Source organism: Rattus norvegicus, chromosome 3 (genome assembly GCF_036323735.1).
Source record: "Rattus norvegicus strain BN/NHsdMcwi chromosome 3, GRCr8, whole genome shotgun sequence".
NCBI lineage: Eukaryota > Metazoa > Chordata > Mammalia > Rodentia > Muridae > Rattus > Rattus norvegicus.
Genome location: NC_086021.1, coordinates 126,604,180 through 126,742,797, shown reverse-complemented (window position 1 = coordinate 126,742,797; position 138,618 = coordinate 126,604,180). Strand labels below are relative to the sequence as shown.

The window sequence follows — 138,618 nt, the reverse complement described above, 5'->3', positions numbered from 1 at the left end:
AAACCACGGTATCAGAGTCAAGTCATGCCCCACTTAGGGTCAGACTACTGGAAAGACAGATGGCCACAGAAAACCGGCCAGAGAAGAGAGCCTCAGCAGAATTCTCCACACTCCAGGTAACAAGAGGCACAAGGAAACCTGTATCGGCCTGCCCCGTCACAGCTGTGGAAAGGCCGTTTTGGTGGCAGGCTTCCAATTTTAGCGAATGTAAAAAGATCAGCTGGTGTTCCTAAAGCACAGCGGTGCACAACCCAGGATCCTAGCCCTCAGGAGGTGGAAACAGGAATGCTGGCAAGTTTAAGCCGGCCTGGGCTATGGCAGACCCTGTCTCAAGAAGGAAAACAAGTCACATAGGGAACTATTTGAGCTCTTGGGGCAATGTTCTAAATCCTGGGTTAAGGCTCAGCCTGGGGCTAGCCAGGGCTACACAGTGATTTCCAGATCAGTTTGGGGTCCATAACAAGTGAGATCCTGCTTCAAAAACACAAACAGAGCTGGAAATATGGCTCTGTGGTTAAGAGTACTTGTTGCACATCATTCAGATCCCAGCAACCACATAGCATGGTCTAGTACAGACCTGTAACCCCAAAGCAGAGACAGAGGATTGGCGGGGTTTGAGGGCTATCAGTGAAGCCAACAACCAGACCCTCCAGGTTTCGAGGGAGACCCTGCCTCAAAGGGATAAGGCAGAGAATGGCAGCTAAGGTCTGCACTCTGCACACGTACACCACACACACCAACAAATATGCAAATATTCCTTTCCTGCGATCATTCATGATTTGGGAGATGTAACTCAGCATCGTTTCCCTCTGCTAACATCTGAATCAGTCAGCATTCTGTGTGGTTATTTTATTTTATTTTATTTTATTTTATTTATTAGTACCTATGAAGGCAAGAAGAGGCTGTCAGATCTTCTTGAACTAGATATTTGTGGGTGCTGGGAATTGAACCCAGGTCCTCTGCAAGAGTAGCAACTATTCCTAACCTCTGACCCATATCTCCAACCCTGTTGATTTTTATTTTTTTTTTATTTTTTATTTTTAAAGATTTATTTATTTATTATATATAAGTACACTGTAGCTGTCTTCAGATGTACCAGAAGAGGGCATCAGATCTCTTTACAGATGGTTGTGAGCCACCATGTGGTTGCTGGGAATTGAACTCATGACCTCTGGAAGAGCAGTCGGGTGCTCTTAACCGCTGAGCCATCTCTCCAGCCCCCTAAACAACCACTTTTTTTTTTTTGGTTTTTTTTTTTTTTCGGAGCTGGGGACCGAACCCAGGGCCTTGCGCTTCCTAGGTAAGGGCTCTACCACTGAGCTAAATCCCCAGCCCCGATTTTTATTTTTTTTGACAACGTCTTACTATGTAGCCCAGGCTGGCCTAGACCTCGCTGTGTAGCTAGCTCCAGCTCCTGAATGCTTTGTTTATGCAGTACTAATTCACATAAGATACAAATACTCTTAACATTTCCCTCACAAGTTCTTCTATTTTCCTTTTATTATAATTATGAGGGAAGGATAGGTGTGTGCATGCAAGTGCAGTGTGCAGGTCAGGGAAAACTTGCAGCAGTCAGTGCTCGCTCTCCCTCCACCGTCTGCTCTAGGGATAGAACTTGTCAGACTTGTTCAAGTGCTTCCACCTGACAGCCATCTTGCTGGCTCATTACCACCATTTAGTGGATAATCTAAGGCACAGAGATGTACCAGCCCCAAATCACACAGCAAAGCCAGAATGCAAACCCCAATGTTTTATCCTGCTAACTTTGTTTTGTTTTTAAAGACAGGGACTCACTGGGTAGCCTAAACTGGCCTCAAACCACGATCTTTCTGCCTTAAGCGCCCAAGTGCAGGGATTACAGGCAACAAGCACGCACCTCAAACTCAGCTCTAAGTTACCCTCTCCAGGTGGCTCTCCTGGATAAGGTCAAGACTTACCTGCAGGGCCAGGTCCACAGCCTCTTCATACAGCTCCAACACCTTGTAGACATGGACGCAGGCGCGGTGGTGGCCGTGCTCAGCACAAAGTCGAAGTGCATATTTGAGATCATAGTGTACACGGTGCGGGCTGGCCCCAGCTTGTTCCAGGTAGGCCAGAAGTGAGGCTGGCTGGCCACGGGCATACAGTGACAGCAGGTAGTTGTGAATGGCCTGCTCAGTCTCGCCAAGCACATTCACACAGAATTCCATATAGCGGATGGCTTGGCTCACCTGCTGAGCGTCGCCCCCCTGGCTATAGTTCACCAGGGCAGGAATGAGCTGCCGGGCATCCAGCCGGCTGCCCATCTCAATCCAGGCGTCCACCAGCTGGCGGGGGATATGTCGGATGAGGACAGGCGAGAATTTGTAGAAGAGCTGGGGGTCTCGGTGGCGGGCTAGCACAGCCAGGGCCTCCTCATAGGCCTCATGCTGGCAGTGGTATGTGACCACCCGTTCATAGTCCTGCATGATCACTGCAAAATACACCATATGCTCTGTGTCCCCGTGACTGGCAAGCAGCTCGTGGATAGAGGCCCGGCTGGCAAAGAGCCACTCTTTGTGCCGAGGGCTACTGAGAAAAGTACGGAAGCACTCCCGTGTATCCCGGTAGAGATTCAGGGCGTCTGGGTCACCCTGCAGAGCACCAAGCCGGCTCAGGTAGAGCTCTGTCAGCCAAGTGGTCAGTAGTGTGGCCTGAGTACGCTCAGTTGGCTTCAAGCCGGCCAGTTTCCGCTGCAGAAACTCAGCCAGTGCCTCTTCTTGCCGGGCCTCCAAAAACTTGAGGGCAATCTCCTCAAAATAGCTCTGGGTCAGAGCATAGCAGCGGGCGCTCTCCAGGTAGCGATGCTGACGAAAGCAGAAATCAGCCTCTCGGGCCAGGACTGTGTCTAGGCAATCTGGCCGCTCGCGACAATACTCTTTGGCCAGGTCAAAGCGGTTCATGTCCAGGTAGGTGCGCCAGACATCCCGAGCCTCACGTTGCACGTGGTATCGGAAGACTGCTCGCTCAGTGTAGGCCCAGAGGTGACCCGTGGACGAGTCCTTCACCATGTGCCTCAGTGGTCCAAACTTCTCCAGGAAGTGATCCCGTAGCACCACCTGCCCTGTTAGAGTACACACAGCCTCCACCCGGTCCGCCAGCAGCAGTAGGAAATGGAACTGGGTCAAGACGATGGCTAAGGGTGGATTGGCCCCAGGACCAATCCCTGCTGGGTATTCCCACACTTTCTCCTCGCTCAGCAGGGAGTCAGGGCGCCCGCAGTCCAGTGAGCCATACAGCACACCATCTCCCATCATCCAGGCAAAGGCACGGGGTGCAGAGCGTAACTTAGGGGTATAGAAAGCCAACTCACTATACCCCAAGTTGCCAGGAAACTCACGGAATGGCGGTGGGTGGTCTGTATAGGCTGCAAAGAGGCCCGAGAAGCCTTGGGCTTCAGCATCTTCTACTGCTCGGCCTATGAACTGGAAGAGGCGCTGCCGAGTGGTAGCAATGACAAAGCCCCGTCCGTCAGGGCCACGCTCCGCCTCAAGGGAGCACACAGGTGCTGGACCCCCTTCTTCATTTAAGACATACAGTGGACGGAAGTAGAGATCAGGGGCAGGGCCAAAGAGGCCGCCTTCGCTAGCTGAGAGCTCTGCTTCAAAGATCTGTCCTTGAGCTGTGCCAACCAGGATGGGGCCGGTGCTGCTCTCACTGCCCAGCGCTTTGTTCCAACCCACACTCTCCACCAGCTGCCCCTTCCAGCGAGCCAGCGGCCGGGCCTTCTGTCCATTGCGGTTCATGTACAGGACCTCGGTGCTACTCAGAGCAACCAGCAGATGAGAGCCTGGGGTGGAGGGAAAACAGCACCTGAGTGGATCTTGCTTCTCCCTTCCCGTTTAGATCCCACCCCTCTAGGCAGTGGATTCTCACGAGAACCCTCCTCAGATCTCCAGCACCACTTACCAGTGTGGTCCAGGAACATCTTGTGGACTTTGGCATCATCCTTGCGGCCCAGCTCCACACGGTTGGGTTCGCTTGCCTTGCCCAAGTCAATGCTGTAAGGGCAAGAGTCACAATGTCACTCTCAAGAGTGTATGTGTTGTCCATGAATGCATGTAAGTATATCAAGTAGATGCAGGAGCCTATGGAAGTCAGAGAGGGTAGTGGATCCCCTGGAATTGGCTGCCATGTGGGTACTGGGTCCTCTGCAGGAATGCGTGTGCTCTCAGGCTCTGAGCCATCTCCCTGTCACTGGTGAAACTCCCTTTTAGATCACAGACTTGAAAGTCTAAGTTTACATAAACACAAAAAAGATTTGTTTATTTATATTTATGTATATGTCTTTATGTGAATGAATGCCACACATGTGGCGGTGCCCGCAGAAGGCAGAGGGAGGACTTCTTGAAAATGGAATTACAGGCCCGACATGAGTTCAGGAATAGAACTTGGTTCCTCTGGAAGAGCAGTGAGACTCCTAACCACTAAGCTATCTCTCCGATCCAAAAAATTCTTAATACAATCTCAAGAACTGCAAACTTTATTAAAACCCCTCAGTGTGGGCTGCAGAGATGGCTCATCAGCCAAGAGCATGCACTGCTCTGGCAGACAACAAGAGTTCAATTCCCAGCAGCCATGTTGGGTGACTCACAACTGCCTAACTCCAACCCCAGGATCTGACACCCCTGGCCTGCACTGGTGCCTATACTCGCTTGCATGGATCAACACACTTAGATTATTCAAAAAATAATAAACATTAAAAAGAATGTTTAGTTCAAGGAACTCCCTTACTTCATTCTGAGAATCACAATGAAGTCTTGCTCCTGTGCTCAAACCTGGGAAGACACACAGGCTTACCCTAAGTGCTGGGGTCAGAAGGGAACAAGGACAGCGGGTTGACAGTTACTAAGTAGCAAACCCCCGTTTAACCTGGTATCTCTGTCTTCACTGCAACTTTGAAAGGTGTCTTGTTTCAGTGATGGGTTCCTTTGAGAATTCTTTCCAAGGAAGACCCAGAGATATGGTTCAGTGGGTAAAGTGCCAGGGTTAAAGACATATGTATATACCACCACCACCCAGCTAGTTTTATGCAATAAAAAACATTATATTTGCGTGTGCGTGCATGCGTGCGTGCGTGCATGTAGACACATGTGCCATTGTGTATGAGTTGAGGGCAGAGAGCACCTTGCAAGAACCAGCTTTAACCTTCTACTACATGGGTCTAAGGGTCTGAGGAATGTAACTTAGGTAGTCAGGCTGGTCGCAGGCCCCTTATCTAGTAAGTCACAGTACCAGTCTGGATGTTTTAAATCTTTTTTTTTTTTTCAGAGCTGGGGACCGAACCCAGGGCCTTGCGCTTGCTAGGCAAGCGCTCTACCACTGAGCTAAATCCCCAACCCCATTTTAAATCTTAAGACACTGCCAGCTTAACTTTTCGAAAGTCTTGCAGGTGTGTGCCACCGCCACCGCTGCAGCCGCCGCCACCGCCGTAAGTATTTGTTTATTTTTAATCATACATCTGATGCTGGAAATAAAACCGGGGGCCTCAGTGTGCCAGGCCTGGCAGTCTATCCCCTATACCTCTGCCAGCACTGTTTACTACTAGATTTGAATTTTACCAACCTCATGGGTTTTATTATAATCCCCACCCCTTCAGCCTTGCACTTGCAAGCACTCTCCCACTGAGCTAAATCCCCAACCCCTCCTCATGGGTTGTAATAATGTCTCTACACATCTGGAGCTCTAGTACTCGAGTGGTGTAGATGGATGGTTAGGGAGTCCCAGCCTTGCACTACAGGAGACCCTGTCTCCAAAACAAAAACACCACAAAGATATTTGTGATGGAGCTGTGTATGCACAGGAGTGCTTTCCTAGTGAGAACAAAGACCTTGGCTCAGATCAACGACTAAAGCATCTTCATTTTTTCTTTTTCTTTTTTTTTTTTTCAGAGCTGGGGACTGAACCCAGGGCCTTGGACTTGATAGGCAAGCGCTCTACCACTGAGCTGAATCCCCAACCCCGACTAAAGCATCTTGTTAGTACTATTCTAACTTTTTTTTTTGCCTGTTGAGGAGCCAGTGCTTGTAACTGCTGAGCTCTCTCTGTCCCCTATTACTTTATTTTTGAGGTAGAATCTCATGTAAACCCCCCTGGCCTTGATCTTACTGTGTAGCCTAGGGTGGTCCTCCTGCTTCCACTCCCAAAGGATAAATACCTTTCTGGGGCTGGTGAGATGATCCAGCAGGTAAAGGCTCTGGCCACCATTCCTGATGTCTGAGTTTGACCCCTGGGCCCCATGTGTTAGAAGGAGGTAAAGGGGCTGGAGAGAAGCCTCACTGGTTAAGAGCACTTACTTCTTTTTGTTTGTTTGTTTGTTTGTTTGTTTATTTTGTTTAAAGACAGAGTTTCTCTGTGCCCTGGCTGAACTAGAACTAGCTCTGTTTATCAGTCTGGCCTAAAACTCCAGAGCTCCACCTGCCTCTCTGCCTGGCCAATGTTGGGCACTAAAGGTGTGTGCTACTATACCTAGAACAGAATATAATTTAAATATTCATCTTATTTAATCGTTCCTCTGTGTGTGTGTGTGTGTGTGTGTGTGCTCACGCGTGTGCCTGTGCAAGTACTCACAGAGGCCAGAAGAGGGCACTGGATCCCCTTAGTCCTGGAGTTATAGGCAGTTGTGAGGCTTAGTGTGGGTGCTAGGAAGCAAATTCCAGTCCACTTCATTTTTTGGGGGACAGGGGCCTCCCTCTGAATCCAGAGCCTGCAAGTTCCTGGGATTCGCTTGTCTCCGATGTACTCCAGGGCTGGGGTTACATATTTTGCCAAGTGCGGTTTTTTACATTAAGGGCTCTGGGGATCTGAAGTTGGGTTCTCATGCTTACAAAGCAGGCACTTTACTGGCTGAACCCATCCCTGAAGTTCTTGCTGGGGGCACTGCCTGTGAGATTTACGCTCCCTTTTCTTGTAAATTCTCATCTTACCAGTTTCTAAGAGGTTTGTTTCTTTGTTTTGTTTCTCTGAGACAGGGTCTCACTATGCAGCACAGTGCTAGCTCCCAATCTTCCTGTGTTAGCCTCCTGAGTCCTAACACAGTGCATGTGCCACACACTTAAATCTGATTATTTAAAATGGGGCTCCCTGGCCCAGGCTGGCCTCAAACTTACTGTGAAGCCAACGATGATCTTGAATTTCAGATCCTCCTGCCTCTACCTCCCAAGCCTTGTGATAACAGGTGTGCACCACCATACCCGGTTTCTGCTGTGCTGAGTATCTAATCAAGGACTAAGTGTGCTGTGCAAGCACTCTCCCAGATCCAGCCTCACTTATCTACAGCATCTTATTTTGCAGTGCTAAGAATCAAACTCAAGGGGGCTGGAGAGATGGCTCAGTGGTTAAGAGCACTGATTGCTCTTCCAGAGGTCCTGAGTTCAAATCCCAGCAACCACATGGTGGCTCACAACCATTTGTAATGAGGTCAGATGCCCTCTTCTGGTGTGTCTGAAGACAGTGAGAATGTACTTATATATAATAAATAAATCTTTAAAAAAAAAAAAAAAAGAATCAAACTCAAGGCCTCAGGAATGCAAGGTACTCTATTACTGGGCCACACCCCCAACACCAGTGGTTACAGCTAGTCATTCTGGGATTCATGGTTGTGAGACAGGCTAACCATTTTATTCCAGATAGCTTATCCCAAATGATAAACAATTTTGTCAACACTTTTTGCCAACTAGAGTATATACTCCAGGATTCCAGACTGTTCCAATGATTTGTGTGGCTAACTCTAGGGAGGCTGAGACCACCTTTCACTGCTGAAAGACTAGAATGATCAGCTGACTCACTCGAGACCGAGATCACGGGCATAGCTGGAATCTGAACATAGGTCCTCCTGATCTTCAACCACTACATTGGTTCTCTTTGGGAAGGAATAGCATATCTCCTGAAAAACTACTGTTTCACTTGCTAAGTATGGGAAAAGACCCTGATCAGTTAAAAGTCTCCAAATCCATTACCGGAGCAGCGTATCCTTGCCCAGGCTCATACAGAGCTGACTGCAGGAAACAACAAGGCTGGTGATTCGCTCGGAGGGGGTGAAGTCAATCCGCTGCTTTGTGAAGATAGGCACCTCCTTCTCCAGATGGGCATTTACATACCCTATAGGTTTGGAAAGAAGAAAACAATTGGCATCCAGAGAAGGGGGCGGGGCAGCGCGGAAAGCCCAGAGAAACCACAGTGTTAGCTGAAACTTCTACTTCCCAAGTATACTCCTACCAACCCACAGGATCTTGGTTTATGAGGAATTCAACATGAAAGAGTTTTCTGGTTGTCTTTATAGGAAGCGTCCTGGGCTCTTCTCACACTTGTGGCAGTAGAGAGGAATTGGTTCTCTGGGCCTGAGACCAGGTAGTATCATGATATGATATGCATGTTCCCAGTGGTAATGGGGGAGAGAGGGAGACGGTACAGGGAAAATGGTTTCAGCATTCTCCCTTATTACCCTTACTCTTGCGCCCACCAATCACAAGAGAACTAAAGCTGTCCCGTGCTCCCTGTCCACACAGTATGGCTCAGTGAGTCTCCATCGCATGTAGGGAGTTCCATCACTACTGTTCATAGGCTGCAGCTGCTTTTTCTCTAATCCGCTGCAATAAAATACTATCATAGTACGGGTAACCCTACGCTATTCTCTTACACTCTAAACTACAGCCAGCTTTACCCCAGGCCAATCATCTCCATCTTTCCTATTCAGTGACAAAATTCCCTTCACCCATAACGTTCACGTTCCACCAAGTTCTGTGCTCATTCCGCCTTCTCTGCTAGACGAAGTCTGGTGGGGAAACACACACACACACACACACACGCACACACACACAAAACAAAAACTAAAAAAACCCCATAGAAGCAGACACGAAAAGAAGCATGGCACCTGTTTTCAGTTCTCCCAAGAGTCAAACTGCAGCCCGGTAGGCAAGTACTGTAACAAGTACTTCCTTATCTGAGCCCAAGTTCCCTCTTTTGAAGGACCTTAGTCTTAGGCCTAGATCACGCGGCTGCTACTGTGGCTCTTTCAAACTTCGACCACTGCAAGCTGGACAAGACAAGAGAGGCCTGGGCCTTGGATCGTAAACACACGCCGCAAGTTCTTGAGCGTCCCTCTCCCGTAAATGCTACAATAACAGAATGGGGGCAGAGGCAGCCTCTTCTAACTTACCAGAATGGGGGATGCCCACGCTGGGGCAACCAGTCTGCAAGACGGCCGAGCGGGACAATGAGTCCTCATACTCATCCAGTATGGACGCCATGGTTATCAAACTCTGGACCTTTGGTCTGGGACCTGGGGGTCACAACTGGGACCCCGGTCGTCCTGGATTTGCAAGTTGTGCTTCCCCCAGCGTCTGACAGATCCTGAGAACCTTTTAAAAACTCTGAGGCCTTTTTCGCTTTCTCTGCATAGGAAGAGACGATCGAGGAGCCCCCACTAGAATATGGCGCAGTTTGGCACCCCAGCTCCAGTCCCAAGAGATTACAGGCTCCCCTTAGCAGATCCCAGGTGATCGTAACCTCACCCAGGCAGCTCAGCTGACTCCGCCCCCGTGACGCGTGCTTATGACGCGCTTCCGGGTTTCAGAAGCGAGTATTAACTGGAGCCCTGGGCATTGGAGCCTCCACAAGGAGGCGTTGTCGGAGACTCGGAGCGGCGTGGGTGGAGCCAGCGCTGGGCCTGGAGCAGCTGGAGTACTTGCGGGCGACCCTGCTGCAGTTCCTCATATTGGCGCTAGGGGACAGCCCAGGACTTCCCTGCGGCGTCCTGTAGCAGGCTTGCGTGGATCCTAGGTTTCCGAAGCCCAGGCTTCACTCCCTCAGATTGTCACTTAAAGGCCGGCTGTGCTCCATCTGCTGCACTATCTCCTGTTTCTCAATCGAATTGCTGCCTCTGTTCATCTTCATAAACACAGGTGGAACAGTTTTAGCGTCCCTTCTTCCACTCCAGGGACCCACTAACTTCCAGAGAAAGTAGCTGAATGTGTCAGAAGTGTGGCTCAGGTGTGCATAAGCACTTTGCCCAGCGGGTATAAGACTTGGATTTTTTTCCCTACACTACAAAAAGAAAACCATACAAAATTTAATCTCCAGCAGCGGGAAGGCTGAGGCAGGAGGATTACTAAGGATTGGGCTACAGGTGAGACCCCCAGAAAACAACAGGAAGAAAGACATTGACAATACAGCATAGCTAACAACACTAAACCGTGTGCCAGGATATGCAAGCTGCCTCATAGTGGCTCCTTCGTGTAGGAGGAGAGACAGGGTGACCAGGGAAACCGAAGCACGGGCTGCTTCCAGGCACTTGATCAGTTGAATGATGCTGACTCTCCTTGTCTACCATGTGGGAAGCCTTAGGATCAAGCCCTAGTATCAGAAAAAGAAAAGAAAAGGACATTATATATGACCATCAGGAAAATTATGGACAAAAACCAATAAACCGTATGATGCTTGGGAGTGAAGAGAAGGGTGGTAGAGAAAGTGGGGCTGGCCTTGGGCAGACTGTGGAAGCTGTTGTATGGTTCACTGGGAGACATAACTGAGAATAAGATCCAATGCTAGAAAGATAGCAGGTATTTGAAAGGGACATGAGACCTGAGGCAGAGGACAGACTTTAAGTATCCAACCGTAAGATAGAGAGAGGGCTGGGGGACAAGAGAACATCTCAGACGAAGGCATCATAGACTTAGTGACAGGTGAGATGTGGCAGATGAAGGAGGAGTGGGGACAGCTGAGACCTGGCAGGTAAAGTCACTGAAACTTATGCAAGGGACAAAGGAGGAGCTGAGTGAGAGGGGGTGGAGGTTACATGACTGAGTTCAGGGCACTTGTAGGGAACTTACAGGGGAAGTCCCGACAATACCAGTAACCTGTTCAAGGGCAGTCACTAATAACACTAGTAAACATTTATTAGACATTTGCATAAATGAACTCTTTGATGACTCAGTTTCTACATTTTTAAAAAAACATCTTTTAGAATTATTTGATGTATATGAATATACTATACCTGTCCTCAGACACACCAGAAGAGGGCATCAGATCCCATTACAGATGGCTGTGAGGCACCATGTGGTTGCTGGGAACTGAACTCAGGACCTCTGGAAGAGCAGTCAGTGCTCTTAACCACTGAGCCATCTCTCCAGCCCAGTTTCTACATTTTTTTTTTGGTTCTTTTTTTCAGAGCTGGGGACCGAACCCAGGGCCTTGTGCTTCCTAGGTAAGCACTCTACCACTGAGCTAAATCCCCAGCCCCCAGTTTCTACATTTTTATAAAATGAGAAAATTCTCTTTTTTAAAATTTTTAAAAAATTTTTTCTTCGGAGCTGGGGACCGAATCCAGGGCCTTGCACTTGCTAGGCAAGAGCTCTACCACTGAGCTAAATCCCCAACCCCTGAGAAAAATCTCTTAATAGTGTGCGGCGTACAGTTTTGGATGTTTACAAGTCACTGGATGTTAAGTTTGTGTTTAGACATTACTAGTATCTAATAGTGGATTGTTAACTAAATCCAAATCCAGACCAGAGAATCAGACCCAACGCTTCATAAATACTGTGTGAGTGCTACATTACGGCCTACACCCTCAGTCTTGGACTCTCCGTTGAACTGAAAAGGTTTAGAGTTTAATGGCATGGGGGACTGTGGATCTAGCTTACTTGGCAGACAAGAGGGCTTGTCTAGCTTCATAGGATGAGACCCTCAGCACAGCATAGAACTAGGTGTGGTACCTATAGTCCCAGAGTCAGGAAGTGGGAACAGGAGGGTTAGAAACTCAAAGTCGGGGTTGGGGATTTAGCTCAGTGGTGGAGCGCTTGCCTAGCAAGCGCAAGGCCCTGGGTTCGGTCCCCAGCTCCGAAAAAAAGAAAAAGAAAAAAAAAAAAAAAAAAAGAAACTCAAAGTCAAAATTATAAGAGAATAAGAGAGCAAAGGGGTGGGGGGCATGTTTTGGCAGCATATATACTACAAGATTGAAACAATGCAGAGAAGATTAGCATAGCCCCTGTGCTTGCAAATTTTTGAAGTTTTTCATATAAAGAAAAAGAAAAGAAAAGAAAGGTAAAAAAAAAATTTTTTTTTTTGGTTCTTTTTTTTCGGAGCTGGGGACCGAACCCAGGGCCTTGTGCTTCCTAGGCAAGCGCTCTACCACTGAGCTAAATCCCCAACCCCTTAAAAATTTTTAAAGAGGGAAAAAAAGTTCATCTTTGACTACAAAAACAAAATAGGGGCTAGCCTGGGCTACATGAAACCTTATTTCAAAAACAGGGAGGGCTGGGAGATAGTTCAGTGGATAAAGTGCTTGCTGAGGAAGGAATCCCGGCAGCCACATTAAGGCAGGTCTCTGGCTGGGTATGATGACACCTTTGACCCCAGCACTGGGGAAGCAGAGTGACTAAAACAACAACAAAGCAGGCACCTGAAACCCCAGCACTGCTGTGAGACAAGACAGGTGACTCCCCAGCACGACTGACCAGCCAACTCAATTTAACAAGGAGTGAGCTCCGGGGTCAGTGAGAAAGCTGTTTAAAAATAGAGTTGCCAGGTGGTGGGGGCACACCTTTGATCCCACACAGGCAGATCTCTGAGTTCCAGCTCAGCCTGGTCTGCAGAGTGAGTTCCAGGACCACCAGGGAAACACTGTCCTGAAAAACCAAAACCAGAACCAAAAAAGTAAAAATAAAAGAGTCAGGCAAATTCCTAGCACCCACACGGTGGCTCACAACCATCTGCAATGGAATCCAGTGCCCTCTTCTGGTGCGTCTGAGGACAGCTACAGTGTACTCCCATACATAAAAAAATAAATACATAAAACAAGCAAACAAAAAGCTCCCTGAGCCTGAACTGCAGAAGTCCAGATCCAGGCCCCCCAGCACTGACAAAGACTGGGCCCAAATGTCAGACCGTTAGTAGCAAGGAGGGGACAAGCGATAACAAAGTGATGAACTGATTACCTTCGTATGGACTGAATTCTTTTTTATTTTTAAAAATATACACTTTGTATATTTTGCTTTTGGGAACAGGGTCTTCTGTGTCCCAGGTAGACTTAGAACTCGCTGTGTAGCCCATGATGTCATGCACGTGGAGGTGAATGAGGGAATGTGTCACAGTGCACATGTGGAGGTCAGAGGACAACTTGTGGGGACAGTTCTCTCCTTCCAGTGTGTGAATTCTGGGGATCCAACCCAGGTCATCCAGCTTGGAATTAAATGTCTTTACCCCCTTTACCCGATGACCCAACTTCAGGCCCCAGACTTTCTTCTGACCTGGATCACAGAAGACAAAATTCTGAAAGTTACTTTACGTGACAAATCTGTTTGATAGTTCTCAGGCAGGGTCTTGACCTCATCTGAGAAAACCAGCTTTGGCCAAGAAGGAACTGCTGTGAGAGTCCATTCTCACAGAGTACCCCTCTGTGTGGGCCCGTTTTATACACTCCCGAAAAATCAGCTCATCATATAGTGTTAGGAAGTAGGCACCGTTTTATTTTCTCAATGGAGGGAGAGGCTTGAGACAGGGTCTCATATTAATTGGGCTATCATTGAACTGACTGTGTAGTTGAGGATGACTTTGAACTCCCAGCCCTCTAGCTTCTGCCTCCAGAGGGCTGGGATTACAGGCCTGAACCATGCCTAGTGAAAGAGATAGTCTTTCAGTATCCTTTTGCAGATACTCTGAGCATACAATGGCCCAGAATATGCAACACTTTTCCATGGGGAGGAGATGGAGTAAAGAAATATGGGATCAAAGCAAGACTGAAACCTAGCAAGGCAAACTCCAAATCCTATGACTCTGAGTCAAGAGCCTTAGTTGGCTCCACCCTTCTGGCTTTGCTGCCTACAGCATGATTCTCCCTCTTAGGCTGATTCCAGTCTGTGCACGGCTCTCCCCAGCAGGTCCCTTTAACTCTGGCATGTCCAGCGTCTTATAGTCTTCAGAACAGTCCAGGGCTTCTTTTTCACAGCTTCAGGCAATAGCCTTTCAGGGACTTCCCTCCTACATACCTAGCCTCGGCAGCTGTGGAGGAATATCCCATAACCCCCTTTTTCCTTCCTGACTATAAAGCCAGAACCATGTGAACGATACCGCCACAGTCTGCTGCTGGTTTCGGATAGAGCCCAGTCCCCATGGGATCGCATTTTCAGCAGCCTTACTTTTCTGTTGCTTCTTTAGGAGCAGAAAAGTCTAAGATTCTTCTTTTCACAGGCTGGAAGCTTAGCTGACTAGAGTCTGGCTCTGAGGTCACCTGTCTCTGTATTTCAATTTATGCTGATTCTTCGGGCTGTTCCCAAGTCCCCATCTTCTTAGTCACACCACTGGAAGTCCAGTCAGACTGACCAAGTTCGTGTGGGAAGAGAGAAACTGCTTCTCTCAGAGTTGGCTGTAGAGCTGTGCATGGTTGTGCAAACCCCTAATGCCAGCATCTGGGAGTTCCATGACCGCCGGAGCTGCACAGTAGGGAAGCAAGCTGCACAAGCCATGGAGGTAGTTCCATCAGTGTTCCTTCACGGTTTCAGTCCCTCCCTTCAGGTTCCTGCCTTGAGTTCTTGTCATGGGCTCCCATAGTGTAGAACTGTGATATAGACATGTAAACCAGCTAAATCCTTTCTCCTTCAAGTTGCTTTTGACCATGGTGTTTATCTGAGCAATAGAAAACAAACTAGAAAGAACATGGGCCCTCTTTTGATAATGTTACTGATTTTCAGGCTGAAGATATGTCTCAGTAAAGTGTTTAAAAGTGGACCCTGTGGCATAAATCTGTAACTCCAGCTCAGCTGTGTGGACAGAGACAGATCCCTGGAGTTCCCAGGTCAGACAATCTAGATGGATCAATGAGCTCCAGGTTCAGTGAGAGTGTTTGTTTCAAACAAACAAACAAACAAACAAAAACAAAGCTGAGAGTAATAAAAGAGGACACCTAAGACTGACCTCTGGCCCACACACAGGTGCACACACACCTGCATGCATGTGTGCACACACCCACATGAACATATATATACACAATACACACACACACACATTGCTTAGTTACTTTCTCACGGTCACCATCACATAAGAACACGTTTTACTGTTTACCCCAGAGATTTGAATGGACTCCAATGGTAACAGGCCATGGTTCAAGACGTCAGGCCAGTGGATCCAGTCTTTAAGGGAGAAGCAGTTACAGATTTGGCTGTGCCGTGGCTTGGCTGTGTGACCAATTGCCTGTGGCATCAAAGAAGTTGTGACTGCTAGTCTTATCACCATTTGGCAACTCGTCACCATTCACTCATTACGTCGTAGATGGTAAGCGCCTGTCAGTGAAATCGACAGAGGACCATTCGTAATCCTGCAATTCAGCATTAAAGACAAAAATCCCACAACGGCAACAACAAAACACTTGCTATGGTGCATTTCCTCTCTTTTTCTTTTTTTTTTAATATTCATTCATTTTGTGTCTGTGAGTACACTGCTGCTCTCTTCACACACACCAGTGCTCTTAACCGCTGAGTCATATCTCTCCAGCCCATCCTCTCTTTTCTGATACAGAATAGTTTCAGGTCATTTTTTTATCTGCAGAAGTAAAAGATTCAGGAGCCAGAGAGCTGGCTCAGTGGCTAAGACTGCATCCTGCTCTTGCAGAGAATCCAAGTTTGGTTCTCAACGCCTGTGCTTTGGCTCACAACTCCCTGTCACTCCAGCTTCTGGGGGATGCAGTGGAGCGCTTGTGGCCTATGAGGAGATCAGCACTCATCTGCCCATGCCCACATAGACAGAGACACACTAAACACAATGAAAACAAGGAACTGGAGAAATGGCTCAGTAGTTAAGAGGGTTTGCTGCTCTTTCAGAGTGTTGCTGGAATTTCCAACCTCAATAAGCCCATATAAAAAACACAATCCAGGGGCTGGGGATTTAGCTCAGTGGTAGAGCGCTTACCTAGGAAGCGCAAGGTCCTGGGTTCGGTCCCCAGCTCCGAAAAAAGGAACCAAAAAAAAAAAAAAAAAAAAAAAAAACACAATCCAGCCATTTTAATTATAAGCTATATGTCTAGATTGGACAGATCTAACACTATACTAATTTATTCCCCAGCTATGAGACCTCTTGTTCTTGAGATTTCTCCCAGCCACACAGCTCTGGTCCATCTCGGCTTCTCCTTCTCTTCCTCCATCCTCTCTCTTTCCCTTCTTGTTCTCCCCCTCTCTCCCCAAGTCTTGAGCCTCCAGCCCCACCTTTTCCCTCCACTGCCCAGTCACAGGCTCTTGCCTTTATTGACCACTCCTCTTTTTTTTTTCTTTTTTTTTTTCTTTTTTTTTTTCTTTTTTTTTTTTTTTTTTCGGAGCTGGGGACCGAACCCAGGGCCTTGCACTCGCTAGGCAAGCGCTCTACCGCTGAGCCAAATCCCCAACCCCTTGACCACTCCTCTTGAGGAAGTAGAATTAACATCGGAATACAGCAGGAAGTTCAAGCCACTACCTGGGAGGATCAGAACTCAGTTCCCAGCACTAAGGTTTGACTTGATCTGCATATGATTCCAGCTCCACGGGGAGACAGGGTATTTTACATAGTCCTGGCAGTTCTGGAGCTCACTCAGTAGACCAGGCTGGCCTCAAACTCACAGAGATCCATCTGCCTCTGCTTCCCAAGTGCTGGGCGTAAAGGCACCACCTTTACCTGTTTTTTGGGGGTGGTGGTGGTGGTGTTTGTTTTGTTTCATTTTTAAGTGAGGGTCTGGAGAGTTGGCTCAGTGGTTAAGAGCACTTGTTGCTCTTGCTGAGAACCAGGGTGTAAGTCCCAGAACCCACATGGTGGCTCTTAATTGTAACTCCAATGTTCTCTACCTCTGCACCACCAGGCACACATGTAGCGCATACACATATATGCAGAGAAAACATACAGGCGAAATAAAATAATGGGCAGGTGAGATGTCTCAGTTGATAAAGGCCCTTGCTATCAAGCCTGATGACCTGAGTCTGATCCCCAGATTTCACGTAGTAGGAGGAGCTAACCCACTATCTTCCATTGTCCTCTGACTTTCACAGGTGCACCAGGGCACATATATAGCCCCCACCCATACAATACACATGTACATCTATCCCTCACATACAAAATGTAATTTTTTTTTTGAGACGGGTTCTCTCTTTAAGTACCTTTTGCCTTTCCATCACTATGTAGACTAAGCTGTCCTGAGAGATCCACTTAATATGCTTTGGGATTGAGGATATGTGCCACTGTGCAGTATGTGTGTAATTATTTCAGAAGCGAAATGCTCAGAGGCAGCTGTAGTGACACACCCCTGGGACCACAGCTCTCAGTAAGGGCGTGGTCAGAGCTCCTTGTGCATCTGCGGAACCAGCACCTCATCTAGTTTACTCCACATTGGTTCTCATTGGGTTAAATTGGTAACATTCTTGAGATCAGGCCTCATATAGCCCAGACTGGTCTCAAACTTGCTATGCAGCTAAGAATAACCTTGAACTCTTGATCCCAGCTTCCCCCCAGTCCCCCTTAAGACATTCTTCTTGAATAGCTTTGACTGACCTGGAGCTAACAGAGATTAACCTGTTTCTATTTCCCAAGTGCAGGGATTAAAGGTGTGCACCACTATACCTGACACATCTTAATTCTTTTTTTTTTTTTTTTTTTTGTTCTTTTTTTTTCGGAGCTGGGGACTGAACCCAGGGCCTTGCGCTTCCTAGGCAAGCGCTCTACCACTAAGCTAAATCCCCAACCCCACATCTTAATTTTTTTAATTAATTTTTTTAGGTATCTCTCCTTTTTTTTTTTTTAAGATTTATTTATTTTATTTATATGAGTACACTGTATAACCAGAAGAGGGCATTGGATCCCATGGTTGTGAGCCACCATGTGGTTGCTGGGAATTGAACTCAGGACCTCTGGAAGAGGAGTCAGTGCTCTTAACCACTGAGCCATCTCTCCAGCCCTTTAATTTTTATTTACTTTTGTGTGCATACGTGTAGGTACACAGTGCCATGGCATCTCTGTGGAGATCAAACGACAGCTTGTGGGAGTCAAGTCCCTCCCTTTACTGTGTGTATCAGGAGGGCCACAGTCAGCTTGTCCCACTCAGGAACAGATCCCTCTACCCCCTGAGCCATCTCAATTAATCCCTTTTCATTCTCCTTCTTTCTGTCTTTTAGCCTTTAATTTTAAATTTTAATGTGTTATTATTATAAAAATTATTTATTTATATAGTTGGTTTTCTCCTTCCACCTTTATGTGGGTTCCAGTCATCAAATTCCTGTTACCAGGGTTCTCTTCTTTACCTGATGAGCCATTGTACCCCCATCCCACCCACACCTTTTCAAAGATTTTTTAAAAATTTTTTATGTGATGAATATTACCTGCACATATGTATGTATGTATACCACATGCATGTCCAGTGCCAGTAGAGATCAGAAGAAGGCATTGGATTCCCTGGAACTGGATTTACAGATGGTTGTGAATAACCATGTGGGTGCTGGGAATTGAACCCTGGTCCTCTCCAAGAGCAGCCAGTGCTCTTCACCACTGATCCATCTCCCTGACACCTCCCCTTTCTTTTTTTCCATTTTATTAGGAGACAGGAAGTCACGACAACTTCAGACTCATATAACTGGCCTTGAACTAGATATGGGACTGAAGTTGGATTTGAACTCCTGATCTCCTGCCTCCACCTCCCTGGGATTATGGGAATATGCAGCAATACCCAGTTAAGATGGCTCAGTGGTTAAGAGCACTTGGCTGCTTTTCCAGAGGACCATCTCACAACTGTCTGTTAACTCCAGTTCCAGGGCACTTGACACCTTCTCACCAATGGACATAAAAGAATAAAATTAAATAAAAAGAAATTCTTTTCAGTCATATTGGGTGGCCCACATTTATAAACCCAGCACTCCACAGGCTTTCACGGGTTTGTCGCAAATTTGCCATTGGCCTGGGTTACATAGTGGATTCCACGCCATCCTGGGCTACAATGTGTTCCTTCCCACTCCTTATAATTGAAAAAATAGTTTTAGCGATCATCAGAAATAATAGGGACCTGAGTTAATTAAAAGGAGTCCTTTTGGATGAGGCTAGTTTTAGGCACATACAGTCTTTCTAGAGCTCACTCGTTGGTCCTAAGGACCTCTGTGAACCAGAGGGGTTTCCTCCCCGAGTTCTCCTGTTTCCGTGGCCTCATGAGAGACGGTTCCTTCCGGTTCACCACCTTTTCCTTCCGCTTTGCTTCGTGTTGGCTTCGCATTGGCGGTATCTTCTGGTTCGTACACTTCTGGTGCGATGAACTCGATGCCCCAGGTAGGCCACCTTTTTGCTAGTCTTCAGCTGCCTAACCTGAGGCCAGCAGGGATCATCATCCGTTTATTTTGTTTTGTTTTGTTTTGTTTTGTTTTGTTTTGTTTTGTTTTGTCATAGGAGGGAGGGAGTACATAGAACATTCTAGATTGACCTGGCCTTGCCTGGTCCGGTGTAGCAGCAGGCCTTAAACAGGGCAAAGATGGTGCTCGGCTGAGGGATGTGTAGCAGCCTTAGCCATGGTTTGTTTCTGTAGAAAGTTCGGGAAATGTTAATGCTTCTCTGTGCAAGACCGTGGTTATGTGGATCCCCCGGGCCACCACAGAATGGCCCTGTTGCTAGGGCATTAAAACCTGCCCCTTCGCCATCCTGGGCTATTGCCCAGGAAAGTTTTTGTTTGTTTGTCTCCTTTTTGGTTTGATTTGGTTTGTTTGGTTGGGTTGTCTTGGTCTTTTTTGAGATAGAGACTCTCTGTAGCCCTGGCTACGCCGGAACTCTCCCTGTAGACCAGGCTACCTCGGATTCATAAAGATCTGTCTGCCTCTGCCTCTCTAGTGCTGGGTCTTAGAGTGTGTGCCACCAAGGCCCGGCTTTTTTTGTTTGTTTGTTTTTTGTTTTTTGTCTTTTGTTTTGATTTTGAGACAGAGCCCTACTCTGTAGCCCAGGTTGGCCTGGAACTCTTAACAAGCCTTCCATAACTTCACAGGAGTGAGCATCTAGCTGGGGCTGGATGAGCATTTTAAGGGACAACTCTTACAGGCCTTTCAGTAGTATTGGCAGGGTTTAAGGAGACTTAGAGGTTAGAGGTTGGGGGCGGATATCAGTTGGGGTTGGCTCGCTAGAAGTGGCTGAAGAGAAAAGTGGAAGCTAAGGGTAAAGAACTCTCCCACAGGAAGTGGAAGGACATGATAGAAGCCCAGAGATCGGGGAGGGTTGGGAGCTAGAGGGTTCCACAGTGTCACCATAAATGCATGACAACACAGTGCACTAAATATAACACCAAATGCTCTGGTGATCCAGTTGACTGGAAAATTTAATTTGTATCTATTGACTGTATCAGTGCCATCATTGTCATTAGAATGCTGGTAAATAGGTGTTACATATATAATTCTTTTTTCCTTCTGAATTTAATTTTTATTTTTATTGGATTACATCTTAATTTAGTGCGTGTTTGTGCCTTCAGGCAGCAGATCTGTGGAGAGCAGAGGACAGCTTGGAGTCAGTGCTCTCCTTCTGCCCTGTGGGTCCCAGGGATTGAACTCGGGCCTTCCGGCTTGGTGGCTGGCATCTTTACCTGCTGAACCATCTCAAACACCCATAAGATTTTTTTCCCTTTCATCTTCTTTATTTCAAAGCTTTTTGATCTCTGGGCTCATTCTTACGGCAGGCTTGAATAGCAATATAGAATGTACAGAAGAAAGATTGGATAAAGTGGATTTTATTTCCCTGAACTTTTGTGTGGAGCTAAAACATTTCTTGGAAACTGTAGGGTTTTTTGTTTTGTTTTGTTTTTTGAGACAGGTTTTCTCTGTGTTGCATTGGCTATCCTGGAACCAGCTTTGTAGATCAGGCTGGCCACAGAGATTAGCTTGCTTCTGCCTCCAGAGTGCTGGAATTAAAGGAGTGTGCCACCACCTGGCTTGTTTGGCTTTTTAAAAAAGCTTTTGTATTATTATTATTATTATTATTATTATTATTATTATTATTATTATTATTATTTTGGTTCTTTTTTTCGGAGCTGGGGACCGAACCCAGGGCCTTGTGCTTCCTAGGTAAGCGCTCTACCACTGAGCTAAATCCCCAGCCCCTTTTGTATTATTATTATGTATACATATATTTTGCTTGAATGTATATGTGTATGCCATGTGTGTGCCTAGTACCCCTAAAGGTCAGGAGAAAGTGCCAAATCTCCTGGAACTGGAGTTGTGGTGGGACTTGTTAGGATATTGGGATGCTGCCCTGTGGATGTTGGGAACGGAACTTGGGTCCACATAAAATTAATAAATCTAAAGAATAATAAATTGAATAAGATAAATACATTTAAACAAGATAAGGAGCAAACAGAAATGCCTAATACCACAATGCACTTTAGCATGGCCCTGTGACTTGTTGGTTCTGAGGAGAGACTGTCACTAGTTTCTTTGAAATCCACTAATTCTGTAATCCATCTTTTGGACTTCAGTATATCCAGTAAACAACAGGAACATGCACATGCACACACATGCACAAGCACACACATGCACATGCACACACATGCACAAGCACACACATGCACATGCACACACATGCACAAGCACACGCATGCACAAGCACACGCACACCTCACTCAGTTCTCATGTTTGTTATCAGTCAGGGCAAACAACAGCACTTTTACAAGCCTTATACAACTGGACTGAGCAGTCTCGAAGCAAAACATTATTGTTTCTATAATTCAGTATTAGGACTATAGTGGATTTGTTTGTTTGGGATGTTGCTTGTTTTAGAAGAGTTTAGATTAACAGAGAAATTGAGGAAGACCATCTGAGGCATTTTTATGTACCCAACACCCAGGTTGCTGTAATTATGAATATCTTATACTAGTATGGCATATTGACCATTTTTCTGTTTTTATTTCTTTGTGTATGGGTATCAGAGACAGACAGACAGACAGACAGACAAAGTGCACGTGTATGTGGAACAGCCAACTGCTTTTTTTTTTTCTTTTTTCTTTTTTTTCGGAGCTGGGGACCGAACCCAGGGCCTTGTGCCTGCTAGGCAAGCGTTCAACCACTGAGCTAAATCCCCAGCCCCCAGCCAACTGCTTTTAGGTGGACTCTGGGAATTGAACTCATGCCATCAGGCTTGCACAGCAAGCACTTGCCTACTGAGCCTCCTCTCCAGCCCTGTTTTCATTTATTGGGATAGTCTTGCTATGTAGTTCATCCTGGGTTGACTTTACAGCCCTCCTGCCTCCATTTGTAAAGCTTTTGCCTTACAAACACAGGGAGCTAAGTTCCAGCCCCAGAACCAAATACAAATGCCAGGTGGGGGACTTGATGGCCAGTCAAGTTAGCCTAGTTGGTAAGCAGTAAGCCAATGAGAAATAAGTTCCCTAGGAGGTGGACAGTGTTCCTGTGGGTAATACCTGATAAAATGTCTTCCAACCTCCACACATGTGCATATATATATATATATATATATATATATATATATATATATATATGCATACGCATACATGTGTACATACTATTTTAAAAAGCAGGTATTTGGTCTAGGTATAATGGTACAAGTTTATAACCCCAGCGCCTAGGACACAGAGGCAGGAGAAACAAGAAGGCCATCCTCTAATACATAGATAATTCAACACCAACGTGGGCTACATGACATACTACCTCTAAAAAATAAAAAAGATTTACTTCCTATCTCCTTCAAGGCCAAGGACTTAAAAATGTTATTTGAAGTTCTTATCCTTACCTTATTTATGTATAAGTTACTTGTAGGTATGAATTCATAAATATTTGTCTTATACTGCATTAGAATATTGCTTTACCTTGTTTAGATAGCTCAGTTTGAACCATCACAGACTCTTCCAGTGGCTTCTTGTTCATATGCACAACCTACATTTTCCCTGTCATGTTTGTCTGTTTAGCACTTTCTTACTTTCTGTCCACATGTGTTATAGGCTCCTTTTATCTGTTTCCCGACGAATCCTAGAACATACCATTTATCCAAGACATAATTTTGGTGCCACGTTGTAACCCTAGCAAACTTGTGGAAGTTGGGGCAGATGCGGCAGGTAGCAGGAAAACACAACCCCGACACCTCGAAGAGGACTTTCCCAGAAGTAGCAGCCAAAATCCCAAGTCCTCGGCTGAGAAATAGATGACTCACCAGCTCCTGGGGCTGTCTCCTCCCTCCCCCTCTTGCTGACAGGACTGTACCTAAACCAGCTCAGACAGAGGGACCTTGGTCAGAAATGGCTCCACCCATGAGACCAATGAAAAATGACCAGTTTCACACTAAGGCAGAACATTTACTCATACCCAGCAGACATTGCCTATGTTTGTCCCATTAGTGTATTATTTCTATGTCTTCAGAAAGGATTAAATAGTATCACCATTAAATTTACATCTTTAATACAGCTTTTTTTTTAAAGATTTAATTTATTTATTATATATAAGTACACTGTAGCTGTCGTCAGACACACCAGAAGAGGGCATCAGGTCTCATTACAGATGGTTGTGAGCCACCATGTGGTTGCTGGGATTTGAACTCAGGACCTCCGAAAGAACAGTCAGTGCTCTTAACCGCTGAGCCATCTCTCCAGCCCCAATACAGCTTTTTTTTTTCTTACTTTTTTCCCCCTTTGAGAGAGATTCTCCTATCCCAGACTGCCCTTGAACTTGCCACATAACCAAAGTTCTAAGGAGGCTTTGAACTTCTGGTGCTCTTGCCTCTACCTCTTTTTTTTTTTTTTTTTTTTTTTTGGTTCTTTTTTTTTGGAGCTGGGGACTGAACCCAGGGCTTTGCGCTTCCTAGGCAAGCGCTCTACCACTGAGCTAAATCCCCAACCCCTATTTTATTATTTTGAGACGGTCTCATTGTGTAGCCCTGGCAGGCCTGAGACTCAGTAAGTAGGCCAGGGTTGCCTCAGCCACAGAGATCTGCCTGCCTTTGACTCCTGAGTGCAGGGATAAACAGTGTGTGCCGCTCCGCCCTGCTCTGCTGCTGTCTTTTAAGCACTGGGATGGTAGGAGTGTGCCTTCACTCCAGATGCATGTCCTGCTGGAGTAGAACCCAGATCTTGCTTTGTTTGATGGCAAACCTGCTGCCTCAGCCTCCCAAGTGGGATCCCAGATGAGCGCCACATGTCAGGCTAGACATCTAGTTTACTAGGTGTGTCTGTAGTGTTCACCACCTCTCCTCTTTACGTCTTGTCCTTTCCCCAAACTCATGAGTATCTTCCTGCCTGTGTGAAAGTGTCTCTGAGATCCATGTGCATGCAGACTGAGATGAAGCCTGCCTCCAGAATCAGAGACAGGATTCTCAGCCTGGTGTAACTTGTTCTGGCTACAGTAGAGACTACATTAGTATCCAGTTACTCTCTCATTTGCTCTCTGGTTGACCTTCCTAAGGCTGAGTCTGTAAGTTCCTTAAAGGGCGAGGACAGTAGGTGGCCCAGAAACAGCATCTGCAAGTGGGTAATTATGGCGGACTTTTCTGATAATGATAATATCAGGTGCTGGGCTGGAGAGATGGCTCATTAGTTAAAGGTACATGCTACCCTTCTAGAGGACCTTCTAGAGGAGGTCAGTGCCCTGGGTAGCTCCAGCTTCAGGGATCCCAGGCTCTCGTTTTGGTCTCCTCAGGCACTGTATTCACGTGCACATATTCATGCCTATGTAAGATACACTTAATCATAAATGAAATCATTTTTATTATTTTATCAAAAGGATAACAGAAGGTATTTGGGGAACTTACAAATATTCAGATGTATGGTAGAGGTGCTGAGGAAATGTCCCAACAGTTAAGAGCACTCGTTGCTCTTGTAGAGGACCTGAGTTTGGTTCTAAGGCACCCTTCTGATCACTGACAATCCTCTGTAACTCCAGTTCAGGGGATCTGACTCTCTTCTCTTCTGGTCTCCGTGTAGTACATAGACATACATACAGACAAGACACCTATACACATAAAAATAAATCTTTAAAAATATCCAAAATATGTTTCATAATGAAAGTATAAAATCCACCAAAAGTTCTACACCTGTTGTCTGAATGGCTATTGTAACTGTATACTGTATTGTAACTGTTCATTGGCCATCAGTCATCTCTGCAGCCCGTGTGTGTGTGTGTGTGTGTGTGTGTGTGTGTGTGTGTTTGTAGCTAGACATTAAACATAAGGCCTCAAGTATGCCAGGCAAGCACTCTACATAGATTACATCACCAGCCCCTATAATTTATGTGTGTATATTCATTTTTGTTTGTTTTGAGACAGAGTTTCACTTTAGTCCTGACTGGCCTAGAACTTACTATGTAGACCTAGTTGGCCTCAAACACACAAAGATCCTTATGCCTCTACTCCTGCCTGTTTCTGCCACTCTGGTGCTGGGAATAAAGACATGGTCCAGCCATCATGCTGGGGTATTTGTTTATTTGAGACGGGGTCTTACATTATAGTCCATCTGACTCTATACAACAGAAGATGGCCTTGAACTTCTGATGCTTCTAGGGCTGGGATTAGAGGAATACTCCACCAAGCCAGTGTACTATGACAAGACCCAGACAAGCACTCTGAGCCACATTCTCCGATTCAATCTCAGTAAATTAAAAAATGCTTTATTAATAAGATTACTATACTGGGCTGGAGAGATGGCTCAGTGGTTAAGAGCACCGACTGCTCTTCCAGAGGTCCTGAGTTCAAATCCCAGCAACCACATGGTGGCTCACAACCATCTGTAATGGGATCCGATGCCCTCTTCTGGTGTGTCTGAAGACAGTAACAGTGTACTTATATATAATAAATAAATAAATCTTTAAAAAAAGATTACTATACTGATGTTTAATACTTGTACCAATTTATGTATAAAAGTGTTTCTGACTTAGAAAAGATTGAATGTGTCTAATTTGAACATGCTGTATTATGGATTCTGTAGTTGCATCTTTTTACTAACAATAATTGTGGATTTACCAAAATGTCATATGCGGGGTCTTTATCCTTCCGTGTACCTTTGTGGAGCCAGGTTTTTATATCCCTTTCTTCTCTGGATCCTTTGCTATTCCTGGGTGTTCTGCAGAGGGAGGTTCCAGGTCGGTGGGCGGGGTCCGGGGCACTAGGGACATGCAGATGAGGTGGGCGGGGCCCAACACTTAATACCTTCTGTCAGCCTCCAGCGGGCGTGCCCAGCTTGGACAGATTGTCAGCGTCCGGCTGCGGAACCTGCCTCCCTGAGCGCCGCGGAGCCTGGTCCGGGCTGGCCCCTCTGCTACCCCGGGAGCGGGCCATGCCGCCGCGGGAGCTGAGCGAGGCCGAGCCACCGCCTCTCCCGGCCTCGACCCCTCCTCCGCGGCGGCGCAGCGCCCCTCCGGAGCTGGGCATCAAATGCGTGCTGGTGGGCGATGGCGCGGTGGGCAAGAGCAGCCTCATCGTCAGCTACACCTGCAATGGATACCCCTCGCGCTATCGGCCTACAGCACTGGACACTTTCTCCGGTATGTTCTATAGTCCTGGGGCCCCTGAGGCTGGGTAGGGTTGTGCATTCAATAGCCTGCTGGTGGGTGGTCACGGAAGACCCCGGGAGCAGGCCCGGAGGTGGCGCTGGTGAGGCCTGACTAGAGGGACGAAGGATGCTGTGCCTAAGTCATGTTTTCCCCTCCCCACCTCTGCAGTGCAAGTCCTGGTAGATGGAGCCCCTGTGCGAATTGAGCTCTGGGACACAGCAGGGCAGGTGAGAACCTGGGTGTAGCCTTCCTTGGGCAAGGGGTTGGAGAGGGTTGGAGGTTGGGAGGATCCCTGCATGGAGTAAGAACGAAGCAGGCCTTGGGCTTTAGGACTTTTAGGTCTCCAACCCCAAGGGAGAAGCAGATTCTGGTTCCAATGTGGAGGGAATGATGTTGCTAACCACTAGCCTTGCCACCACAGGAGGACTTTGACCGGCTTCGTTCTCTCTGCTACCCGGATACCGATGTCTTTCTGGCTTGCTTCAGCGTGGTGCAGCCCAGCTCCTTTCAAAACATAACAGAAAAATGGCTGCCGGAGATCCGCACTCACAACCCCCAAGCACCTGTGTTGCTGGTGGGCACTCAGGCCGACCTGAGGGACGATGTCAATGTACTAATTCAGTTGGACCAAGGAGGTCGGGAGGGCCCAGTACCCGAACCCCAAGCCCAGGGTTTGGCTGAGAAGATCCGGGCCTGCTGCTACCTTGAGTGCTCAGCCTTGACGCAGAAGAACTTGAAGGAGGTGTTCGACTCAGCCATTCTCAGTGCGATTGAGCACAAAGCCCGCCTGGAGAAGAAACTGAACGCAAAAGGTGTGCGCACGCTCTCTCGCTGTCGCTGGAAGAAGTTCTTCTGCTTTGTTTGAGCAGCTATGGCAGTGCAAGAGATAGGCAGGTGGCCTGAGACTTCTGGACCCTGAGACATCGGGTACTGGCAGGGCCTGGCCAACCCCTGGGACTCAGTTCTCTATTGAACACAGGGGATATGGGCCTCAAAGCTGTACACTCTGGTAAGCCAGGGTGTGCCTCTGTCCTGTGCAAGGGCTGGCTGATTTGGATTTCTTTGGTCAAGACTCACAGGGAAATCCCAGCACTTTGGTTTTCATGGGATAGTTCCATCAGTGTCAGTAGCGCTGAGCAGCTTGTGATGTAATTCTCAGTTTCTTATCCTGGGCCACAGGTCAGTTTGGCTGAATGCAGGTCCCTCACTGGGTCCTCACCCTCTCCTAGCACAGGTGTGACAAAGCTAGGAAAGGAAAACAGTGAGGCATCCTGGAGGGCTGGCGGCTGGTCAGCCTTGACAGGGAGACGTTTGAGGTGGGATGTGAAGAAGAGGCTAGTGAGAGATTGGGAGGGAAAACAGAAAGTGAGGCAAGTGGTGGACAGGGGACATATTAAAGTAGAGGCCTGGGCCTGGAAGGAGGAAAACAAAAAGAAGGGTGGACAGCTGTGGAGAAGGCTGACACCTGGGCTGCCCTCAAGCCCCAAGGCCAGGGAGGACAGGATTGTTCCCTGGGAAGAACTGGGTCTCAGGGCTCCCCAGGCACTGCCCAAACTGGCTGGGCTAGCAGAGGGGCAGGAAGTGAGAGTTAAGGCCCAGCAAAGGGAGGGGGAGGAGCTGCAAATACTCTGAAGGAGGAAGGGGCAGGGATCGTCCCTTTCCCCAAGGTCATAGCTTAGAAGGTGAGCTATGCAATCTGCAAATAAACCTTCTGTTTCTGAAGCTGCTGTCTGTGGTTTCCTGGAGTGGTCAGCCAGTGCCCCCTTCATCACCTTTGCCACGGCCAGACAGCCTTGGTGGATGGATGGGGAACTGCGGCTTGCTTGAAGGGTGGGGGTTGAATGAGATGGGACAATGTGATGGGAACTGGACTAGGGGGAACAGGTGTGGGGCTCCCTGCTTGGGGCTTGGTTTACTTGGTTCCCAGGAGAGCTAGCGTGGGAAGCAGCCTGGAAACGGGTTTCCCCAGGTGTCAGCGCCAGAGCTGCTTTCCCATGACCTCATCAGGTAGGTGGGGCCCCTCCCTTCTCCCCCTCCTTTCTAGAGTATGATGCTCAGCTTTGAGGCTCTAGGACAATCTCAGGCCCTCCAGCCATTCTGCTGCTATTCTTTGAACAGTGTTCAGGACCCAGGACCTGGCTGGGGAATGTCACCCCAGTTTGAATACCAAGAGAATCCTATACAGCTTTAAAACTCAACCACTGGCCGAAGCTTGTGGCCTCAGGTTGGTTGGGCCAGTCTTTAGTCCTTGACACATACATATTTACTGCAGTTAGGGTGCTGGCTGTGGACAATGCAATAGAGATTTGGCCCCAGAATCTTGTGTCAGAGAGGGTTCACTGGCAGGAGGCTTGAGGGGAATGGGAATTCAAGGATTGGAACTAGGAGGCACGTTAAGAGTATTTTGGGGAAAAACAAAACTTATTTTGCCTTAAGAAAATTGTGGTCTGGAGACAAAAAAAGATAATATATAACTGAGTGGTTAGAGGAGCAGCATGGTCAGGTGTACAGGTGGCATTCCGTAGACATATTTCTGAGGTACACCTAGGACACCTGCTGGGCACCTGCTGGGCCAGGTGAGCACCCATCCCCACCCCCCATCCCAATCCACTGGGCCCAGGTTGTGTGTGTGTGTGTGTGTGTGTGTGTGTGTGTGTGTGTGTGTGCTGAGGGACACTGAGGGACAGAATAAGAAATACTAGCCAAATGAAACCTTAGGTAACCCCAAGTTCAGTTTCAGCCAAGAAAGCCCCGTATCCCCAAGAGCACCAGCTACCTTCTGTTTCCTTATTAGGTGAAGGTGGTAAGCTGCATTGTGACAGGTAGATCTGTGGCTGGCTGCTACCCTAAGCCAGCATGGCTTGCTCCTTTCTAGGACAGAGAGAGACCCAAGTTGAAGATTGAAAGTTCATATCCTGACCCCTATCACTGCAGGCAAATAATTTTGATTTTTAATTAATTTTTTTTTGAGACAGGACCTCACTGTATAGCCTTGGCTAGCATGGAACTCACAAAGCTCTACTTGCCCCTGTGTTGGGATACGAGGCCAGCTCTACCAACCAGCTCATTTCCCCTTTTTGTAACTCAGTTTCTTTATCTGCAGAATGACATACTCCAGTAGACATTGGCAAACCGTTCCAAGGGCCGTGTGGCCTTCGCTCCACCATGGCACTTGAAATCTGGTTTCTCTCATGGTCCCAGCATCTGAGTCACTGAGGCTGCAACCTCGGCACTCATGCTTCCTCTCATGACAGTTGCTGATCCTGGTCAGGATCTCTACTGACTCACTACTGCATCCATCCCCAGGCCGCCCTGGCACCTCCTCGCCCAGCACGGTTATCAGTTCTGACTGTTTTCAGCGAACTCCCAGCTCTTTGCTTGGCCTCTAAGGCCTCCCCAAATCTGACAGCAGTCTGGACCAGTCCAGTTTGTCTTGGTGATCCTCAATTATCTCCTGTCTTTGACCCTTAAGTTTTGGTTTTTGCAAGATGTAGTTTTTTTTTTTTCTTTTTTTTTTTTTTCGGAGCTGGGGACCAAACCCAGGACCTTGCGCTTGCTAGGCAAGCGCTCTACCACTGAGCTAAATCCCCAACCCCGCAAGATGTAGTTTTTAAAAATGTTCCCTTGCCCCTCCCAGGTGGCCTGCTTCTCCTCTGACCATCTTCCAGCACCTCCCTCCCCCAGAAGGTGCTGGGCTGTCTGTGTCTTCATGGCTGCTCAGCACAGGGAAGGCACACTGACGATACTCCCACTTTACCAAGGAGATGGCACTTTTCCCTGTGGGCTCGGGCAGTGTGGACCATTGTCCCTTAACCATTTAGACTTACCGGGATCACATTCAGTTCCAGGTTTGTGTCACTGAGGCTTGGGGCCAGGGCTTGTGCAGGACAAAGATGTCCAGTTCCCACCCCCATCCCCATGGTGCCTCTGTGCTTCCTGATACAGGCTTTTCATTTTTTCTTTCAGTCCTGAGGATCAAAATCAGGGCTTTGCTCAACTGAAGCAAGCATTCTACAGGCGTCTACACTTACAGGAATAGCTATTTCTTGGATAAAACCGTGTGTTACATACAAATGTATATACATATGTGCCTGTAGATGTATATGTGAATACAATGTCCATGTCCATGTAAATTTTCTGAGATGGGGGTCTCACAGGTTGGTGTTTCTAGTTTTTTCATTGTATTTGCTTATTTATTTTAATTTTTAATGTTTTTGCCAGCATGTATTAGCTATACATAATAATTGGTTTCATTATGACGTTTTTATTTGTATTTTTAAGTCAGGGTCTCTCCTGAAGCCTTGGCTGTCCTGGAACTCACTCTGAAGGCCCCAGGCTGGCCTTGAACTCACAGAGACCTACCTGCTTCTGCCTCCTGAGTACTGGGATTTACCAAGTCTGTGTTACCACTACCCAGCTAGCTCATTATGGCATTTTCATACATGTACACAATGGATTTTTATATTTTTGGTTGTGAGCCTAGCCTTTAACGACTGAGCCATCTCTCCAGCCCCACAATGGATTTTTAATGCATTCAATACACACACAAAATACAGTTACCATTTCCTGTCCCTCCTCTCACTCCCATTAATTCTCAACTGGACCTCTCTTCTAGAGAGAGAGAGAGAGAGAGAGAGAGAGAGAGAGAGAGAGAGAGAGAGAATGTGTGTGTGTTGTGTGTATGCAGTATGCACATGAGCACAGTGCCTTTGGAAGCCAGAAGCATCTGATCCTGCTGGAGTCACAATAGCTGAGCCGTCTCTATACCCCCCACCCCCACACTTTTAAAATAAGAAATGTTTCGCAGATTTGTATGTCATTCTTTCACAGGGACTGTGCTAACCCCGTGTCTTTCCAGTGATAGTATATGCAGTGCTGAAAGGTGAAACACCATCTTTTTTATTGAAAAGATTTTTTTCAGACAATATATACAATCATGGTTTCTCACCCCTGCCAAGTCGCAGATCCGCCCCACCCTCCCAGCTCCATGCCCTTTCTCTTCCTCTCCACAGAAAACAAACATGCAAAAAAACCCAACAGTGCCAGAATAAAACCTCCAGATATACAAAAGCAAAGCCCATCAAAATACAAAATCAGTAACTATGATCTATAAGCAAAGGGACAGTAAGACAAAGAAAATGCCCAAACGAAGCAACATGAGACAGAAAATCTACAAAAACACAGATCCCTGGACATGGTATTGGAGCCTTGTAATCACGATTGTGTCTGTTTTGTGTTGGCCATTTACTGGGCAAGAGGACTGCCCTAAAGTGTGGCTAACACGCCCACTGAGGCTCCCTCAGAGAAGACTAATTTTTCCTTTGCGAGTGGGTATCAGTTGGAGATACCTTCTTGGCTAGGGATGGGAACTCGTGTTGAATTCTCCCTCTCAGCACTGGAATCCCGGCTGGCTTGGCCCTGTGCCGGCCCTGTGCACACTGTGCACACAGCCTCTGTGACTTCCCAAGTGTCAGTCCTGCTGTGTCGGAAGACACTGCTTCCGTGGTGCCCTCCATCCTCACTGGCTCTTACCATCTTTCTGTCCCCTCCGAGCTCCCTGAGCCCAGGGTGGGGACTGATGAAGACATTACTTTTAGGTCACTCACTCACTGTGCGCTGTCCAGTTGTGGGTCACTGTGTTAGTTCCCATCTACAGTAAAGAGAAGCTTCTCGGGGTTGGGGATTTAGCTCAGTGGTAGAGCGCTTACCTAGCAAGCGCAAGGCCCTGGGTTCGGTCCCCAGCTCCGAAAAAAAAGAAAAGAAAGAAAGAGAATCTTCTCTATGATGGCTAGGCATGGCAGTGACCTGAGCCCCAGCCTGGACTGGCCCCATCTTTATTTTTTGTGTCTTATGAGGCCCAGGCTGGCCTTGAGCTTGAACTTGTGATACTTCTGCCTTCACCTCTCAAGTGCTGATTATAGGAATTTAGCACCATGTCCAGGCCATGTAGGACTGAGACTCAGTACCCACAGAACCACTGCCTGGTGTGTGCCAAGGAGGTACTCTACCCACTCAGCTACAGTCCTTCCATTCTTCCATTCATGTGTGTGTGTGTGTGTGTTTACTTACGCTTGTCTCTCTTCTCATTATATTGCCCAGCTTAGCCTAGACCTCGAGGGCCTCCGGCCTCTGCCTCTAGAGCAGAAGTACATTAGTTACGCCATCTCTTCCTTCCTTCCTTGGCTATATTTAGGATTGAATTTAGGGTCTTGTGCACCATGTGTAAGTGATCTACTGATGATCTCTATTCCCAGCTATCTGCCCACACGCTGCTCCCTTTATTCCTCACCTTTTATTTTGAGGACAAGTTCAATCTCCAGGACCCACATATTAGGAGAGAACCAATTCTAGCAAGCTGTCTTCTGACCTTCACTTCACCCTGACGTCAGCATCCCCGGCTGGATCCCCATCTGGGGACGTTTACATTGTCTTCTCGTCTAGCATGCCCCAGTGCAGCCATGCTGTTCCTTTGCTTGCTTGCTTGCTTGATTTCTTTGTATGTGTGTGTGGTGGGGGGGCAGGATTCATGGGTCATTGAGAGCAGAAAAACATGTCCTCTGTCTTTGTCTTGGTGACAGGGCCCCGTATAATCTGAAGTAAATTCCTGAGAGAGCATGCATTTCTGTGTGTGTAACTGGGGGAGGGAGCTTATCTCTGTTGGAGGGTGAGTAATGGATCATGAGTATTCAATAAATTCTAAATGACAAGCCTGTATACAGTTTCACACATGTACCCCTCTGTGTGGCTGTCTTGGCTATGTATTCGAACATTCTGCAGTGCAAAAGTTAGCAACTACATACATGATCTATGTAAATGTGAATGGCCATCTGTTTAAAACGTTTCAACTATTTTATATTTATGGGTATTTTGTCTGCACGCATATCTGATGTGCCTGGTGCTCTCCAAGGCCAGAAGAAGATGTCCGATCCCCTGGAACTGAAGTTATTGATAGTTGTGATCTGCCTTGTGGGTACAGGGACCCTCTGAAATCAGCCAGTGCTCGTATTAGCTGAGCCATCTGTCTGTATTTGCATCAGGTGTGCCCTCAAGAGTGCGTGTTACCTGGGTTCAGTCCCCAGCTCCGAAAAAAAGAACCAAAAAAAAAAAAAAAAAAAAAAAGAGTGCGTGTTATCTAGTATTGCACCAGTAGCTGGGTAAGCATGAGGGTCTTTGAGCTTATGTCTAAGCATCTGAGTTGCTCTGCTTCCCCGGGGCCTGTGTGTCTGTGTTAGAGCTCAATTCTATCGGTGGTGTTTTCTGTGAGCGTCTTTGTGCTGAGTGTGCTTGCTCAGCGTGGATTGGTGTGAACGGGACCACATGCACACCTGAAGGAGCTGTGTCCTTGCACACCGAATAAGAGCAGAGTGGTGCCCAGAGCTGAGGTGACGCACCCTCTCTGGTCTCTGCATTCTCCTGGGAACCAGCTCACCAGTGAGACCGTGAGACCGAAAGCAGACTTCATCAGGAGCACCAGCCCCTTTTGCAACCAGCCCTTGCCCCAGGCTGTAACCACAGATCATATTGCACAGGTCAGACCTGCCCACTATGACTGGCTGCCAGGAAACCCAGCTCTTAGCAAGGCTGTGCCAGCAGTGCCCTCCTTGGACTTGGGCCAGATCCTGGGTAAGGTGAGCAGAATATAGTAGAGGGGCCTCATGAGTCACTGTGAACAGTAGGGAGTGACTTCCTGGGTCTGGGCACTGTTGCTTTCTGTCCCTGTATGCAGCAATACTTAGGCAATCTTATGTCTATCAACCGCCTGTCATGGGTTTCCTGATCTTGAGTGCAGGCCTCTTGTCAGAATTCTACACGAGGACTGAAGAGTCTGCTCTAACAAATGGGTCTTGAGCCTGGTAGTGGAACACAATTTTAGTCCTAACACTTGGGGGGAGGAGGTAGGAGGATCTCTATGAGTTTGAGGCCACCCTGGTCTATGTAGCTAATTCCAGAACAATCTACATAGAGTGACCCTGTATCAAAGAGAGAGAGAGAGAGACAGAGACAGACAGAGACAGACAGAGAGAGAGAGAGGAAGAAGAGGAGGAGGAAGAGAAAGGAAAGAAAGAAAGAAAGAGAGAAAGAGAGAAAGAAAGAAAGAGAGAAAGAAAGAAAGAGAGAAAGAAAGGAAAAGAAAAGAAAAGAGAAAAGAGAAAAGAGAAAACAAAATGAGTCTCTTGGAGGATGAAGCTGAACAGGCCAGAGTTCTACGGGTCAGGGTGGGTCTAGGTTGGGAGTAACAGAAGGGGAGTCAGAGCTGGGGTGAGGGCGAGAACAGGTGCTATCATGGAGCTATCTCCTCTCCTGCTGGAACATTTTTAGGGCTTTGTTTCAAACTGAGTGAGGCTCAAGGACAGGACCCCAACTAGGATGACTGTGGGACTCATTATCAGGCTATAGGGCCTTGGATGATAAAAACTTGGGTGTACAATCACCTACTTGTATTCCCTCTGGAAGATGAACTCCATCATCGTCGTCATCGTCATCATCATCGTCAGCAGCAGCAGCAGCAGCAGCAGCAGCTCCAAGTCTCTAATCCTTACCTGCAACAGTCTGTCTATCTCTCCAGGTGTCCAGATGCCTCTTACCAATCCTAGACCCCAGCATTGAGGGGCATCAGGAAAGGGGCATTAGGCCCAGTGTGGGCTTAGGAACTCCCTGGGGCCTTTTGGAACTAGAAAGTAGGTAGCCAGACCCCACCCAGGGATACCTGCCCGTTATTGCTTCCTGTGCTCTGTGTGATTAGATTCCATTGTTCCTGCCTGCCTTCCTGGGCAGCCTGATCCTGCTAACACAGCTGTTCTTAGTAGCTGTCCTTCCAGGAGAGGTGAGACTGTTGCTCTCCTTGCAAATCAGGAGAGCCTTTATTCTGAAGACTGTGTACAACCCACTCACTCCCTATGCCAGGCAATAGGCTATGTTCATTGAAGACCCTTACCCTCCCTAATAGCATGTGGGCGCACACACACACACACACACACACACACACACACACAGAGAGAGAGAGAGAGAGAGAGAGAGAGAGAGAGAGAGAGAGAGAGAGAGAGAGATTGATTCGGCCTCCAGCCCCATAGCCCCATCCTGACTTGCTGGGTGACTTTGGGTAAATTACTGCCTTCCCTCTTGTCTGAGTTTCTAGCAGTTATGAAGTGGGGCTAATACTCTCTGCCCCTCCCTGGCTCGCAGGGGACCAGTGGGGATAAGCGAGATAATAGCCGAGAACTGATTTGGAGGAAGCTCGTCAGTGCCAACTAAGAGGCATCAGAGCTGGTCTGTGTTTACATGGGTGTGGAACTTTGGTTCCCAGCCTCCTGGGGCTTGGGACCAGCCCTGACAGCTTCTTGGCTCTTAGCTTCTTTGTCCCACTTCCAGAGAGAGGACAGAATCCAAAGCTGAACAGTTGTCTACAGGTGAGACTACCACAGTGCAGACTTTGAGACTGGAGCACTGGCTTCCCAGCCTGGATAAGTCCAAATACTGGCTGTGTGACCCTAGGCCTGTCACTGCCCCTCTCTGGGTTTTAGCTCCTCAACAATGAAAGCCTCATGATTCTGGACTGAGAGAGGAGAGGACCCTAGAGCCTGTCATTGAATACTAATGTCACTAATGTGGAACAGGAAAAATCCTGTCATCTAACTCGACCTTCTTTATTTCTTGTATTTCTTTCCCAGTTGGGGCCACAGATAAACCACATAGTCAACATGGCCAACCCAAAACCATAAATTATGTGCAGAGGGGGGCATCTGTAAGGAGGTGTTTAATCAGAGAGGAGTCTCAGGGAAGACAACCCAAGTTAGGATGAACCAACCATGTAGCCTTCTCTGTCAGTGCTTGTTTCTCCTACCCGTGGCCTCTCCCTGCACCTCTAACCTCCCACAGCCTGATGCTCTTTCTAACACCCATCCCAGGCCTCTCCTCAACCTCCTGCCTGAAACCAAGGCAAGGCTTCCTCTCACTTTCCCTGACAACAAAGAGCCTCCAGCCATGACTCTATCCCCTGCTCTCTTTCAAGCATCAATGATGGACAGTGACCTTGTCCCCAGCCTGGAAAGGTCTAAAGTCTGTGATTCCCTGGTCATTGACTATCATTCCTGCCAACCATGTTCCTGCTGCCTCCTCCTCTTCCTCCTCCTCTTCTTCTTCCTCCTCCTCTTCCTCCTCTTCTTCCTCCTCCTCCTTATCCTCTTCTTCCTTCTCCTCAGTCACTGCCCCTTCTCTTTGGTTCTCTTCTCACAAATCTACCCATCTGTCTGATTTTTCTCATAATCATCTCTGCTACTCCTGGGTTGCACGCTTACCACTCCCTAAACCCAAGGTCTCCATTGCCTCTGCCAAGCACAGACCCCTCACCTCAAGAGGGGTCTCAACAGCACCATAGCAGAGCTTCTCCATGTGACCCAGACACAACGACTTAAGTGGTTTTGCCTCACTCCTGACCTCTGTTTTATGTCCTTGTTTTGCTTTTGTTTTGTTTTTGTTTCTACTCCTTACCATGCTATTTCATAATTTACAGACCCTGTTAACCATCCTTGAATCATTCCCCTGTAAGGCCAGGCAGAGGTAAATAAGCAATGGATGCTAAAGAAATGCATCTCCCTCTGCTGACTGTGGCCTGTGCTCTTTGTCTGCTTCTCCTGAAATTGCCTCCCATCCATTTCTGTTGGTGGCACTGCCACATCACCAAGCTCCTAGCATTGCAGGTCTCAAGGCTCTTCGGACTTATGCTGTCCCTCTGCCCAGCCCAGAGTCAATTCTTGGAGTGTCCCCTTTCCCTGGGCCTCCAGCAGTGCAGCTCGGCCATCCCTTCTGTAGCTCAGGCCGGCCTAGAATTTGCTATCCTACTGCCTCAGCTTCCAAGCAACTGGAATTACGGGCTTATGTCATTAGACACAACTCTAGGTTCTTTTCTATCTCTACTTTCTCTACTCCAAAGGAGAGGTCATTGTTTGATGATCTATTTCTTTTCTATCTGAACACTTTTGCTTATAAGAAAAGTAATAGATTTCAACCAGTGTAGTGGCGTTTGTCTATAATCCAAATGCTCGGAAGACAGAGGCAAGAGGGTCAGGAATGCAGGCCAGATGCAGTAAGATTTACACTAGCCTGAGCTACGTGAGACCCTATCTCACTCCTCCCATCCCACAAAAGTAAGAACTATTTATTGTAGACAGTTTTGAAAATGCCTGCTGAGTCCAGGTACGGTGATGCACACTGGTATTATAGAACCAGTTGGTCAGGAGGCTGAGGAGGGGAAGATTGCTGGAGTATAGGAAATCAAGGCCAAGGGAACTCTACTTTTAAGAGAAAAATCACAACTGGATGTGGTGGTACATGCCTTTAATTCCAGCTCTCACACAAGAGTCAGAGGCAGGCAGATGTCTCTGAGTTCAAGGACAGCCTTGTCTATAGAGCAAGTTCCAGGCCAATCCCTGCTACATAGTAAGACCCTGTCTCAGATGATAACAGGAATTGGAGAGATGGCCTGATGGTTAAAAGCTCTGGCTGCTCTTCCAGAGGACCTGAGCTCCAATCCCAGGATCCATCATAATGCATAACTGTCTGTAACTCCAGTTCCAGAGGATCTAATGCACTCTTCTGGCCTCAGAGATCACCAGGCATGTAAGGTGCACAGACATACATGCAGACAAAGCATACATATGCATGGTTTAAATCCCAGCACTCAGGGGGCAGAGGCAGGCAGAATTCTGAGTTTGAGGCCAGCCTGGTCTACAGCCAAGGCTCCACAGAGAAACTCCGTCTCAAAAACCAAAAGAACAAAACAAAACAAAAGAAGAAAATAACAAAATGCAGACTGACGAAAACGTGGGCGGAGCCAACACCATTTATCATTTTGATGGTGAGAGGTAATTTGTGGACATTTGAGTAAATAGTTTTTCAGGTTTTCTGTTTGCTTTCTTAAAACTCCATGACAACGGGCCACTTTCTTTCCTGGTCCTTCGGTTTTTCTGGTTCTGGGCTCCACTGATACAACCCCCACCCCCAGCCCCAGCCCCAGCCCCACCCCCAGGGCTGCCGCAGGTGAGGAAGGTGACAGTTCTCAAAGCCTGGATTGCCCACACCTCCCTGGGTGAGAGTCAGGACTTCTGGGTTCAAGGTTTCCAGGTGTGGCTCCTGACAATCCTTTGCTGGGAAAGTACTCCTTCTTGGGCCCTAGTCTTGGTGCTTGGGTGAGGAATGATCTTATTCAACAGGGCAAAACCAGTCCTTGTTCAGGGCTATTTGCTCAAACAGTAAGGTAGGTTTGGGGGGAAATAGCAAGATTTTAAATTTTAATTGTTTTATTTAGTTTTTTTTCAGACAGGGTTTCACGTAGCTCATCTCAAACGTGCTTGTAGTTGAGGCTAACCTTGAACTTCTGTTCCTTCTGCTTACACCTCCCAGGCACTGAGATCACAGTGTCACACCGCCGCACCAGACAACAACACTGTTTTGTCATTGTTTGTTCGGATTTCTTGGACCAATAACTTCTGGAGATTGGTCTTCAGTATAGGGGAGGCGGAAGATGGTGCCAAAGCTGAATGCTTACGCTCTGGATTGACAGGTCCCCCAGGAAGTGAGGAATGCATGTGTTTATGCATTTAATGAAATTTCCTGAGTCTATGACACTGGCGGCTATTTAAAGAACTGTTTGGGGACAGAGTACTACTGCAGGCTGCCAGTCAGCAACCTTAGGCTAGCCCTCCTAGTATAGCTACTGCGCCCTTTGCACAGGTTATCTTGACTCTCTCCTCTTTCCTCTGACTCTCTCCTTGTGGTATGTCCTCTTGTGATGTGGCCTCTATCCACTCCTTAGGGTCTGGCCCTCCCCTGTCCCTACTCAATCCCCAAGTGCTCAGAAGTGGGGGTCCCTGTCTACCGATCTTCTGCGATTTTGTTATCCTTGGAACCTTCCATCCCAACATATACCTACACACACGCACATACAGACAGACAGACAGACAGACAGACACACACATACACACACACACACACCACACACACCACACACACCACACACACACACACACCACACACACACACACACACACACACACACACACACACACACTCAAAGGCACCTGCTCACCTTTCCAATTGTTTTTTATTGTGGTAAAATTCAAATGGCATAAAACTTTTTTTTTTTCGGACTGGAGAGATGGCTCAGGGGTTAAGAGCACTGACTGCTCTTCCTGAGGTCCTGAGTTCAATTCCCAGCAACCACATGGTGGCTCACAACCATCTGTAATGGATCCGATGCTCTTTTCTGATGTGTCTGAAGACAGCAACAGTGTAAGCATAACATAAAGTAATAAATCTTTTTTTTTTTTCGGAGCTGGGGACCGAACCCAGGGCCTTGCGCTTCCTAGGCAAGTGCTCTACCACTGAGCTAAATCCCCAACCCCAAAAACTAACTAACTAACTAAATAAATAAATAAATCTTAAAAAAGAAAAACTTGGGGTTGGGGATTTAGCTCAGTGGTAGAGCGCTTGCCTAGCCCGCAAAGCCGTGGGTTCGGTCCCCAGCTCCGAAAAAAAGAAAAACTTTGTTTTTTGAGACAGGGTCTTTATGTGTAGCCCAGGCTGCCCTCAAAGTCACAGTCTTTCTGCTTTTATCTCCTAGTGCCAGGATTTAGGAGTACACCTCTGTGCCTGGCTTTAATTTTCCTTAAGGGTCTAGTCTGGGGCATTAAGTGCACTGTACGGTTATGCAATCACCATTATCCATTCCTAGAATTCTTTATCCTCACAAAACTGAAATACTATATCCTTTAAATCTCTCCCCACCTTCCCTTAAAAGCACAGCTGTATTCCTCATCTCTTTGATTTTGAATACTCTAAGTTGCATAATACTGTTGGAGTCATACAATATGCCTTTTAAAAAAGCCCTAGTTTTTTTCACTTATCCTAATCTCAAATTTCATCTGTGTTGTAGCATATCACAATCGCCATTTGTCCTAGTTTGCTTTCTGTTACTGTGATCTGGCGACAAGATCAAAAAACAATTAGACATCTCAGTCACAGTACAGGCAGGAACCCAGGAAGGATCAAAGGCAGGAGGAAGCTGCCTATGGCTCGCTCCGCTACTTTTCTTATATGCCCAGGGATGGCAGAACCCAAAGAGGGCTGAATCCTTCCCCCACCACCATTAATCAAGACAATGCCCCTGCAGACATGTCTAGAGCCCATGCTGATGGGGACACTCCCTCAGCTGAGATTCCCTTTCCTGGATGACTTTGGTTTATATCAAGTTGACAAAAACAAACAGCATATTATTTATCACTGATTGATTCATTCATTTATTGAGGAACTCGAGATTGAATCTTGCACACACTAGGCAAGTGCTTCCCTTGGGCTGTATCTGTTTTCCGTCCCTTGTTTACCTTTTGAGACAGAGTCTCATTTAGTGATCAGGCTGGGTTTGAACTCCCTCTGTAGCCCAGAGTGGTCTGTCTGTCCTTCCTTCCTTCCTTCTTAAAGACAGGCTCTCTCACTCTTAAAAGTTGTGATCCGGATGCAGAAGTGTACTCCACAGTTGATGGCTTTGGCAGGGGTGCAGGTGAGGAGGGCAACCCCTTCTTTAAGGGACTGGCCACTGGAGATTTGACTATGCTCCAATGAGTATATGGGCAACACAAATTGAACTTTTTTCTTCTTCTTCTTTTTTTCTTGTGGGGGTGGGGCCACAAGGGTTGGGGAGCAGACCTGGGAAGTGAGTGTGATCAGGGTACATGATATTGAGATTCCCAAATAATCTATAAAAATATTATGTTGGGGGGAAAAAACAAGACTCTTCTGTTACGTAACTCTGGCTGTCCTGGAATTCACTATGTAAAACAGGCTTGTTTCAAACTCACAGAAACCCACCAGTCTCTTCCTCCCTAGGACTGGAATTAAAGGCATGCATCACCACATCCTGCCCTTGTCCGGTGATTCAGAATGAGACCCTGCCTTAGGAAAACCAAAGAAAGGCTGGAGAAACAGTTCAGTCTGTAAAGTGCTTGCATACAAGCTGAAGGAATGGAACCTAGTCCCCAGAACCTATGTAAAAAGGCTGGGCCTGTGTGTATTCCTAGCACCATTGGAGACAGACAGGAGGAATCCTGGGAACACTGGCCTGCCAACCCAGCCTAAGTGGTGAGTTCTAGGCCAGTGAGGGACCTGATCTCAAATGAGTTCCCTGGCTTCCAAAGCGCTCGCTTGCACATACACACAAGTGCACATGCACCTGCACATATTCATAAAGACGATTAAATCCCAACTAAATTAAACCCAAACTTCTCTTTAGAATCTTCACTCTGTTGCTTAATACCTATCCCATGAAGCCATTTCTTGGCTTAATTTTCCTTTTTGGAGACAAGAGTCTTTCTGTTTTGCCCAGGCTAATCCTTATTTATTTTTGAGACAGGGTTTCTGTGTATAGCCCTGGCTATCCTGGAACTCATTCTGTAGACCAGGTTGGCCTTGAACTTAAAACATCTGCCTGCCTCTGCCTCCTGAGTGCTGGGATTAAAGGTGTGTGCCACTGGGGTTGGGGATTTAGCTCAGTGGTGGAGCGCTTGCCTAGGAAGTGCAAGGCCCTGGGTTCGGTCCCCAGCTCCGAAAAAAAGATCCAAAAAAAAAAAAAAAAGGTGTGTGCCACTACTGCCTGGCCTCCAGGCTAATCTTTTAAAAAATATTAAAGTGTGTGTGTGTGTGTGTGTGTGTGTGTGTGTGTGTGTGTGTATGTGCACACACATTTACAAGTGGCATGATTCAGGAGTTGGTTCTTTCCTTTCACTGTGTAAGTCCTGGGGATTGAGCTCAGGCAAGCGCATTCACCCGGAGACATACTGAAATCTCCCACTAACCCCTGCTTTTAAATTTGAGACAAAGTCTCACTGGCTGGCCTGGAACTTACTATGTAGACCAGGCTGGCCTCAAACTCATAGAGAGCTGCCTGACTTTGATTCCTAAGTGCCAGGATTAAACGCACACACAGCCATATCTGTAACCTCATTTTAAAAAAGAAAAATGGGCTAAACAGTTGGCTCTGTGGCTAGTGCACTGGCTGGTCTTCAGGGGGACCCAAGTTCAACTGCTGCTGCATGTAGGCAGCTCACGACAGCCTGTAACTCCAGTCAGGACTTCCTTCACATACCCATGCGCAGACATACACACCTACACAGAAGTACAAGTAAGTTACAACATTATCTTATTATCGTATGTGTGATATAAACATGCCACAGAGTCCAGGGAGATGGGGATTGCCTGCAGATGCGTCTCTCTTCTGCTTCGTATTTATTTATTTAATTCTTTGAGTCAGGGTCTCGCTGTGTAAGCCTGCTTGGCCTGGAATTCACGATGTAGACCAGTCGACTGGTTCACAGGAGCTGGGGGTAAAAGTGTGCCACCAAGCCTGGCCCTTCTTCTTTGCCGAGAGATCCCAGGATCAAACGTTATTAGCCCCAGGTCATTAGACGTGTGGTACTATCACTTTTACCTGCTGACCCATCTCACTAACCTACTTTCTCTTTTTCTTCCCCAGTGCTGGGAACGGAATCCAGGGCTATGAGTGCTGGGGAAGCATGCCACACCCATCTGTCTCCAGCCAGTCTCAATCTTCTCAGCTCTAGCAGCCTTCTTACAACAGCAGTTTGCTGAGAACCTGGCATGGGGCACACTGGGGTAAGACCCAGTCCCTGCTCTAATGATTTCCAAACATTCGAGGGCAGACACAGGTTAAGGCCATGAGAGCCACAGTGAGCTTAAGACTTAACAAACTTGTTAAGTTTTTTGAGACAAGTGCTGCATGGGGCAAAAGTGATTTTTTTCTTGAGGCAAAGCAGCACCTGAGGCATAGGTAACTGCCACTGCTAAGTGGGAATCAGGAAGGCATGACAAAGCATTATTCAGGTGGGGATGAAACTGAGCGCAGAGATCCAGAGATAAGGCGCAGGTTTGAGGAGCGAATGGTAAGTCCGCCCCCTAGTGGTCGCTGCAAGATTCCACCTCCTCTAGCCAGCCAGCAGGCTGCTTAATGCAGGTAGGTGTTTGCCTGCTAGGCACATACATCTACCATTCCAAGACAGGCTGTTTCAGGCTAGCACTTGCTGGGCACCTGCTGTGTTGATCACCCCTCTTAGAATTTGGATAGTCTGAGTCGTTAAATCACGGCAGCCGGTACTTTATAAAGAATCAAAAGGAGAACGTGTCCTTTTTGAGCCTCAGTGAGAAAATCTCATGCCCTGTGATATGAGACAAAAGGAACAAACTCCACCCCTGCCGTGTACCCAGCCCTCGCTGGGTAACTGCCATTAACAAAGGTCACAGAGGGAACATGGCACGATAGAGACGGCGATGACTCAGCTGCCACCTGTGACTCCAGGAGCTCCCAACCCAGCAGGGAGACGGATACACAAACAAAAGAAAGGATGCCACGCGCTCAGGGTCCTGCTGGCAAACCCAGGCTGTGGAGCAGGGCGTGCCAGCCACCTGGGCCAGCACCAAGGTTGAGCTTAGCTGAGTGAGGAGAAAGGTGGCCCACCACAGCACAGCAGGTACAGAAACAGGCACCAGAGACAGAGGGTTAGCCGGGTGGGCAGGAAGGTAGAGATAAGCACAGCCGCCAAGCTTGCTTACTAGTCCCTAACCTTTCCTGGAACATGGGACCTTTGGGCCACCCTACCAGGCTTCAGATCCAGTCCTACCACATGAGCCTTGGAACTGGGGAATTCCAGGTTTGCTGTCCACCTCTTGGCCTGTGAGTGTCCTAACAGAACAGGGGCAGTAGGACATTTGAGCAGCGTTTCCCGACAGTATTAAATGTGAACGGACTGGCAGTGTTTGGCACACAGTAGATCTTTGAGATCTCTTCAAGTCTGACTCTTTCGGCACCTCCAAGCCCTGGAGAGGGGTGACTGGAGTGGTGGGCCTCAACTAATGACCACTAGGGAGGAGTTTGGAGCCTGGGGAGGTGCTACATTCCAGCAATTCAGTCAAGGGTTTTCAGATGGACAGAGATGGCTGATGTCTGGTGACATGGAGGTGTCTGCCAGGATTCAAGCCCCCAACCATGGTTGAACCTTACCCCACCTGTGTAGGTGTGGTGTTGGCAACGAGAGAAACTCTGCACAGCAAGAACATCACCCCCATGGTCCTCTACTCTGGTGGTCAAAGGTGACACTTTTCTCCACCCTGAGAAGTCAGGGCAGTTTCAGGAGAGGCGGGGAAAACCTGCTGGACAGGGTGGCCAAAGGCCGAACCGGTTGGACAGGAGTTCAATCTCCCCCCTCAGCAACCCGACAAAACAGGGCTGAAGAGACAGCTCAGTGGTGCAGACAAGTGTTAGTTATGTCAGCACTGGAAACTAAGACAATGGGGACCTACGAAGAGAGCTGGACAAACACAACATTTTATTCTTTAATTTAATGTAATTTGTGGTGCCGTGTAGAGCACTGAGGGTGACCATACACACGCTACCACTGAGCTATGACCCTGGGGCCCCAAAAGCAATTATTTACAGCATAAACTACAAAGCCATGTCCTTCAGTGCAGGCCTGTGCAGAGTGGAGGACATCGTGGAAGGCAGTGTGTGGCTTCTGGCCTCCGACTCCACTCACGGCCCTAGCGTCATTGGATGGGGGCAGGCAGCTTTGAACAAGATGAAAAACACAAACTTCCTCTGGCTCCTGGATAAGCAGGTCCTTCTATGTATAGTATTCCTGGCTCAAGGCTGTTGCTTCTCCCAGACTCCTGGGCCTTCTCCAGAACTGGCCTGAGTGCAGCTGAGAGTCCTCTGAGAGGCCCAGAGATCTGTCTCCTGAGACAGAGTAAGTATGCCCAGGAAGAGGTAGAAAGATTCTGGTCCCCAAGTTTTCCCAGGTCTGGCTTCTGTCTTAAGACAGAACCTGGTGAGACTGGCAAGAGTCCCAGGCTCAGAGAGGCTGGGTTGTGTGATTATAGACCAGGTGCTCTGTGTCCTCAGTGGTGGAAACAGTGGAGCTGGCTGGTGTGGGAGGTGGTTGGTGCAGGGGGCTGTGGAAGTTCTTTTTTTGGTTCTTGAAGAAACAGTAGCCCAGGATGGTCAAGACCACTATGATGCAGACGGCCAGCAATACAGCAATAGCTACCTCCACAGAGCCTGGGGGAAGAAGGGCAGAATGAGGTGTTCCTGAGGCCTACCTAGTCTGACGCCCACCACACTCACTCTGTGGAATGGACAAAGACCATGGATGCCCTGTATAGAAGCAGATGAACACCCGACTTAGACCTCCAGAAAAGCTGCTTCCGAAAGCCCAGAGGGGCTCTGACACCTGACACTTGGCAGGCAAGTCACTGTTCCTCTCCTTTACCCATGTCAGGCCTCACTACTCAGCGGTGCACCTCGGGATCCTCTCAGCATGGCTGGGCATTCACAAGCAATCCCATGCTGCCAGTTCCTGAATCGACATCTAGGTATCCACCTGGTGACAGGACAGACTAGGCTTACCTGCACTGGGAACGGAGCTTTCCCTCCGAAGACCGAACACATCCTTCTCTACAAAGTGACACAGAGAAAGCAGTTGGCAAGTCCTTAGACTCAGCTGTTCCAGTGCCACAGCCCCCTGCCACCCTCTGCCACAACCATCAAAGTCACTTATAGAGGAGGGACTAGTCTGGGCCTAGCCAGATCTTCCTCTTCACCCCACCACTGCTCCACTCTGCTCACTGGAGATGCCACGACAGGACTCAAGACACTGCTGTTCCTTCTCAAAGTTGTTCTTGTTCCCGTAGCAACCACCATAGGTGAAGCGGGCACAGCGTTCACTGAATGGGTTGTAATACCAGCGTGGGATGTTCTCCTTGCAAAATCCAGTGTCTGGCAGCTCTGCACAGTACCCTGTCGTAAGGGAACAGGCAAAGGGGTGGTGAGCCCAAGGAGCCACCCTGCTGCCACCCTTCAGGCCCTACATGACTATCACTCAGCACCCCCTGTGCCAGGATGAGGGCAGATGTGGCTTCACTAAAGGCAAGAGAGACGAACTGGATAATGACCTTAAGCACTAAGAGAACTACTACTTAGACCGTTTTAAAGATACGCTTGGTTATGTTATTTATTTACTTATGTGCATGTGCACATGGAGGTCAGAGGACAACTACCGGAGTTGCTTTTCAGCAGAAGGGATTCCAAGGATCAAACTCAGGGCATCAGGCTTAGAAGCAAGTGCCTATATCGCCATTTAAAAAAAAAACAAACAAAAAAAAAAAACCCAAAACATCTTGTTGGCCACATAGTTTTCTTTTTCAATGTAACTTTTCTGTGTCAAGGTCTCTGATTCCTACCACCCAGTGGGCTTCAGGCAAGAAAGAATAACTGGCTTAAGCAGGGGTTCTCAACCTTTGGGGGGATGACCTTTCACCTAAAACCACTGGAAAACAGATGTTTATGTTATGATTCATAATAGTAGCAAAATTAGCTATGAAGTAGCAATGAATAACTTTATGGTTGGAGGTCCCTACAACATGAAGAACTGTATTAGAGGGTTGTAGCAACAGGAAGGTTGACAACCACTGTTGTTGTTGTTGGTGTTTTTTTGTTTTTATTTGTTTGTTACTTTGAGGTAGACTTTCTCTGTGTGGCCCTAACTGTCCTGGCACTCACCCTATAGACAAACAGGCCTTGAACTTGGAGATCTGCCTGGGATTAAAGGCATGCACCGCCATGCCCAGCCAATTTTTTTCTTTAATAGAGACTCTCACTGTGTATCGCAGGCTAGCACTGAGAAGCTGATCTTGAACTTCTGATCTTCCTGCCATAAGCCATCATCACCAGACCATTATCTTTATTTTTAGTACATGTTACATTTGCATGATGGGTAGTTGGGTTTTTTTCCCCTCTCAATCCTCAGAGGTGGTGGGACACGATCCCATTCCTTGCGATGCTAGGTGGGAGGTTTTCAGTGTGTCAAGTCATGGTGGCTTTCCATGCATGACAACACTATAAAATTTCCTGAAGACATATGATTTAGTGATATGTTCCACAAATCTACAGTAATGGGAAAAATCAGGCACCCAGTGACGAGTGGTGTATGGAAAATGAGCTAAGAGAGCTCAGAAGGCCCTGCCTCTGGGTGTCCACAGCCTGTATATAGCAAACCCCCGGGAAACTGCCGGTCGGACGGAGTGGGGACAGCAGTGCCAGAACCTGTTTTGACCCAGAGGAACAGGGAATCTCTCACCTTTGTCACTGAGGAAGTGGATACTCTGAAGTTCATCAAAGCCGCTGCTATCTGCAGAGGTGAAAGCACAGAGGCTAGGGCCAATCACGGGGACCCAGAGGTGTGAGGGAGAGCACTTAGGGTGTCCCCACACCCCTGCCCTATATCCTGTTCCCCAGCTCACATTTTTCACAAGTGGCCTCATCGGAGCCATCAGGGCAGTCAGGCGTGTCATCACACTCCAGGAAGCCGTCGATACAGCAGCCATTGCTGCACTGGAACTGCGTGCTATGGCAGCTGCCGGTGCACACTGGATGGGGGTGAGGTGATGCTCAGGCACAGAGTGTGTGAGAAGGGACCATCATCTACCTGGGCCTCCCCACGAGCCTACTGTTCACCAACCCAGCTCCCCCATCTGTAAACTGGGCCGATCCTGACAGGAAGCTGATGAGGTGGAAGGCTCAGATGTTTGGATACCGAGGTGGTGGGAGCTGAGTAAATGCAGGCTTTACAGGGGCATGGTTATCATGTGAGCTGAAGACCAAGACATGGGGGAGGAAATAAGGAAAGAAAAGTAAAACGCACCTGGATGATGCCTTTTAGGTGAGATTCCTAGGGGGAAAAAACAGAGGAATAATAGGGGGCATGGATAATAGTAGTAGTAGTAGTAGTAGTAGTAGTAGTAATAATAATAATAATAATAATAATAATAATAATAATAATAATAATAATAATAATAATAATAAGGATGATGGGAAGTCCACTTCCCTGGCCAGAAAAACTACCCACCCTGGGCAAAGTCACCTGAGCTCTAAAGCTGCCTCACATCTTGTGAGACCCACCTTTCACATCCTTGCAGGCTAGCATGCACTCTTCCTCACGAAGGTAGTTGTTCTTGTTGCCTAGGCAACCTCCAAAAGTGAAACTTTTGCAGATCTGTTCCTTGGGGTCATAGTACCAGCGTGGGAAGGAGCCCCGGCAGCGGCCCACCTTGTAGGATGCGAGGCAATAATCTAGACAGAGGAGAACTTGTGTATTAGGACTAGAGGGTCATCAGTGGGGTCAGGGGAGCTCCAGGCACCTCGTGTCCTCCCCCAGTCACCTTCCGTCTGCTCGGCAGTTAGCACGGTGATAGTCAGGTTGACTGTTTCCTCTAGCTGGTCTGAGTCGGTTCTTGTCAGTTGGAACAGGTAGGTTCCCTCCTTAAGTCCCCACAGCTCAACTTCTTCTGGATGGTTTCTCTATACACAACACTGGTCATGAGGCTTGGCCACTTCCTGATGTTGTCTGACAACCACAGGTCCTCACGGCCATGCCCCACTACCCTCAGGAGAGCACACAGACTGGCTATCAAAGGAATCCTGCTCTCTTCTCTAGTCAACACCAAATGAGCCAGCGGTTGGCCTACGGCCCCTGAAGGAGTCCTAGGAGGCTGTGGGGAAGGCCGGGAATCTCAGTGTCTCACCTTAACACTGACATCTTGGTCACCTTGCAGTAGATGCCAGTCTGTGTTGTCTGCATCTCTCAGTACCAGGGGCTTCTGCAGCTGCACCTTCAAGTCTATGCCCATCCAGATTCGAGGGATCCGGGAACCTGAGAGAAATGGAAGTAAAATTAACCATCGTTAGACTAAGGCTCTCTTGGTAAACGAGAGGGGTGGTGGCCAACCTAGGACTCAGTGGCCTGCATAGGCACAAGGAGGGCTCTCAACAAAGCCAGAACCTTGCCCTCTCTGCAGCTGCATTATGAGTAGCTGCATTATGAGTGGCTGAAGCAAGTAACTGAGTGCTATGTGCTAGATTATCTAATCCCATTTAGGGGGAAAAAAATCTGCCGGTGTGCGTGCACACTGGGTCGGGGGATGAGTCTGTTCTTATTTTCCACAATAAGCAGGTGACTACTTGAAAAAGTTAAAGCAACAATTTCTTCTAAAGCCAATCAAAACAGCACGTGATAAAAAAGCCATCTTTCCTCTGGGGCTCCAGGTCTAGCTCCGTGGGTGGGCTGCTTGCTTAGCACTGGCATTCAGCAGGGTGAGATTCCCTAGTGCTAAATAAAATAGTGGTGGCACAGGCCTGCAATTCCTGCAGTCAGAAGGTGAGGCCGGAGGTTCAGAAGGTTGTCCTAGGATAACAGAAAGTCTGAACTCAGCCTAGGATGGATAAGACGACCCTTTGACAAACAGATAGGCATACAGGTACTTATGGGTGGAATGGTCCTGGGAGATGGCTCAGTGGTTAAGAACACTGGCTCTTGGGTTGGGGATTTAGCTCAGTGGTAGAGCGCTTGCCTAGCAAGCTCAAGGCCCTGGGTTCGGTCCCCAGCTCCGAAAAAAAGAAAACAAAAAACAAAAAACAAAAAACACTGGCTCTTGTCCCACACAACAGCTCAGAACCATCCATAAGTTGCAGGTTTTCTGATGCCCTCTTCTGGCCTCCATGGGCACCAGGCACATAAGTCGTACAGGGTGCCTCTGCCATCAACTTCGAGGAATTTCCAAGAGCCATACTCTTCCCGGACTTGACAGTTTGAGGCTTCCTTCACCTGAGAGCTAGGGGTCTGTCCTGTCAGAGAGATAAGCTCAGAAATGGACTCCTGCTAAAACTGGGGTGGACGCCCCCCATCCTTGCACCCACAGAATCTCTAGAACCCATGAATATGGCCTTATTTGGAAGGAGTCTTTGCATAACTGATGGCGTAAAGGACTTCTAGGACATTACCCGGGATAACTGACATTGTAAAAAACCCAAGTGGCACAGCGCTGAGCTATCCACTCACATGAGCAAGGCCCTCCATCTCGCCAGGGTTAGGACAGTGCCAAGCAGAATAGGACACGAGAACAAGGATGGGGAGAATGCTCTATTACTAAAGTGTTCCCTTGCAAGCATAAAGACTTGAGTTCAATTCCCAGAACCCATATAAAAAAGCTGGATGAAATGTCATGCACTTACAGTCTAGTGCTGGCTGGGGAGACAAAGACAGGAGGATATCTGGGGAACATTGGCTGGCCAGCCTAGCCTACTTGGTAAATTCCAGACCAGTGAGAAATCCATCCTCAGACAAAAACTAAAAGGTGGATAGCACTGAGGACGCCTGAGATTGTCCTCTGACCTTCACACACACATCCATACACAAATATGTACATCCACACACACATTCCATGCACAAATGTCTGGTCCACACACACCGCAAAAAGCAAGAGATGGAGAAGCTGGCCCCGGGGGCACCCATTTCCAATCTTTGCACTTGAGAGCCTGAGACAAGAGAATAATGAAATTTGGACCAGTTTTTCTATGCATGTTAGCTTTCACTACACAGCAAGATCCTGTCTCAAAACCAAAACCAAACCAAAAACACAAAAAAGGAAAAATATGCCCTGTCCATGTGCACAAGCCCACATTCATACGTACAGACACAATTATTTGTATTTGAGCCAGGGTCTCACTGTGCATCCCTGGCTGGCCTAGAATCCACTACAGAGACTGGCCTTGAATTCACAGAAATAGACCACCTCTACTTCCCATGTGCCACCACAATTGGTTATGCAAATTAAAAAACAAAGACCCAGAATCATGAGGTGATATGAGGGAGGAGACGGTGGCAGGGTGGGGTGTCAGAGGAAGGGTAAGCTCTCAACAGAAGGCAAGGCAGATTTTGTTTTCACTTTTTTTCTTGATTATGGGGAACGGGGTGTTTGTAAACTGTGCTGAAGAGTTGGCTCAGTTAGTAAGGTGTCTGTCATGAAAGCAGGAGGTTCTGAGTTCAAATCCTCAGTGTGAAAAGAGGCAGGTGGATCTATCTCTGTGAGTCTAAGGCCAGTTTAGGCTGTGTAGTGAGATCTTGTCTCAAAAAGCAAAACGAACAAATAATTCTTTATTTATTAAGTTACAAATAAAGGAATAATTAAGGGAAGTACTTGATATCCACCACATGCAGGTGTACATGTGAACCTAACTACACACGTGTGCACATACATTCCACACATGCACACACACTAAAGCAATAATGACAACGAAGAGAATTAAAGTGAAAAGGAACTAGGAATCTGCAGAGCTGCTTCTGTGGACAGTAAGGAGGCCAGACTGAGACAAACCTCGAGGTTTTCTAAACACTAAGTCAGAGTGCTTGGATACACCAGGAGCACAGTCAAACAGCGATACAGGAAGAGACCGGACAGTGAAAGTGAGCGGTGGAGTGGAGTTATGGGAGCCTGGCTACCCTAGTCCTTGACGTCCGTAATGCACATGAGGTCCAAGATGTGGGAGGGACCTGGGGTAGCCTTGCCCTGGGCATCAGCATTTAAATATCTGATTGAAAGAGTTTTTATAAAGAAGGCTGACAGGTGGACAAGGGCAAGAGGTTCAGGATCGATGTAACAGGAGAGGTCTGAGTCACAGGGTAGCCAGGGGAAGTAAAGAAAGATCAGAGAAACACCTGTAAGCAGACACTCCCAGCTTCTCTTGAAAGGCTCTGGGAAAGGGGAAGGAAGACAGAGGGCTAAGCAGAAGAGAAACCAGACTAAGAAAGAAGTGTGCTCCATCCACAGAAAAGCTGAATCTAAGCCACGCTGCACACATACTGGCTCAGAGGGAGATGAGTGTGGGTGTTCCAGTGAGGCCAGGGCTGGAGACAGACGTGGGGACATACTAATTTAGGGGCTGTAGTGAGCGTGTGCCGGACACTGGGGCAGGCTACATCAGGCATTAGTTAGCATGGGTGGGTAGAATTCAGACTAACCTTCCGTCCTATCCTAAAAAAAAGAAAAAAAGCAGGATAAAAAACAGGGAAAAGGGGGCTGGGGATTTAGCTCAGTGGTAGAGCGCTTACCTAGGAAGCGCAAGGCCCTGGGTTCGGTCCCCAGCTCCGAAAAAAAAAAAAAAAAAAAAGAACCAAAAAAAAAAAAAAAACAGGGAAAAGAAGGTCAGCTTTTGTGAGATGTGAAAATTTGGTAAAATAAACTCTGGGCAGGAGGTGTAGTTCTGTGGCAGAGTGGCAGAGTGCTCTGGCTTGCACAAGGCCTGGGCTCGAACCCACTGGGATCAGTCTTGCCCCTACTTATACGTCACCCATGGCTGCTTTTCCATCGCCACAGTGTATGGCACAGAAGGCCTAAAATATTTACCATCAAGACCACTTCCCTTTGTAACCTGCAGGTTCACTCTCACTGGATGAGAAAATTTGACACACGAGAGGTATGGCTGGGTTTTTATCTAACATAAGTGCTGGGAACTGAACTCTGGCGTCGTGATTCAGTTTTTAAGTGTTAAAAGTGAGATTTGAACCCAGGGCTGTCTCTCTTCATGGCTCACACTCTTATCTAAAATGCCACTTTCGAGCCAGTAAGACGGCTCAGCAGGGGAAGGTAAATGCCACCAAGCTTGACCTGAGCTTGATCCCCAGGATCCACACAGCGAAGAGAACAGATCCTGTACATTACCCTCTGACCTCTATGAGGAGAAAGCACACCTTGACAAATAACCAAAGAAATGCAAAACCAAACCAAACCAACAACACACCAAACATCCCCAGCGTTCCTTAGAGTAAAGGCATGTCTTCACTAGAGTGGGAAAGGGGTGGAGAGGAGAGAATCTCTTAAAGACAGTATTTTCCTCTCTCTCTGATTTAGACAGAGTCTCACTATGTAACCTGACCTGAAACTTACTGTGTGGTCCAGTCTGGCTTTCAGACTTGAATGCCTCAGCCTCCCCAGAGCTGAGATTCGAACCATCATGTCAGGTGGAAGTATTTAAATTCATCTCCTTCCTAAACTTTGCCTTAGGGTTTATTAGTATTACCTTACATTTGTTTGTTTAGTATGTATGTATATGCTGTGTATGTGTTGTGGGCAGGGGCATGCCAAGGCATGTGTGTGGAGGTCAGCATATGGCGGTCAGTTTCCACCCTCTACCAAGTAGGCACTGGAGATCAAACTCAGGTTGCCAGTCTTGGTGGCAAGCACCTTTACCCACTCAGCCATCTTGGCAGCCTGGTTTTATTGTTGTTCAAACAGCATCACAGTATTCAATTAAAAGATGTGCTGACATACATGAAAGTTGTTTCCAGTTCTTCATTATTATAAATAATACTGGGGAGCTATTGCACAAATGTATACATTAAGCCTACAATGTATATATTAAGCCTACAATAGAATTGTATCAAGGGTGGCTCTACAGAGGGTTATGTGGCATGTAAGAGTGCTCAAAGAGCAACAAGATAAGGCCAGCTGTAGGGGCTGAGTCATAGAGATGAGAAGACTATGTGACAGGGTAATGGACAGGAGAGACAAGGTTTCACAGGGACTCAGGGAGAAGTCAGGGTTGGCGGGCCTAGTGTCATAGGTCTGTAATTCCAATTACTGGAAAGACAGGCAGAAGGATCTAAGTTCAAGAACTATGTGGGCTACAGAGCTAGTTCAATGTCTGCCTAGTGGGAACCCCATCTCAAAGTTTTGCAAAAAGGGCCAGGGGTGTGGCTTGGTCGTGGGTCCTTGCTTAGTATGTGAGGTTAGATTCAGGGTAAAAGAAACAAAGAAAAAAAGGGGTCAAAGAGAAAGCAGGGAACAAGGACACAAAAAACGGGGCTGGGGATTTAGCTCAGTGGTAGAGCGCTTACCTAGGAAGTGCAAGGCCCTGGGTTGGGTCCCCAGCTCCGGAAAAAAAGAACCAAAAAAAAAAAAAAAAAAAAAAAAAGAAGGAGGACACAAAAAGGTAGGGAAGCAAGACGGCAAAAGAAGAACAGAAAGTGGTTGCTTGGAAACAGTGCTGCCAGTGGCTGGGCAGTATTGACCAGACCCTGGGCGATAAGCCTAGATCAGGCGGAACCAAATGACAGGCAGGCATCAGACTCTGAATGAGGAACAGCTTCCCCCACCCCACCCAGCGCATATCTGCTTGCCCCAAGACCAAGGGGCAAATGCCCCACCCTACCTACCACTCCCTTCTTCCTATCCTAGAGAGAGCAAAGGGCTGGAATCACAATAAAACCAGGCCTCAGGACATATCCAGGGAACTGCAGGCTCCTCCTCCTAGGTCACCAGGCCATGGTGAGGGGACACAGGTACAGGGGAGAGAAGGACAAGTTACTGGCCTGGAGTCTTCTTGCCTGGCCTAGCCACAAGCTGGGAAAAGGGATTCAAGCCACCCATTCTGGGATGGATTCGTTCAACCAACAGCTTAGGTTTCCTGACACATCCCCTCTAATCTCTTGGCTGACAGCAGAGCCACTGACAAGCAGCTCCTGGACCTCCTAAAGTATCCCTGAGCCTGCAATGGCCTGAAGTGCACACAACACCCGAGCCCTACCCAGCTCCTCAAATGTTCCAGGAAATCCCCATTCTAGCCCATCTCACGCCAAATGGAGCACTCTTGGGATTTCCGAAAGAGGAAGGCTGGCCCTAGGACTAAGTAGCCCAGGTCCAGAGACTCAGACCACAACCAATAGGAGTCATCACCACCTACTATAATGCTGTTTCCTTGTAGAACAGGCTCCAAACCTAACCAAGTAAGACACTATGGACCAACCTACCTCACAGACAGCATCCTCCACCTTCCAGAATCCTCACCTCAAGTCTTCCCAGAGATCAAGAGAGAAGAGCAGACCCTTGGTCTACAATAGGTACTAGCTCAGAAAACAAGCCTGGAGAGAAAGGTGTCTGTTGTGTTAACCCTATCCTGTTCCCTGCACTCCACACTTTGGTTCTATTAGCTGCTGGGTTACCATCCATTTGAGGGCTAGTGTTCTACTAGAAAGGTGGTCCTATGTGAAACACAACAGTACTTCTGGAGTAGGCCCCTGAGGTGAGGTCTAGGCTTACCATTTAGGGATGTTATCCTGGGCAAACAACTTTTTTCATTTCTTTTCATCTCTCTCTCTCTCTCTCTCTCTCTCTCTCTCTCTCTCTCTCTCTTTTCCAGAACCCCATCATCTCTCTTTTTTTAAACAGGGTTTCTCTGTGTTGCCCTGGATGTCCTGGAACTCACTCTGTAAACCAGGCTGGCCTTGGACTCAGAAATCTGCCTGCCTCTGCCTCCAAAGTGTTGGAGTTAAAGATGTGCACCACTATACCGGCAAATAATTTAACAGAGGAGGCTGTTTCCTACTACTCTAAAGAGCAGGTACAAGTAGCACCTCTTCCAGAGAGTGGGGACAGCGGGGACCTGCACAATGAGTAAAATGTGAAGAGGCAGCAGAAGTTATAACTGTGACCCACCCCTGTCCCAAACCCGGCAAACCGAATGGGCAGAGAGAATGACCAGGCTGGTGCAGCCCTGCTCACAGTCTACTGCCCAGTCAGCCAGTCAGTCCTAAGACTAAAGAGGAGGATCCTCGATCCCCACTTTGCCTCCTCTCGGGAGTAAACAAGGTGAACAGACAGCCAGGCCTACCATAGCCCAAGCAGGTACAGCCCTACTTGGCTCACGTGGACAGGCACACACACCTGCTGGGGCAGCTGACATCCCTCACCTACCAGATACACATACCAGCAAGTTGACTCACCCCAACAGCCCTCCTCACCCCTCACCAGAGAGCTTCTAGGAGACTGGACCCACAACACAGTCCCCCTCCCTCAGGAAAACCTTTGCCTGCGTTTGTCTGTATTGTCTGGGGCCTGGTTATATCATTGGTTCACCTGCAAAAGGCCAATCTATTCCCCGGGCAGAGCCACTAATCTGTCCCTTATCCAGCACGGGAGGAGACCCATGGACAGGCTCATTCTGTTAAGGCCTCAAACAGCCCACGGCAAGGCTTGGTCAGGGTGCCTTTCTTTTTTTTTTTTTTTTTTTTTTTTGGTTCTTTTTTTTCGGAGCTGGGGACCGAACCCAGGGCCTTGCGCTTCCTAGGCAAGCGCTCTACCATTGAGCTAAATCCCCAGCCCCTAGGGTGTCTTTCTAGTCACTTGGGCGCATCAACATTCCCTGACTCGGCCTATCAGGGACAGAGGTAGTGAAACCTAGAAAGTCACATCAATTCTCCCATAGGCACAGCCCGTCTGTAATCAACTCTGAACACCCTGACTTCAGGAGCCAGAACCTGGACCCTGAGAAGCTGTCCCTCTCCAATCCCCCATTCCCTTTGTTTACTAAATACTGCCTACTTCAAAGGCAGTCGACAAAGGAAGGGCTCTCCTCCCTAACTCCTTTTTGCCAAGTCTCCATAACCTGCCTATCCGTTCAGGCCAGCAACCTTCCTCACCTCCAAAGCCTCGAGTTCGCAGCTCGCGGTAGGAGTTGTAAAGATCTTGGGTAAGATAGTTGATGAAGCCGTCCTTCGGAGCGAATTTGCACACGAAGTTCTGCTCATACAGGCAGTTCATGAGGAAGCAGGCAGAGATGGCGTCCTCGCCTCCGTCCGGCTGCAGCTCCACCAGCGCCAGGTTACAGTTTTGGGTGGTGCAGCAGGCACGCACGCAGTCCCAGCCGCGGTGCACCGTCGGGGAACCCAGGAAGGTGGCCCCGTTGCTGACTGAAGCTTCGGTGTCCAACACAAAAGCCGGCACCCCGCTGGTAAAGCGGTTCAAGCAGGCGGCTCCCCCGGAAAACTCAGGGGGTGCGGACGGCAGCTCGGTCTCAGTGCCCTGGAGACCAAGCGCGCAAAGGAGCCATACGCAGACCGTAGAGATGCTGGCCTGCGCCAGGCGGCGGGCCGCCATCGTGCTCCCAGGGGCCGTCGCCCTCCTCCCCAAGGCGGGAGTCACCTTCACAGTGCGGGCCTCTGGGTTCCGAGGGTGCTTGTGACCTGAGAGGGGAGGAGACACAAGAGACGCACCTGATCAGCTCGGGTAGTGGCGCGGGGCACTGGGAACGAGCAGGCGCACGCGGGCCTATCCGTCCACGCACACTCGAACCCGACGTCGGGCAGAGCACCGCTCGGGAGCTCGCGTACCCCAACACAGAGCGGATGTCCGCCAAACACGCTCGGACCCCGCTGGGCCTCCGCCTACCGTCCGCCCAGGCTACCTGCGCAGGTGAACGGGGTGGGCCCGCCGAAGATCCCGCCCGGCTTCCGCTCGGCTCTGGGTGCGCGGACGATTGGCTGCCTCTTCCCCGCTCCCTAGTTTCTGGTGAAACTGAGTCAGAGCGCGGGGCGGGACTGGCATTAACCCCTGCGCCGCCGGCCCCGCCCACACCGGGCGCGCTCCCACCCCTCCTGCCCAGCAGAACTTCCGGCTGGACCCGCCCGGCCACTCCGCCACCCCAGACCCAGCCGCAGCGCCGGTGGTATCCGGACGCCCAGCGGCGTGGGTGAGGCTCGCGTGCCCTGGAGGCGGCTCTACACTGGCTCCACCGAGTCCAGCCACTCGTTGGGTCTCAGAACACCAGAAGTGCATCCCGAAAGCCCACAATGGGCCACGACGCCACTGCAAGGTGGCGCAGGTGCGGCAGCCTCCGGCCTTCCTATCCGGTTAGAGCCCGCATTCCTTGCCCTTGGCTAGAGGCGTTTGGGAAGGGGTTGGAAGAGAAATGTCGGGGAAAGCTTATGCAAACGATTTCGCTGTCTGTGGCCTGCCCTTGAGACACTATTTCCAGTTTTCCAGTGAGAAGAGAGCCCCGAAGTTGGGTAGGCTGAATTTGTGAAAACCAGCTCCTGGGATGCGTGCTTCACTGGTGCAGTTCAGGACAGCCCTTCCTTCTGCGGTAGTTGGCCAACAGGTGATTCCTGGTATCCTGGCTTCCCTGTTTCACCCATAGGAGTTCATTCCCTTTTGTTTGGGCCTCTCCCTCATTTGTATTAACATTTCCTTTTGAACTCTTCTCCCTTTATTGGTAAGTTGCCCCCTTTCCTGAATCTCAGGTTTACTCTCCCATCCCAAGGGGAACTCCCCATGAGTAGTGGACCACTCTCTTCCCCATAAATTCCCGTTTTGGACACCTGGAGGCTCCAGCTCACTGAAGGGTTGAGTTAATATCTCACAAACAGGGGACACCTTCATGCCAAGTTCATCGCTTTTCCTAAGTGAAAAGCACGGCGTCCTTTCTTCACATCCCAGATGTCTATAAGCATCTACATTCATTAGTCCTGTTTCCTTTCAAATTAACTTATTTCTGAGACAAGGCCTTGAAAGGCATCTCTGGTCCTGGCCTCAAAGTCACATTCTTCTGCATTATTTCCTAGTGTTTTGATTACAGAGATGAATTACTGTATCTGGCAGAATTTGTCCTATTTTGCCCTCCCCCCACTCCCTGCCACCCCCTCAGGAGAAATGGATTAGCAGTTCAGAGCAATTGCTACTCTTGTAGAGGACTGAAGTTCAATTCCCAGCATCCACATCTCAAGGCTCACAGCCTCCTGCAACTCCAGCTCTAAGGGGTCTGAAACCCTCTTCTGGCCTCCTCAAACACCTGTGAAAATGTGGTTTTTATTCACACACACACACACACACACACACACACACACACACACACACACACATAAATATGTATTTTTAAAGATGAAACATTTGGCCTGGTGATGGTGGTGGTGGTGGTGGTGGTGACAGTGGAGGTACAGAATCTCCTAAGTTCGAGTCCTGCCTGGGTCTACAGAGTCCAGTACAACCAGGGTTACATGGAGAAACCCAGTCTCAAAAAACCAAAACAACAACAAAGATTCTAAAAACTGTACCATGTATGAGTGCCTGTATGTTGAGTACCTGTGTGCACCCCCTGTTTGTCTCATGCCTGTTGAAACCAGAAGAGGACATTTGGATCCTTCTAGAACTGGAGTAACAGGGTTATAAACTTCTACATGAGGACTGGGAATAGAATCAAGGTTCTTGAAGAAAGAGTCTATGTCTTTTCATATTGTTTTAACCTCCCCCAACTATGAAAACAATTTCCCCATTGCTCACCCAAAGTAGTTTCATGGGTAGATCTTGGAGCCAAGGATCACTTTCCTTTACCAATTGCAAGTCCTCCAGCTACTCACATTACAGATACCAGGAGCAGAAACTAGTGGGTGTCAAGCACTCTCTGGATATTCTGGGGTTCCATTGGCATAGCAATGCTCATAAGCTCAGGAAGAAAGGTGACTGTGCAGTTCCGGGGAAGAAAGACTTCTGTCACAGTTTGATTCCTACCTCCCCAATAGCTTATACATAAGAAAGTACTAGGGCTGGGGATTTAGCTCAGTGGTAGAGCGCTTACCTAGGAAGCGCAAGGCCCTGGGTTCGGTCCCAGCTCCGAAAAAAAGAACAAAAAAAAAAAAAAAAAGAAAGTAGTACTAACACAGGAGCATATCACCTTCTCATAATACCACATTGCCAAAAGTTTATGATTACATTCATCATGCACATGGCATTAAAAATACCTATATTTAAAGCTGGGCGTGGTGATGCATGCTTGTAATCCAAGCATCTGATAGCAGCAGACAGGAAGATCAGGAGTTCAAAGCCACTCTTGGTTAAAAAGTCAAGTTTGAGTCCAGCTGAGACTGAAAGAGAGCCTGCTCCACAGACGGGGGGTGGGGAGAATAAGCACTTGTATTTGATCTTGAGATGAAACTCTCGCTGGTAGAGCACTTGCTTTATGTGCACAAAATCTCGAGTTTGGTTCTTCAGCACTGCACAGATAAACACATTTATCGGGCACTGAAAACGTCCAAAGTGAGTTGCTAAGCACTTGCCACAAATTACCCAATGGAATCTGACCAAGCCAAGGAAGTAGGTTCTGTTTTTTTTCCACTGCACTGATGAACAAACAGACAGGTGAGCTAACACGTTGGGTCACAGAGTGGGGCTTGACTCCAAGGCAGGCCAGCTTCCCTGCTTCAGTACCTAACCCCTGGGCTTTAGTGTGTAACTGCCATTCTGACTTCATCTGGAAATTCCACTCTTACTTCAGATTCACTGTGCCATTGAATAAAAAGTCATTTTCAAGTGATGAGCAGCTTTTTCTTTTCTTTTGTGATGCCTATTACTGTGGTTTCAATACTGTTTGGTTCCCATGTTGAAATTTGCTATTGCGGTGGTGTCCAGAGGTGGGGCCTTTTAGTGGTAATTAGATCATTAAAAAGGAACTGGGTTAATCCTTGAAGGACTGGATGAGTTAACATGAGAACAGGTTATAGTGTGAGGCTGCCCCCTGCGCTTTTCCTCTTCTGTGCACACTTGTTCACCCTTCTGCTTCTCCATTGTTGTTAGGACCTTGTGTCAGGCCTGCTAGATGTAAATGTCTTGGATGTGCAGTCTCTGGAAGCTATTGCTGAAGTTAATATCCAGTGTCTTCTTCATTTACTTGCTGCCTTATTTTGAATTCCCCGCCCCTACCTCACCCCCACCCCTGCCTACCCTTGTGTGTGTGCAGAGGAAGGAGGGTGCATACATGCACACATTCCTGTGGAGGCTCACATTTGATGTCAGGAATCATGTGCCACCACTCTTGTACCTTACCCACTGAGACAGGGTTTCTCACCTTGCTAGTCAGCTCACTCTGGGGATCCGCTCTGTCTCCTCCCAGGAGTCCAGTCAAGCTATCTGGCCCATCCCACACTTGGGTTTCTGAGGATCCAAATTCTGTCTTGTACATTTGCATAGGAAATGTTTTAACTACTGATCCATCTCTATCCTTTGACCTTGTATTTTGAGTCTCACAGAACCTGGAGCTCACAGATTTAAGTGGCTAGCAAGCCCCAGGGGGACCTCCTGACTCCATCTTCCAACTGCTAGAATTTCAGGTCTGTGCCTCCATGCAAGACTCCTCTTCCTAGCTTTAAAAATAGGTTCCAGATTCCCTTAAAAGAGCATGGATGTCCATAGTAAAGACAAGAACACAAGATACCATCATTCATTCCTTTTACATTCTCTCCTGCTCTCTCTGCACAGCCTCTTTGCAACTGTCTATGGCCCTTGGGTTCATCCACCTGGCTTCTGGGACTGATTTAACTACAGAGCGTGTCAATAATAATTGAAACAGAAGACTAGCATTATTACAAAGTAAAACTGACCTTTTTATTGTTGTTTTGATACAGAGTCTCATGTGGCTGAGGATAGCCCTGACTAACCTGCCTGCTGGCACCTTACAAGGTCTGGGATTACATTGTATCCCAGCTCCCTTTCAAAAAAATATTTATTTAATTGAGCCAGCCAATGGTGGCAGTTGCTTTTATTTAAAGCACTGGCAAGGCAGAGGCAAACAGATCTCTGTGAGCATAAGACCAGCCTAGCCGACATAGTGAGTTCCTAGACAGCCAGGACTACATAGAGAGTTTTATTTTTTGTCTCAAAAAAATAAAACTTTCATTGATTTTTATGTGTATGTCTGTTTTGTCTGTATGTATTAATGTTCATGACACTCATGCCAGCAGAGGGTGTCAGGCTCCCTGGACTGGAGTTATGAACAGTTATGAATTATCATTTGGGTGCTAGGAACTGAGCCACCTCTTCATCCCCCCACCCCGTCCCATCCAGCTTCCTTTTAAAAATCTTTCAGAGGTAGAGTCTTGCTTAAATTTTCTTAATGATCTAGGTGTAGTTATGCAGGCCAATAAACCCAGCTCTCTGCTACAGAATGATTTCAAAACCTGTCTTAATTTTTTAGTGATCCAACTAAAAGCCCATTAATTCTCTTGATTAGTGTAGAAACAAGGTATGTATGTTTTCATGTGTACGGATTAGCAAGTGCACATTCACACGTCTGGAGGCCAGGGGACAGTGGTTCCCCAGATATTGTCCACTTTTTATTTTGAGATAGGGTCTTTCACAGGCCTGAAACTCACTTAGTAGGCTAGACTAACTAGCCATAGAATCCCAGAAATCTATTTGTCTCCACCCTTGGTTTAGTGTGTGTGTGTGTGTATGTGTGTGTGTGTGTGTGTGTGTGTGTGTGTGTGTGCGAGAGAGAGAGAGAGAGAGAGAGAGAGAGAGAGAGAGAGAGAGAGAGCGAGCTTTGGTAGTTTTTACATAGGATCTCATGTAGCTCAGACAAGCCTCAATGCTTTGAACTTGCTAAATAAGGAAAATGAGCTTTTTAAAAAAAAATTCATCTTTTTTTATTTTATTTAATCAATTTTTTACACTCCAGATTTTATCCCAGTTCACCGTCTGACTGTTTGATATCTCAGACTTCCTCGACTAGCCTTAAAAAAATTATTTAGTTTATTTTTGAATACACTGTAGCTGTCCTTTCAAAAAAATTTTTTATTTATTTATGTGAGCACACTGTGGCTGTCTTCAGACACACCAGAAGAGGGCAATGGATCCCATTACAGATGGTTGTGAGCCACCATGTGGTTGCTGGGATTTGAACTCAGGACCGCTGGAAGGGCACTCAGTGTGCTTAACCGCTGAGCCATCTCTTCAGCTGGAAAGACCAGCATTGAACTGCTGATCCTCCTGCCTCCACCTCCCAAGTGTTGGAATTATAGGCATGTGCTGCTGGTCCAATTAAGGATTTTTGATAATAAATTATGGGGGAAATAATGCAATATTTTTCAAAATTATACCGTGTGTTAAGTACTTTTCCGTCACTATGATAAAACCTAACCAGAGACATCTTCTAGAAGGGAGAATTTATTTGACCATACGGATCTAGAGGAATGAGAGTCCATCATAGTTTGGGGGCAGAGCAACAAGCAACAGGCGTGGACGTAGGAGTAGGAATCTGACATCTTCAAGCACAAGCAAGAAGCAGAGAGAGCCAACTGGAAGCTGGGAGGGCTAGGTACTCTCAAAGCCCCCAGTGACATACTTCTTCTAGCAAGGCCACACCTCCTCAACCTCAGTGAGTTTTAGGTCAGCCTCCAAAAATAACACCCCCCACTAGTTATATATTATATATGCATAGACGACATCATGTGGAAGTAGAGAAGTAGAAAGTAGATTAGGTTGCTTTTCGAGGGACTGGCAGAAAAGGTGAGAGAAAGGGGAGCGTATGGAGGAGTGAATGTGGTCAAAGAACATGATGTGTTTAAATGAAAATGTCATTACACAACCATCATTATGTTTGATGAATGCACTCTAATAAAAATAAAAGACCTTTGACTTTAAAACAAGGAGCTTGGGAGATGGCTCAGCAGTTCACATTGCATACTGTGTTTGCAAAGGACCAGCATTGGTTCCCATCCCCTGCATTGGTAGCTTACAACTCCCTGTAACTTCAGCTCCAGAGAGCGCTGGCTTCTGGGACACTTGTATTTGTGTACACCTATACCCACACACTGGTACACACATACACATAATTAAAAATAAAAATAAAATCTTTTTTAAAATCCCAGCAGGAGGATTGTAAGTTCAGGGCCACTTTGGGTAAGTAGCATGTCTGGGACTTACTGGCCAGTTAGCCTAGCATAATGGATGAGCTCCAAGCCAATACAGGACCTTGTCTTAAAGGAGGTGGATGGTGTTCCTGAGGATTATATCTGCGATGATGCTTCCTCTCTGCAAGTGTACACACACACACACACACACACACACACACACACAGAGAGAGAGAGAGAGAGAGAGAGAGAGAGAGAGAGAGAGAGAGAGAGAGAACACACACTCAAAACAAATTCCACCACCACCAAAAGAGGGAAGGGGGTGTTGGGGATTTAGCTCAGTGGTAGAGCACTTGCCTAGCAAGCACAAAGCCCTGAGTTCAGTCCCCGGCTCCGAAAAAAAGAAAAGGAAAAAAAAAAAAAAAAAAAAAAAAAGAGGGAAGAGGGCTGGGACGTAGCTCAGTTAATAAAATGCTTCCCTACATGGAGAAAGCCTGGGCTTCAGTCCCAGTGCACATAAACCAGGCATGGCTAATGGCTATGCATACGTGTAATCAAGACAGTGGGAGTGAAGCAGAAAGATCAGAAATTCAGGGGTGTCCTGGACAATGCAGGGAGTTTGAAGCCCATCTGGGATACATGAGACCCTGACTTTAATAGAATGTTTAAAATATTCCAGCCAGGCATAATAGTCTGTACTTTTAATCTCAACCCACAGGCAGGTCTCTATCAATCCCAAACCAGCCTGTTTTATATAGTGAACTCTGGAATAGACAAGGCTATATAGTGAGACCTTGTTCAACCCCTCTCCCTAAAAAAAACAAAAAACTAATAAAATATTCCAAATAATTGTGTACTTTCAAAGATGTACTTATTTTATTTTATGTGTATGAATTTTTTCTTTTTTTTTTTTTTCGGAGCTGGGGACCGAACCCAGGGCCTTGCGCTTGCTAGGCAAGCACTCTACCACTGAGCTAAATCCCCAACCCCCTGTATGAATGTTTTATCTGCATGTATGTACATATACATTTGTGCCTGGTGCCCACAGAAGTCCCAAGAAGGTGTCAGATCCCTTTGATTTGCAGCTACAGATGGTTGTGAAGCCACCATGTGGGTGCTGGGAATTGAACCTTGGTATTCTGCAAGAACAGACAGTGCTCTTAACCTCTGAGCCATCTCTCTAGCTCACCCCACCCCTAGCTGATTTTTTGTCGTTGTTTGTTTTTTGTTTTTCTCTGAGGCAGGATTTTGTGGAACAGCCCTGGGTGTCCTAGAACTTACTTTGTAGACCAGGTTGGCCTCGAACTCAAAGATGTACACCTGCCTGTACTTCCCGAGTGCAGGGATTAAAGGTGTGCACCACCACTGCCTGGCCTGATTTTTTTTTAAGAGCTGTTTGATTACAGGGCAAGAGGTCCTTGGGCTGGGCAGTAAGTGGAATGTTATTTGCAGCATAAGGAAATGTGTTATGTTGTCATCTTGTAAAACAGTCTCACTGTATAGCCAGGCTGGTTCTGAACTCACATGGATCCTCTGCCTCAGCCTTCTGTGTGCTGGAGATTACAGATGTGTCCCACAGTGCCCATGTGATGGTTTGAAAGGCCCTCAGAGGCTCATACTTGGTCCCCAGCTGGTAGAACTGTTTGGGAAGGATTGAGAAGTGTGGTCTTGTTGGGGAGGTGTGTCACTGGGGTGGGTGTTGTGGTTCAGGAGACTTGCACCACCCCTGGTGTGTCTCCCTCTGCCCCCTACTTTGGAATCAGTGTGAGTCCTCAGCCTTTCTGCCTGTCACACGTGTGCTCCGCCATCATGGACTCTACGAAAACATAATTCCAGTTAAATACTTCCTCCCCACCACCATCCCCAAACTCTAGCCCCAGGCAGGTTTCTCTGTGTATCCCTGGCTGTCCTGGAACTCACTTTGCAGATCCTCTGGCCTCAAACTCAGATATCTGCCTGCCTTTGCTTCCTGAGCGCTGGGACTAAAGGCATGCCACCAGGGTGGCTTTAAATGCTTCCTTTTATAAATTGCCTTGTTTATGATGCTTGGCACGGCCATAGAATAGTAACTAAGACACCATCTTAGAAAAGTTACTATAACATATTTATTTTATAATTAAGCTTCTGTAATGGAGAAGGAGAGGGCATGTAAGAACACGCAGGGACTGCGAATGTGGCCCAGAGATGTTTGCCTGGAATGTGTGATGCAGGCAAGGCTCAGTCCCCAGTACTGGACAGGGGAGGGGAGATTCCAGGCAGCCTGGCTCTGCTGGGCTCTGTCTGCTGCCCATTTTGAGCCTGTGCCAGGCCAGGAAATCATGACAGTTCTCCCTCTGCCAGTCTGGAATCTTCCTTGTCTCCCTTTGGCACTGAACTTCACAGTGTCCATGCTGCAAGTTCACATAGAATCTCACCATCCCCATCTTAAAAACAAAGAAAGACTTGGAGAAGCCCCATGCATGAGTCCGGGATGTCCTGTGCAGGTGTCTATGAGGTTTGATCATTGGTGTGTTTTAATCTGTTACTAAATTCTTTTAAATATTAGCTCCCAACTAGTTCTTCAGTCTCCTCCCCCTCCTTCCTTCTTCCTCTTCCTCCCCCTCCTTCCTTCTTCCTCTTCCTCTCCCTCCTTCCTTCTTCCTCTTCCTTTCCCTCCTTCCTTCTTCCTCTTCCTTTCCCTCCTTCCTTCTTCCTCTTCCTTTCCCTCCTTCCTTCTTCCTCTTCCTCTTCCTCCTTCTCTCCCTCCTTCTGATAGGCTTTCATACTTTTAGCCCAAGCAGTTCCAGAGTGCACTATGTGCTCAGGCTAGCTTTAAGCGCGTAGCAATCCTCCTGCCTCATTTTCCCAAGTACCCGGATTATAGGTATTAGCCACCACGCCTGGCTTTTTTAAAGACAAGATCTTGCTATGTAGCACAGGCTGGGTTTGAGTTCATAACCTTCTTTTTTTTTTTTAAAGGTTTATTCATTTATTATATATAAGTCCACTGTAACTGTCTTCAGATACACCAGACAAGGGCATCAGATCTCTTTACAGATGGCTGTGAGCCACCATGTGGTTGCTGGGAATTGAACTCAGGACCTCTGGAAGAGCAGACGGTGCTCTTAACCACTGAGCCATCTCTCCAGACCGAGTTCATAACCTTCTTGCTTCTGCTTCCTGGGTTCTAGGACTACATATGTGTGCCACCTCGCCCAGCACTGGCTGTTTCCTAAGGCTGTTCTCAGGAGCCGACATGCAGTAGTTGAAGTCAGTACCCTGAGTGCGGGGACATCATTAAGGCAGCGCTATGAGATCTAAAGAGAAGTTTATACAAAAATCAGGGACCAGGGTGTAGCTCTGTTGGTAGAGTGTTGCCTAATGTGCAAGAAGATGTGGACTGCATAAACCAGTGTGGGCCTAACCCTGAGACGTGAAGGCAGGAGGATCGGAAATCCAAGATAGGGCTGTAGAGATGGCTCAGTGTTGAGACCGTTCCACTCTTGGAGAAGACCAGAGTTCAGTTCCTAGCATCCATGTGGGGCTCGGTGATGGTTAGTTTTTTTAGTCAACACTCAGGTCGTTTGGAAAGGGGGCACCTCAATAAAGAAAATACTTCTATAAGATTGGCCTAGGCAAGCCAATGGGACTTTTGTTTTTATTAATGATTTGTGGGGGAGGCCCCAGCTCACTGTTGGTGGTGCCAGCGCTGGTGGTCTTAGATGGTATAAGAAAGCAGGTTGAGCAAGCCATGGGGAGCAACCCAGCAAGCAGGACTCCTCCAAGGCCCCTGTGTCGGCTCCTGCTTCTATGTTTCTAGCTTGGCTTCTTTTCACAGTGTAGCTATGTGTGAAATAGACCTTTTCCTCCCCAAGTTGCTTTGTGTTTATTACAGCAAAACAAAGTAAATTAAATATGGATTTTTTTGGTTGGGGAGAGAGAGAGAGAGAGAGAGAGAGAGAGAGAGAGAGAGAGAGAGAGAGGAGAAAGAGAATAGGGCTGACAAGATGGCTCAGGCTCAGTGTATAGAAGTGCTTACTATGCAAGCTTGGTGATTGAACTCAGTCCTTGAATCCCATATAAAAGCTGTCCCCAGTGCTACACATCTGCAGTCCCAGCACCCTTATCAGTGACTTAAAGGCAGAGGCAGGAGGATCACCCAGATCACAGTCCATCTAGTTGGGAGCACACAGTGTCACAGTAAGGGAGAGGCTGTTTCTGTCACACAGAGGGAGGAGAGCGCTGTCCTTTGACCCCACACATGTTCCATGGCATGTGCTTGCCTGCATTACACACAATAATAATAAGCATATGTTTTAAACTAACGTGTACAAGACCCAAGGTGCAACAGTTCTTGATCAGTGGTAGAGCTTCCTCAGCACATGCAGACACACACAACAGATAACACCACATAAAAGGACAATCATGGGGCTGGAGAGATGGCTCAGCGGTTAAGAGCACTGACTGCTCTTCCAGAGGTCCTGAGTTCAAATCCCAGCAACCACATGGTGGCTCACAACCATCTGTAATGAGATCTGACGCCCTCTTCTGGTGTGTCTGAAGACAGCTACAGTGTACTTATATAATAAATAAATCCTTAAAAAAAAAAAAAGAAAGAAAGAAAAAAAAAGGACAATCATTATCTCAAGAGAACTAAAGCCAAAACTGGTGGTAGGAGTTGGGGGTTACATCTGGAGAAAGGAGAAAAACTTTTTTTTTTTAATCTGTCTTTCCAAGCTATTCATTAAAAAGAAAAACAAGACAAAACAAACCACAAAAACCCTGTCTTCTCAAACATTATTTAAATAAATTTTGGGGGGGTTGGGGATTTAGCTCAGTGGTAGAGCGCTTGCCTAGCAAGCTCAAGGCCCTGGGTTCAGTCCTCAGCTCTGAAAAAAAAAAACTTTTTTTTTTTTTTTATAAAGGACTGAATAAGTGCAAGTACCTTTTTTTTCTTCTCTTTTCTTTCTTTCTTTCTTTCTTTCTTTCTTTCTTTCTTTCTTTCTTTCTTTCTTTCTTTTTTTTTTTTTTTTCTCAGAGCTGGGGACTGAACCCAAGGCTTTGTGCTTGCTAGGCAAGTGCTCTACCACTGAGCTAAATCCCCAACCCCTGTAAGTACCTTTTGATGGCAACCCATTTACCATCTGAGTCTTGACACCTAAGTGAAGTCAGGCCTGCAGGTATCTTATCAGGGAGAAGCTGAATCAGGGGGGGTCACATGACAGTAAACTTGGCTTCCGAGAATGAGAACGGGATGTAGGCCAGGCTGCATACATCTGCCTTTAACAATCACAGCAGCAGAGCCAATATCCAGACACACCCAGACATGGGGCGCAGGGCCCACAGGGTCAGAAGTAGCCATCTGCGAACTATATCCACTGGCTGATATTGCCCTCGGTGGTGCCTCACCCTGAGTAGGAATCCTGCAGGAACCGGAATTGTCCGACCACAGCCGCTCAGGCCTGCTGTGGACCACCTAGTTCCTAGAAGGTAAGATGCTGAGGGACTTCAGATGAGTGAGTCTGGTCATGGTCTAGAGTCTCCATGGAAGACAGGTGGGAGCCCCACACCCCGCAGGACTTAAAGGCGCCTTCCTTCCTTTTCTCAAGGCCTGCTAGCCTCTCGACCTTTGCTTGTTTGTGGTTTATGTTACTGTGGGCTCCGGCAGCTGCAGAACACAGGCTGGGATTTGGCTCTAAATGCCACGGGCTGGCAGAGAGACGCTAGGAGACTCATTCCCAGCACTAACTAAAGGCCTATTGATCTTTGACCCCTGCCCCTCCCAGGTACTTTGGCGCTCTTCCCACCTCTTTTCTTCCTTGTGGGCCTCTTCCTCCATTCTCTGAACCCTCATTTTCCTCCATGGTCTTGCCTGGACTGGCAGTTTCCCCCAGCTCCTTGCACAGTCCGATCTTTCCATGCTGTCGTCAAGCGCTGCTTCCTGTACATCTCCCAACCCTGACACAGACAACCCAGACAAGAAGGTCCGCTGGTCTTCTGAGAAGAGAAGGAGGGCATCATCCACAGACTCAGAGTCAAAGACTCACTTGGACATTTCTAAGTTGCCCAGGTCCCGGAGACCCAGCCGGCTGACGGTGAAGTATGACCGGGGTCATCTGCAGCGCTGGCTGGAGATGGAGCAATGGGTAGATGCTCAGGTTCAGGAACTCTTCCAGGTAGGTAGCGTGAGGGGGCTGCTGGAGACTGTGGATCTGGGCTTGGGTCCTGAGGTCCAGAGAGCTTGTTAGGGGCTTCCGAAGGAGCTGGAGGGCTGATGTGAAATACTCTTCAGAGGGAAGAAAAGTCTCAACCATCTCTTTAAGGCTTTGTGCTATGGAGAAGGCCTGATTTCACTTATGAAAATTGAGCTATATAGTGGGGCTGTCCATGCCTAGTATATCTCTTTGCTAAGACTTTCTGAGATTTAAGTGACAGTTGAAGAGTAAATGCTTGGCCAGACTTTGTTGCTTTATGTCTCTTCAATGTACATTCGTGCATAAAGCCACATTGTCCAATACTGTCCCTATGAGTACAGTGGCTTTTATCTTTAAGTGAATTAAGATGAAATGAAATTCAAAATGTAGACTCCAAGTTGCATAGCAATGGTTAAAGTGCTGACTGTGTGTACCACGTTGTCAGCACAGATGTGCACCAGCCGCACTATCTCAGGACGGGCAATGCAGAGCCAGACAGCGAGAACAGCCAAGGAAAACACTGACACCATGACCTCAACTGGCTTGGACTGTGTGGCTCCGGCTGCCTTTCTTCAGCCTCAACCTGGGGAAGGATAGGTCTTGCCCCTGGTCATGGGGCAAGTAGTTAGTAGGTCTCTTACGTAGACTCTGCCGACTCTGATCCCACAGCAGGAGCAACTGCTCCATCAAGAGCAAGATTTTGACCTCTTACAGTGTCTTATCCTCAATGCAAGCCTGGGCATGCATTATTTGATTTAACCCTCCCCCAGATCCCATTGGGTAGCTGTTATCTTAAAGCAGAGAGAATGGAGACTTAGGGCTGCAGATACAGTTCAGTTGGTAGAGTGTTTGGATGAAGCCTGGGCTTTTATCCGCAGCGTTGGCATTGTATACATGGTTCATGGAGGCACGCTCTGATAGGAGGTAGAAGCTGGGGGGTCAGAAGTTCACAGTCATCCTCAGCTACTTAGTTAATTCAAGGCTACTGGGATATATAAATGAGTTGTTTAAAGTCATGCAGCTAGGGGGTCATGGACTAGGACTATAGTTTGACCCCTGGCTAGAAAGTTTGGGTATTTATATGAACAGCCAGCCAATGGGAATTTAAATCTACTACTGGATGGTTAGAAGCCCCATGGTTGGTTCTCAGAGACTAACCCACAAGACCAGGAGTTCTCATTGTTCACAAGAGCGTTTGTTAACGTGACTATCTTCTGCCTTCCTTCCCTTCTTCCTTCCCTTTCCCCCCTCCCTCTTCTTTCCATCTCTGGGTCCTGCGTTCAGGCCTGTGATTCTTACACGTGAGGCTTGTCAGCTGTCCTACTAGGAGAGCAGAAAAGGATGATTGACAGGGCCTGGTCAGTGTTGCAGTTCACTACATCCTGTGACTGCCTAGTACACACATTGCTCTTGTCTGCTGAAGCATCCTTAGCCTGCTTGTAGAGGGTAGAGAGATGTTTCAGAGTTGGAAACGAGAGGTAAGCTTTCCTGGTCCCGGGCTACTCTGGTTTTGCAGGGTACTGCCAGCCACCCCCACTTTACTGCCTCCAGTTTCTCCCTACTGGCTAAGTTTCAATTTCGAAGTGTTTCATGTGCCCTTGAAAGAAAAATTCTCATATTTCAGACATCTCAGGGCAAGTCCTGCCAAGCAACTGAGGAGGGAAGCAGCCAAAGAACCCACTTTACAAGGGGAAGATGGAGGAGGGAGGCAGTATCATAATGTGCCCATAATACTGGCAAACAAGGCCTGTGGGAGGACTGCTCCCAGGCAATGACTGGCATACAACACCTGCCCCGTTGTTTCATGGCAACATGTCTACTGGTGCCCCAGGAAGCAACTAAGTGCCTGGGAAGCTCCAAGTGGCTGGGCATCTAGACAGAGGTCAGGTAACTCCGAGCGTACCCAGCTTCCATTCTGTTATCCCAGTACCCCTCCATGGCCTATCCTGCCCACCTTGCCCTGCGGTACCACTGGGAATGGTTACAGGGATGTGCCTCTTGTTTAATGACACTCAACATTCCTTCCTCAGAGAACCAATGTCCCTATGGGTGTGTAGCCCGGCCTGGAGTCTGTGAGAAACTAAATCTGGGGATACACACAATCTGGGGGCCCTGAGACTTCTGTTCTCTAGAAGAAACCTGAGGATTTGGCTTCTGGGAAGAGAGTTAATCAGCTGTACATTTAAGGAGAGCTCTCCTTCACAGCAGGCCCCATACACTATCTCTATCCCCTACTTCTTAACCTCTTCACATTAGGCCCTCAAAAGGGTTTGTCCACACTCACTTCTTCTTCTGACTTTTCCCATTCCCTTACCACTTATTCCTCAGATATCTACTGAGAGCACTGCTTCTGCCAGCCAAGTGCTGCATTAAAGTTAATGTGCGTATCAGCAGGGACACGTCACCAAGAGTGAACTTCTATAATTCTACGATGCTGGATTTTCCTGCTGACAGCTGGAACACACTCCTGCTGAGGCAGTTACATTTTAAAACAACAACTTACTACATTTTTAAAATGTGTGGTTGTCATATCTGGCGGCACAGGCCTGCAAAGTCAGTTACTGAGGAGGCTGACGGGGAGGTATTACAGGCTCAAGGCTAGCTTGAGCAATTTAGTGAGACGCCATCTTGAAATAAAAATACGAAAAGAACTGGGAATATAGCTCAGTGCAGGGCAGTAGCCCAGCATGTGGGAGACCTCAGTTCCAATCTGAGGATCACAAAATATGTAAGTAAATCGAAAGTATTTTGGGGGCCACTGAGACGACTCAGCAGGTGATGGTGACTGCCACACTAGCCTGATGACCTGAGTTTGATCCCTTGCACCCGTGTAAAGGTGGATGGAGAAAACCAACTCCACAGCGTTGTTCTCTGACCATTGCACTCCCCCATCACGCAATAATAATTTTTTAAAAAGTATTGTTGGACATGGTGGTGCATGCCTTTAATTTCAGCAATCAAGGAGCAGACACAGGGAGACAGATTTTTGTATTTTCTATATAGTGAGACCCTGTCTCAAACAAGAACAACAACACCCCAAGTATTGTCAATGAACGAGACATGGTTAGCTCATCTGGGCTGTTCTCCATTGCTAGTCTCCATGGTCTGGGTTAGACTGAGATGAGAGAGGTTTAAAATCAAGCAATGGCTGGCAAAAGACTGCTCCATGGGCTGGAGAGATGTCTCAGCGGTTAAGAGCACCCGACTGCTCTTCCAGAGGTCCTGAGTTCAATTCCCAGCAACCACATGGTGGCTCACAACCATCTGTAATGAGATCTGATGCCCTCTTCTGGCGTATCTGAAGACAGCTACAGTGTACTTGTATTTAATAAATGAATAAATCTTTAAAAAAAAAAAAAAAAAGAAGAAGACTGCTCCATGTAACAGCTTAAATACTTTAACCTCCTTCCAGCCCACCACCCACAGAGGCAGTGGAAAAGGATGGTTATTAGGACATGGGGGAAGTGGACCTGTTTAGAAATTGTTCTTTGGAGCAAATTCGATCTGTGTTGTCAGGATATCCCACCAGTCCAGTTCAGTAGAGTCAGGGTAGCAAACACGAGTCAGCAGAAACTGCCAGGCCTCAGCCAAATTGGCCCAAGTCAGCAGAGTGACGAGAGCCAGCAGGGCCGCCAGGAGAAGCTTTCTGCTGTGCTTCTGTCAATGAAGTTAAGATCAGTGAAGACGTGAGAACAATGATGTGTTGCAGAGTTAGCCATGCACGCCCCATCAGTGTCCACTGGGACACTGATTTATACACCCGCTATTTATACACCCGCCAATCATCACGGGTCCTCCCGTGGATCTTGCCTCATCACGTGAGTTAGCAAAGTTGTTTGATTTGGCAAAACTGCATGTGAGTCTGATTCAGTTGAAATCACCCTGCCAATCGGCCCGAGTCTGAGGAAGCTGCCAGAACAGCTTTTTGGTGCATTTCTTTCTATGAATTCATGACAAAGGGTGACCGTTAAGGTATATCAATGCCATCTAGCGTCATCCGCTGTCTGTTGGTCCTTCTTAACATCATGCGTCCTTTTACATGTTTGCTTTAGCAAAGCAACCTTTTCCCTGTGTCTGCTTCAGCCAAATGTTCCTTCATGTGTCTGCCCTAGCAAAACATCTCACCTGTGTCTGCTTCAGGAAAACACTCCTTCACGCGTCTGCCCCAGCAGTGCACCATCTGACACAACCAACTTTCCAAAAAAAAAAAAAAAAAAAAAAAAAAAAAAAAAACCTGTAACGTTTCCATTTCAGGGCTGTTATTCTCTGGGAATTCCAAAACATATGCGAAGGACTGAGGGTGGAGCTCCATGGTAGAGCATGTGCTTAGCATGTGCAAGACCCTGGCACCAGGGATGAGGAGATTTGAAAGAACTATTGGGTCTGTGATGCAGTCCTCTATTACCAACGTTTTACTGTAACACCAGTCGTGTTCAGCATTCATTAGATACATAAACGGGATAGTAATGGTTTGGGGGTCAGGAGTCATTTTTATAAAAGCAAACAAACTTTTAAAAAAATTGTATGGATGTGTGCGCACATGATAGATAAATGCGGGAGTTTGTGCCACAGTGTGTAGAGGGGACCACCTGGTGAAGTTGGCTTTCTCCCCCATTTTTATGTGGGTTCCAGGGATCAAACTCAGGTGGTCAGGTTTGGGCTGCAAGCGCCTCCACCCATTTGGCCACCGTCATGGCCCCCGAGTCCTCTCTTTACAGCGATTTTGTTAGTTTTGAGACAGATCTTGCATATAGCCTAAACTAGCCTTGAAATCGAGACTTCAGGATAGCTGGCCTTACGGCATGGACCCCCTTGCCCTGGCTCTGCCCTGCCCTCTGAGATTCTGACCCACAAGTGTTAGATGATGAATGGTGGGCAGGCCAAGGCTCTGTTCTACCTCCCCCTCTGCGGCCACACCCTGGGCTGCTGCTCTAACCATTTTCTTGCAGGATTAAATATGCTGTTAACTCCATCAGATAAAGCTTTTATTTAAAACATGATGACTTCTAGAGGCTTTCCATGCCTCTTTTTTTTTTTCTTTTTTCTTTTTTTCGGAGCTGGGGACCGAACCCAGGGCCTTGCGCTTGCTAGGCAAGCGCTCTACCACTGAGCTAAATCCCCAACCCCTCCATGCCTCTTTTATTTTTATTTTTGGTGTTTTGAGACAGAGTCTTGCTGTGTAGCCCTGGTTGGCCTAGAATTCACTATGTAGCTCAGGCTGGCCTCAAACTTTCAGCAATGTTCCTGCTTCTGCTTCCTGAGTGCTGGGGTTATAGGCATGTGCCACCACACCAAACCGTTTTATAGGTTTTATTATTATTATTATTATTATTATTATTATTATTATTATTATTAATTATTGCTATGGAACATACTGGAGATTAAACTCAGAACCTCCTGTATAGGAGACAAAACAAGACCTTTACTGCTAAGTTCCATCCATTTAATCCATCTATTTTTTGTCAATCTGTCAGTCAGTCTGTCTGGGTTTTGTTGTTGTTATGTTGTTTTCTTAAGATAGGATATAATGTAGCCAAGACTGGCTTCAAACTCTCTATGGAACTGAGAATGGCCTTGAACTCTTTTTTTTTTTTTTTTTTTGGTTCTTTTTTTCGGAGCTGGGGACCGAACCCAGGGCCTTGCGCTTGCTAGGTAAGCGCTCTACCACTGAGCTAAATCCCCAGCCCCGGCCTTGAACTCTTAACCCTTCACACAGCTCCTAGGTGCTAGGTGCAGCCTGTGTCCCCATGCCTGGTTTATGAGGTACTTGGGCTAAACCCAGAGCCTGTGCGTGCCAGGCAAGCACCCTACCACCTCAGCTGCATTTCTCCACACCCCTTTGGCCAGTCCTTTACTCTTGATTTTGAGACAGGGGATTACTAAATTTTCCTGATGGGCTTTGAATTTCTGATTCTCCTGCCTCAGCCTTTCTGAGTGCTAACATTCCAAGAGTGTACTACACGGCTAGACTTCAGTTGGATTTCTTATCTTCTATTTTTCTTGTTTCCCTACCTAGAAACTCCATGATGTCTGCCATTTCTGAGATTAGTGGTCTGTCTTATCTCTGTGTTTGTGTGTGTGTGTGTGTGTGTGTGTGTGTGTGTGTGTGTGTGTGTGTGTGTGTGTCTGTGTGTCTATGTGTGTTTATGTGTGTCTGTATGTGTGTTTGTGTTTGTGTGTCTCTGTGTGTCTGTATATTTTGTTTGTGTATGTCTGTGTGTATGTGTGTGTGTTTGTGTGTGTCTGCATTCGTGTTTGTGTGTGTGTGTTGTGTTTGGGTGTCTCTGTATGTATGTGTAAGTGTGTGTACATATATGTGAATGTGTGTGTGTCTGTGTGTGTATTTGTGTGTGTGTCTGTGTGTGTGTGGTGTTGGAAATAAGCTCAGGCCTTCTCTCCCATGCTTTTTAAGTACTCCATCACTGACTTGTATCCAACGTGATTGGGTTGTGGACATTGTGAATTGAATGTTAAGTAACTGGGAATGTTTTAAGATTCATTTTTTATTCTTACTTGTGTACATGTCTTTGTGTGAGTATGTGTACATGAGTGCTGGGGACAACCTTACAGGCCGGAGACATCAAATCCCCTGAGCTAGAGTTATGGGCAGTTCTGAGCTGCCTAGTGTGGTCTTAATATCTGAGCCAAGGTACCTGAGCCAAGGTAGCTGTAATAAAAACCCAACAGCGACAACAAAACACCAAAAACAAACAAAACGAAACTTTGTTCAAGGAGTTCGAGGAGTGTTGGGTTTTGTTTTATTTGGTGGTATTACTTGTGGATCTGAGACTTTTTTCCTAAACTTTGTTGGACTAGTCCAAAGTTGCCTTTAATCCAGGGATTCATTGGTGCTCCCAGTGTAGAATGACCTTTCTGAGGTCTCCATTGAGTTCCTGCTCAACAGTAACTGTTCAGCTCATTGCTCAGACTTGACTCGTGTCCAGTCCTGGACTAGGTGTGAGAACAGCCCACCTCCGTGCCTTTAGCCCTCTAGTTGGTCCTGAACGTCCATTGTAGCGCTCAGCCCAAACTCAAGAGTGCCTCCTCTGCTGACCATAACTGTCCTTCCCAGAAATCAGACCAGTGACTTCTAGCTACCTCCACCTTCTCCAGGGCTGATCTCTGTCACATGGCTTCTGTGACATCACTTGGGTCTTCTGGCCTTTGGGATCTACAGTTGCTTCTGGAGAGAAATCTCTTGTTTCTATTCTTTCTTTTTTTTTTAAATTAATTTATTTATTTATTTTTGGTTCTTTTTTTCGGAGCTGGGGACCGAACCCAGGGCCTTGCGCTTCCTAGGCAAGCGCTCTACCGCTGAGCTAAATCCCCAACCCCGGAAAGGGTTTATTTGGCTTACACTTTCACATCACCCTTCATTCTCAAAGGAAGTCAGGATGGGAAGCCAAATGGCAGGATCCTGGAAGCAGGAGCCGGGGATACACAAGCCAGGAAGGATGCTGCTTACTCGTTTCTATTCTTTCTTGGTTTATAGCCCCAAGTTCCTATTGTCCGATGTCTGGAAATGCTACTTCTTTTTTTAAATATTATTTTATATGTGCGAATGTTTCTGTCTGGCACCCGAAGAACCCGGCAATGTTGTTGGATTTCCTGGAACTGGAGTCACAAACAGTTGTGAGCCACCATGTGGGTGCTGGGAATTGACCCCAGATCCATTGGAAGAGCAGCTACTGCTCTAATCCAGGTGCTCTCCAGCCACCTGTTTTTTTGAAACAGTGTCTCCTTCTGTAGCCCAAAATGCCCTGGGAGGGATGAAGCTCAGGCTGACTTCCTGTTTTAGCCCAAATATTGGGATAACAGGTATGTATATCCATGCCTCACATTTTATTCTATTATTAATTTATTATTATTGGTGTGTGTGTGTGTGTGTGTGTGTGTGTGTGTGTGTGTGTGTGTATGCACTCACGTCAACTATAGGTCAACTTCAGATGTCTCTCCTCAGGAGCTGTCTACTCTTTGTTAAATTACATTTTTTTGTGACTGGAGAGATAGCCAAGTTTAGGCTCACTTCTTGTTATTACAGGACCCAGGTTCAGTTCCCAGCACTCACGTGGTTGCTTACAACCATCCATAACTCCAGTTCCAGGGGATGTGGCACACTCTCTGTCAGCCACAGACACTCTTCTGACACACACATACATGCAAGCAAAACACTTATACACATAAAAGAAAATGAACACATTTAAGACATTTGTTTCTATTTTATGTGTAGGATCGTTTTACCTTCATCCATCTCACTTAGCACAGGCGGGCAGTGTCTATGCTGAGAAAGTGAGGGATCCTGGAGTTACAGAAGCTTGTGAGCTGCCTGATGTGGGCCCCTGACCATTGAGACATCTTTCTGGCCCTGTCCACACCTTGTATGTTTGAGACAGGGTCACTCCCTGGAACTCAGGGCTTGCTGGTTTGTAAGCAAGACTAGCAGACCAGCCAGTTCCAGGCATACTCCTAGCTCTGCCTTGCCTCTGGGATTACAGACACTTGACACAGGCCATCTTTTGATGTGGATACTGAGAATTTGCCTCAGGTCCTCACGCATATGTAGCAAGCACTGTAGATGTTATCTCTCCAGCCTCCCACCTCTTGTAGTATTTGAAACAGTCTCCTGTAGCCAGGCTAGTTTCAAACCTTCTATGTAGCCCGGGATGACCTTGAACTTCTGATTTTCCTGCCTTGACTCTTGAGTGCTGGGATTACAGGCAGCATGGTCCACCACACCCGCTGGTTTTCATTTTCCTGAAATTTATTATTGTGTGATTTGTGTCTCAGTGTGTCATTATGCACATGTAGATATCAAAGAATGACTTTCAGAGAATTGGTTTTCTTCTCCCACTATGGAATCTGTGGTAAGTGCCTTCATCTGCTGAGCCCTCCCCAGTAGGGGGAGCATTGTATAGCATTGGCTAATCTAGAATTCATTATGTAGAGTAGGCTGGCCTAGAACCCAGGAGAGATCAATCTGGCTCTGCTTACTGGATGCTGGGGTCAAAGGTATATACTGCAAGACTGACCTTGGCTGCTTGTGTGTTTCTCTTTCTCTTTCTCCACCCCCGCCCCGTGTGTGTGTGTGTGTGTGTGTGTGTGTGTGTGTGTGTAACCCTGGCTGTCCTGTTACTTGACATGTAGCCCAGGCTAGTTTAAAGCTTTCACCAGTTTTCTGCCTCACTTTCCCAAGTGCTGAGACCAAGTGTGTGCTCTCACATCTGACTGTATATTTTGGGTGGTTTTCTAGTTAACTACATTATGAGAATAATCTAATGCTTACCACTCACTCCTGACCCTAAGCATCAAGATTTGGTGACGTTTATTTGTTTGTCTGTTTACTTATTGTAGGCTTATATTTTTCTTAAGGGTTCTTAAATGCTTCAACCTCCCTTATAGCCCACTGACCAAAGGTAGGGGAGGAAGCTGGCTAATAGGATAAGGGGGATGTGGACCTGTTTAGAAGTAGTTCCTTGGGGGAGTCTAATCTTTATTGTCTGTAGTCCAGTCTACTAGCAAAACACCAACAGGAATCAGCACTAGCAGCTCAATCTAGAAGAAACCTCGAGGCTCTGCTGAGGTGGCAAGATTCAGCCAGAACACAACAAGAAGTTCTTTGGTGTGTTCCTCTCTATGAGGTTATGACAAGCAGAGATCAGTGAAGAAAGCAAGTTGAATCAATGCCAGAGCATCTGTCAGTTGGATTATACTTATACTCTTCCCAAATATCATGAGTCCTTTCACACATCTGCTCTAGCAAAACATTACATGACCTTTTACCAGACAGCTTCCAAAGAAATACCACAATGTCTGTTCTCAGCAAAACATCCTCTCACAAGACAGTTTCCAGAAAAACATCACATAATGAAACTGGGTCTCCAGTGAAACCAGAAACTCCCACTTCTATTAACTAATTAATTAAATTATTTATTTATTTGTTTATTTATTTGACAGGGCATCATCTCACATTTAGTAGCCAAGGGTGTGATCTTATGTTTCTCTCCCCAGTGCTGGGGTTACAAGTGTATTCTGGGTTTATGCCGGTCCTGAGGCCTTAGTCTAGGACTTTGTTTTTTTTTTAATTTTTTTTTTTAATTTTTTTTTTCTCCCCACCCCTAGGACTTTGTACATGGTAGGCAAGCACTCCACTGACAGAACTACCCAGTATCTAGTTATTTCGTATGTTCCAGATTTCAGAGATGGCTTCTTCCAGGAATCTTTGAGCCCTGGGTTGGTGAGCTTTCCTTCTCATTGGTCCTGTGGTCATGTGTGAGCTCTCCTTCCCATTGGTCCTGTGGTCATGTGTGAGCTCTCCTTCCCATGACTCTTGTGTCATGTGTGAGCTCTCCTTCCCATGGCTCCTGTGGCCATGTGTGATCTCTCCTTCCCATGGCTCCTGTGGTCATGTGTGAGCTCTCCTCCCCATGGCTCTTGTGGCCATGTGTGAGCTCTCCTCCCCATGGCTCTTGTGGTCATGTGTGAGCTCTCCTCCCCATGGCTCTTGTGGCCATGTGTGATCTCTCCTTCCCATGGCTCCTGTGGTCATGTGTGAGCTCTCCTCCCCATGGCTCTTGTGGCCATGTGTGATCTCTCCTTCCCATGGCTCCTGTGGTCATGTGTGAGCTCTCCTCCCATTGGTCCTGTGGTCATGTGTGAGCTCTCCTCCCCATGTCTCCTGTGGCCATGTATGAGCTCTCCTTCCCATTGGTCCTGTGGCCATGTGTGAGCTCTCCTTCCCATGACTCTTGTGTCATGTGTGAGCTCTCCTTCCCATGACTCTTGTGTCATGTGTGAGCTCTCCTTCCCATGGCTCCTGTAGTAATATGTGAACTTTCCTTCCCATGGCTCCTGTGTTCTCTCATCAAGGCATGTCTGTTACCATCTATTGTAACTGCTCCTTCAGATGTCTGTAGGCTTTTCAATGCAGGATCATATTGTCTGTCTGTCTTGGTGTTATACTCCTAAGACTCACTTTCATCTTTGACATACAACAGGCTTTCATTTATTGATCTCCCTGTTTGTCTATATATCTGTTTATTGTGACTGGCCTTGAGCAGAGATCTGCCTGTTTCTGCTTCCTGAGTGCTATGCCACCACCGCCCAGCTGCCATCCCTTGACAAACACATATAAAGTCCATGAGCTTTGAATGAAGTTAACTATACATGAAAGAAGTGTGGGAGGAAGTTAGAGCTTCAGGGAGTGGGGCTGACTCAAGCAATAGTGATTTTTAAAAAAAGCAAAAGCTCTTGAGTGCTAACAGTGGAAAGAGAAGGAAGGTAGATGAGGGTTCTTTTCTTTTTGCTACATTATTTGATCTGTTTTATTTACTCATAATTTATTCATAATTTACAAAGTCACCTTTATTGAATACAAACCAACATGAAATAACATGTGCCTTTTTACAGTGACCAAAATAAATATAGTGGATGTATTTTGCCCTTTATAAAACATCACACCACCAAGTGTGGGTATGTGGACATGGGCATGTTTGAATGCAGGGGCCCAAGAAAGTGAGGGGTTAGATTCCCCTGGAACTGCAGTTATGGGGTTGTGAAGATGTAGGTGCTTGGAACACAGCTCAGCTCTCTGGAAAAGCAGTCCTTGCTCTACTGCCGAGCTTTCTTCTCCAGCGTCTGTGACTGTAACTGTTTTGTTTTGAGATAGATCTCTGTGTAGTCCTGGCTGTGCTGGCCTATTAGTCTAGGTTGCCTCCAACGCATAGAGATTAAACTGACACATGGGGCAGACTGTAACTTTTAAATTTTCTGGTTTAACTTATTTTATTGTTAGAGGTGGGGTTCAGAGGACAACCTCAGTGTATTCTGTCCTTGTGGGACCCAGATACTAAACATTTCTTGTTATGCTTCATGTCGACAACTTTTATGTAGTGGCTCATGACTAACTTTTAGAAATAGTGTTCTTATGATTTTTAATATGACACTTATTGCACAATTTACCTGTTTTGTTTGTTTTTGAGGCGAGGTCAAACATTATATAGCCCTGGCTAGTCTGGTACTTGCTATATAGATCTGGCTGGTCTCAAACTCAGAGATCTTCCTACCCCTGCCTTCTATGTGCTGGGATTAAAGTCATGCTCCACTATGTCCAGCTATTTCACACACCTTTAAGAGTGTACAATGCCATGGTGTTCTGTATCTCATGGGCTTAAGCAAAGGTTTCCACAACTTTGAATACTTTATCCCCCAGGTCCTGGTGCATTTGCAGTCAGTTATCATTCCCTCTGTGAGTTTTCAGCCCTAGGCAAGAACAGATCTTACTTTGTCTCTCTAGATCCGCTTACACTGCATGTTTCACAGATGTTGACTTACTGATAAGACTTTGTTGTTAAAACTGGTCTTTCGGGGTTGGGGATTTAGCTCAGTGGTAGAGCGCTTGCCTAGCAAGCACAAGGCCCTGGGTTCGGTCCTCAGCTCTGAAAAAAAGAAAAGAAAAACAAACAAACAAACAAAAAAACCCCCTGGTCTTTCTACAGGCCAGGCCAGCCAGCCTTGAATTCATAGGTGTCCACCTGCCTCTGCTTCCCGAGTGCTGGGATTAGAGTTGTTTACCACCGCACTCTGAAAAAAATCTTATTATTTTGTGTGTGTAGGTGTTTCAACTGCATATGTATCTGTTCTCCAAATATGAGCACTCAGGGAGTCCAGAAAAAGGTACAGGAAGCACTAGAACTGGAAGTGTGAACAGCTGTGAGCCTCTGTGAGGTGCTAGAGATGTGATTCAGGCTCTCTGGGAAAGCAGCTAGTGTCCTTATCTGCTGAGCAGTGTCCACAAGGCATTCCCCCTCTCTTTTCTACTATGACGTCTAGGTTAGTCTGAAACTCATGATCATCTGTCCTTAGCCCAAGCACTGAGCGTACAGGCACATGTGAAGACCTCTTAACTCTTTTGCTTAGAATACAGTAGGTACCTAGTAAACGTTTACCAATAAGAAAATCAATGGTCACTGAGTGAGCTGAGGAGGGGATCAATATGAAGATCAGCAGATGAGGAGGTGGTTGAGTCCCTGTCAGTAACTGCCATTCTAGCACCAGGTATTCCAGACGCCTCTGTTACTCTCAACTAGGGTCAAGCAGATACTTCTGAGCCCGAGATCGATCTGGAAGCTCTAATGGAATTGTCCACAGACGAGCAAAGGACTCAGCTGGAGGTAGGATGCAGGGGAAGCTGGGCATGGGGCCGAGGGCCTGCTTTCTTGGGTGGCATGACAAGTACTACCTACTGTATTAGCTGTACACAGCAGAGATAATTGCCAGCTGCCTAGAACCAAGTTTCAGGGGAGGATCCCTGGGAGATGGTGGGCTTGTGGGGAGTACCATGGCTTGGTTCAACTTGCTCTCTTTTCCTCAGGCCATTCTCCAAGACTGCCCAGGCAACAGAGAGGTAAGGCACATTCTGCTCTGCATTAGGAGGAAGTCTTAAAGTGGGGGACGGGCTACGACAGAAAGAGAGGAGCCTATGAGAGGAATGCTTGGCCCTTGATCCTTCTTTCCATCTCTTGCTCTGGGGAGAATTAAAGAGGGATTAAGGAAGGGCAGCATAGTGCCTGTGATTTCCTGCCTTGATCTCAGTTCTCTCTCCTCAGCCTTTTATCTCTGAGCTACTCAGTCAACTCAAGAGACTTCGGAGACTCAGCAGGCCTTCGAAATAATCTTGGAGGGACCATCTTCTGTAGCCTCAGCACTGCCAGGATCCACAGGATTCTGGCCACCATCTACAGCCCTGACCTGGATACTGGCTGAAAGGCCTTTGATATAGAAAAGGGCTGCAGAAGACAGAGAGAGACACTTGTATAGCCCATGTATGAGGGCACCCACAGTTGGCTTTCATCTGGGCTCTCTGGGGGTCAGTTGTGGCTATTGTCCAATGTTTTCCTTGGCAGCCAAGATAAAACCTTTGGGAGCCCAGATTAAGGGAGTGTGGTGTCCATCTATGCTGGGAATGGGAGAGTGGAAGTGATATCTTAGAAGACCAACATCGGGGGCTGGGGATTGAGCTCAGTGGTAAAGCGCTTACCTAGGAAGCGCAAGGCCCTGGGTTCGGTCCCCAGCTCCGAAAAAAAAAAAAAAGAAGACCAACATCACACATCCATGACCATCCACCCACCATCATCCTCCATCCCCATGCCAACTGGTGTTGGGAATGCAAAAAAAGAGACCACACCTTGGAAAAGTAAGGCCGCAAGGCCATGTGGGTAAAGCACGAGGTATCCTGGTGTCACCAAAAGAAAAGCCTAACTGGCAGAGTCAAGTTTAGAATTCCACTGCCGAGGCAACAGGAAACATCTCATGGAAGCATCCAGGGAGGTTGATCCCTCCTCCACACGGTGTAGCAGGACTCTTTGGAGTGTGCTCTCCTTTTGGATTAGCCCCGGTGCAGGGCAGAAAGGAAAGAAACAGAGGATATGCAGAGGAGAGGAAGGGATGGCCAGAATCTGAGCCGAGTGGTTGTTTGGTCTTTGAGGAGCACAAGTTGGGACAGAAGCCAGGTCTTCTGTAAGTGAGGAGGAAGCAGGGTATGGATGCACTGTTCCTACGTTCATTACTAAGTACTAGACAGATAGAAATCCAACCTGAAAGGTCTCTGGTTAAGCTGAGCTGTGCTGAGTACAAAATACAATCCCTAATGTGAATACTCATGCTTACTCGGAATGAGGCCACCAGGAGGTGGGACTCTCTTGCTAGGAGCGTACAGAATAACTCAAGCTTTTCATGAATTCTGCAGGAGTCTGCTTCTAACCCCTCCTTCCAACCTGCTTAGCACCTCTCACATGCCCCAGGCTCAGGGACCATGAGGGACATAGAGAAGGTGTTGGGCACCTGGAGGTACAGGTCATTGGAAGAGCACACACTAAGCATGTCTGAGGATGTGGGTTCAATGCCCAGTAGTGCCAGTAACAAACACAATTGCAAGTGTGGAATGTAGCATCATCTCTAGCATGTGCAAAGGCCTGGTCTCAATCCCCAAGACAGGAAAACCATCTGGGACCAATGACAACATTTTATTAGATCCTCTACAGGCCCAGGGTTGGGCACTGGAACCAGGTTTCAAGTATCAGCCACAGCTTCAGTCTGGGCTTCCCCATCTGCCTGTTTGAGGTCAGCCTTAGAGGAGGGCTCTGACTCCTTCCTTCATCTGCTCCCTCTAAGGGCCATTATCTTCCTCCCTCCCAGGGGCTGTGAAGCTCACATCAGTAAAGCAGGGTCTGCTATCCCCCTGGATGCCTGGAGACTTAGCCCAGGTGTCTTCCCAGCCTGATGGTTGCCTGTGGTACTGCCACCTCAGGAGATCATTAGGCTATTCTCAGTGTTCTCGGCAAGGCGGTCGGGGGTGGAAGGGAGAAGTCTGATGTTCTTTAAGATCAAAGTTATCGTGGCCCTCCCTGCAGAACAAAGGGGTGAATGGCAGACATCTTGGCAGCCCTCAAATCAAGAACATTCTCCTCTCAACCAGCACCTACCGGAAGCACCGGGCACAGTAGAGGTCTCCATCACAGCCAGCACAGCGCAGAGTAGCATCCTCATTGCAGATACAGCACCAGGGGAGTTCTTCTTCCTCAGCCTGGAAGCGAGACTGGGGCTTAGGAAAGAAGAGGAGTAGGGAAAATAGAGATGGAGCAGTGAGGCAGGTGGCAGGCTGCCTGTGGGAAGTGTGGGGAGGGGAGCCTGTGTGAGGCCTTCCTCACCTCAGTCTTGGCCTTGTGGGGTTGAGCCTGGGATGCTGGAGCTGGTTCCTCAGGGATGTTAAAGCCACTTGCCTCATCCAGAGCTGCTTCTTCAGTGAGCTGTGAACAGGGAGGAAAAGGACTACTTCCTGCTCTAGGCCCAGGCTCCCCTCCCACCATTTGTCTGTTTTGTGCCTTAGCTTTTCAGCTCTTCATGCAGCTAATCTGTTATCTGTTAGCACCTTGGGGGTTCTCCTCCCCTCTGTTTATTTTCTTAATACTAGATAAGAGAGAGAGGATATCGGGGGGAGAGGGGTTGGGAGAGAGAGAGGAAGATAGACAGACAGACAGACAGACCAACCGACCAACCGATGGACCTAGATCTAATGTATTTCCTTTTGTTTGATCATGGCTACTACAAACCACACAATCACAGAAACTATCTGCAGTTGGAAAAACCACGCTTCTGCTAGAGCACAAGACAAATCAGCTGGTGAGGAGAGTCTGAAGCGCTCCATATCTCACACGTGGGATTAAAAAAAACCACATTTGTACAGAATTCTCACTACACTTTGCCCTTTACCTCCTGCCCACGTCTGTATATTTCCTATCTCAAGATATCAGGAGGAACAGGACCCCAGCAAGAAGGAGCACTGAGGAGTGACCGCTCATGTGGCCCTGGAGCAGAGGCTAGTGCATGAGACCAGACCGCTGGTGCAACACTGAGCAATGAGGCAGAGGCAGGACAGGGTGACTGGGGGGGAGGGGGTAACAGGGCTACCTGCTGCAGGACTCTCCGGATGGCTGTCTCTTCATCCTCATCCTCGTCACTGTCTGGGAGGTGATAGTCTTGAAGGGTTACTTGAATGAGGGGGCAGGAACACAGGAAGAAGTGAGGTGAGAGATATCACCAAATGGCTTTCCTCTTGCCTTCTAGGACTGCTGGTGCCCGGGGGTACTTTGTTCAGAGTTGAGAACCAAGCTGCTTGCTCCCTACCCCTGCCCTGCAAGGCTAGACTGTCAGCCCAGAGAGTGGAGGTCAGAATGAGAAGCATTAGCACCAGAAGGAACTGAAGGTTCCAATGCCACAGTGTGTCACAGCTCTGCATAGCACATGGCATGTGCTTTGGCCAGGGACCCTCTATCTGCTAGTAGTCTGTGGTGGCAGTGGTCAGGGCTAATAGTCTGTGGCGGCAGTGGGTCGTGGCCAGGGGCCTGGATAAGGATGCTGGCTAGAGCCTTTACCTCTGCTGGGGTCCTGTCCCTTTAGTACAGCCAATCTTCTGGCAAGAGCCAGGATCCGCTCCTGCCTGGTGTTCTCCTCCTGTAGCTCAACTGATGCCTCAGCCAGCAGCTTGTTCTTCTCTTCCTCCAGAGACGCCTGCCCCTGGGAATCTGTGTGCTGGTTCCTTGTACCTCCCTTGTTGAGGCTGTTCTGGGGAGGGGCTGCTGGGAGGGGTAAGGTAGTAAGTAAGGAAGAAAGTAGAAGAACCCCAAGACCTCATCCCAGAAGCCACTGAACTCATTTCTCAACTAGTTTTAACCATACATTTTCATTTTCATTCCTCAGTACTAGACTTTTATTTACCCATTTATTTTTGTTTTTTTCAAGGCAGGGTTTCTCTGTGTAGTCCTGGCCTTCTTGTAACTCACTTTGCCAACCAGGTTGGCCTTGAACTGAGATCTGCCCGCCTCTGCTTCCCAAGTGCTGGTCCCAAGTGTGGGTCCCACGTGCCGGAATTAAAGGTGTGTGCCACCTCCACATCTATTCATTTATTTTACAGACAGGGGTTTGCTGTTGAGTCTATACTGACTGGAACACTTTCTTTTTTAAAATTCTTCTCTCATATTACATCCTGACTTCAGTTTCCCTCTTCCCCCCTCCTGCCAAGCCTCTCTGCCTCAACTTCCCATTCTTTCAGCCCCATGCCAGTCCCTTCAACCTCCCTTAGAAAAGAGAAGCCGGGCTGGAGAGATGGCTCAGAGGTTAAGAGCGCTGTCTGCTCTTCCAGAGGTCCTGAGTTCAATTCCCAGCAACCACATGGTGGCTCACAACCACTTATAATCAGGTCTGGTGCCCTCTTCTGGCCTGCAGGAATACACGCAGGCAGAAAGCTGTATGATGTATACATAATAAATAAATAAATTAAAAAAAAAAAAAAAGAAAAGAGAAGCCCTTCTAGGGACATTAGCCATCCACATCATGGAAGGAGGCAAGAAGTAGTCTCATGAGCAGGCAAAAGAGCCAGAGATAGCCCCTGATCCCACTGTTAGGAATCCCACAGAACACCAACCTATTCAGCCAGAGCATACATGCATAGGACCTAAGTCAGACCCCTACAGGATCCCTGATTCTGCAGGCCCACATGAGTCCCAATCGTCCTTTCTGTGAGTCTTATTCTCTTGGGGTGCCCGTAACTTCTCTAGTTCCTCAGATCCTTCCTCCCCTTCCTTTGCAGGGCTCTCTGAGCTCCCCCTTTGTCTACAGTGTCTGCATCTGCTCCCATCAGTTGCTGGGTGAAGTCTCTCCAAACGCTCTGATGATGATTTGGCAGGCATGACAAACTGTAGATCAAAGGTTTTGTGGTTGGGTTGGTGCCCCTCCCCCTCCCCTTGATGGCCTTTACCTCACATTCTATGACTGCAGAGTAAACCATCATGCCTGAGGAAACTGGTAAGTTTAGTTATATCTTTCAAAGGCATCAACCTTGGGAGTGACAATTTTGGAATTTTGGTTTCTTTGAAGAACACAAAAATATTATAATTTTTGTTTTAATCACAGATGGGGAGTATGGGGCTGCTTCGAATTTTCCACAGCAGCTGACTATGATTTGCCTTGTGCTCTGGCAGGGGTATGATCTTGTCAGCTGCAGAATGTTTCTGCGATTATGGGACATTTGGAACTCTGGAGCCTTTGCAAAGAGTACATAGATGCTGGAGCCCTGAGAGGCTGTTGGTGGGTTTTTGGTTGTTGTTGGTTGCCATTTATCATGTAGTAATGTGCAGAGAAAAAAGCAAGAAGACAAAATTAGGTATCCCGAAAGCGAAGAGCAATCTTGTCCCCAAGGAGCCTGACACCACTAAACAACAGGAAGGTGCCTCCTGTAATGTCATCGTTTTTCTGTCATCTCGTGTTGCCAGTTTAAAGGGCTGAAGAACAGGAGTAGAGAAGACAGAAGCAAAAGTACACCTCCACATACTGAGTGGCTACGCTATGACTTGAGGATCAGCTGTGAGGGGCTAAGGTTTAGCTAGACCCTGTCTTTCAGGGCTGGAATTAGCATTTTCTGGGACCAACAGGGATAAGTCAACGGAAATAGCAATCTTACATAATGGGCAGGAGACCCTTGATGGTAATGCACACGTCAGATGAGTGAGGTCATCCACAGAGACGCTCTGCAGTATTTATCAATCTTAGTTCTTCTGATACACTTAAGGGCATATGTCTTTTCAGGGGTGGGGAGCTGGCCACTGCATGATAGGGTACTCAGTAGCATCCCCACCTTCCACCTACCAGAAGCCAGGAGTGGTAGCCTGTGAACTGTGATAATGAAAATGGGGCTGGGGATTTAGCTCAGTGGTAGAGCGCTTGCCTAGGAAGCGCAAGGCCCCGGGTTCGGTCCCCAGCTCCGAAAAAAAAAAAAAAAAAAAAAAAAAAAAAAGAAAATGTCTTTAACCAAATCTAAAGGTGCCTAAAGCTAAAAATCACCCCTAGTTGGAGCTACTGCTCCGCAGACCTCAGTACCACTGTCCAAGGTCTTCTATGTCAGAGCGCTGCATAGCACGTCATGGGGGTAGTGAACAGCTGAACTGTGGCCCTGCAGAGTACTCTGCTGAGTACTAGTATGAGCCAGGCACAGTCCCAAGCACTTACTGTACTGTTTCATTTATTCTTCACAGCTTCTCCCAGGACATAGGCTTGTAGCACACATAGCTTGAGTTTACAGATGAGAAAGGGTTGGGGAAGTAACTCATGTAGGTGGTGGAAGAGAAATTCCCCACGTGATTCCTGAGCCAGTACAAGAGGCCCACGCTGGCTCCTTCTGGAGCAAGCGCTCAATAAACAGAAGCTCTTTAGTGTTGACCGTTCTCTAACTTACATTCACCTCCCAAAAGGGTGGGCAGAAGAGGCAGGACATGACTTGGGACGCCAAGGGGACAAGTTACCTGAGACTCTTGGTTGCCAGTTTTCATCAATGGCCACCTCAGCTGTCAACTGTGTGAGCAGATCCTGTGTCTGCTGGGCCTGGGTCCTGGTATCTGGTGCCTGGTGTACCTGTGCAGAGGAGGGAAGCTCAGTGGGGAAAGGGGTGTGGGGAAGGCCACACCAAGAGCGCAGAAGAAGACTGAGTCAGGAGTGGAGGCTGAAGAGTTTTCAAAGGCCAGGGAAAGGGATGAATTCAAGTCCACAGAGACGAGTCCGTCTGGCAGCTCCCACCAGGACTGAGCATCCACTCTTTGCTGACGCTCGGCCCTTGTTCTTTGGCTTAGGAGCAGGCTTAATGCTCAGGAGGTAGGGGTGGGAGGCTTTCCCAATCCCTGCAAAGCACACGACCATACATGTATCTGGGCTTGTGAAGGGTGCTTGCCCTAGGATCCTTTTCTCCTAACCCATCACACTCACCGGTCTCATGGTGTGAGGAGGTGGGGCTCTGCCCTGCAGTGCTGCAAGCCGATCCTCCATTTCCTGTGTGGAAGGGATGGGGCCCTGGACTTCATCCTTCAGTGCGGCGAGCCGCGCCTCTATCTCTGCCTGTGAGGGTATTGACTCTGCGGTTGACAAGGAGAGGATTTGTAAGGGTCAGAGGAAGCTCAGTCCTCAGTCCCGGCGTGTGCCTTTTAGGTCCCCTGACCCACTCCCGCTCACTGGGCTTGTTTTCCTGACGAAGCCGTGCCAGACGCTCAGCAATGGCTTGGTCTTTGTGGGTCAGGCCTTGGCTCTGGGAAGCGCTGGACTTTTTCTTGGCTTCCAAGGCTGCCACGCGTCTGGGTGAATGTGAGATAGAGACCCTTAAGGTTAAAGAGAAGACTGAAGGTACCCATTCAAATCAATCTGGGCCTCTATTCCTATGGTACCACAGCCCAACCCAGATGACCAGCAGGAGGGAAGACTGACAGGGTAAGAGCTCCCAAATGCCTTTATTGATAACTGGTTAATGAGCGGCTGTCAGGATCCACGAGGGAAGCCAGGAGCCCGGACGTGGGCATTCTCTCTGTCCTGCACCCATTTGATCTGGAGACTGGAAGGAGAGATAACGACGTGGTGATATTGTCTTTTCCCAGCCCCGCTTGTCTTCTTTGAAGTACTTACTTCTTATAGTTCTGAGGTGGCGACCACTTGGAGGCAGTGTCAGAAGACCCTCTAGAGAGAGGACACCGGAGGACATTGGTGATTTCTACCCCAAATACTTCCCAGGCAGACCTCGGGCTAGGAAGCACAAGGCCTGACCAGATGCTTATTGTCATGTCTGTCTGCCCATGGCCCGTGCCCATCTCTCACCTGGTCAGGACTGTGTGGCACTGCTTGCAGACTTTCTGTTGTGTGTTGCCAGCCCGGGGTACCAGTGCGCTGAAGCTAAGACAGCCATTACAGAAGGCTCGGCCACAGTTCTTACAGCCGTACTATAAGAAACATGAAGCAGGAGGATTCGTGTCTCACCCAGCCCTGTCGGCAATTCTTTTGAGACTCTCTAAGCACTCACAGAAAGAAGGAATTGAAGTTGTGACCAGATTTTGGTGGAAGGAAGAAGAAAAAATGGGATCCCTAGGGTCCTGGCAGAGATGGGTTCAGGGATTCCTTGGTATCCAGAGTCTGGTTCAAATTAGATAAAACTTTAGGCAAAATTCACATGCTTTCTACCATTTTCAATCTCTTACCATGGGTGTGTAGTGCAAAGACAAACAAGGCCCTGTGTGGCAGGTCACTGGCTAGTCAACAAAAAGAATCAGTGTTGAGTGCAGATCCCATGCTTTCTCTGCTCTGGCAGAGCTGGTGGGAGGTTTGCCTCAGGATAGGGTTGTAACAATAGCTTCAATTAATTAAGTACTTAGCGTGTGCCAGGCACGAAGTTTCGACCCTAAAATGCATCATCTGATATAACCACCATGATTTACACAGGCTATCATATTTGATCCTGATGCCCACCAGTACTATCTCTATTTTTTTTTTTTTTTTTTGGTTCTTTTTTTCGGAGCTGGGGACCGAACCCAGGGCCTTGCGCTTCCTAGGCAAGCGCTCTGCCACTGAGCCAAATCCCCAACCCCAGTACTATCTCTATTTTAACAGGGGCCAGAGAAATTAAATGACTGTTCAATTAGATCATTCTTTGAATAAGGCGGGGCAGCTGAAGTTTTGAACTCCAAAATTGATATGTAAGTGCTCCAGTCCTACAAACCATGAATTCATCCCACTTCCTTCCCATTAACTCCCGTGCAGTTTACAAGGAGACCCTGGCAAGTGTTGAGAAGAAGGCTTTTTCTTTGTGCTCTGGGGAGGAGACGAAGTATAGCAATCTAACCTGGGTAAGAGCAAGCTGTGGGTGGGGCAGGTTTCAGAACACAGAGCAACGGGCACGGTATGACATAGTCACAGGGTATTAAAAACAGAGATGGAAACTGACAGTTGTACACTTTTTACAATTTCTAGGGTACTTTCAGCTCCGGCACCTCACCGAAGCCACTTTTTTTTTCTTTTTTCTTTCTTTTTTTTTTTCGGAGCTGGGGACTGAACCCAGGGCCTTGCGCTTGCTAGGCAAGCGCTCTATCACTGAGCTAAATCCCCAACCCCGCCACTTTTTTTTTTTTAATTTACATTATTTCTTTGTGACTGTATGCGTGCAGACATGTGCATATCATGGCATGTGTGTGGAGATCGGAGAATAACTTTTAGGAGTTCTCTCCTTCCACCGTGTGGGTCCTGGGGTTCAAACTGAGGACACTGGGGTAAGCAGCAAGTGCTTTTACCCACAGAGCCATCACACCGGACCTCATCAGACCATCATCTTAACTCTGAAAACGGGTGGGCATTCGCCTCTTTACAGAAACGTTAATTGGGTTACTTCATTAAAACCACTGGAAAAAAGCCGTCAAACTGAGTCTTTAGCCTGCAAGTCCCTTCCCTTTGCCCCGCGTCCTCCCATGGCCCTTCAGATCTCTGGGAGTACACTCGCCTCCTTCTTGAAGAGGGTGAACTTGACAGCACAGCCGTAGCACCTGCTCTCCATAGCAGTTCTGGGCGCCGCAGAATCTGTAGGTTAGCCTCTCACTAGCGCAGCGCAGGCCTTTCAGACCCTCAATCTATGTTGCCAAGTCCTACACGCCCATCTGCGCTTTCCAGGGCCGGCCCAGCGCCGGGAATTCTGACTCTCCGCTCCTCTAGGCGCTGGCGGTAGCGGAGTCGGGTATGCTGGGAGTCGTAGTCCATTCTCCACTGTGCGTACAGTCTACAGCCAGTCAGACCTGAGTCGGGGTACGCCATCCCAGGAGGCTTAGCGCTCTTGTTGGGCTGGCTCGGAACTAGTAACCCCCGCCCCCTCGCGCACGCTCAGACTCCTGGGAGTTGAAGTATCAATTCAAGTTAGACTAGAACCATGGCGGTGACCAAAGAGCTCTTACAAATGGATCTGTACGCGCTGCTGGGCATTGAAGAGAAGGCGGCAGACAAAGAGGTGAGAACCTGATAGGCAAAGCAGCTCTTCGGTCCTCGCGCCTGGCTCGTGCCTGGCTCCGGCTTTCTATGCTCCGCCCTATCCTGAGGGACAGCCAATGACTAAAAAGGGGGCCTCTGGGCATTTCCTGAAAGGCTTGAGGACCTCGTTAAGGAGGGAGGCATTGAGGACTCTGAGCTCTGTGACTGCTGTTCCAGCTGCCATAATGTGAGGAGGCCGGTTGAACCTGAGAACCAGGCCTACGCAGCAGCGTTGTTCGCTGAACGTTTTACCTGTGTATCTGGAGGTGTTTTGTTTTTATTTTAACATTAGGTAGAGCCTCGGAAGAAAAGTCCCTAGGCTCTTCACTCCCTCCTCAGCCCCTCTTCTTTTTTTGTGGATTTGACATTGAGGCCTAGAACTTAGAGAACATGGTTTTCGTTTCCTCTTTTTAAGTATCAGATGTTCCAGTGTTGTCAGTGCGTGCTGATTAGCGGGTTAAACTGAAGGTTATAGCAGGTGTTGGGAAGTTCCACTTATCTCTAATGCTGGTCAAGGTGCCTGTGGAGAGACAGATCAAAATGTACTTAAGGTTTCTGTAATTTACTCTTAGGTTGTGATGGCAATTCTAACAGTACACACAGGAGAGTTCATTGGATAAAAATTAATGCCCACCAGGCTGGGCATAGTGGTACAAGCCTGTAGTGTACTTGGGAGCTGGAGGGAGGAGAGTCAGGAATTTAAGGTCAACTTCAGCTTCTTGTGGAGTTTAAGGTCAGCTGTCTTAAGGGGAGAAAACAAGAAAGAAAGAAAAAGATCTTATCATTACGCTTCTGGACTGCCGTGTCCAAGGGTTGAATGTCTACAGAGTGCTCTGGGCGACTCGATTCTTTAGTAAAGTTGTGGTTATCCTGTTCAAAAAGCTTCCTGAAGATTTGGCTGAAGTCAAAGTGGATGTAGAAATCCCTGTAAGCACCAAAAGGCGCCTCCTCTCCCCTTTTTGAGGCAAGTTCAATGTAGCCCTGGCTGTCTTGGAACTTTTTATGTAGATCAGGCTAGTTTCTCGAACTCAGAGATAAATCTGCCTCTCCCTAATGTCTGGCTTAAAGGTGTGTTCTCCATGCCCTGCTTTTGGGATCCAGGCTTTTTACTGGAATGCTTGGAATCCAAATTCCGATCCTCTTGCTTACGGGACAGGCACTTTACAGATTGGGTCATCTCTTCAAACCCAAATTATCACCAACACTACCACCACCTCTTCCCCCTCCTCCTCTGCCTTTAGTCCCAGCACTCGGAATCTATCTCTGAGTTTGAGGCCAGCCTGGTCTACAGAGTGAGTTGTTCCAGGACAGCCAAGTTTATACAGAAACCCTGTCTCGAAAAACAGACAAAAAAAAAATTTAGCTTTTAAAATTTTATTTTAGCGTTAGCTTTATTGTTTTTAACTATGCATGTGTGACTATGTATATGCACCTGAATGCAGGTGCTCACATTGGCCAGAGGAATTGGGTTCCCCGGAACTAGAGTTACAGATGGTTTTGAACCATCATGTGGGTTCTGGGTATTGAACCCAGGTCCTCTGCAAGAGCAGCAAGGGTTTTTTTGTTTTTTTGTTTTTTTTTATTCTTTTTTTTTTTTCGGAGCTGGGGACCGAACCCAGGGCCTTGCGCTTGCTAGGCAAGTGCTCTACCACTGAGCTAAATCCCCAACCCCAAGCAGCAAGGGTTCTTAACTGCTAAGCCATCTCTCTAGCCCTTATTTTATTATTTTTAATTATGTGTGTGTGTGTGTGTGTGTGTGTGTGTGTGTGTGTGCGCGTGCGTGTGCGTGAATGTGAGTGAGATCTGGAGTTAGAGTTATGAGTTACCTGATGTGGATGCTGAGAACCTAGCTTCAGTCCTTTGGAAAAGCCATACACCCTCTTATTTGCTATGTCATTTCTTCAGCCCTCTGTGACTATTTGTTTAATGGCTATGTACTCAGAATGGTTTTTACATGTAGAAAGCATTGTAGCAAGCAAGCAAGCAAGCAAGCAAAACAAACAACAACAACAAAAACAAACAAAAAAACACAAAACAACTCAATTTAAAATTTAGGTCAGGGGTTGGGGATTTAGCTCAGTGGTAGAGCGCAAGGCCCTGGGTTCGGTCCTCAGCTCCAAAAAAAAGAAAAAAAAATTTAGGTCAAAGTGTGGCTGGAGAGGTGATTCGGTAGTTAAGGGTAAAGAGGATTGAATTTCATTCTTGTCACACAAGTTACAACCGTCTGTGACTCTAGCTCCAGGGATGGGAATGGGAGATGTGCATCTGGCTTCCCCGGGTACCTGTAGCTCTGTGTGGATAGCCACACTCAGATAAAGTGCTTACCACACAAGCATGAGGACCTGAGTTCAGTCCCCGCACATAAAGAAAACCTAAGTTTGCCAGTGCACACCTGTAATCCTGGTGCTAGAAGGGGCAGAGACAGGAGGATCCTGGGGCTCGCCCGCCAGCCAGTCCAGCCAAATCACTGAGCTCCAGGATTAGTGAGGCCACGGCTCAAAAAATAGCTGGGCTGGGTATGGTAGGTTAAGTCTTTAATCCTAGCATTTAGGAACCTCAGACATGTGGAATTCTTGTGAATTCAAGCCCAGTTTAGTTTACATGATCTACATGTCTCAAACAAAAAAACAAACAAACAAACAAACAAAAAAAAAAACAAATGAGACACTGCTTGCTGTTAGCTAGGGTTCCAAAGCCAAGATAAACACACACATGTGTATTTGAGGATGTGGAGAAATTGGAACCTTGTGGATTTCATGTGGTATGGCTATGTTTAAAGGCATGAGGATCCCTCAAGATGTTAAATATTAAGTATACGATTGCCACATAGTAATTGTGGCGTTTGGATGAGATGTCCCCCATAGTCTCGGACATTCGAACACTTGTTCCCCAATATCGAAGGTACTGGGAGGTTTAAGAGGTGCGGCCTCTTGGAGGAAGTCAAAACCCAACCCTTTAATCATCTCGTATTCTCTCTGCTTCCTGCTTGTGGTTCAAAGCGTGAGCTCTCAGCTTTTGTTCTGGTTGCCATACACACCTGCTGCCCTGTTCCCTCATGATGGAGATGGACTCTCCTCAGGAACCAGAACCCACATAAGCCCTTCCTTCTATATGTTGCCTTAGTTGTGGTATTTCATCGGGTTCTTGTGGAGCAGGGCTGTCTGTGAACTCCCAGCGGGTGAAGTATGACGATTCTGTTCACCTCAGATAGTATTTGTCATTTTACGAGTGGCTCATTTCAGTTAGTGAAGTGTTTTCAGGAGCCAACCATGCTGTGGTTGGTTTATGTCAGAATTTCCTTCCATTTTAAGGCTGAATTCCATGGTATGGATGTGTATTCAATCTGTGGATGGATATTTGGATTGTCTTGCCTTTCCAGAACTATGTTTAAGGCTCTTAGGGACAGATCTGTTTGAGTCCAGTATTCTATGTGTGACTCAGTGGTAGAGAGCTTGCCCTGAGGTTTGATCTCTAGCACCACCAAAAACAGAAACATGACTTTTGTATATAACCCCAGCACAGAGCTGCTGGGCCGTGAGTTGGTGGATTCTGTGTGTAGTCTTTTAGGAACTGTGGTACTGCCATCTGCAGTGGCTGTACATGGCTTCTCTCCCAAACCACTTACTGCCTATTTTCTGTTTTGGGGAGAACAGTGAATTGGCCACCTATGCAGGTGTTTAAAAATATGTATTCATTTATATGTCATATGTATGGGTGTTTTACCTTCATGTATTTCTGTGTACCCACATGCACGCAATGCTTGAGGTGTCAAATCCCTGCAACTGGAATTACAGATGGCTGTGGGCACCTTTAGGTGCTGGGAATCAAACACTGGTTCTCTGCAAGAGCCTGTTTTGTTTTCTGTTTGTGTTTTCTTTGTTTTCAACTCACCTAACAGACGTGTTTCAGGGACTTTTACACCTAATACTTCTGCTAGAACTTTCTTTGCTTTGGGCATTTGGCCATCTGATTGACCACTGGGAGCTGCTTTCCCTAATGAGCTGTGTCAATGAATTGTCCTGCTCCAGCTGCGACACCCCCCCCCCCCATGCATGTTATGTTAATGCCGTTTGCACACTGTTGGCCTCTCCACCCGGGTGTGAAAATCTTGGCCAGGGCTTCCTGTTTTGTTTGCTGTTGTTTCTAGCTCCTAGAACAATGCCTAACGCTTGACAGATGTTCAGTAAACACTTGGTGAATGATTGCATGAGCAGACAGTGCTGTTTTCAGGCAAAGCGAAGTTAGTAGACCGAAAGTTAATGTGTACACAGGATTATGATTCATACAGCACACTGACTCAGAAAGGCTGTACCGACTTACATTTATACCAAGTAGGTATAAGGTCTCCTCCACCTCTCTGCTTGAGTCCTTGACACTGGACAGCAGCACACCAGGTACCCAGTGCCTGGCCTAGGGCAGGCACACCCTGACCCTTCACAAAGCCAAACTTTGTTTTCCTTCCTTCTTACATGTTCAGATAGAAACACAGTCAGTTATGCGAGGAGGGTGGAAGCAGGGTCTGTAAGCGTTTTTTTTTTTTGTTTGTTTGTTTGTATTTTTGTTTTCTGGTGTGGCAATCAAAGCCAGGGCTTTGTACACAGCAAGCTTGTAGTCTTCCACAGATCCATCTCATAGACTGTAAGCGTTTTCATTAAGTGCCTACTGGGTGTCAAACTGTGTCTGGTGCTTATGCAGAGGTGAATAGAAGTCTTCCCGGATGAGTGACCATGTGTTTTGTTTCTAGCCTCTGTTCCTTGCCTCTGTGGCTATGTACTTTGAAATCTGGAGGCTAATGGTGATTTTCGCAGAAGTTCACATTTTCTTTTTAAACTTTTATTTTTTTACAAAAAAAAAAAAATCATGTGTGTGCCTATTTGCTGTTTGTATATACGTGAATGCAGGTGCCTGTGAAGGCCAGAGGCAGCTAGATTACAGGTGGTTGTGAGCCACCGGATGTGGGTGTTAGGAATTGAAGTCAGGTCCTCTTCAAGATCTTAACTGCTGAGCCATGTCTAGCCCCAAAGCTTACATTTTCTAACCCAGTGATGATGTCTATAGACACGTGCCATGCAGAAAGTGGGAGTTTTTCTAACCAGTCTTCAGTAAGGTCCAGAACTACTACTTATCGTAGCTGTCATGGTTTGAAGGTGGATAGATATCAGTGTGGAATGGCCTGCACTGCTGTGAACCGTAAATGTGTCAGTACTCACAGGCAGTTGTGGCTAAGGAGAGGAACTCTGGAGTCAAGACTGCCTGAGCATGGTTCATGACTTAGCCACAGCTAACCGTGAAGTTAACTTCTCTGTGCTTTGTTTTCCCCATTTGCCCTGTGGAAGTCATGACTTCCTCCTGATTACATCGTTGCGAGTCTGGATTCATGCAAAGCACTTAGAACGGCACCTGTTGCGTGCCTGGCACATTGCCAGGTAGGTAGTTCTAGCAACTGTGTCCTTGTTGTGAGTTCTAGGTTTTGGTGTTTGAAACAGGGTTTCATGTAACCCAAGCTGGTCTGGCAGGACTGATCTTCCTGACTCTCCTTCCTAAATACTGAGCACCACCATGCCTAATTCATTACAATTTTAAATACTTATCTGTGAGTTATACTTATCTGTAATCTCAGCAACTGGGAGGCACAAGCAGGAAAATTGCCTGCAGACCTGGGGTTATCCTGGTTCCTGTCCATAATTCCAGGCTATCCATAGCTCCAGACCAGCCAGGGCCACATATTAAGATCCTGTCACAGAAAACCAAAATAAGAGCGGACAAGATGGCTCAGTAGGTAAAGGCACTTGCTGCCAAGCCTGATGGCCCAGTTTGATTCCTAGAACTCATGTAGCAGGAGAGAGCCAAGTACTGCGGCTTGTCCCCTGGCCTCCAGTGGCTCTCAGTGGAAGCAGGGGTCAGTGCAGAAGGGAGACAGGATCAAGTAAAATAAAGTTGAGCTTTACCAGAGTTCAGTATTATATGCAAATCAATTGATGGAGTTTATCACCATAGACAGTATCCCAGGCAATCAGGGTGGGAGGTGAGTCCTGAATAGAGAGTCATTTGGAGTTTGTCAGCTCAGTGTTGTCTGTCACTCGTGAACTGAGGTGAAAGGAGGCTCAGCGGAACTATACAGGGGAAATAGTTTAGGAATGAGAAGAAAAACAAGGGGTTGGGGATTTACTTCAGTGGTAGAGTGCTTGCCTAGAAAGTGCAAGGCCCTGGATTCAGTCCTCAGCTCCAGAAAGAAAGAAAGAAAGAAAGAAAGAAAGAAAGAAAGAAAGAAAGAAAGAAAGAAAGAAAGAAGAGGAGGAGGAGGAAGAGGAGGAGGAAGAAGAGGAAGAGGAAGAGGAGGAGGAAGAGGAGGAGGAAGAAAAACAAGGGGCTGGAGAGATGGCTCAGTGGTTAAGAGCACTGACTGCTCTTCCAGAGGTCATGAGTTCAATTCCCAGCAACCACATGGTGGCTCACAACCATCTGTAATGGGATCTGATGCCCTCTTCTGGTGTGTCTGAAGACAGCTACAGTGTACTTATATAGAGTAGATAAATAAATCTAAAAAAAAAAAGAAAGAAAAGAAAAAAGAAAAAAAAAAGAAACAAATCCATGTATGCCTGCGTCCCAGAAGAGGGCATCAGATCACATTACAGATGGCTGTGAGCCACCATGTGGTTGCTGGGAATTGAACTCAGGACCTCTGGAAGAGCAGTCAGTGCTTTTAACCTCTGAGCCATCTCTCCAGCCCTTTTCCTGCTGTTTTTTAGCAACTTAACCTTTCATTTGAAGCCTTTTGAAGGGTATGCACTGTTGGTCTGAGTTTCTACCTTTCTGCTGGGATGCTGGGCTACCAACATGACACTCAGGGAAGGCAAAAATACAGTCTAAGACAGGGGCTCCAATCCGTGTTTCCCCGGGGGAGAAACAGTGGTATCTGGGACAGATGCTGTGGTTCTCTAACTCCAATCTAGCTTGGCCCTGAGCGAGTGCCAAAAGTGCAGAGGGGCTGGAAGTGAGGCCTCTACAGGAGATCTAGGCATGGCTGTTTACGATGAAGGCTCCAGGCCATCCTTGATGAAGGAGACAGTGCTTGCTTGTCCAAACTTTTATTCATGGTGGATGAGAATTCATACAGCTTACTCAGGATGAACCAGGTTAAATACCTTTTGCAGGAAGGGATGCCTGGGAAGGGAAGCGCATTGGCTAAACACTCTGGCCCTAAAATGAAGTTCTTAAAAACACATTTTGGGGCTGGAGAGATGGCTGAGTGGTTAAGAGCACTGACTGCTCTTCCACAGGTCCTGAGTTCAATCCCTAGCAACCACATGGTGGCTCACAACCATCTGTAATGAGATCTGATGCCCTCTTCTGAAGAGGCTACAGTGTACTTATATAAATATAATAAATATTTTAAAACAAAACAAAACATATTTGATTAATTATTTAGTTACTTTGGTGACAGTGTCTTATGTAGCCCAGGCTGCCCTCTACTTGTTTTATGTCTGAGACTGGCTCTGATCTCCCAGTTTCATACTCCCAAGTGTGATGTGCTCCATCAACCAACTGTACTTGTTAGTAGGTCTTTTTAAGATTTATTTTTATTTTGTCTGTATGTGTATCTTGCCTGTGTGTGTGTGTGTGTGTGTGTGTGTGTGTGTGTGAGAGAGAGAGAGAGAGAGAGAGAGAGAGAGAGAGAGAGAGAGAGATACATGCCTAGTGTTCATAGAGACCAGAAGAAAACATTGGCTTCCCCTAAACTAGAGCTGTGGACAGTTGTGAGCCTCCATGTAGGAGCTGGAAGCAGAACTCCAGCAATTGGCAAAAGCTGCCAGAGCTCTAAAGTGCTGAGCCATTTCTCTATACGTTTACTGATCAATTTATTTAAGCCACACGTTTTGATACTATAGAATGTGGTGCACCGACGTTATTTCTTATTTCTTGTTGGTTTTTTGTTTCTGTTTTTCGAGACTCATCTATGTAGCTCTGAGCTTGCTACGTAGTCCAGGCTGACCTGGAGCTCAGAGATCCTCCCATCTCTGCCTCCCTTGTGCTGGGAGTAAAGGCCGTGTACCACCATGCCCAGCTCGACACTGTTTCTTTGAAATTTTTAAATCATCAAGGGTTGGAGAGATGGCCCAGCAATTAGGAGCACTGGCTGTTTTCCCAGAGGTCCTGAGTTCAATTCCCAGCACTCACATTCAATTTATACTTGTTTATAATGGGATCTAATACCCCTTTCTGACGTATAGACATACATGCAAAGTATTATATGTATGTATATATATGCATATATACATATACACACACACACATACACACACACACACACACACACACACACACACACACACACATATATATATATATATATATATATTAGTTTTTTGAGACAGGGTTTCTCTGTAGTCCTGGCTGTTGTAGAACTCTCTTTGTAGATCAGGCTGGCCTTGAACTCAGATCTGCCTGCCTCTGCCTCTACCTCTGCCTCCTGAGTGCTGGGATTAAATGCATGTACCGCCACCTGGCTAAATAAATACATCTTAAAAAAACAAACAGTTTTGAGGCCAGATGCCAAAGAGCTGAAGGAACAAGGTAAGATGAAGGTCGGCAGGGGGCAACTGTGTCTTGCAAAGCATGGAACAGGGCTTTGCCTAGTGTTGAGGACTCGACAGGAGATGAATCTGGGAAATTTGGTGGGGTTTGACCTAAATTGGATTCTTTGGGAGGGGTCATTTGTGGATTTGGGATGTTGTCTGCATGCCTCCAAAGAGAACCCTTCTAGGCTAGGCACTGAGAACACTTCACTGGAGGATACTGGTTCTTTTCATCGAGGTCCAGGCATGATGGGTGGTGTTAGTACGCAGCCCCAAGTCCTGTGAGTCTCTGTTTAACTCAACTCTGGCAGAAGCTCTGGAGTTTTGAAGTTACTCAGTAGCCTACTAAAGAAAATGCATGGTCCATTGTGTTTGGAAGCTGCTCATTAGTATTCGCAGTAATGCCTCACATTTATGTGATACCAGAGAGCTTTCCCATGTCTAGTTCATTTGATGTGATCTTCAGAACAGGGCTGGGAGGCAGGCAAGGACTATTAACTCCAATTTATAGATGAGAAAACCAAATCTCAAAGAGGTTAATTGATCTGCCTCACATAAGGCAACAAATAAATCCAGAGCCCCTGTCCACACCCAGGAGTGTCGAGGGCAGTGCTCTGCGCTCCCTTCACCTCTGTATGAGTGACTCCCTGCAAGTAAAGCCACCTGACTTGGGTGAGCCCAGCAGGTGAGACCTGAGCTGGGAGCTTGGGAAATGCTAGACACCACAGTTTCCATTTCAGCTAAGGCAGCTTTCCAAACAGTTTCCATTTGTGTAGCCCTTTCCTTACTCTTGCTGATCTTCAGTAGTAAAAGGTGTGTGTGTGTGTCTGTGTGTGTCTGTGTGTGTCTGTGTGTGAAGGAAACTTGTCATGTTTATGAAAGGGGATATGATTGATGAACTCGATGTGGGAAGGCCCAAGCTCAGAGAGAGTTCTGCTCCCAAGAGAGGCAAGATGGACAGAATGGCTCTTGGTCTGGGAGTTGAGATCTCTAGGGGTCGAGGGTGACAGCAGGCAATGGGGAGAGTGGGAACAGCCAGACCCAGACTGTCTCATGGATCTGGGGGTTGAGAATTGACAGCCTGAGACAAGATAAGAAAGGGTTTGGGATCTGAACTCGAGGTGCTTAGGAAAGGTAGGAAGAAAGAGAGGTCAGAGGGAAGAGTCGCATCTGAGGGTGAGAAGGAGGGCTCATTCCAGGACTAGAATGGAAGTTTAGGACCAGGAAGGAGTATTGAGAGGACTAAAGGAAGGAAGGACTTAAAAGTGAGAGTGAAGTGGGAAGACCAAAGAGAGACTGAGCTCCCCACCCACTATCCTGAGTGCCATAGAGGCCAGGCTGAACACATGTTGTTCCTGGAGGAATAGGCTCCTGTTCTAAAATCACACCATGGGCCATGGCTACCATGAGAGAGACCTTGGTGCGGGGTCCAGGCATCCCCCAAATCACCTCAAGCCCACCAGGAGGCTCACATTTCGGGGACATTGAGTTGAGGAGGCTGGTGTGGAATAGCTGCTTCCCTGCTTGTGTCTGGTGGGAGTGGCCCGCAGTCCGTGAGTGGCCAGACAGTTGAAGGCTTCAGTATTGTTTCTGTGTGGATGAAAGGAATGATAGTGGCCGATCTTAAGGCAGAGGGGACGTTGCTCTTCAGTTTCCTTTGTGGTTCTTTTGCTCTTTACTTTTTAGACCAGGTCTCTTCTAGCCCACGGTGCCTCTGTATGAGCCAAGACTGGCCTTGAACCTTGGATCCTTTTGTTTCAACATACTAAATGTTGGTATCACAAGGGTGTGCCAGCATGCCTAGTTGGTTTGTTTTATTTTTTTTAATTCAATTTAATTTTGCCAAGTATGGTGGCACATACCTTTAAAACTAGCACTCCAGAGGTAGAAGCAAATGGAGCTGTATGAGTTTGAGGACAGCCTGTCTACACAGTGAGTTCCAGGCCAGCTAGACTACACAGTGAGACCCTGTCACAAACAAACAAAGGAAACCAAACATGCTGGCATGTTTTTCTGTGTACCATGTCTTTATGCCTGCCTGGTGCCCACAGAGACCGGAAGAGGCAGTCTTTTTCCCTGGAACCAGAGTTAGAGACTGCTAAGCTGACTGGGTGCTAGGAATGGAACCTGGGTCCTCGGGAGATCAGTTAGTGCTTTTAACTGCCGAACCATCTTCCCATCCTTGTTTGTTTTATTTTTTGAGACAGGGCCTCATGATATTGCTCAGTTGGCCTTGAACTCTTACGGAGGGGATTCTTAGATCTGTGTGCCCAGAGCCCTGTGCTTCCTTCCTTTCTGCCTGACATCGGACAGTCACATAACTCCTGGTATCCTGCTAGCAAGGGAATGAGATGTCTACCTCTTTAGGCTTGGGGAGAGGTGAGTGTCCAGGCTGTGCTCACAGACTGTTCTGAACTAGAACTGCTAATGGCGTTCAAGTTGAGTCACCTAGAATCAATCATTTGTTCATTCTGTCCCTGTAGCTACTGCCTCCTTGGGTGTCCTTGTCTGGGTGCTACCAAGTGGCCTGGCTCTAGAGAACTGGGTCTGATTACTTGTACTTCTTACTTCCCTGGCTCCAAGTTTTACTGCAAGAAAGGACAGCCGCCTTTAAAAGTATAATGATCTGTTCTTCGCAGGGCACCTTTCTTTTAAGTTAATGATGGCTATTTCTATTTATTGGATCCCTCAGCCTTTGCTTTTCTGGGTGAGTCAGGAGATCCTTCACCTCAAGAGGTGAAATTGGAGACAGGAAGATTGTCAGAGGTCCTGTTGGGTGCCTGGGGCAAATCACCTGAGTGGCTGGAGCTCCGGCTGTGGCCACTTCTACTGGGCTGGGCTGATGTGATCTGTAGAACCAGTTTTGGCACTCTGGGAGGGCTGAGCGCTGTGGCTTCCTTATTCCTTCTACCTGTGGGTTGTGGGGAGGTAACATTTAGTTCACATTGTGGTTGTCCTGGTATTGTCTCAATAAGTTGTCTTTTCTAGACTTTTGTTACGTTTTGTTTGTTTGTTTGTTTGTTTGTTTGTTTGTTTGAAATAGAGTCTCACTGTGTATCCCTGGCTATCCTAGAACTCACTTTGTTAGACCAGGCTAGCCTCACACTCACAGAGCTCTACCTATCTCTGCCTCTTGAGTGCTGGAATAAAGGCATGTTCTGGTGTTAATGGGTGGAATGGGAAGTTATGACGTAGTGGTGAGTGCTGGTGGAAGAGACCCTTCTGTGGGCCTGAACTCATTGACTTGGTTGAGGTTTTCTTTTTCTTTTTTTAAAAAAAGATTTATTTACTTATTATATAGAAGTACACTGTAGCTGTCTTCAGACACACCAGAAGAGGGCATCAGATCCCATTACAGATGGTTGTGAGCCACCATGTGGTTGCTGGAAACTGAACCAAGGACCTCTGGAAGAGCAGTCAGCGCTCTTAACCACTGAGCCGTCTCTCCAGCCCTAGTTGAGGCTTTCTAATTGTTTTGATTGAAAGCAAATGAATGTTTGCCCCTTCCATGCCACAGGTTTCATTGCATGCCTACTGGATGCTGTTTGTTTCACTGTTCTGTTCCTGATGACCCTTTCTCAAAAACCAAATTGAACCACCACCACCAGTAAAAATCCTAATACCTTCCTGCAGGGCTGAAGAGATGGCTCAGTAGTTGAAAGCACTTTCTGCTCTTCAAGGGAGCCCCAGTTCTCTAACAGAAGGCCTAAGAAACTTTGGTTCTGGGGCTGGAGAAATGGCTCAGCGGTTAAGAGCACTGACTGCTCTTCCAGAGGTCCTGAGTTCAATTCCCAGCAACCACATGGTGGCTCACAACCATCTGTAATGGGATTGGATGCCCCCTTCTGGTGTGTCTGAGGACAGTGACAGTGTCCTCGCCTACATACATATAATAAATAAATAAAATCTTAAAAAAAAAAGAAGAAGAAGAAGAAGAAAAGAAAAAAAGAAGAAGGAAGCTTGGCTTCCAGGACCCACAGCGGCCTCACTCCTGCTCCAGAGGATCTGATGCCTCCTTCTGACAGGTAGCTACACACACACACACACACACACACACACACACACACACACACACACTAATAATAAGTAAATGATATATTTTTAAGTAGCACTCAGGAGGAGGAAGCAGGAGATTAGAAATTCAATGTAGTTGAATTTGATGAGATTCATTAGACTGTTCCAAAAAACCCAAAACCTTCTGGCACGGTGATGCATTCCTTTAATCCCAGCACTTGGGAAGTAGAGGCAGGTGGATCTCTGTGAGTTCTAGTCTAGCTTGGTCCACATAGCAAGTTCCTGCCCAGGCAGGGCTACATAGTAAGACAAAAAGCAAAGTCGACACAAAAGACAAAAGTAAAGTTGTATCTGCAGCCATTAATATCTTTATTATTTTGAAAGGTTTCACAAAATTGCCCACTTAGACTTTGAATTTTGTTTTGTTTTGTCTCATTGAGACAAAGTTTTCCTGTGTAGCTTTGACTGATTTGGAACTCATTTGGAACCCATAGAGATCTGCCTTCTGGGTGCTGGGATTAAAGGCATGAGCCAGCACACCCAACTAGGCCTTGAGTATTTACTACTCCTGCCTCAGCCTCTGAAGTCGCTGAGAATAAAGGTTGCCAGGCCCCCAGCTTGAATAAGCAGCATTGAGAATCCAGGCCAGATGGCTTTAGGAGGGTTGTGTACCTGGAGAGAAATTCTTCAGCTTCCAGTCTGGACAGAGCTGGGATCCAGTTTGTAAGAAAGCACCAAAGTCCAGGCAACTGGTTCTAACTCAAAACTAGCCTTCCAGCCTCAGTGACAGGGATGGGCTCTGCCCAGGGCAGGCTTTGCAGCCAAATATAGTAATAACTAGTTAATCCAGACAGACTTGGCCAGCGCCCTGGGTGTCGGTTTGTGGCCACACTGGCAGATCAGGCCGTATACCCAAGCTCTGTCTTGAAAAAAACCAGAATATGTGAGCACATGTGTACACATGTATGAACGTGTGTGTGTGTGTGTGTGTGTGTGTGTGTGTGTGTGTGTGTGTGTGTGATTTTTCAGTGAATTTATCTCAGAGCTCCACGGGCTGAACTTTAGGACTTCCTCCAGCAGGGCTGAAACCATTCCTGTCCATCCAGACCATGCAGGTTGGGTTCACCTGGGTCCATTCCTGGACTTCTGGCTGATGGTCAGGCTCCTAGACTGCTGTAGTGCCTGACTGACTGCTGTCAAGGAAGGAGCAGGGAAGGGTTATTGTTTGTTTGCTTGGGTCTTCCACTCCATCCCACTGGCCTCTTCCTCCTGTGTGCCGGGATCTAAGGTGTGTGCCACCACACCCAGCTTTGGGTTGTTGTTGAGGTCTCATTTGGCTCAGGCAGGCCTTGAAGTTGCTCGAGGTGTAGAGTAAACTTTTGATCCCTTCACTTTGGCTTCTCAGATGCTGGGATCACAGGGATGCACGTGCCCAGCACCATCTGTAGTTTTAGGCACTTGTGTGGAGCGTCTCCCTTAGCCTTAAGGGGTGGGTGCTTGGGAGCCTGAGTCCAAATGAGATTCAGTGGTTTGCCTAAAGTCTTGCTGTTAGTATAAGGAGGAGTCTAAATTTGAAAATATATGTCATATATAAGTATTGTTCTTATACTACTTAAACTCATTGTAGACAGTAAATATCAACTATAATCCTCTTCTGTGAATAGTTCTATGTTTTTATCTGCCAGGGAGGGGTAAAAGGTGTGTCTAGGCTGGGCGTCACTAGCATTTCCACAGATTTGACTGGATGTATTCTGTATGTGTGTGATGCTGGGCATCGCCCATGCTAGGTGGGTGTTCTACCTCTAAGTTGTATCTCTGGCTAGAATAGGTTTTGTTGAATATAATAATTGCATCAACTCTTCCTTATGCCAGTTTCCTCATGTGTCACAGGAGGGTAATAACATCTACCACAACAGGATTGGTTTTGTCCATGTTGATCTTTTTTTAAAGATTTATTTATTTATTTATTTATTTATTTATTTATTTTTTGGTTCTTTTTTTCGGAGCTGGGGACCGAACCCAGGGCCTTGCGCTTCTTAGGCAAGCGCTCTACCGCTGAGCTAAATCCCCAACCCCAAGATTTATTTATTTTATGTGAGTACATTGTCACTGTCTTCAGACACACCAGAAGAGGGCATCGGATCCCATTACAGAGACTTGTGAGCCACCATGTGGTTGCTGGGATTTGAACTCAGGACCTCTGGAAGTCCAGTCAGTGCTCTTGACCCCTGAGCCATCTCTCCAGCCTGTCCATGTTGATTTTTAATTGTTAAATTTTTTTTTAATGTTTAAAAGTTTTAAATTTATTTTAGCTTGGTGGTGATGGCTCTTGCCTTTCATCCTAGCACCTGGGAGGCAGAGCGTGGTGGATCTCTGAGTTCAAGGCCAGCCTGGTCTACAGAGTGAGTTCCAAACAGCCAGGGTTACACAGAGAAACCCTGTCTCAAAAAGACCAAATGAAACAAATACATAAGTGAATAAAATTTAAAAATAAAAATGATTTTTATCTGTTTTTAAAAAGAGATTCATTTAATTTTATCTGTTTGCTTTGCCTGTGTATTTGTCTGTGCACCAGTTGTGTTCCTGGTGCCTGTAAGACCGGGCTATGGTAACTCTGGACCCAGGTCCTCTGCAAGAGCAGCAAGTGCTCTTAACCACTGCCAGCTCTTCAGTCCCTAGAAATAAATCTTTTTTTAAAAAAGCTTATAAAAAGAAAAAGAGTAAAAGTAAAAAAAGGAAGAAGCAAAAACAAACTTACCCTGGTGGTACATACTGCTAGTTAGCACTTGGGAAGGAGAAGCTGGAAGATCTGGAGTTCAAGGCCAGCATCTGCTATGAAGTAAGCTCTAAGCAGATGTGTTTTATATGCAACCCTGTTTTAAAAAAAAGAAGACCCTTGCTTAGGCCTGAGGGTCCAGTTCTATGATCCAAATTAAATATCTTTTTTCTTTTCAAAATATTTACTTATTTATTTATATTACGTGTATATCTGAGTATATGCATGTGTACCAACTGCAGAGGCCAAAAAAGGCTGTTAGATCTCCTAAAACTGGAGTTACGGTGAACCATGCAGTCTGGGTGCTGGGAGCTGAGCCAAGATCCCTCTCAGGTGCTCTGAACTCCTGAACCAGCTCACAAGGCTAACGTCCTTTTCTATTTGTCAGTAGCCCCGCCCCCTCCCAGCTGACGACCGAACCCAGGGCCTGGTGCTTGCTAGGCAAGTGCTCTACCACTGAGCTAAATCCCCAACCCCTGAAAATAGCGTTTAATTTTTGTGAGATCAAAGTTTTTCTTGTTATTAGTCATATTTTATGTATTTTTTCTTTTGGGGGCGGGGTCTCCCTCTGTAGCCCTCCCTAGCCTGGAACTCACAGAGATATGCCTGCTGCGTGCTGGCATTAAATGAGTGTGCCTCCATGCCAGCCCTTTGTTTTTATGAATTTGTTTCTTTATGGTCTTCCCTCCTTCCCTCTCTTGAGATGGGGCCTCATGTAGACACAGGGGGCTTCAAACTCACGATTTAACTGAGGTAACTTTGAACCCTTGATCCTCCTGCCTCCACCTATATAGTTTTTGTTTTATTTCTGAAAGTCTCACCATGTAATCCTAACCTACATAGTTTGAAACTCATCATGTAGACCACGTAAGCCTTGAACTCTTGAGTTCTTGGCAATCCTCTCTGTCTCTCTAGTGCTAGAATTATAGGTGTGTGCCACCACACCCACATACCAGCTTCTTTATATATTTTTGTGGAGTTTCAGGTCACTGAAAATAAAACAGATAAAGGGCCTTAAAATATAAAAGAAAAGGGGTGGGGACATCCTCAGGGGGAGGGGGAGGGGGAGGGGGAAGGGGAGGAATTGGATGAGGAACTGTTGAAGGGTGGACCGGGAGGGAGCTGATGACAGGATTGTAAAAAAAAAAAAAAAGATTAAAGATAATTAAAATGTGTGTGTGTGTGTGTGTGTGTGTGTGTGTATAGTAGCACACACCTTTTACTCCAGTACTTGGGAGGCAGAGACAAATGGATCTCTGTGAGTTCAAAGGCAATCTGGTTTACATAGTGAGTTCTAGAACAGCCAGAGCTGCATAGCAAGACCTTGTCTTAGGAAAAAATACTGTATATATTTTCATACATATAAATGTACATATGCATATATATGAAAATGGTTAATAAAGCTTGGCTTAAAAATAAAAGGTGGGGGCAGGGGCTGGTGGTGGCCATCTTTATAGCTGAGAAGACAGGTGGGAGATCTCTGACAGCTAAAGGGTAGGCAGATCTACATATCAACTTCCAGGCCAGCTAGGTCAGCACAGTGAAATCCCGGCTCAAGAACACCAGTAAAACAATTAAGGGCAATGCAGCTGTGGGCTCCGTGGAGGAAAAAGATTCCAGGCAACCCAGAGGTCAGGATTGCACTTGTGAGACCACCTGGCAAGCCGTCACTTTCCTTATTGTTGTATTGGGTTTTGGAGGGGAGGAGTGTTTAGTTATGTTCTCATTCTGTAGCCTAGTCTAGTCCAGAGCTTCCGATTTTCTTGCCCCAGTGTCCTGACAGCTGGGGTTCCAGATGTGAGGCCTTCATGTTTAGCTTGTTGTATGTTTTAAATACGAGAGCTGGGGTAATGAGCATGTGGTCTGGGGTGTGCATAGGTAGGCAGTTGGGAAGATGGACCAACAGGGATGAATGTTCCCTCACTGCCCAAGTTCAATCCGGAAAACCAGACTAGCCCTGGCAGGTATAGGTGTGGGACTGGCTCCGCCCAGCAGGTGGCAGCACAACCGCAGAAATCACGGGCTCCGTACTGACGTAGTTGGGAGTCCGGCGAACTCCCCTGGGAGATGCTGACCACCTGCCTCTGAAGGTCCTTATTTAGCTCACTTGAGTGCAGAGGTGATGTTAGTTTTCTCTGAGAAGCCAGGAAGCCAGAGTGCTGAGCTGCTCCCCCTGGAGTTTAAGCAGCAGGTAACCTGTACAGAACACAAGTGAGATGCAGAGACCTCAGAAGCAGAGTGGGGTTCTGTGATTCTGTACCACCTTTTCCTGGAAACGTCTAAGCAGGCCATATGTGAAAGAACCTCTGCCAGCTTTGGTTCACTTATTTTTGTGTTTTACCTGCAGGCATGTCTGTGCATGTGCATGCAGTATCTCTAGAGGCCAGAAGAGGGCACCAGATCCCCTGGAGTTAAGAGTTACAGCCAAGTAACCACTTGGGTGCTCGGAAGTTGAGCCCAGTTTATTATAAGAGCAGCAACTGCTCCTGACCACTGAACCATTTCTCCAGGCCCTGCCTTTTAATTTTGCAAATAGAAGAAATGCTAGAGTTTGACCTGGTGGTAGGTGGGTGTAGTTGTAGCACTTGGGAGGCTGTGCAGGAACAGGGTACGTTTAAGGTCAGCCTGGACTACACAGTAAATTCAGTTAGCTTGGTTTTACATCACATCAAATCATTGTTGGAACCCCACCCCTTTTGTGCCTACGATTCCCCCTACCACACCCCATCCCCGCCCATCCTTTAGAAATAGTTTTTTGGGTATTTTTGTTTTCTGGGTTTTTTTGGTTTTTTGTTTTTGTTTTTTTGTTTTTTGTTTTTTTTTGAGACAAAGTCTGTAGAGCTCACCTTGTACCCCAGTGTTGTCTCAAACACGAACAGCCTGTCTGCCTCATCCTCCCAGCCTGGGTTACAGGCCTTGTCGTTCCTCATCACTTTCTCAGAGTGCTTCTGATGCTCTGAGGAAAAAGCGCTGTGTGCCTGACCAGGAGTCGGTAACTGTTCAGAGTTAATTACTTTCATTGTTAAAGCCAAGCTAGGCAGTGGTGGGCACACCTTTGATCCCAGCACTTGTGAGGCAGAAGCAGGTGGATCTCTGAGTTTGAGGCCAGCCTGGTCTACAGAGTGAGTTCCAGGACAGCCAGGGCTACACAGAGAAACCCTGTCTTGAACAACAAATAAAAAAAAGGAAAAACAGACCAACCCTAGAATGTTATTGTATACATAGTTTTGAGTACTGATTTTTTTCTCCTAATTTTTTTTTAAAAGATTTTGTTTATTGTATATGAGTACACTATAGCTGCCTTCAGACACACCAGAAGAGGGCATCAGATCCCATTACAGATGGTTGTGAGCCACCATGTGGTTGCTGGGATTCGAACTCAGGACCTCAGGAAGAGCAGTCGGTGCTCCCAACCACTGAGCCATCTCTCCAGCCCTTCTCCTAATTTTTTAAGCTGGATGTAGTGGTTCTCACCTTTAATAACCTTTAGTCTCAGGGCTCAGGAGGCAGAGGGTCTGTGTGGGTTCCAGGCCAGCCAGAGCTATGTAGAGAGAACTTGTCCCCCCAAAAAATGAATTTAAAATGGTATTTATTGTGTGTTGTGTGTAGGAGTACATATGTGTATGTGCTATGGTGTGGTTGTGACGGTTGGAGGGCGACCTGTAGGAATTGGTTCTCTCTTTCCACTTGTGGTTCCAGGGATTGAATTCATAATGTCTGACTTGACAGCAAGTGCCCTCACCCACTGAGTCATCTCTCCGGTCCCCAGCCCCCAGCCCCTTGCTCCCAGCCCCTATAGTGGTTACTTTGTTTTGTTTTGATTTCAAGATGTCACCCAGGCTGGCTTGCAACGCATTAGATATAGCCCAGGACAATCTTGAACTCCTGACCTCCTGCTTCTGCTTCCTGAGAGCTGGGTTTATGGGCACATGCTACCATAACACCCGGCCACTGTCGTGGTTTTTTTTTTTTTTTTGGTTTTTTTTTTTTTCCGGAGCTGGGAACCGAACCCAGGGCCTTGCGCTTGCTAGGCAAGCGCTCTACCACTGAGCTAAATCCCCCACCCCGTACTGTCATGTTTTTAATGGGCACCCCGGAGGTAGAGGTTTGGGTAGTTCTACTAACTGTTGTCGCATTGAGCTTCTTTATATATTTAGTCGTTCCTCCCAAGTTTAAATTCCTAGGCTGTCAGAGGGAAAGTATATTTTAAAGTGTAACAGATAAGGTGGCCAAGATGGGTCAGTGAGTAAAGGCACCTCACCAGACCACCTGAATCATCCTGGGAACCCACATGGTGGAAGAAAAGAACCAACCAACCCCACGTGCTGTCTTCTGATTTCCACCTGCGCACTGTGGCATGCAAGCACACGCAAGCACACGCAAGAACACGAGGTAAAGAAAAGTAAAGAAGTGTGGATAGCAAAACTTAGCAGCTACAGTTTCTGTCAGGAGGTTGCTGCAGCTTCCGTGCCCACCAAGAGTGAGACCAGGATCAAGTGAGGAGACTGCTGGATGTCAGTGGCAGCCCCTCCATGGCCTTTGCCTTCTTTATTTCAAATGTCATGGGGGCTGTGGAAAGGGAGCCACAGGCTCGTTTAGGTGGCAAAGATTGATTATTACAACGCTTAGGTTTCTTTCCCTTGTCCCTCAGGGAGGGTGACTGATTCTGTTTCCTTGACTCTTCTAGGTGAAAAAGGCCTACAGGCAAAAAGCACTCTCCTGCCACCCAGACAAAAATCCAGATAACCCCAGAGCAGGTGAGACTCTCAGGACCTGGGGAGGAACTCCCCTGAGCTCCCCTGAACTCAGCTCTGCCTGACTGTTCTGTGGGTGTAGACACACGTGACCTGCCTCGCGTGGTGAAGGGCTTGGCTTCAGATGGTGGGGGTATCCCGTCGGTTGGGAGCGCACTTGCCATTCGCTGTTGGCCTGCTGTGTGTTGGTATTGGCTGCTTTGAAGAATCCCACTGAGGAAGCACAGCATCGTCACATCTGACTCCATTTCTTTCTTTCTTGTCCTTGTGTGTAGCTGAACTCTTCCACCAGCTGTCCCAGGCCTTGGAGGTACTGACTGATGCTGCAGCCAGGGTAAGTACCACAGTCTTTAACTGGCTGTCCCCAGGCACTAGAGACTACTGCTGCCTAGAATGGACCTAATTTTGTGAATCTCAGAAGCTAAGAGGGAGGTTGGGGTGGGGGTGGGTGGGACAGGCTTCACTAACTCTAGGATATGAGAAATCCAATAACTCTGGGTTGGGGCAGGGGCCAGGAAAATGCCTGGAGCTTTGCCCTTTTTCTTTAGCTGACTCTACTCTATTTTGTTTGTTTGTTTTGTTTTTGTTTTCTGGTCAGGCTGCATATGACAAGGTGAGGAAAGCCAGGAAGCAGGCTGCAGAGAGGACCCAGAGACTTGATGAGAAAAGGAAGAAAGTGAAGCTTGGTAGGTGACCTTGCCAGGCTGGCTGGCCTCTGGCTTCCCTTGCTGCTGTGAGTCTCCCTTACCTTGATTTTTAGAGCCTTTCCCAGGTCCTGGCAAAATTGTTTGGCAAAGCTGGGTCCTAAAGGCACTCTCAGAAATGCTATCAGTTTACTAGATTTATTACTAAAGTTAAGCCACTTAGGGCTGGAGATGTGGCTCACGCAGAGGGCCCAGGTCTGACTCCTAGCCCACAGCCATCTGTAACTCAGTTCCGGGAATCTGGTACTGTCTTCCGACTTCTGTAGGTACCAGGCATGCAGAGAGTGCATGCAGACAGAACACCTGTGCACATCAAAGTAACAATAGACATATCTCTAAAGTCCAGACGCTTGCCGGAATGGGGACCTACCTGAGCGTGGGTGAAGTCAGTGTTCTGACCTCCAGTGGAGGCTCCCCCTTTTCTACTCAGTCCAGCCCCTGCCTACCCACCCTGTACTCTGGGACGCTTCTCCAGAGCTCCAAGGGAGCCAAGTGGAGTTGAACTTTTTAAAGATTTATTTTATTTATATGAGTACACGATAACCATCTTCAGACACACCAGAAGAGGCAAAAGGAGGGAACTTCCAGGTGAATCAGGTAGGCAGAGAGGAGAGTGAGTCCCAAGCCCGAGAGAAAGGTTTGTTACGACAGTTGGCCTGACAGTCTTCTGTTGGGCTGTGGACTATGCCAGCAGCATCTCCTGTCTGAGGAGAGGGCACCAGAACTCAGGCCACAGTGAAGCTTGGCAGAGGAGAGTGAGGAAGGGACACAGTGACAACTTGAGTTCAGGGATGGGAGATGAACTGAGGCACGGCCCAGGCTGCAGTGCAGTGCCAAATCACAGTGACAGGGCAAGCAGCTCCACCCACAGGCAGTTCTGACACAAGGCCCTGTGCCTGCCGCTGGCACAGCACGCACCTGTGTACTCTGTTCACTCCATGGACAGAACCTGCTTGGTCAGCGTGAGCTGTTTTAAACCCCTGTGGCTGCTTGGCTGGAGCCCATGTCTCTTCTGTGTATGTCCCTTTGCAGTGAAAAGTAGCTGGGGATGTTTGGGCACAGCAAGAGATAGGGGGGGCTGCTGTATGGTGCCCATCCTGTTTGAGGTGCTGGGAAAACAGCCAGAGCTGGGGTGGGCTGAGGCCATAATTGACATGAGACTAGAAATTGGTCCACTCAACCCTTATGCCTAGACCTGGAAGCCAGGGAGCGGCAGGCCCAGGCCCAGGGTACTGAGGAAGAGGAGGAGAGCAGGAGCACCACCACACTAGAGCAGGAGGTAAGCATCCAGACGCCCCGGCCTGAGGGTGAGTAGCTGGTGTGTAGGGAGAGCATGCTCGCTGTCTCTTCTGTGGGAGCTGGGTGATTTGTCCCACCCGCAGGTTGCTGAGCCCTAGCCTGCAGGTGGAGCCTCTCAGGGACCTTTACAAGGTGAGCCAACCTGGAACTCGGTCCGCCCAGAATTGTCACCCCTCCGCCTCCTGCTCTGCAGATTGCTCGCCTTCGAGAAGAGGGTTCCCGTCAACTGGAAGAGCAGCAAAGGCTGATCCAGGAGCAGATCCGCCAGGACCGAGAACAGAGGCTGAGAGGTGAGAGGAGTGCACTTATCTCGTGGTACTGAGTGGCCTCTCAGTTGAAGTTGGCTGCTTCATGGAGTGGCTATGGAGGCTCCACCTACCTGACCCTGTGGATACCCATGGTGTTCCACAGCACCCTATATGGCACACCGATTTGTGCTTTTTACAGGTCTCGGTTCCAGAGCAGATCTGGAGGGGATGTTGGCTATTTGTTTTGCTAATTTATTGGGTTCTTATACCTGTCACCCTTCCCACCCTTATTCACCCTAATCCCTCCCAACCCCTAACACTGGGTAGGAGAGAAAGGTTAGAGGGGAAAGGGACACAGTCTTCCATAGGCTAATTCCTGCTGATTATGAACATTGTGTTCCGTGGGGCAAGTCAATCTTCCTCATCAGGACATCTCCAACTTCTGGTCAAATAACAACCAGAAGCAGCAGGGGGAGCAGCAGCCTCCACCTCAGGCCTTGTGGGGCTCTCCAGAGTCCCCACAATTAAACTGTCTGCAGCTGGCGAGCATCACACCCCTGCTAAGACACAAGGCAAGTCAGTCACTTGCTGTAAGGCAGCCTCTTGTCCCACACCTGGGATTTAAACAAAAACATATTCACATACCATAACTGGGTTTTTAAAGAAACCAAAAATTCCCACTATATTAACCCCTTTTAATCAAAAAAAAAAACCTTTTCTCTAATATCAATAAACTATATACAATAAGAACAATTATGAGAACTATCAATTAAGAATTATATTTATGGGGGCTGGGGATTTAGCTCAGTGGTAGAGTGCTTACCTAGGAAGCGCAAGGCCCTGGGTTCGGTCCCCAGCTCCGAAAAAAAGAACAAAAAAAAAAAAAAAAAAAGAATTATATTTATGCTCTTGCTTCTCTGCTCTCTTTCCCTCTTCCCTGTCCCTTCTCTCTATCCACCCACCCCCTTCCCTCCACGTGCTCATGGCCGCCCTCTCCTCTCCTCTCTTCTTCACTCATTAAACCTCTTCACATGGGGGGAAAAAAAGGAAAAAAAAAGAATTATATTTACAATGTTCAGTCTTTGTCAATTTACTTGACAACCTTGGAGAAAGTACCCCACTATCTGTCCTACCTGGTGAGTTTAGACCCTAGAACATTTTATTAGATCCTGTTCAACATAAAATTTTTAATGTCTTTAATAAGGAAAACTGTAAGACTATAACTAGCCACATCAGAGACTGAGTAAACGGACGTGCAGAGAGCGCAGCTTTCCAAGCTGTAGACATGACAGAGACTGCTGCCTGCCCACACAGTCATCCAGGGTTCCTCTGTGTCACTGGGGCATCCATCTTTGGCCGATAGGCACAGAAGATTGACATACTTTTCTGCAAAGCAAGAATTTTGAAGGACTAGCCTACCTTGTCTCTGCGAAGTTAGGCAGTCAACTTTCCAGTGCCCTACCTGTCCACAGTTTGGACAGTATGCTGTCATCAGTTAAGGTAAGGGCAGTTTTTTGCCCAGTGGCCATCTTTGCCACAAATGAAGCAAACTCCAGGTGGAGATTCTTCAATGAACATTATCTTCTTTGAAATAGATTGGGGTGCTGCCAGGGTCTCTCTGTCAGAAAAACCTTTTATTATGAAAACAGCTTAAATGCTATATTCTGTAGTTCTCTGAAGTATTTAGACCATCTATCTATCCTCTATCTATCCTCTATCTATCTATCTATCTATCTATCTATCTATCTATCTATCTATCTAATATCTGAACAAACAATGCTCGTTTCTAGCTGTTTACTATCAGCTAAACTTTGAAAACATCTACAAGAGACTAAATAAAGCTTATTTCCATAATTAAGTAAACTAGTAAGTACCTAACAAGACTACAAGCAAGATTATTTATAGGTGACTAACTACTAACTTGCTAACTATCCTAAACAATTTGGTAGGTTTAGTTATCTACCTTGTATCCTACCATCCTGTATCCCCTACTCCTTTTTAAAATATCCTGTTATCGGGCTGGAGAGATGGCTAAGTAGTTAAGAGCACCCGACTGCTCTTCCAGAGGTCATGAGTTCAATTCCCAGCAACCACATGGTGGCTCACAACCATCTGTAAAGAGATCTGGTGCCCTCTTCTGGTGTGTCTGAAGACAGCTACAGTGTACTTGTATATAATAAATCTTAAAAAATAAACAAATAAATAAATAAATAATATCCTGTTATCATCCCCTTTCCCTTCATTCCCCCAACAGGGAAAGGCCTTGGGGTACCTGGCCTCAGGAACCGAGTGGTCTGTGTCTGCCTCTGACCTCTAGGGCATGTTCCTAGTTTTTCATTCGTGAGAGCGAACAGGCAACCTTCATGAAGTGGCTGAGAGGCAATGGGGTGGATAGCATGGAGCTTCCCCACAAGACCCTTTACCAGGACAGGGGAGGCATCACCCTTGGACATGAAGAGCCTTCATAGGCCAGTCCTCCGGCTTTGTGAGACCTTGAACTCCAAAATTTTACTTTTCTTCTTTTCCCAATATTTTCAGGAAGAACCGAAAATACAGAAGGCAAAGGAACCCCCAAACTAAAGGTGAGTCTGCAGTATCTGTGATCACAGTCTGGCAACTCAGCGAGAGCAGGCGTTTCCCTGGATAACTGCCCATCCTTCCATCATCCTGGGCCCGGACCCTAGGGCTGCTTCTCAGAGCTTGCCACACCAGTGACTGTAACATCGGCAGGTGTGGGCAAGGCAACCTCCAAGTCGTTTGAGGCGGGTACTTAGAGTACACAGTGCCAATAAGACCGGTCAGGCTGCTGCTCTGTGTCCACAGGGAATGTGGTCTGGGCGGCCTAAATTACCAGACCCTGGAGAGCAGCAGGTCTGCCTAGAGTGTGGGGCTCACTTGTGTGGTCTGGTGTGCTTGATACTGGTGTTGTCTTTGTAGCTGAAGTGGAAGTGCAAGAAGGAGGATGAGTCCCAGGGTGGCTACTCCAGAGACATCCTCCTGAGGCTTTTACAAAAGGTATGCTCCAGGGACATCACCACCTCCCATCTCCTAGCCGAGGCAGCCCAAATACCCTGAACTCCACCTTTTCTTGCCTGTCTCCTAACCATGGATGAGTGTAGAGACTCCCCTAGGCCAGTTCTCCCATCATTTGTAATTATATGTCGGCTCTCCTTCCCTGCCTCAGCCTAGCCCTTACCTTGAGGCCCAAGGTTTAGCTGGCTGTGCTGGGGAGAGGAGGTGGCTGTTGGACACCCTCTGCTTTGAGAGGTTGAGACCACTGCTGTGCTGTGTGCTAGCCTAGGTCTCTCAGCTGAGCTGTGTGCTAGCCTAGGTCTCTCAGCTGAGCTGTGTGCTAGCCTAGGTCTCAGTGCTCTGCTCATCTCTCCCTGTCCTATGTACCACGGGGAAAGGAAAACAACTTACTTTCCTCTCCAATCTTGCTCCAAGGTTGTGTTGTAGTCTAATGGGCCATGCTGTATGTCCATTTAAACTTACTATGGCTCTCTTGTTCCCACAGTATGGGGAGGTTCTCAACTTGGTACTTTCCAAAAAGAAGGCAGGCAACGCCATAGTGGAGTTTGCAACTGTCAGAGCGGCGGTGAGTGCTGTATGGGGCTTGGGGGCCACTGACAGTCCCATCATTCTGAGCAGGGTCCCAGTTTCATGGGTCCTCCTAATTGGGTGACCACACTGCCACTGGATCGTTAGGCCAGCTCAAGAGTTGAATCTCCCCAAAGCTCCCCTGGTTTCAAGATTGGATGGGAAAATGCCCTGGCTAACTTTACTCCGGCTGCCTCCACCCCGCACCTTCCACTCCGCACCAGCGTGGCCTCCTCACCCTGAGTGGTCTTTATGTTTTCAAGTCAGAAGGTGCATCTCCTCCTCCCTCCCACCAGGGTCAGAACTTCAGCATACCAGTAATTGCAGGTCGCTGAAGTCGCCCAGATCTGCTTGGAGGATTAGAATGTTGGTTTAGTTTTTCTGCGGGCTAGAAAGAGCCCCTTAAACCTGGATTGGATGGGACAGAGACTGGATACTCTGTTTGGCAGGAGCTGGCCGTCAGAAATGAAGTGGGCCTGGCTGACAACCCTCTGAAGGTTTCCTGGTTGGAGGGACAGCCCCAGGGCACAGTGGACCCCAGCCCCCCAGGACTGTCGAAGGTAAAAAGCCAGGAGTCACCCAGCTGGGTCTGCTTGGGGTTTGGGCCTTCTTTTGCTCCATCCTCATGCTCTTTCTTCCCAAGTCTGGATACGAGTAGAATGGGGTGGGGGTGGGGATGGGTTCACCAGCTCAGGCAGGAGGCGGACTCTCTGTTCATGCCTTTTCTCTCCAGGCTCCGGAGGACCCTATCCTACCTTGTGTCCTCCCCCCCCCCCCGCCCCCCGTTGGCCTTTGCTTACCGTTCACATGTATCTCCTGTTGGAGCCCTTAACCTACTAAGAGGGCTTTTGTTCTTGGCCATGGTGTAAAGGATTTCAGGAGACCCAGTGCTGGGGAAGAGGCAGAAGGCAGGCAGCCAGAGCAGTGGTGTTTTCCCACACTTCTGTTTTTCAGCTGTGCCTCCATCTTCCCACTCACAAACTGACTCAAGAAATAACATTGAGTCCCATGTTGAACCTAGGGTGCTATATTTGGAACCCCACTTGTGGTGAAGTGCTAACTTTCTAGCAACTGTGGGCCTGGGGCTGCCCCCCAATCCTTAGAACACCATGACTTGTTCACTCTGTCCTTCTTGGTCCAGTTTTTTAGCCTGACTGCAGAGGTTGGGGCATGAGTTCCTGTTGGAGAGATGTTTGTTTTGGGGGCAGGAGCTCCTTCTCTGAAACAGCCTGGGTACCTGTCAGCATGTCCACAGCTTCTCAGAGTTTTCAGGATACCTGCCTGAGAGATTGGAACCTTTGGGGAAGTGTGTCAGTCTTGGCTACTTTTCTATTGCTATGACCGTTTTGTCACCAGGACCATGGCAATTTAGAAAGCATTTAATTTGGGGGTTATGGTTCCAGAGGGGTAGAGTCCATTATCGTTACTGTAGGGAGCATGGCAGCAGGCAGGTAGGCAGGACACCTGAATAGTAGCTGAGAGCTTACAAACTGAAGTAACAACCACAGGGCAGGGAGAGAGCTAACTGGGACTTCAGAACCTGGCCTGGAATGACACATCTCCTCTAACAAGGCTACACCTGCTAATCCTCCCCAAAAAGTTCCACCAACTGGGGACCAGGCATTCAAACGCATGAATCTGTGGCAGCCATTCTCATTCAGTGTCCCAGGTCCTGGTGGAGGAGGAACAGGAAGTGGTGTGGGTGAGCTCAGGATCCTGTAGCTGTCTTTGCTCTTTGTAGGTTCTTTCTTCCATCCTTCTCCAGCCCTTTCCTTCCACCTGCTCAACCTTCTAACACTAGATAGAGGAAGGAAGGATAGAGAGGGGAGGAGCGAGATCCCTGACTAGGGCACCAGGAAGCTTCATCAGTCAGGACATCTCTCATTGCTGTTTCCTCTTTGCACACGATTGCTTAACAAACTACCCTGCCTCTCAAGGCCCTGCCATTTATACTCTCTCTGAAAAGGCTCCCGAATTTCAAATGTCACAGGATCGTAGAAACTATCTGCAGCTGGGAGAACCACACCCCTGCTGAGCTCGAGGCAAAGCATAGTCAGCTGCTGTGGGCGATCTGGAGCAGCCCCCTCTCACACGTGGGATTAACATGAAAACATTCATATTGCCGTGTTTGTTTCTAAATAAACCAAAGTTCTAGCATCAAAGAAGCCTCGTTCCTCACTAGTAAGTTTCAGCATTTCACATCAAAGATCATACTCTGTAGGTCAAATAAGAAAAACCTTTATTGGTTGCCTCCTGTTTCCAGAGGAGGCTTTAATCTGGGCGCCTCTGCACGAGAGCAGGAAAGAGATGTCACAGATGTGGATTTGTGAGGCAGTGTGTGTCACAGCTTCCTTTACCCTTCTTTCACACTTGAGTGGCCTGAAGGCCAGACCCACATGGTCCAGTGCTTCTGGGCTCCAAATTCAGATCTGACCAAGCCACAGGACAGGGTAGTAGCACAGTTCATAGCTTTAGTCTGTTTTGGGCAAGGCAAAGCCCCCACCGCCCGCCCCCGGCCTGTGGAGGGTTGTGGAGCCTCTTGGTGGTGCATTGTCCTTTCCCTGGTGAGGTTCTCCTCTCTACGGTCTCTGCAGCCTTTCCCAGAGGCTCCCATCCACAGTGCCTGTGGAAGTCCCCAGAGCTCTCCTTTACAACTGCCGGTTCCAGGAGCTTCTTCCTCGAGCGCTGGGATCGCTCACAGATCTGTGGGTAGCTTGAGTCTCGTGCTCTGTTTGCTAATGATGTTGGGCCTTTCCCCTGCATTTTCCTCTGCCTACCTCTCCTGCTCTGTCAGCCCCTCCTGCACTTGCAGCCCAAGGCTGGCATCTTTCCTTTCCTTACCCATGCTTCTGATGGTTACACTGTGTCTGGCCATCCAGCGCCATCCAGTGGACGCTGGTTTAACAGTGTCAGTGTTTATGCTCTGTCAGTAGCTGTCAGTCAGGTGTGGCTGTTGATGTAAAATGTGCCTAAGTGGGCTGGAAAGATGGCTCAGCAATTAAGAACATTTACTGTTCTTCTAGAGGCCCTGAGTTCAATTCCTCGCACCTACATCAGGTAGCTCACAACTGCTTGTAACTCTAGCTCCAGGAGCATTAAGTCTTTGCCCTCTGCAGGAACATGCATATACTTCGTGCAGGCATGCACACACTCAATTAAGAATAATCTTTTTCTTTTTCTTTTTTTTTTTTTTTTCCGGAGCTGGGGACCGAACCCAGGGCCTTGCGCTTCCTAGGCAAGCGCTCTACCACTGAGCTAAATCCCCAACCCCAAGAATAATCTTTAAAAACATCTTTAAAATGTGTCTAGAGGGCTGGCATGTGGCTCTTGGTAGAATACTTGCTTAGCATGCATGAAGCCCGAGATTTGATTCCCAGTGCCAAAAATCTGGGTGTGGTGACACACATCTGTAATCCCAGCACTTAGGAGGTGGAGGTGCAAGGATCAGAAGTTCAACCCTCACTTACATACAAGACCTTGTCTCAAAAAAAAATTGACTAGGATGAAAAGTAACTGAATTTTTATTTGTGTTTGGGTCTGTATGGTGCATATGTATGAGTGTGAGTGTGTGTGTGTGTGTGTGTGTGTGTGTGTGTGTGTGTGTGTGTGAGTGAGTGAGAAGTGGAGGTCACAGGCTGATCTCAGGTGTCTTTCTCAGTTGTTTTCCATGTTTTATTTACTGAGGCAGGCTCTCTTGCTGGGCCTGAACTGTGCTGATTTTGTTATCTAGCCAGCCAGCTGCCCCGGGATCCCTAGTTTCTGCACCCCGAGCACCAGATGGGCTAGCGCACCTACCCACCTTTTTAATGCTGGTACTGGAAGTCCAAACTCAGGCCCTCCTGCTTGCACAGTAAGCACTGCATCCAGGGAGCAATCCCCCAGCCTCTGGAGCTGAATTTTTAGTTTGCTTTTCCTTCATTAAACAGTCCTGTGCAGTAAGTGGTAACTTTTCTAGCCCTGTCTCTCGGACCTCTCCACTTTCCTCTCATCTCAGTTAGACTACATCTTCCTAGACTGTCCTGTGACTTCTCTGTTGATGCGACCTTTAGAGGCTGGTCCATGCATGCCACTGTCTGCTCTGCCCAGTCTGAGCCTACTCCCTGGCTCGCCCCTGTGCTGCCCTGTCTCTCCACTGACCTCTGACTAGTTCTTGTGGTTGCAGGTTGTGGCTTCCTTTTCCTGGCCTTTCCAGCTTCCTCCGGGGCTCCTGCCAGAAAGTGACTCCCATACATTCCCGGCTGGCTTTTGTCCCTTCACTCTGGGCGACGCGAAGGATTGGTCAGCAGCCAGAGGGCAGGGAGAACTGTGGCTTCTGGTCCCCACCTCTTCCTTAGTCCACATTGTCCCTTCCTTCCCTGAGTCCCAGGCTCCACTCCTGGTCACCCCAGTTCTTACCCTTACCGGCTCAGAAGTGAGGCTCGCTTGGGAATTGTTCCTTTAGTATCTGTAGAACTTCTTCCAGGAGTGAAAGCCCAAGGTCCACTTTGAAGGAGAAGAAAGGGTCACTGAGATCTGGAGTAGGTGTCCTCGGGAAATGGGGAGTGTCCAAAAGGCCCTCCTCTGAGCATTGGTGGAGGGGCCCTGTCAGGGAGATTGCTGAAGGCAGGGTGGCCGAGTAGGCAGTGGTGTAGGTTGCTGGGGGCTCCAGAATGTTGGGGCAGCTGGAGCTCTCTCGGTAGAGGCGTGGGGGCTTGGGTGGGGCCAGTAGGGTGGCTCGGGGATGCTCATCCCCCCACAAGGGCAGGCGCCGGCCATCTGGCCTCCCTCGAAGTTCCCGGATGACTTCCCGGTTGCTGTACTCCTCGTGGTCACCACCAGCAGTGCTGGCCTGGCTAAGTACGCTGCCTTGCCGCTGCAGCCTCCGAGGCCGCCCCAGGGTGATTCGCTTGAAAAAGGAGGCATTGCGGAAGGAGCCTTTCCGCCAAGTCTCCATGGAGTTCCTGAGAGTCATCCAGTGAGTCTGGCATCTGGGAAGCCCCACAAAGGGGCTGAGCAAGTGACTTTGTGCTGGAGTTCCGAATGCCAGCAACCAGGGGGACACCCCTCAAGGGCTCGCAGCCGAGGCTGTGCGTTTCTGCTGAAGGTGGACCTTCGTCTTTGTCTTGGGTGGTGAGACAAGTCTAGCAGGAGGAAGACTTCCTCTAGATGAGAGCGCTGCAAGCTCCCACCTGGAGAAGAGCAGCTTGGTTACTTGATTGGCGGCATGTGGAAAACCCCAAAGGAAGCAAGGAAGCAGCAGTACTTACAGGGCAGGACAGGAGCAGATCCGGCTGAGGGAGAGCTTCTCGGTGGGCAGGGCTGGAGCGCCGGCAGGGGAACCCTCCTTCCTTCCTCAGGCAGGCAGCAGCTGGGCCCTGCTCAAGCGCTCTCTGGTGGTCCCTGGCATGTGTCGATCTCCTGGCCAGTGTAGAGCTGTGCTCTGTCTGCCAGCATCTGGGGACTCTGATTAGTGGGTTGGCTGTTTGTGCCAGCGTGTGGTAGAGATGTGTTTTGTTTTCAGCTGACTCAGTCAGGTGGGAAGCCAGTTTCAGGCTCTGAGGTAATTGCAGCATCCACAGGCTGAGATTGGGGCAGCTGTGACCAACACCCCAGGGCAGTAGGACGCTTCAGATTCTTCTGGGACTGGTCTGGGGACAGCCCTGCTTGGTGTGTCACCGGGTTACTTCCTTTCTAGTCAGTGCTCAGCCACCATGACCTCAGCAGGCCTGCCTGGCTCCCTGGCCCCAGATGTCTCTGGGAGGAGCCCAAGGAGGTAGTACTAATTGAAAGGCAACTTTTGGAACAGTTGTTAGGGGAGAGAGAGAGAGGAGACCTGCTGGTGTGGGTGACTCAGCCCCCAGGCTGGGTGACAGGCCCTCATTAGCCAGGCCACAGGAATGGTGGAGAAGGATGTGGAGGGTGTGTTAAAAACGGGGAACAGTTAACAACAGGGCTTGCTCCTCCCAAGGTGCTGGGGGCATGCCAGGGTGACTTGAAGTGTTCTTGGGAGAGCAATACAAGCTTGGGGAAGGAGCATCCTCACAGCTGGGCATCAGAATGTCTGCTCAGCTTTCTCCTTTCTTCACCCCAGCAGAAGGCCAGTGCCCTGCTGCTCCTAGGATGCCCCCGGCCTCTCTCTCTGGCTCATTTGGGGACCCTCTAATGGATGGGAGCAGTATAGGGAGGCTGCCAGGAGTTGCCAGTGGCTAGAGGGAAGGTAGGGGCTATTTCTAGTGGTGGGGGAGGTAGAGAGGGGACCAGGCTGTATATCACTTCCTCTTTATCCGCACCCCTTTACTACAAACAAGTTAGCCAGGGACAGGCAGGGCAGCCTAATTTCAGCCACTCCCAGCTTATTCCCTGGGTCACTGACTTCCAAGCCTTCTTCTGTGGGAGGGCACCAATGTGGGTGTCCCCTGCAGGACACCGTGCTTGCAAGCCCTGTCCCGCTTGCCTTCATTAGAGAGATGGGCTTCCATCTCTAATCAGCTATGGAATCACCAGTGGTATCACAGCTCCAGCTGTGCTCAGGGAGGAAATGGTCTGACTCAGCGCTGCTCTTGACAGAATGTGAGCTTGGCAGTGCAGTGCTCTGCCTGCCATAGGCTGCTTCACTTCTCACAGCCTTGGCTCCTTGGCAGCCTTCCTCCGTCCCCTGCATAGCTCGCAAGATCATAAAAGCAAGCGAAGGACCCTGCACTATAGTGATGTGGTCTGTGTCCTTAGAGGCAAGCTGGACTCATGCTTGCCTTTTTGGCTAGGTTGGGGCTCTCTGAGGTTGTGTGTGGGGCAAGGCCTCCTTCTGTACCCTCAGCAGACCATGGGGAAGTGCTCTGGTCCCTGTCCAGCAGAGCCTGGGGATCCCAGCACCACAGACATCCTCTGCTGGAAACCTGCCAGGCTAGCCGTGGGTGGAGGGGAAGAGTGTCAGATAAAGGGCTGAGAGGAAATGAAGGGGTAGGGCCAGGCCCACACATGGGGAAGTGATTGACAAGGACTGAATCAGAGCAGGATGTAGGTAGATGGTTTCCAGTGTAAAGGGAGCTTGCAGGGAGCTGAAGGGGAGTGGAGAAGCAGCCTGGGGAGCACAGGGCTGCTTTCTCTGAAGGCTCCTGGCGGAGTTGGAATGAAAGATGTCTGGGTCCTTCCCTTCCTCTGCCCTTCCCTCCTTGGCTTTTAGACTTGGCTCTGACATGGCCCTGTACTGAGTCTGTAATCTGTGGGGTTGTGCCCTGATGTCCTAACTCCTGTCTCTTCTGTCCCCAGGGCTCAGTGCTGTCAGAAAGGGACTATGAGAGTCTGGTCATGATGCGCATGCGCCAGGCCGCTGAGCGCCAGCAGCTGATTGCCCAGATGCAGCAGGAAGATGAGGGGCGGCCCACGTAGCCCCGACTTCAGCCTTCCCACCCCACACCCTTTTGAGTCATCACCAATAAACTTTTTAAAAAACAGTCTACTTTTCTTTCTCTTGGGCTGGGCTCTATCTTCGAGGGCTTCTATCTTCTTGCATGGGCGGGGATCGACCAATAGAGAATGGTGCATCTCAGGAGTCACTGCACACAGAACTGAGGAACAACACTTGTGAGAGCCCTTTATTGGCTTGGATTAGCTGTGTAGGATCCAGGGACCATCCTCAGGGTAGCTTGCCTTCTGCACATGGCCTACAGCAAGAGGCAGGGCCAGGTCCAGCTGGGGGAAGCTGAAGGAGCCGGGGCAGGGCCTGCTGTACCCAACCAACCGCAGCAAGGTTCCTGAGGCTGTTCACAGCCCATCAGTGTTGGGCAAGGAAGTTGACAATTTGGAAAGAGAGCGACAGGGGAGACAGTGATGCAAGATTATGGACAGGGCACATGGCGATCCCTCCAAAGAATATATACCCTACGCACAAGTCAGCTCAAGCAGGTCATTCCTTGTGCAGACACCACACCAGCGTCTGGCCCACCCCTGTCATGCTTAACACTCGGAAGCCCCTGCATTCCAGCTTGTCCAGGACTATTCGAGGAGGGTCATTGACGTAGTATTCATAACTGTAAAGAGACCAGGAGAGTGTCGTGAGGTAATGCAGTGAGCACCCACACAAAGCTAGTGTCTACTCAGGGCCAGGCCTGTTTGCTGGGCACTTGCCTGGTGATAGGTGAAGCCCACAGCCTCTGTTCTGTTACTTGCTACACGCTTCTTGCTTTAACAGTGTGATGAAAATACCTTTACTCTTTCAGTCGACACGTGAAAACAGGCTGGTCAGCTCTGCTTGCCGTGAACAGCAGAGCAGGCTCCAGGGTAGCCTTGCAGCTGCTGTGTGTTAGTCTAAGTACCCACTGGACTAGTCTGCCCTTCATGGCCCCTCTCTGGCTACCCTGCAATCCTGCAGCTGCAAAAAGGTTGGCACCTGGTTAGCACCTGGTAGCACCTGGTTAGCACCTGATAGCACCTGGATCCATGAGCCGTTTGCTGTCACAGAGAAAGTTTGAATTCCCTTGATTTGTAAAGAGCATGAAGCAGATAAGGGATCCTAACCCAAGCTTGGCATCTTGAAGCAAACTCTAATGGCAAGAGATAGGAGTGACTTCTCTGTGCCTTGACCAAGGGGCTGAGATCTGTTTGTCTCTTCCCTTCTTGCATTTGGGCCTCTGACAGTTCTGAACCCACTTGGTGCTTCTCCCCCAATAGTAGGGAGGGTGAGGTAGTTTGAACGAGAATGGCCCTAAAGGCTCATATGTTTGAATGCTTGGTCCCTAGTTAGTGGGACTGTTTGGGGAAGGATTAGAAGGTGTGGCCTTGTCGGAGGAACTGTGTCACCGGGGATGGGCTTTTAATTTTCAAAAGGCCACTCCAGGCCCAGTGTCTGTCTTCTGTGTGTAGATTAGATGTAGGCCCTCAGCTACTGAGCTGGTGCTAGGCCTGTCTGCTGCCGTGCTCCCTGCCATTTGGTTATGGGCTCACTCAATGCAAGCCCCCAATTAGTGCTTTCTTTTTTAAGTTGTTTGATGACTCCAATGAAAATAGCCCCATAGGGTTATATTTTTGAATGCTTAGTTACTAGGGAGTGGAATTATTTGAGAATAATTACAACAGAGGTTCATAACCTGTAGGTGATGACCCCCTGGGGGATATCAAATGATCTTTTCACTGGGGTCTCATATCAGATATACTGCATATCAGATACCTACATTATGATTCATAACACTAGTAAAATTACAATTAATAATTAGCAACAGAATAATTGGGGTCATCACCATATGAGGAACTGTATTCAAGGGTCTTGCATTAGGAAGGTTGAGAACTGGATTAGAAGGATTGGGAGGTGTGACCTTGGAGGAAGTGAGTCACTGGGCGTGGGCTTTGAGGTTTCAAAAGCACATACCAGGCTTTCTCTCTGCCTCTGTGTCTCTCTGTGTGTCTCTGTCTGTCACTGTCTCTCTCTACTGCTGCCTGTAGATCAGGTTATAAAGCTCTCAGCTCCTGCCCCAGCACCTGTCTGCCTGCTGCCATTTTCCCCACCATGACTGTCATGGATTAACCCTCTACCCTCTGCTTGGTCATGGGGTCTCCTCACAGCAGTAGAACCCTAATTCAGGGTGAGATGCAGAAAGGGAAGCAGTAGTGTTTAACCAAAGAGATGATGTGAAAGAGTCTGAGGAAAGAGGTCAAGTACAAGGAAGCCAGGAACCCAAGAGGACCCAGGTGTCCTGCTCTATTCCTGGGGCTGGGCTCCTTTACTCAGCCCGCCCTTCAAGCTTGGCTTTGTCGATGGGATCCGATTTAGGGGAGAGGACAAGGCAAGAACAGTTCATTTCCAGAGCCCCAAATCCCTGGGACAGGCTGACCCAGACTTCTACTGAGGATGAGCTGCTTTGTGAAGGAAGGCTGGGTGTTTGTGGGAAACTCTCTTTGGTAAACTCTGGGCCCTGAGGGGCACTGAGGATGAGAGCAAGCCCTCCAGTGGCTATTGCCTCTGGGCTTAATGGCTGTGTGAAGGGAAAAGCATTACAAGGCGCTGCCAGGGAGGGAAGAAGGTGCAGAAGGACGCTACGACTTACAAGTTGTTTCCCAGGACTCGTCTCTTGGAGGCCCCCAACTGCTGCATCAGCTCTGGATCCGAGTGCTCATCACCCACCATGGTGGGACCCACTTCCTGCAAGGTAAGCCACAGCAGCTGCTTAGCCGGGTGCCAGGCAGGCGTGCACAGTTCCCCTCCCCACCCGCCCCGGGGGAAGCTGTAGGTGAAGGGGAGGTGGAGCACAGCTGAGAGGGGAGCACGGTGGGTCCTCTCTGACTTCCCAAAAACCTGCCCGTTGTCTCTAAACACTGCCTGCCTAGTGGTGCTTTCAAGCCAGGGGCCACCAGCCAGGTTTCCTGTGTATTGGCATCACTTGGAGAATGAAGGAAATGAGAACTTGTGTCCACATAAAAAATTGTACCCAGGTAGGTAAACTTCCCAAGTTACAATTGACCCCCAAATTAAGAACAAAACAAGAAAAAGTCCTATGTTCCTAGCACTACTCATAAAAGCCTAAAGGCAGAAACAACACAGCGCTTGTCAGGCGATGAGCACACAAGTGAAATGTGGCAAGTCTCAGCCAGGCAGTGATGGAGCACACCTTTGATCCCTGCATTCGGGAGGCAGGAGCAGGTGGATCCCTTGAGTTTGAGGCCAGCCTGGTCTACAGAGTTCCAGGACAGATGGGCCTACACAGAGAAATCCTGCCTCAAATTCCCCCACAAAACAAACAAACAAATGACAACAGCAGCAGCAAATCTCTATAATTTAAGAGAGCCATGCCTGCTGGGACATGCCAGCAAATGAGAATCTAGGCTAGCCTCCAACACATAACGAGCTTGAGGCCAGCCTATGCTACATGAGACATATACACACACGCGTACACAAAACTTGGAAAGAATTAAAAGAATAATTATTATTTGAGGAGGAAGACAGGCGAAAGTGCCCAGCAATCCAGATTTCAATAACTGTACAGGTTTCCACTGCCCTCTGGGCATTGCCAAGACCTCTCCGATTTCATGATGAGCCCACTACTCCCAGCTATCCCCCGGGAGCTAGATTTGTACCCACTGCTGGGCGTTGTTGAGCTGTGAGAGGCAACATCAGGTATCCTTTGGAAGGGGATTTAGGGGGACTTATAAAGCAGCCAGTACCACCTCTCTCCCACGCCCCCACCTGAGGAAACTTCACCTAGAAAAGCGTGATCCATGACTCCCCCGTGGTGCTCTCCCCAGACCGCCTGCAGCCCTCTCCACCTCTGAGTTCTCTGTGCGTCGGAACTAGCCCTGCCTGGAGGGGGCTACAGGTGCAGCCGCTGTGCGCGCGGGTTAGCGTGGCCATTGTCTGCCTGCGGGCCCTTGCTGCAGCGCTTGTGAAGCGGGTCATGGGTGTCCTCGAGGAACCCCCGGCCCACCCAGTCGCTTGACCCTGCCCAGTGTCCGTGCTGCTGGGGCGTGGTGGGTCGGTTGCTGCACCATCAGGAAAATCCCTCAGAATCGCTGTCGCAGTCACCCACTCCAGGTACTCACCATACGGATCTGAGTGCTGATGAGCAGGTAGGGCATGGTGAGTGGCTGGGGCTGCCCGCGACCACAGTCCCCGTTACTCCCTGCTCTGTCCGCGGGCGGCGCTTGGCGGCCGTGCGGACAACGCGCGGGCCAATCAGGAGCGCGCGCCGCGGTCCCGCCGCCCCAGAGACCTGGAAGCGGGCGTGTCCCCGCGGACTCCACTAGCAGTAGTAGCCATGGCGTCCAGGGTGCCTGTTGCCCCTTTGCCCTCTTCCTGCAACACCTCCACGCTCAGGCTCCAAAGTCCGGCGGATGCCCGCCGGTTCCCTCCTGTCCCCACAACGTAGCAGAAGGAAAACTGCGCTAGGGACTAAAGAGAAGCGAAGACTGCGTGTCCTCACCAGGACCTGTCTCTTGAGAACTTAAGTGCACGAAGTTAGGCTAGACGCGAGTGTCAGGTCTTGCGCAGTCTTGCGTCCCAGGGTTTGTCATTTTCAAGTGTAGCTGCTGGTTGTCGCATGCCTATGGCCCTGCAGATTAAGTCCGTGCATCATCTGCGCTCTTGGCTGGGTGCCAGCCTGCTGTAAAGGCGCGGAACCCGTTCCTCCTGCGGGGAGCCTCTGGAGCACGCGCAGATCACAGGGTAACACCTGGGGCACAGGAACGTCGATCCCTGAGCCTGATACCCAAGGGAGGGCGGCGAGTTCACAACTAGCTGTTCCACGCCCTCATCTAGAAGTTGACAGTTCAACATTCTTCTGATTGGTTCCCTAAAAAGCAAAGACGACCAAAACACTCTGGAACACGCCCGCCCCTGGCCTGGAAACCTGAACTTCTTACCTAACTGGTCTGATTTATTTATATGATCCTCTTCCTGTCCCGTACCAGCTCTCGCACCCCAACAATTTAGCGAGAAGGATAAGACACGTTTAACAAAGAGCTCATTAAAGGGACAGAAAGGGCGGTGCTGTAATTCAGTGGTAGAGGGCAAAGGCTACGCCTCTAAATTTAACCCCCAGTACTGGGGTAGTGAAAATAAAAGCCTCATCTGGAACCTGTAAAGAACTACGTGTGTGTGTGTGTGTGTGTGTGTGTGTGTGTGTGTGTGTGTGTGTGTGTGTGTGTTCCTTGGTCGGTTCCATGGCTCAGTGAGTTTGATCCCAAGCTCCATTGTAAGTCGGAACTGGGAGCTAGAATAAAATAAACCCTTTCTCCCCTAAGTTGCTGGGTTTGTTGTTGTTTATTTGTTTTGAATATTTTATCTCAGCAACAGAAAGGTAACTAAAAGAGAGAGATGAATCTGTCTCAAAATAACCACAAAAAATATATAAGCAAACAAAGGAACAAGACAAAACAAAACCCCCAAACAAACCCCCCCCAACAAAAAGAATAGGGAAACAGCATTGGCGACTGACTTCACTAGGCACTCCAAGGGGACAGAGATGTTCAACCAGATCCTCAAGCCTTAGGAGTCCTAGAAATACAATGTTTTATTCTGTGTCTTGTCTCTTGGTTCCCTTCTGAAGGTCATAAGACAGTTTTCAGGAGTTAGCTCTCTCCTCTCACTGTGTGAGTCCCAGGGCTCAAACTCAGGTTCTCAGGCTTGGCAGCAAACACCCTACCCCCTGAACCTAAACTACATCTTTATACCACCAGACACTGCCCTACAGATAGCAAAGAAACAAAACTTAGAATTTGTGAAAATTGCTAAGTGTGTGGTGCATGGCTGTGGTTGCAGCTACTTCAGAGACCAAGGCAGGAGAATCACTGAACTTGGAAATAAAAGATCAACTAGGGTAACAAAGTGAGAGTCCGTGGTGGTGGTGGTGGTGGTGGTGTGTGTGTGATGGTGGCTCACATCTTTAGCCTTAGTACTCACGAGACAGGATTGCTTCAAGTTCAAGGCCAGCCTGTGTTGAAGTGTGAAATGTTGTCTCAAAAAGTTCCCCTGCCCCATGGGACTGCAGAAATGGCTCAGAAGTTAAGAACACTTGTTGCTCTTCCAGGGAGCCCCTGTTCAGTTCCTAGCTCCCACTTCAGGTGCCTCACACCTGTTTCTAACTCCTGCTCCAGGGGAGCCAATGCCCTCTTCAGGCCTCCACAGGTATATGCTCACTCATATATACACAAAAATAAACCTTAGGGGCTGGAGAGATAGATGACTCAGTGGTTAAGAACACTGACTGTTGTTCCTGAGGTCCTGAGTTCAATTCCCAGCAATTACATGTTGGCTTATAACCATCTGTAATGGGATCCAATGCCCCTTTCAGGTGTGTACTCACATAAATAAATAATTAAAAAAACAAACAAAGGACTTTCCTCCCCACAAAAAGTGAAGAGGAAGAAAACAACAAGTATAGGTGAAGTGCTGGTGGTTGGGCTATCTGCCTAGAAATTTTCTATTGAGATCAAAATTGTGACTGTCACAATCAAATTTCACCCCTGTGACAAAATCAAACCTCTCCTAGATAAACAGGGGCGATACACACCTGTAATCCCAGTCCCACTTTGGCTCCCGATGGGTCGCACACTTCTGGCCACCCACCTAGGAACACTTTGGACCTGCTCACAACACACACACACACACACACACACACACACACACACACACACACACACACACACACATCAAAGCTGGGCAGTTCTAATCCTCTGCTTGCTACCCCAGGAGGAATTGAGGGAGTGGCTAGTGGCTCCTTACCCAAATTCTTTTTTATTTTATTTTATTTTTACTTTTATTTATTTACTCTCCATTAGTTTAAATCTGGGATGAGTACAGCATCACACGGATTCTGTGTCCAATGGCCTTTGCAGGAAGGTTGCTTTGGAATTTGGCACGAACCATGCCACTGTTTCCATGGGCCTGAGTTACTTTTCCCCAGATCACTCTGGTTTTGTTTGGTTTGCCTCCAGGAGTCACTGTATTGTGTTTTGCTTTGTACACATAAGCACACCTCTTGCCTAAGTAGAACTTAGTTTCATCTCGGGCATAAACACCTTCAATTTTAAGAAGAGCCATGTAATCCTCCCTCACCCTAAACATGCTTGATCTCATCTCAGAAGCTAATCAGAGTCAGGTCTGCTTGAAGCTTGGACCGTAGCCTTGAAGGACAGTCTGGGCTATATAGACAGAACCTATCTAAAAGCAAAAACAAAACAGAACTTACACAAAGTTCTCAGGTATATAAAACTAAGTATTTTGTTTTGTGATTTGAAGCAGATAAAAGTATCAATTTAAGCTTAGAACATACAAACATGAAAGACCCTGCTGGGCCTTGATGTTCCCTTTACTCTGGCCCACCCCATTCCTGCCGGCCCGGTGCTGGAGGTGAAGCGCAGTAACCCAAGGTCCTGAGGATCCTGTGTTGCTGCGAGTGTCGAGAAGCATGGGCCGACTGTGGCATGCAGCCTGTGCATTGCCCTGGCCTCCTGTCCGCCTCGGCCTTGGGCGCCAAGCACTGTGCTGTCTGCTCGATACTTTGCTGTCAGTGGGTAAATTCACAAGAGAAGCAGGAATGGGTAAGAGCAGAGGACGGTACAGGAATCTGCAACTTTGCACAGGAAGCTTTGGGAGATGTAGTTTACTGTTGTGTGCCTGAATTTGGGACAAGATTAAAAGCAAGAAGAATTTGGTTCTTTGGAGAGTGTGAAGGCTGCCAGTGAACTCCTACTCTCCTCGGTCAGAAGAGGTAACTAAAGTCAATGAAACACTTGCCAAAAACCCAGGGCTTGTTCACTGGTCAGGATGACACTGAGTGACCCTTCTGAGCTGGATGAATTAATGAGTGAAGAAGTGTATGAGAAATACGTGAAGTTCATTGAGGAGTGACCATGGTGCCCCTCCACTCCCAGATAAAACTGGGACATGACAAGCTCTAGCATGCTTGTCTTAAATTAGTGGAGACTAGAGGACTTGACATAACTTAGCAATCGTGAAGGAAAGGAACTCTTCTTGCAATGCTACTTAAGGCCCACCCCCAACTTCCTAATGGACACAGATAAACACAGCTTACAGATTTTTGACAATCACCATACTAAGTACTTAGACTAGGGGCTAAGCTCTGGTGTTTAGAATTCTTAAGATCATCTGTAGTGAAAAGTGATTATGAAGCTGGGTTTGGTGACAGACCACCATTTAATCCCAGTACTCAACTGGCAGATGTTAGTTCAAGGTCGGTCTACATAACAAGTTCCAGACCAGCCACAGTTACATGGTGACACCCTACCTACTGGTTATAAGAATTTCATAATTCAGGTAACAGTGGTGTATCTTAGGTAATTTTGTAACTTGCCCATTTCCACCACTGGATTTCGGTCAGAGCCTTCGTGTCTTCTCATTGGAAATGCCTGGGCATGCTGGGACGGGTCGTACAGCGTCAGCTGCAGGTGTCTGGCCATGTGCTGTGATGGCTGTTGTTTTCCCACTGTGAAACACTGGCTTTGCAACACCACGAGAAACAAACAAAACATTCATCCTCTTTGTTAAAAGGAAGGAAGAAAGAAAGGCCCTTATTTTGGGGTCTTGGGGACCGCAGTTTGGGAGACTTGGTTTGGATAGGCTCTAAGTCAGAGTTCAAAGCAAGTAGGGAAGTGAAGCACACAGTGAGGAAAAGCTCTTAACTCATTACAAGATCAGCGTACGAGTCAGCCTCACGTCACTGCAGTGAAACACAGGCGACACTTAGCTTATAAAGCACAAAAATGATCCAGCCTGCAAGAGGTGAAAAAAATGGAGGGTTGGAAATCGAGGCCAACCTGGGCTACATAAGACTTTCAGAAGACGAAAACAAAACAGAACATCCCAGCAGTGACAGGTGGCTGTGCCATCATGAGAACTCCAGCTTGGACCCCAGAACACTTGTAACAAGCTGGATGTCTCCACAGACGCCTGCAGCGTCTTCAGGGAGGACACAGACAGGAGGAGCGCTGGTCCTTGCTGTTTCCAGCCTGAATGAGAAAATGTGAACTCCGGGTTCAGGGTGAGGCCACTTACAGACTGAGGCTGGGCCTCCTGCTCTCCACAAGGACTTGACCCCATGACCAGAGACCTTCCCTAGGCCCCACATCCTTTACTTTCATCATTTCCCAGTAATGCCACCCTCCAGACTCAGTCATTGCCACCTACATTTGAGGGACACTGAGCCAAACTATAGCTATGACTAAAAGCTAAGTAAGCACTTGGGTGGCTGAGGCAAGAGGATCACCTTGAGTTGAGGGTCAGCCTTGGCTATCAAGTCCCTGTCTTAAAATAAAAACAGAGAGGCTTGAGCTATGGCTCAGTGATTAAGAACAATTGTACTGTTCTTGAAGAGGACCCGAGTTCAACTCCTAGCACCGACGTCAGGCAGCTTACAACTGCTCTGAACTGCAGCTCCAAGGGATGGATGTCCCTAACCTCAGCACAGGCACATATACAGACATACACACACGCACATGTAAATAATAATAATAATGTAAAAAATAAGATAAAGAGGTAAAGGGAAACAAGTTCTGAAGCTGAGAAAGAATGCAGAAGTTGTTTGACAGGGACCGTGTGACCCACAGAACTGAGGACTGTGTGAACCAGTGGAAATATCTCTGAGCGTCCTGATAAGCATCTCAAATCTTGGGGTTGGGGATTTAGCTCAGTGGTAGAGCGCTTGCCTAGGAAGTGCAAGGCCCTGGGTTCAGTCCCCAGCTCCGAGAAAAAAAAAAAGCATCTCAAATCTTTGGGTGCACTGTAATTATCTGCTGCTCCAGAGGTCTGCCGTTGAAGAGCTGGGCTCAAGTTCTTAGGCGGAAGCTTGAGACATGCCTGAGTCCTGAGCCTTCAGAAGCATCCTGACTTCATTTTGAAAGCCTCTACATCCCCTCCCTTTACCCTTCCCCATTTCTCTTTCCTTCCCTCCCCTTTCCCCCTCTTTCCATTCTTCCCTCCCTCTATCCCTTTCCCTCCCTCTCTCTCCTCTCTGTTTCTCCATACAGGAAGTCTACCTAGGTAGCCCAAGATATCCTAGAACTTGCAATCTTCCTGACTCAGCCTTTAGTGCTGAGATTATAGTCAGGAGTCAGCACAGTCCAACGTGACAGGATTCTTCAGGATTGCTTCCAAAGTGTGTTCCTTTTATTTCCACAAAATGTGTGGTCAAGTGACAAAAAGGACAGGAGAAGTAAGTACACTGTGCAGGGAGCCATTACCTCTGAGACACTAAGGAATGGGTAGAGTGTGGGGGGGGGGGAGAAAGAGAGAGAGAGAGAGAGAGAGAGAGAGAGAGAGAGAGAGAGAGAGAGAGATAATAGAGACTTCAAATTCTCTTTCTTTCTTTCCTTGTTTCAGTCAGAGTCTCACTTTATATAGCCCAGGAAGACCTGGAGTTCATTATGTAGTCAGCTTGGCTTTAAACTCTGAGCAATCCTTCTCTTCAGGTTTCCAAATCCCGAGATAACAAGAGTGAGCCACCTCAGTAGCTATGCTGGGGATCAAACTCAGGGCTTTATATATTCTAGGCACTTCCTACAGGGTGACAGTTGAGCCGTAAAAATAAGAACGTGTGTGTGTGTGCCTGTGTGTGTATGTGTGTGATGTATGTATGCATGCATGCATTTATGTGGATATTGCACATGTGTTTAAAGGCTAGAGGTCAATGCTGGGCATTTCCTCTCTGAATCTTTATTTTTTAAGTATCTATTTGTGTGTGTATGTGTGTGTGTGTGTATGCATGCACCTATGTGTGCTAATATATGAACTGTGTGCATACACAGGCCAGAGAGGATTCTGATTTTTCCTGTCACTCTCTTTTTATTCCTTTGAGACAGGGTCTCTTCCCCAGCCTGTGGCTCTTGATTTCTCAGCTGTGTGCTCAGAGTTGGGGTTGTGAGTGTGCTTGGGACCTGCCTTGTTCCCACAGATGCTCTGGCATCCAAACCCTCCTCTTCATGGCAAGTATTCATTGCAGGTTGCATTCCAAGCCATGCACTCATGGGCTGCCCTTCCAGTCCTTACATCGTCTTTTTTGAGATGTGGTCTCCAAAGGAGGCTGCAGCTCATCCATTCAGGTGGGCTGTCTGGCCTATGAGTTCGTAATCTGCCCTCAGTCCCCATCCTACTCCAGCTCCAGGTCACTTTGGCCAGGTTTTTCTTGGGTACAGGGGATCCAAATTCAGGTCCTCATGCTTGCATGATAGACACTTAACTAAATATCTATCTCCCCAGTTCGGAGACCTTGTGTGTGTTTGTGTGTATGCCTGTGTGTGTGTGCACGTGTGTGTGTGTGTGTGTGTGTGTGTGTGTGTCTGTGTATGTGTGCACGTGTTTGTGTGTGCTAAAAACCTTAGAAGTTATATACCAGGTAAGGCTGCCATTGCATTGTGAAGCGCAATAGTGTCGCCTCTTGGGCAGAGCCAGCTGGATGACAAGATGTTCTGGGCTGGGCAGGAGTTCGGAGACTGTTCTGCTTTCCTTTCTTAGCTGACTGTGGCCGGCTGAGGAGACCTAAGATGGGGTGGGGGTAGGATGGGGGTGGGGTGGTTTGCTTTGTTGCATTTACAAAACCAGCCTGCTGATGCACCTTAGCACAGATCTCTGTCTGAATAGCCCAGCCCAGCACCAGCCGCCCAGGCAGCCTTACTCCTGCTAGATAACATCTTTAATATCCAGGAGGAAATGAATTCCCTGCCTGGCCTCCCTGTCTCCTTCTTCCTGTCAGCTTTGGTGGATGGCTTCTGCAGCAGGGCACTGGGGCACTGGGGCTGAATCTAGCATGTGAGCCTACTCTGCTCCCCTCCCCTCTCTCTGTCTCGCCCTTCCTTTGTCTTTTTGAGACAGGGTCT

General features: G+C 47.8%; 8 protein-coding genes, 1 long non-coding RNA gene and 2 pseudogenes across 20 annotated transcripts in view; 5 read left to right on the top strand and 6 right to left on the bottom strand.

The window, feature by feature from the left end:
• The window catches only part of Vps18 (VPS18 core subunit of CORVET and HOPS complexes), a 10,855-nt gene extending 1,333 nt beyond the window's left edge, over positions 1-9,522 (bottom strand). The window contains 4 exon segments of the mRNA NM_001106499.2: positions 1,938-3,808; positions 3,928-4,019; positions 7,977-8,118; positions 9,176-9,522. Coding sequence (NP_001099969.1) covers positions 1,938-3,808; positions 3,928-4,019; positions 7,977-8,118; positions 9,176-9,266 — 2,196 coding nt within the window. The 5' untranslated portion in view covers positions 9,267-9,522.
• Positions 9,523-11,941: 2,419 nt separating this feature from the next.
• Positions 11,942-12,037, top strand: Rnu6-603 (RNA, U6 small nuclear 603; annotated as a pseudogene).
• Positions 12,038-19,180: 7,143 nt separating this feature from the next.
• Positions 19,181-28,190, top strand: Rhov (ras homolog family member V). 2 transcript variants are annotated; one of them, XM_039104214.2, is made up of 4 exons: positions 19,181-19,275; positions 26,135-26,459; positions 26,637-26,695; positions 26,890-28,190. In XM_039104214.2, exons 1-4 carry the CDS (start codon positions 19,258-19,260, stop codon positions 27,331-27,333), a joined length of 846 nt encoding a protein of 281 aa, XP_038960142.1. In that variant the 5' UTR covers positions 19,181-19,257; the 3' UTR covers positions 27,334-28,190. The 2 variants fall into 2 exon arrangements, with proteins under 2 accessions (XP_038960142.1, NP_612551.2); NM_138542.2 differs by lacking the exon at positions 19,181-19,275 and adding an exon at positions 19,485-19,514.
• Positions 28,191-44,840: 16,650 nt separating this feature from the next.
• On the bottom strand, positions 44,841-57,781 carry Spint1 (serine peptidase inhibitor, Kunitz type 1). Of its 3 annotated transcripts, none has more exons than XM_006234764.4 (11): positions 57,524-57,781; positions 56,834-57,376; positions 49,107-49,234; positions 48,744-48,882; positions 48,484-48,654; positions 48,227-48,253; positions 47,826-47,951; positions 47,663-47,713; positions 46,153-46,323; positions 45,934-45,981; positions 44,856-45,585 (listed from the first exon to the last, which is right to left on the bottom strand). In XM_006234764.4, the coding sequence occupies exons 2-11, from the start codon at positions 57,288-57,290 to the stop codon at positions 45,380-45,382; spliced, it is 1,524 nt and encodes a 507-aa protein (XP_006234826.1). In that variant the 5' UTR covers positions 57,291-57,376; positions 57,524-57,781; the 3' UTR covers positions 44,856-45,379. The 3 variants fall into 3 exon arrangements, with proteins under 3 accessions (NP_001004265.2, XP_006234826.1, XP_006234825.1); XM_006234763.4 differs by having other exon boundaries at positions 57,598-57,735; NM_001004265.2 differs by lacking the exon at positions 57,524-57,781 and having other exon boundaries at positions 44,841-45,585; positions 56,834-57,517.
• Positions 57,782-69,665: 11,884 nt separating this feature from the next.
• On the top strand, positions 69,666-83,912 carry Ppp1r14d (protein phosphatase 1, regulatory (inhibitor) subunit 14D). The gene is made up of 4 exons (NM_172011.2): positions 69,666-69,966; positions 83,070-83,153; positions 83,354-83,386; positions 83,589-83,912. Exons 1-4 carry the CDS (start codon positions 69,709-69,711, stop codon positions 83,652-83,654), a joined length of 441 nt encoding a protein of 146 aa, NP_742008.1. The 5' UTR covers positions 69,666-69,708; the 3' UTR covers positions 83,655-83,912.
• On the bottom strand, positions 72,902-74,178 carry LOC134486140 (uncharacterized). Its single transcript, XR_010064874.1, has 2 exons — positions 74,110-74,178; positions 72,902-73,641 (listed from the first exon to the last, which is right to left on the bottom strand). It is a non-coding gene; the product is annotated as an uncharacterized LOC134486140 (long non-coding RNA).
• Positions 83,913-84,985: 1,073 nt separating the features above from the next.
• On the bottom strand, positions 84,986-93,173 carry Zfyve19 (zinc finger FYVE-type containing 19). Of its 7 annotated transcripts, none has more exons than XM_039105681.2 (11): positions 92,837-93,173; positions 91,168-91,289; positions 90,979-91,029; positions 90,535-90,653; positions 90,292-90,437; positions 89,835-89,943; positions 86,913-87,116; positions 86,449-86,528; positions 85,689-85,787; positions 85,464-85,582; positions 84,986-85,385 (listed from the first exon to the last, which is right to left on the bottom strand). In XM_039105681.2, exons 1-11 carry the CDS (start codon positions 92,888-92,890, stop codon positions 85,307-85,309), a joined length of 1,182 nt encoding a protein of 393 aa, XP_038961609.1. In that variant the 5' UTR covers positions 92,891-93,173; the 3' UTR covers positions 84,986-85,306.
• A 25-nt stretch (positions 93,174-93,198) lies between these two features.
• On the top strand, positions 93,199-126,755 carry Dnajc17 (DnaJ heat shock protein family (Hsp40) member C17). 2 transcript variants are annotated; one of them, XR_010064617.1, is made up of 12 exons: positions 93,199-93,334; positions 113,408-113,477; positions 113,750-113,808; positions 114,073-114,160; positions 115,372-115,457; positions 115,671-115,767; positions 118,264-118,307; positions 118,663-118,740; positions 119,243-119,323; positions 119,775-119,885; positions 121,316-125,077; positions 126,571-126,755. XR_010064617.1 is itself a non-coding variant. In NM_001191740.1 (11 exons), the coding sequence occupies exons 1-11, from the start codon at positions 93,257-93,259 to the stop codon at positions 126,688-126,690; spliced, it is 912 nt and encodes a 303-aa protein (NP_001178669.1). In that variant the 5' UTR covers positions 93,230-93,256; the 3' UTR covers positions 126,691-126,755. The 2 variants fall into 2 exon arrangements, 1 of the variants encoding a protein (NP_001178669.1); NM_001191740.1 differs by lacking the exon at positions 121,316-125,077 and having other exon boundaries at positions 93,230-93,334.
• On the bottom strand, positions 121,548-124,773 carry C3h15orf62 (similar to human chromosome 15 open reading frame 62). Of its 2 annotated transcripts, NM_001399847.1 has the most exons (2): positions 124,572-124,773; positions 121,548-124,493 (listed from the first exon to the last, which is right to left on the bottom strand). In NM_001399847.1, the coding sequence occupies exon 2, from the start codon at positions 124,256-124,258 to the stop codon at positions 123,731-123,733; it is 528 nt and encodes a 175-aa protein (NP_001386776.1). In that variant the 5' UTR covers positions 124,259-124,493; positions 124,572-124,773; the 3' UTR covers positions 121,548-123,730. The 2 variants fall into 2 exon arrangements, with proteins under 2 accessions (NP_001386776.1, NP_001386775.1); NM_001399846.1 differs by having other exon boundaries at positions 121,548-124,773.
• A 116-nt stretch (positions 126,756-126,871) lies between the features above and the next one.
• On the bottom strand, positions 126,872-130,906 carry Gchfr (GTP cyclohydrolase I feedback regulator). Its single transcript, NM_133595.2, has 3 exons — positions 130,831-130,906; positions 129,342-129,436; positions 126,872-127,331 (listed from the first exon to the last, which is right to left on the bottom strand). The coding sequence occupies exons 1-3, from the start codon at positions 130,864-130,866 to the stop codon at positions 127,208-127,210; spliced, it is 255 nt and encodes an 84-aa protein (NP_598279.1). The 5' UTR covers positions 130,867-130,906; the 3' UTR covers positions 126,872-127,207.
• Positions 130,907-131,045: 139 nt separating this feature from the next.
• On the top strand, positions 131,046-134,638 carry LOC108350564 (glycine cleavage system H protein, mitochondrial pseudogene; annotated as a pseudogene).
• Positions 134,639-138,618: the final 3,980 nt, after the last annotated feature.

Excerpts from the sequence above, each read along its gene's own strand:
- Rhov (XM_039104214.2), top strand. Across the intron at positions 26,460-26,636 it reads AGCACTGGACACTTTCTCCG|TGCAAGTCCTGGTAGATGGA; the intron begins GTATGTTCTATA and ends CCACCTCTGCAG. Across the intron at positions 26,696-26,889 it reads TCTGGGACACAGCAGGGCAG|GAGGACTTTGACCGGCTTCG; the intron begins GTGAGAACCTGG and ends TTGCCACCACAG.
- Spint1 (XM_006234764.4), bottom strand. The coding sequence starts at position 57,290 with ATGGCGGCCCGCCGCCTGGCGCAGGCCAGCATCTCTACGGTCTGCGTA. Across the intron at positions 49,235-56,833 it reads GCGAACTCGAGGCTTTGGAG|GTTCCCGGATCCCTCGAATC; the intron begins GTGAGGAAGGTT and ends CATTTCTCTCAG. Across the intron at positions 48,655-48,743 it reads AACTGCCGAGCAGACGGAAG|ATTATTGCCTCGCATCCTAC; the intron begins GTGACTGGGGGA and ends TCCTCTGTCTAG.
- Ppp1r14d (NM_172011.2), top strand. The coding sequence starts at position 69,709 with ATGCTGTCGTCAAGCGCTGCTTCCTGTACATCTCCCAACCCTGACACA. Across the intron at positions 69,967-83,069 it reads AGGTTCAGGAACTCTTCCAG|GGTCAAGCAGATACTTCTGA; the intron begins GTAGGTAGCGTG and ends ACTCTCAACTAG. Across the intron at positions 83,387-83,588 it reads ACTGCCCAGGCAACAGAGAG|CCTTTTATCTCTGAGCTACT; the intron begins GTAAGGCACATT and ends CTCTCTCCTCAG.
- Zfyve19 (XM_039105681.2), bottom strand. The coding sequence starts at position 92,890 with ATGGAGAGCAGGTGCTACGGCTGTGCTGTCAAGTTCACCCTCTTCAAG. Across the intron at positions 85,788-86,448 it reads TCCGGAGAGTCCTGCAGCAG|CTCACTGAAGAAGCAGCTCT; the intron begins GTAGCCCTGTTA and ends CCCTGTTCACAG. Across the intron at positions 85,386-85,463 it reads TACTGTGCCCGGTGCTTCCG|GGAGGGCCACGATAACTTTG; the intron begins GTAGGTGCTGGT and ends TTTGTTCTGCAG.
- Dnajc17 (NM_001191740.1), top strand. The coding sequence starts at position 93,257 with ATGGCGGTGACCAAAGAGCTCTTACAAATGGATCTGTACGCGCTGCTG. Across the intron at positions 114,161-115,371 it reads AAGGAAGAAAGTGAAGCTTG|ACCTGGAAGCCAGGGAGCGG; the intron begins GTAGGTGACCTT and ends CCTTATGCCTAG. Across the intron at positions 115,458-115,670 it reads CCACCACACTAGAGCAGGAG|ATTGCTCGCCTTCGAGAAGA; the intron begins GTAAGCATCCAG and ends CCTGCTCTGCAG.
- C3h15orf62 (NM_001399846.1), bottom strand. The coding sequence starts at position 124,258 with ATGGAGACTTGGCGGAAAGGCTCCTTCCGCAATGCCTCCTTTTTCAAG.
- Gchfr (NM_133595.2), bottom strand. The coding sequence starts at position 130,866 with ATGCCCTACCTGCTCATCAGCACTCAGATCCGTATG. Across the intron at positions 129,437-130,830 it reads TCAGCACTCAGATCCGTATG|GAAGTGGGTCCCACCATGGT; the intron begins GTGAGTACCTGG and ends CTTACCTTGCAG. Across the intron at positions 127,332-129,341 it reads CGAGTCCTGGGAAACAACTT|TTATGAATACTACGTCAATG; the intron begins GTAAGTCGTAGC and ends GTCTCTTTACAG.